The 144,179-nt window shown below is 38.7% G+C and overlaps 1 long non-coding RNA gene across 1 annotated transcript; it reads left to right on the forward strand.

Annotated features, from left to right (window-relative positions):
- The first annotated feature begins 10,556 nt into the window (after positions 1-10,556).
- LOC113263387 (uncharacterized) lies at positions 10,557-85,284 on the forward strand. Its single transcript, XR_006410744.3, has 9 exons — positions 10,557-11,136; positions 19,086-25,328; positions 51,641-52,406; positions 54,417-54,546; positions 54,843-55,011; positions 70,223-70,327; positions 76,894-77,030; positions 82,999-83,101; positions 84,232-85,284. It is a non-coding gene; the product is annotated as an uncharacterized LOC113263387 (long non-coding RNA).
- The last annotated feature ends 58,895 nt before the right edge of the window (positions 85,285-144,179 follow it).

Here is a 144,179-nt window from a genome sequence, read left to right on the forward strand (position 1 = left end):
AGTTAATTCACATGTCAGTCCAAGAACCTTTAGCACAACATTCCAGAACATTTACAGTCTTGTTTTAATGAGTAGCAAGAGCTACTCATACTCTTTGTATGTGTTTGGGGGTGGCACTAGAGTTGCCAGATATAGCAAATAAAAATAAAGAATTCCTAGTTAAATTTGAATTTTTGATCAATAGTGAATATTTTTTCATATAAGGATGTCCCATGCAATGTTCTCATTGTATCAGGGAACCCTAGGTGGCACTCCGATTGGAAAGAAATTGCAACCATGCCTTGAAAGGAGAACCTAATTATTTATAAATTATAAATTGTCACTTATAAATCATTTTACCTTTCACTGTCAGATTAGTTAAGCCAATGAGCTTGCCCCCTTCAAATAGAAACCAAAAGGCTTTTTAACTCATTATGCTGAGTTTAATTTCCCCCATCATGTTCCCTGCACAAGCTGTTTGACTCGTCATTTCAAGTATATAGTAATTTCTGCCTGACAAATACAATGGAGACTTCGAAGAAGGTGGAGGAGGAGTCTGGCTCACCCACATTGATCAGGCTCTGAGTGGAGTGTTTCCTGGTTATGGGGATGGAGAGCTGAATGATGCAGTGAGAATATATTATCTTTGTGAAGCCACATCTTTCCTTTTGTGGCAGTACGTATGACTGCATAGGTAACCAAGTTGGAAACCCCTGGAATTCTGATGCTGGTAGGAGCTTCTGGGAAAGGAAAGATTCTGTGTCCTTACACTTTTATTTTATCGCATTGAACTTTGTTCACCATAATCTAGCTGCCATGAAAGAAGCTAAGCTAGAACGTTGAGAAAACCATATATTTGCAACCAGCATTCTTTGAAACCAGCATTCCATTCTGTCTATAGTCAGTTTGAGCTGCTATCACAAAATATCATAGACTGTGTGGACAAACAACAATTTATTTTTCACAGTTCTGGAAGCTGGAAGCCTGAGATCAGAGAGCCAACGTGGGCAGGGTGTAGCGAGAGCCCTCTTCCATGTTTGCAAATGGTCATCTTCTTGCGTCCTCATACGGTGGAGAGCAGGGAACTCTGACCTCTTCAGTCCCTGACAAGGTCACTAATCCTGTTTGGGAGGACTCTACACTCCTGGCCTGATTGTCATCTCCCAAAGGCCCCACCCTCTAATACCATCACATTAAAGGTTAGGGTTTCAGCATATGGATTTGTCAGGGGACACAAACATTCAGTCTGTAACAACTTTTCCCTGTCTTGGTGCTTTTCATGGTCTGTCAGAAAGACTACTTGTGCAGAAAAGTTTAGAGTCATGTGTCTCATCCTCTAAGCCCCCTTCTGATTTCAGTTGTAGCTTCAGTGGATGGTTCTTCACAAGCCCAGTCCTCCAGAACATTGTTTGAGTCTTCCTAATTTCTGCCTCAGAGCCTTTTCCAGAACTGCAGAAGCCTGCTCAGTGCTTCCTCAAGGTTGGCATGGAGATGTGGGAAACAGTTAACCCCCTCAAGGGCAGGCCTCAATTGATCGGAGACAGGAGCTTGTGGACAAACTTTTCAGCCACCTACCTTTTAGTCAGGCAGTTCCGAGAAGCACTCAGCACGCTTATGTAGGTATCTAACCTAGGCAGGGATCTCATGTAGATTATTTGGATTTTCCACCAAGCCTACTTCATTCTGTACGTTTTCTTGAACCTATTTCTAGGGATCACCAACATGCATCCAATTCCTCATCTCAGGCTCTGTTTCAGGGCAACCCCAGCTAAGACACCCATGATGCTGTCTTCTTTCCAGCACCATGGCCCTCTACTTTCTCTGGGTCTAGATGCTTTGCTTCCTTGGGTTCCATCAAAGTTTACTTTTCTTATTATCAGAGGAAGACAGTTCTGCCACTGTACCTACTATTAAAACTGAGTCACATTGCTTAACAAGCACATCACCCAAACTCCATTACAATGAAAGCCACTTTTTATTGGACACACACTCCATGTGAGGGCGTATGCTAAGAGATCCATGAATAGTGTTTCATTTAGTCCTCAGCATGTCACCAAGAAAGAATCAGTATTTCTATTTCACAGATGAAGAAATTGAGGCTCAGAAAGATTAAGGGATTTCTTTCAAGACCACAAAGCTAGTGAGTGGTAAAAAAAGCATTGAGTTCTGACCTATCTGACTCCAAAGCCCCCTCCCTTTTTTTTACTACTATTCCATAGAGCCCACCGTATAAAGCTCTTAGAAATTAAAATTTCTTTATCAAACACTAATATGAGCAGCTAAAGAGATGACTGGGTAGGGAGTAGGGATAAGAATTGGTTTATATCAAATAAGGCAAATATTTAAAAAAAAGATGTCCTTGCTCTTGGGGCATCTGGTGGCACAGGTAAGCCTCTGACTCTTGTTTTTGGCTCAGGTCGTGATCTCAGGGTTGTAAGATGGAGCCCCACCTTGGGCTATGCACTCAGCATGGAGAAAAAATAGGAAAGTTCTGGTTACTGATTTGGTCACAAAGGTCATGCTGGTGGTGACATTCCTGTAGTCTGCTTTATGGTTGTTTAAGTACCCAATCTCTCTGCCTTATGGCTTTATATGAAGGCAAGAAAGAAAGACCAAGATTATAGGTTTTTTTTTTTAATTTTTAATTTTTTAAAAAAGATTTAATTTATTTATTTGAGAGAGAGAGAGGAGAGGGACAAGTAGACTCAGTGCTGAGTGGGGAGCCTGATGTGGGGCTTGATCCCATAACCCTGAGATCATGACCTGAGCTGAAATCAGGAGTTGAAGGCTTAACTGACTGAGCCACCCAGGTGCCCCCCGAGATCACAAGTTTTGTTCATGGAATACAGTAGTAATAAATTTTCATATGCCAAAAAAAAAAAAAAAAAAAAAAAAAAAAAAAGAAGGCACAAAAGGTTTCTTATATCAACTTATGATTGAATAAAAATGTGAAGTTTTGGTTTCATTATGAGACCTGGAGCTCTATGTATCTATGTCTGTTTTGGCTCACAGTACTTACACATGGTAGGACTTGATAAATATACACTGAGCAAAGTAATTGGAGTATTGTGGAATATAGTTTAAATTGACTTCGATAAGTTCAAATTTTTAGTGATCTGCTTTTACTAAACGATTGACTTTAGCATCTTTTAAGATTTGTTACTTGAAAAAAGTTAAAATTTTAACAGAGTCATATAATTTAAGACAGTGTCTGGAACAATGTTAATAACATGATTCTCAATGAAATAGGGTGACTTCAGTTAATTTAAATCTACTGGAGGCAAAGAGAAGTGGAAAGATGTCATCCGATGTTACAACAGAGAGGTGTGGGCATGCTAGAGTGCAAAGGTCAAATAGAGTAAACATGACTTTGTGGAGACAGGGAGAGGCTACCCAGAACAGCCATGAGAAGATCTGTTCTCCACTTAGAAAAGGATGAAAGAGTTAGTAGTCCTTCTTTACAACTTAGGTTGGGGGGGGGGTGGTTCCCTGGCAGCTTTCCTCTGTCTGACTCTCCCAGTCTTCTCAAAGTTAATGTATTTCATAAAAATTAGAATTTTGACCTCCTTACAAACTGACTACATTTTGGGATCCATTCTATAAACCTATCATCTTTATCCTATCGCATCCCTTGATGTAGAGGTAGGGGTTTACCCACGCAAATCTTCCTGACGTTTTATTGGTAGAATTTCAAATTCTCTTCAAATTTCCATGCAGTTAGGAATCCAACTGTATGGCAGTTTCTAAAAACTTCATGAGATTGTTAGTTTAGAACAATAAAAGGGATGTGCATATGCAATTTCTAATGTGCTTGTTGGTTACTGTTAGTTTCTTGTGGCAACTGTAGTAACTGGTGGGCCCTCAAGAGTGAAAGCAGAAATGACTCAGGGCCATCATCACTGGCAGCATTAGCTACACCAATGAAAAATAACATCAGATACACTTGCTCTTTCCCTGATTACTAATGGAAGCTATCTAACAAGCAAAAGTAGGTTTTGTCTTTTGGACTGCAGACTATAAAAGAGGTCTAGTGTTCTGCCATTCAACATGTGGGATGGGAATACTTTCAGACGGATTCCATAGAAACTAAAGGAACCTCAACATGCGTATAAATGTCTAAAATTCTACTCAAAGTGTGTGTGTGTGTGTGTGTGTGTGTGTGTGTATTTTATTTTTTCTTTAAGTAAGCCCTAGGCCCAAGGTGGGGATTGAACTCATGACTTCAAGATCAAGAGTCACATGCTCTACTGACTGAGCCAGCCAGGTGATCCCAAAGGATACTTTTTAAGTTCTTTGTAAAGCAGAACCAAACTTCCCCTTGCCTACAGGTTAAGTTATTCTGATTGGCTGAACTTTAATGGATCATTTAAAATGTAAGTAACAGAAAAGAATATGATTGTTTTATGTTTAGTTACATACAATTACTATGTCTAAATGCTAATTAAGATTAGGATATATGAGGGGCGTCTGGGTGGCTCAGTCAGTTAAGCGTCTGCCTTCAGCTCAGGTCATGATCCTGGGGTCCTGGGATCAAGGCCCACCTTGGGCTCCCTGCTCACTGGGGAGTCTGCTTCTCCCTTTGCCCCTCTCCCTGCTTATGTGCTATCTCTTTCAAATAAATAAATAAATAAAATCTTTAAGATTAGGATATGTGAATCAGTGCAGCTAATACGTAAATAGACATAAATTACACAATTGACCCAGGTAGAAAAATTAGACTCATATACACCTTTATGTAACTGATGCTCACAGTAGCAACAGACTCCATCCAGAATATTTCTTTTTTTTTAATTAAAAAAAAATTTTTTTTTGAAAGATTTTATTTATTCATTCGACAGAGAGAGAGACAGCCAGTGAGAGAGGGAACACAAGGAGGAGGAGTGGGAGAGGAAGAAGCAGGCTCCCAGCGGAAGAGCCTGACGTGGGGCTCGATCCCAGAATGCCGGGATCACGCCCTGAGCTGAAGGCAGACGCCCAATGACTGAGCCACCCAGGCGCCCCCATCCAGAATATTTCTTAGACCAAATTTAGGAGAGTCCGGGGCATCTTCTCTCAAAATGCCTGAAGCCGTATCTGATATTCAGTCTCTCTGTATTTAAATTGTTCTTGGGTTAATAGTACCCAACCAACTTAAAGTGCTAGATAAATATCATAGATTATAAAGCTATATATGTAACTAAAAACTAGTTAGTATCACCATTAGGCAGACATTTGCGAATTTTACTGGGAAGCTTTCCCTTCTCTGTAGTAATGCCAAGCATTATTTCATTCAGAACTCTTTTTAATCCTTGGGGTTTAAATGTCTGATGCACCCATACCCTTTCACAGCCAAAGAAACATATTTTCTTCTTACACATATATTACCTGTAATTGTTGGCAGAGTTGGGACTACTACCCGAAGTTAGGGATAGAAGTGACAAGTGATGGAGATCCGTCAGCTACTATGCAGATACCAATAAGCATCTTGGGAAGTAGGCCGATATGCTTGTGGGATAGCCATGCTTTCTCACCTTTAAACTTAGGACTCAGGAAAATTGCTTCAACTTCGTTAAGTAAAGATAACTTTACTTGGGAATATTGGCTGTTCTTTCTATTTAGAAGATACCAAGAAGATAATAGTGGACCGTAATGAACTTCAAGCTTTAGAAAGCTCTGACCTTCTGACTACCTTGCAAGTCAGTATTGACTTTGATGTAGAAAAGCTCTCCAGTTCTTCCTTAAATGAATGATAAGCAGCATGGGTAGGATTACAAAGTGAGTGTTTTGTCCCTGGATCTCTCTGGTCTAGAGGCCAGATCAACATACAGAGTCCCTATATTTAAGCTATTCTTCAGTTAACAGCATCCTTACATAACTTCTGCCTGTCACCAGGGATCTGATTATATTATCACATAATTAACTTATTGACTAATAGCTTAGTTATCTTCAAGAGGTGCTGACTTTACATCTAGACAACAATTTAGAAACTGGCAGAATCGAGTTTATTAATTTTTATATCATTATACAATGATTCTCTAAATGTGATTGTCTATGAACCTGTATTATTATGTAATATGATATTTCATATAGTACTTAGAGAATGGGTGACCAGTAACATTAGTCCACTATCACTAAATACTACAAGATTTGCAAACAGAAAGGTCTGGTAACAGACCCAGGAAATATGAGTTCCCGGCCATCTAGTTAGGTGAACTTGCATAGTCCTATTACGTCTCGCATCTGCTTTCCCTAACATTTTAAAGAAAGAAATAGAAACAAATGATCTCTTATTTTTTTCCCCAGCTCTATGTTCTACGCATTTGTTGAATGATGATGAAGAACGTAACAACATCATAAATACTATAATTGGAAAGATATATTTTCATTTTTCTTGACTGTTTCAAAGTTTGATAAGTTTAATATAGGCTGAGTACTAACATTTTCTGTGGAACTCTAGGAGTGCTTTTAAGCTTATGACTAAAATTTTTGGTTTTTGATGGATAGACAAAAAATAATTAAGAATTTATAAATGTTTTGGCTTTCTTCACATGTCACAAACCCAGCAATAAAAATGAATACTTGGTTCCTTTAGAGATGGGTACCCAGGGTTTTGTTAGTTTCAGGATGATAACAAGGTGTAGAATCATAGGATGCAGATATGCGGATTTATGTTTGGTACGCTGCCAGAAACTACAGGGTCCAAAGAACATGTCGATTTATGTATATTCTCAAGATTTTGTTATCCAGTCTTAGGCTTTTTGGCCATTTGCTGTGATTCATATTCTATTTCTAATTCTTAACCTCAGACCAGTACTTAGAATGAAAATGTGATTGACTCCGGGTTAGCTGTGGAATTGAGTAGCGTGTAAATACACATGGCAAGAAAGGTAAATCATCAAGAAAAGTCAATCTGACCAAAACTAAGAAGAACATTAACTTTAATGTCATGTATTATTTGAAATACTTGAAAAAATACTCATTGTGAAAATGTGTTCAGAATTTGTGATTTTAAATTATTGAACTATTAACTTTTATATTTCAGATCCACAGCTTCTTTATTGCTTTACAGTCGCTGTATCTTCAGACTGGGTCACTTTTGTCAATATTTCACACCTGGAATGGCAAGTTTAATATTACTGATGGTGTCAATAAGTTAAGATTTGATTATTCTGATATCTTCTATTGAGCAGAGTTTACGATGTTATTAATAATGTTTTTCAGCACTTTAATGCTTTAGATTATCTTCTTATAAGCCCATATTCTACACATATTGTGCCTTTCCATGTTATTATTATTGATATTTATAACTAGGAACTACTCATCATGATAAATGTATCAACAATAAGGCAACACATAGTATTAATACCACGCTCAGCATTTGTAATTTCCAGAAGTTCAAACACCTAAGGGATCTACGGTGGGGCCAAAAGGAGGAATAAAGGAGCCATTCTAGACTCTAGATAGAAAACGTTCAAAAATTGATTTGATATCAGATTTAAGGAGAAAATATGCCAATTAAAAATGCAGCTTTTAGGATTCAGTTCAGCATGTTACTTAATAGCATTTGTCATTTTCCAATTTTTCATACGCAGCAAATTAATTTCAAATCATTTTGCTCTTCCAAATGCCTTTGTGTATTGTGTTTCTTTTTTCATATTCTTTTGGATAACATTTGAAAGAAAATAAGACTACAACAGTCATTGATTACAGTCAGGATGGAAGACAGTTGTAAGACCGAGGAACAGGTGGGGCATGTATGATGGGAATATTCACTTTTTGTGCCACCATTTTGTAGCTGCTCAAAAAAAAAATTTTTTTTTCAGCAAATGGTGGATATTGTGTCTTTACAAAAAATGGTTCTGTACTGGATCCATCTGCGAAGTATAAACATGTCATCAGCACTCATTTTCCATCTCCAAAAAACATTCCCCATGTCCATATTTGATTTTCAAGTGCATCTGTGCACTGGTGGAAACCCTCCCAACATGCTGCCACACAATTGCAAAACCCACACATTTCTGTCTTTGAATCAAGCTTTCACAAGAGCCTGGCCTCCTCTGGGTTTGAGCTTGTTTCGAAGTTGCAAATGTCCGCCGGGTGACCCCAATAAAAGCAGCTTCAATGTCCGTGCTAAGGTGAAATTATTCCTTTTAGGGGGATGATTTTGTCTAAGCAGTTTCTTCTACTTGGTTCCAAAACTTTTTTTTTTTTTTCATCTTAGAATTTCTCTTTCCATGCCCACACTATGCTTCGGTAATTATTAGCATTATGCTATTGAGTTTCTCAATGACTAAACTCACATTTAAGACAGAAAGTTCGTTAGGTTATTCTGAAAGTTTAAGTAGAAAAAGCAGGGAGTTCATCTCAGAAAGCCGAAAGGCAAGCATCCTGAATCCTATGAGTCCCTAACGTTATTGATAATCACATAACCTGAAAGAGTTTAAAACATCACTGACAAAATTTAATCTCTTCATAAACACACATTCAGAAGTGAACTCCTTGGTAAAGAAGGAAATTTTATTTTACCTCGTTCTTTTCCCTCCGCAGAGCTGGAGTTACCTTCGCTATAGAGCGTGGAGTAAGCCTTGCCTGTCATTTTTAATCAGGTTGTTTTAGGTAATTTTGGTTATGCCCCTCATTACTGAATTGTTTATCAATAGGTGCAGCAAGTGTCACTAGCTTTTCTCATCAAACCAGGTCTGACAAAGCAGCACAGCGCATGGGAAAGAGGCAGCTAGGTGAAACTAATGCCATAGATGTTTGATTCATTAGGAGCTTATTGTTAACGGGGATGTCTGATTGTAAAGGCTCAGTCAAGCAAAAGAGTGCAGAGTAATCAGTCGGATTTATAGTTTGCAGGGCTCAGAAAAAAATCAACATAAACCTTTGGATATAGCAGAAACAGAAAAATCCCCTTTGGGCAGCCCTAACCTGGAACCAGCCAAATAAGGTCATGCTACATGAAGGTTTCCTGTTAGGTGATGGGAGATAGAGGCGGATTAGAGCCATATGGCATGGCCTATCATACCTTCTGACTTAAGATAACAAAGCCAAGCTTTGTGCTTAGCTGTTTTTGACTGACATCATCAATTTTATTTTATGTTGGTCACCTCCGGTAACAGGAAAAAATGGCCTAGGGTTGATAACACATGCTTTTTTTTTCTTTTAGTATTAAGATGCCTAGAAGCTAGTTTTGTGCTGTTAAAAATTTCAAAGAATTAGTAGCTTACTCTTCTATCACCCATCCTCCAGCAACTGTCAGCCCCCCTCCCCCTTGTTTTCAGTTTGTACCTTGCAAATGAGAGGCAGCCTTATTCAGAACCAGATGTAAGGCTCCTAGAGAATGAGCATAAGCTGGTGTACTTTAAGCCTAATGGGAAGTTTTATATGCAAGGGCCTTGAACTGATTAGTATAATTCCCTCTTTAATACAGCTGTCCCTCCAGATTAAGGTAAACCAAATGTTGCAATCAGAGATTAGTGTACCTTGCCAGTTATTAACATCCCCGGTGCTCAGCAAGCTCGTCAGACGCTAATGCTGTGTATTTATTTGCCATTTCCCCACTGTAACTTGAACTTCTGCACCTGTCAAAGCATTCCAGTGAAGAGAGGGGCATTATTGGAAAGCAAAAGTTTTATACCTGTACACCTGTTTTGTTTTGTCACAGCTTAGATTTTCTTTTGGCCTGCCAAGACTGCCAGGTGCTTTAATCTGCTACTCCACTGGTTTTGTAAAGAAAGACTTTGTGTGCTAAATTGCATTTGTTACTTTCATATGCTTGCTTTTATGCAACTGGAGAGCTGCTCACCTAAACTGATGGTGCGCACGCACGCGCCTGCACGTGCGCACGTGCGTTTTCTTTTGCAGAGAGGTAAAGGGTGAGGTTTCTTAGAACACACACCTCTGTCCTCTGTGCTCCTCAGATTCTGCAGCGTCTTAAATCACAAGGTGGGTCTCACAGCTGTAATATATTTGGCAGGATATCCTGCCTTCTTGCAGCCCAGATGTCAAGAAAGACAAAGTCCTGGCTATCTCAGAGAGATCTGGCTCTGTTTCTTTCCCTCCCCAGCCCCCATCCAGGGCATGCTTGGACTTGAGGGCTGAACATATATAACAAACACGCTGGAGAAGTTTGGGGCGGGAGCTCCTGTGTGTTTTCGGTAACTGGTCCAGTTTGGGTGTTCCCTGATCTTTTCACCAGCATGGCAGATGGGGCAGCAAGGAAGGGAAAATAATGGCAAGTTTGATGAAGAGGCCTTACACTTGTTGAGTAAAGTGCCTTTGTGATTTTTATCAGTGTTGTTTATTACTCAGAGATTGAGAATCAAGAGGTGCTTTTTCTGAAAAAAAAGCATAGCTTGCTACGTAACCACTAGGGTCATCTCAGGGTCTGGTTTTTGGTTTTTTTTTCCCCATGTGGGATTGAAGTACGTAGTTCTGCTCTTACAGAGCAATCACCTGATGCCAGCAGCACCGGGGCAGGACCAGCTCCCCCTCAATTCGGCCACAGGCGGGAAGGAGCCAGTTTTCCAGCCAGCCCGTGACACTGGAAGCAGCCACCAGTGCAGGTTGGTGTCCACGCTGGGGCACGTTTCTTTCCCTTGCCCCCCCTTCTTCGAGATTCCATCTTGGTGTTTGTACGTTGATCGCCTGGTGCAGAGTTTCTACATATTATAGCTTAATTGCAGATTTTTAAAAAAGACAAAAATATGTTCATATCTTAGGAATTATGTCTTGCAGCCTACTAAATATGCTAATGCAACACTAAGCAGGGATAAAGTTCTTGCCATACCCCCCAACAGTTGCGTGGAACCCGCTGCCAAGTGATTGTTAATTGTGAAGCACAAGCAGGCTTTGCAATCCATCTTAATTGTCATACTTACTTCAGGTTCCGTGATAAGGCTCGATGTTCTGTTTAAAGTGACAATGTTGACAAGGGGAAAGGGTGTGGGCCCGAGCCTGTGGTTCTGAAGGGGTTGCGTGCTCTGACCTGCCGAAGGTTGATATGGACGGTCTGCGAGGGGATTTTAGTTGTCATGGGGTCCCCAGGCGGTTGAATGGAGAGACTGTCTGTCCTGCTTTTTCCTGTTAGGATCCTGACACGTGGAGCATTGATGAACTCAGCACAACGTTGAATGGGAGCTTTTTGGCAGCTGAGACACTGGGGCTAAGCTGCAGGTCAGAGATAACACCCGTGCGGATCTCCTCCTGCACACACTTGCTAGCCGCTTTCTTCCCTCCTGAGTGCAGGAAATGGCTCATGTGAAATGCGTCCACTTTTCAGTTTTCCTTTCTTCTAAAATGGAGCTTGACAGATTGGACTTTTCAGCTCCCCCTTTTTTCACCACCTCTGCTTTCTACCTCAGAAATACTCTTCAGGAAGCAGGAGTTAATCTTGGTGAGGAAACGATAAGGTGATGCTTGATTTTTCAGGGGAAAGCAGAAGGATATGGCTGCCTCGTTGCTGCACAGAAACTTGTCACGCCCCACCTTTGGGGCTTTTGCCTTCACCTCTCCTCGGTACAGACCAGAAGGGGCGCAGCGTGGACAGCCTCCTAGCTAGACAGCTGGAGGGGGCGCTTCCTAGCATCACGGAACATTAGATACCAAGGAGGACACATCTGGGAGGTGATGCTGCCTCTGTAAGAGGGGCCTGGCCAGCACCTGTGTGGCCCTGCACCCGAAGGGCACGAAGGGCACGGTGCTGCTGCCACCAGCACAGTTCTGCATTGTGTGACATGGAGCTGAGTTGTTGCAGATTTCCAAGATGTGGAAAACAAAGAGAAACCAGCTGCAAGAGTTACTTTAGTAATCGTTTGCCGGCTGTATTCAGAGAAGCAACACAGAAAAAAATTCTGGCCAGTTTTAGTACCTGCCCTAAACTGGGGCCGACCAAGCTCCACTTAAAGAAAAGTTATTTGAAATTGATCTCTGTGTGGTATTGAGTAGTGACTGCGAAACTCATAAATTGAAACTGCCCCCAAACCAAGTCAGGTTCTGACTCGGGGTCTAAGTACATGATTTCAATGAGGTCTGAGTGCTTCCTTTTCTCTCTGTTGAATATTTGGCACACTTTGAAGCAACAGGGATTCATGTGAGAATGTGTGTGTGTGTGTGTGTGTGTGTGTGTGAGTGCACATGCGGGTAGAGGGGATGAGATAGGAAAAGGAAGACGGGGGGGGGGGAGAGAAGGGCATGGGACTGGGGAAAGGTTTCTGGTCAAGGTTCAGTACATGTCAGAAAACAAAAGGGTTGTGGGTAGAAGTGAGAGTAGCAGTTCAGCCCTAGGGCTAACACCTTGGGACAAGCAGGGCGATGCTGCCCTTTGATCTGTCACCTCTTACCAATTCCGTGCACCCATTCTGTCTCAGGAGGGCTGAGCGTAAAGCTGAGAGAAATGGAGAGAGCGAGAATGAGTGAGTGATCTGTATGAGAGCCAAATAGGATGAGTCAATAACCCTGAGGAGAATGATTCAGGTTTGGAACTCCATCAGAATCTGCCCTGATGCAAAGTAGTGGAGCCAGGCCTTCCATAACAGAACACTTGTCCAGTCTTCCCTCTCCATTTGTTCTCTGTAGCCTTCATCTGTCTTGAAGTGACTGGGGTTGGTTACTCCTGGACTTACTCTAGATCTACAGAGAGGTAGGGGGGCTTCCTAGGAATTTTGAGTGTCCCCAAATTTAACTTTAGAGAGAGTAGTCAGGACTGAAGAGCCTACCAAAGGACCCCAAAGAAATAGAGGGTGCGAAGCGTTCAGTGTAGTCGCTGACACACAGTAGGTGCTGGGGTAAATCCTCACTCTTCCTCTGTGAAGAGTGAAGCCGGTCGAATTTGTTGTTAAACACTCCTTGGCTGTGTTTTCAGTTGTAGTACTGCCTGAGGAAATTGGAGAGCTTAGAAGGGGCTCCTGTCCTAAATGAAAGGTTTAGATTTGGTTGTGTTTTCTATCTGCTTGGTCCAGATCCAGTGTGAAAGTTTGAATTGACCTGAAACATTCTAATCCTAGACATGTGTGGTCAATTGTCCTGAGGTCAAAGGGAGACGACTACCTATCCAATGTGATTTCAAGAGCCTGGGAAACCCCATATGTCCTCCAAGTATCTCCCCAATTAACCATGGCACCTGTTAACATCCTGCTATTTCTGCTGGTAGGGCAACTCCTCTGAGGAAACACATGTTTTCTTGATAAACCTCTTTACGTTGCAATTATGATCCTTGAGAGAGGCCACTTTTTATTATGTGGATAATGTTGATTTCTTATTTACTATCCCTGTGACAACTGGAAAGAGAGAAACTGGATACAAATAGCAGTTTTGTTAAGAATAATACAATTCCTCTGCCACAGGATGCGTCAAGGAGGTTACACTAGGTTGGGGTTTGTATTCCTCCAGATAATTTTGGATCGAGTTATGTAGACAGGAGGAGTGCTTCTAGTCAGCTTTGTGGAAGAAAAAGAGCTTAATTTGGGGTCCTTTCTTTCTTTTTGACCTTTCATTTCTTATCACCCTAAGAGAAAAATTGCTTAATCCCATACTGTCTTGGGCTATCCAGAATCCTTTGCCTGAAAGATGGTAGGTTAGCAATTCTCAAACATTTTTCTGTTCCTGAGTGTATGTTCACACGTTGGACACTTCCATGGGTATACCTTGATTGTGATACGAGAGGCATTGTATTTCAGCCTTTATTTGAAATCGGTCTCCTTGTCCTGACAGTCTTCTGTGTCCTCTTGGGAAGGCCCACTCCTTTTCCTCTGTTCCTGTTCTGCCATCTTCGCGTCTCATCAGTATATGAGAGTTGCTGCCTTAAATGAGGTCCTAGTTATGGGAGCTTTTTCTTTTTCACACAGCGTGTGTGCCTTCATCCTTGCTCTAGGAGCCGCACTCCCTGTAAGTACGGATAATAGACGTGCACGTGTATACGTTATGCATGTAGGTTTAGGCACACACACATGTGTGTATAATTATTATTTTAGCAAGAAATAAGCCTGTCCAGTGTATTTTGCAATAGATTTAGGTTAGTGGTTGTTTTAAACAAATAAGACTGTTAAGTCATCAGTATGTGTTCTCTTCTATGCCTATATATAATTCTTTAAGTTTTCTTCATCTATCACATGATTTTTACCCTGGGCTTTTTTTCCTTGGTTTTAAAATATATGTATTATTATTATTATTTTTTTTTTTCTGACTGCACTAGTCCTACATACTTTAGAATGTTTGGAAATTATGGGTGAGAATAAACTCACCCAAAATTTCACAATCTAGAGTTATCTTTTATTACAATTTGGTTGTATCTTTCTACCTCTTGGCTTTATTGGTTTAGGTATGGAGAGTGCCTGGGTCACACTATAATTTTTAAATTGTTTTCTCTTTCCTTTTCAGACTTTCAACTCTCTAAGCTCTCCTCGTTCCTTTTATGTTGATGGGTCCCAAGTGGGACCGATATAGTACTTTAGTATCTAAAGCTAGATCTGACTTGTATTCTGGGAAGGTTAGCTCACAGCCTCTACATACTATATTTTGAACTTCTTAATATGCATTTTCCTGCTCTGAATCAGTGATTTATTTTTTGATCTTTGTTAATACTTCTTTTCAAGCTTGAAACAAAAGAAATTAATCTAAAAATAACCAAAGACTGTTATCCAAGACTTTAAAGTAGTGTGAGCCAATAGGTTGACACCTTTGATCCTTAGGTAAAAAGTTACAGTTCTTTTGTTGGCTTTCTGCAAAAGGAGGAAGTGGGGGCAAATTACACAGTTGATGCTATTTTATGCATGAAGGAACCTACTTTTGACAGCTAGTAAACAAGTTTCAACATTTTTCTGGGTAAAGAAGCTCACTTATTTAACATTTATTTATTGAAGTAACCTCTATTATGTGGCAGGCACTGTTCTAGGCATGGGGATTCAGCAGTAAATAAAACAGACAAAAATCCACCTTTGTGGGAGCTTACTACTTAGAAATAAAGGACTTGAACTTTTTTACTTTCTACTTAAATTTCCACTTAAAGTAATTGTACTTCATTTTCTAAATTCTGAGTTAGTTTTGAAGCAGGTGGGGGAAGAGCTCTATTATTACAATGTTTCTGTATCGAATAATGTCTTTCCTTCCAGAAATCTCTTTTACTCATTACTCTCCACACGGTTTTTCAGTAGACAAAAGGCAAGCAAATGCGGTGTCAAAGATCAATTTTGATGAATTAAAATAAATGGCCTTCATTTTAATATGTTGTTTTATTGAGAAGGGAGATTTTAAAAAACAATCAAACAGGAGGGGTAAGAGTGGATACATTCTTACAACTATTTGGAGGAGTAAATATGGGATGCAAAATTAGGAGAGGTCCTTCACTTTCAGATAGAGCTGAATAGTTATGTGTTTGAGATTATAGTTTTGCCAGGTAGTTAACTTGAACAGTAATGGAAAAATAACTAGTAGTAGCTAAGCAGAGAAATAACGCATGAGGCAGAAAGACACAGGCCAACATTTTATTTCATTGGAATGTGTAATCCATGGAAGCTCTATTAGAGGAGTCATGAAGGTATAAAGAAGTATGAAGAGGGGCGCCTGGATGGCTCAGTCGTTAAGTGTCTGCCTCGGCTCAGGGCATGATCCCAGGATCCTGGGATCGAGCCCTGCATCGGGCTCCCTGCTCTGCTGGGAGCCTGCTTCTTCCTCTCCCACTCCCCCTGCTTGTCTTCCCTCTCTCGCTGGCTGTCTCTCTTTGTCAAATAAATAAATAAAAATCTTAAAAAAAAAAGAAAGAAAGTATGCAGAAACTCAGAAACAGAGCAGACAGTAGTTATCTCGGTGTTTTTCTTACCCACTTGTTTCAGCTTGAGTGTGTTTCAGGTAGTTTGTCAGACATCGAGAGACAGGAATTATACCGATAGACAAGGACAAGGTTGTTTGCTTGTTTGTTTGTTTGTTTGTTTTTAAGTCAGAATTCAGGATCTGCCATAAGCAGTTAGATTGTGACATGGAAATATCAAGAGTTTAAATGGATGCTCCATGAGAAATTATCCTGGAGTCTTGAATTTGTGTGTAAGAATAGAGTCTTCGTTACTTTTGTTAGAGGTTGATGAAACAAGTATGTGTTATAACTCAACCGAGGAACAAAGAGTGTGTATTGGAGACAAGAAGTTGCACAGTTAAATAACTCAGTCTGTGGAATAGAATATAGCTGCTGACTAGTGACTGCAGACACAGACGGTCAGCTGGAAGGATTGACCAAATTATTCACAAATGCTGGAAAATTCAGAAGAAAAAAAGAGAAGGGAAGGAAGAAATGAAGGACAGAAGCGTGAACAAAGAGCAAAAAGCAGATGAACAGACGAAAACTGCAGTGGGGGTATATTGAGGCATAATTATTCCGGGGCTTTGATCCTAGCTCATCACTAGGGAAAAATTATATTCTTCAGGTGGGGTTGTATGACTTACATCTATAATTATTCGGATGTGGGATAATCTAGGGACAAAGTACCATCACATTGTTGACTAGAAACCATAAGAAATCCTTGCTAGATTAAGGGATGCTTTGTGAAGCAAAAGGTAGACTCCGAGTTTACCTTGTAATTGTTTTTACCCCACTTTTGGCATGCTGTATTTAGTTTTTTAAAAAAGTAAGCCGCGACTAATCCTTAGTTTAGTTTCAAATCCACACTCTTTACCTCTGTTTCTCCACTAGACTTTCTTTGTCGTGTTGCAAAGCCCACCAAGGTCTACCCACTCACTGAAGGTTTTTCTTCTCCTGTGAGAGGAGATACAATTACTCTTCATAAACCTATAGAGATATATGTGTTTTTTATTATTAACTACGGCCATGAGTGATGTCTTTCTTGACATGTAAGACAGCAGACATAGTGTCTTCACATTTAGAAAATGTGTACAAAACACACAGCATCTATGCTTTGTCCAATAAACATTAACTGATGTAGATGAGAGAGCACGTGTCACTAACAAGAACCCCTGCCTGACGCTGGGTCTTCAGAGGTCTGAAGATTTTTGTGAGCTGGAATGATGCCCCGTTGTAATTCCTTCTGTTTAGGTTAAATGAAGAGATAGTTTTCTGTTTTAGAGGCAGCGTTCCTGGTGAATTTAGCATGATATATGCATTACTTGTATTGAACACAAACGTTTATTAATTCAGAAAATTCAAAAATTATTTAAAATATAGCTCTATACTATATATACATGGCATAGGTAGTGTGTGTATATGCCTAGTATATGCGCATGATGAGTGATATGGAATTTTAAAATAAATGAAAAGATGTCCTCTCTGCTTTAAGAAGAATCAGTGTATTTGGGAAAAAGAAATGAAAATCCTTAAAATTGTTTATGTTCCACCTTCATTTATCAATAAATATTCATAAAATATCTATTTAATAGATATTTCTATTCTATTTAATAGAAAAATATCTATTTAATAGGTATTTCTTTCTATTTAATAGAAAGATCAAGAAAGCACTATTATGTTCTCGGTGAGCTTTCAATCTGATGGGTTCAATGCAACCACAATACAAAATGGACTTATTTTTACAAGAAAGCCAAAGAATGCTGAAATGAAAATAACAAAAATATTGAGCACTAGAGAGTCCTTACCATGTGTCAGGGGCTGTATGATATATTGTAGGTGTGTTGTCTCAATCCTTACAACTCTGAGTTACAGGTACTCTTACTTCACCCCTTTCCCCACATACACTTTCCAGGTGAATTCCCAGAGATCTGTACATATTAATGAGTTACCCAGGGGCATGCAGCCAGGACCAGGCAGAGGTGGGCCTGTGAACTGAGAGTCTGACCCCAGAGTCGGAGACGTCAACCATTATACTCCAGTGCCTCCTAGGGGATGGGAGGGAGAGATCACTTTTGATTGGGGAGGGGTCAACAACGGGTTCTTGAAAAGAGGTCCCTTGATCTAGGTCTTAAAAGATTGGCAGGATCGTGTGGCAGCTGGAGCTATGAAGAGGGAGAGTCTGTTTGAGAACAGTTACGGGTTGGGGGAGGGCGAGCAGAGCTCAGGCTTGGGTAGAATAGGGCCCGGTGGGCTGATGGGAATATGTTGCATTGGGAGGTAGGCATGAGGGGGCTGAAAAAGAGAGGAAGGCCAAGGAATCTGGTCTCAATTCTATAGAGCTAAGTATAAAATAGAGTAAAAGATTTATAATAAAAATGGAAAGAATGGATATGAATAAGGCATTATCATTAGGAGAGTTTGAATCAGCAAATTCTTAGAGGAACTGGATATTAAACTAGGGTTTGAAACTGATATAAATGGAGTAGAAAAGCATGCCAGCAATCTAGAATATTGTGATTCAAATAGGACACCAGAACATCAGGAAAGCTGATAAAAGTCCATTTTTCATGTGTTCAAGGGCCACTGAGGGACAAAGTTGAATAAGTGAGTCTCTACCTTTCACACCTAGAAGAAAGGGAATAGACGTTATTTCCCCCATTCATCTCAGTCTGTTATGGTTTACCATCTACTCAAACTGTTCAAGTAAAAAAACAAAACAAAACAAAACAGAAAAACCCACTTATTTTATTTTTTTAATCTCTTTTCTTGTTCTTACTCTAAAATATATCCTGAATCTGCCCTGCTTGGATCCTTCCTTAGACTTTGCAGAGTGGGGACGCTCTGCTGCTTGGAAGTCTCAATCAGATCAAGTCACTTCCTTGTCTGATATCCTATCCTCCAAAGGCTGCATGTTGCATTTAGAGCGAATTCCAACCTCCAAGTCCTTCAAATTTCTGGGCTTACCTTACTTTGCATTTCAAGAAGCTTCAGGCTTCTTGCTTCCTTCCTGTTCCTTGGACTCACCAAGCTCATTCTCACTCAAGGGCATTTTACACTTTTTTGTGTTTTTCTTTTTGTTTTTGTTTTTTGACTGGCTCTTCTAGCAGAAAACCACTCAAATATCAGCCTTTGAGAGCCCTTCTCTGGACAACAGACCTGAAATGTTATAACCATGACTCTTTTCTTCCCTCATTTGTTAAGAAGGACACTATTTTCATATTTAGAAAATTTATTCAGAGTAGTCTGTACCTCTCAACCAAATTATATTTTCTTTGTAGTTCTTATAATTTCCCGAAGTTATTTAAGACAATCTCTGTCTTTTTCTGTCTCTCTCCAGGAGAAGTTTGGCTTCAGAGGACAGGACTGGCTTCGTCTTCTCCAGGACTACAAGCTCCGTGCCTAGCTAAGTTCTTTGAATGTAGTAGGTGCTCAGTAAATATTTGTTAAATGGATGAAGAATGAATGAAAAGAATGGGAGTGAGGATGGCTTGAGTAATGGGTAGAATCTTATGTTTTATCCAGTAAATGAGGTAGATTGTGGAATAAATTATGTGGCTATATTTTCTAATTATGTTCCATTTCCACCATTAATCAAGTTGCTTTCTTCTTTGCATACCAGCTAATTGAAGGTGTTTAGGTAGATGAAAAGCCTTTTGTGTTGTGGGGTGGGAGGGGGGCAAGCCTGAGATTTAAAAGGAGAAGAAAATGGTCTTAGTTAATCCAGAGGGTGGGTGAGAGCTCAACCAGAATGCTCTTTGGAATCCAGACAATTCAGTGACAGTAACACTCTCATACAAGTGTTAGGGAGGTCAGAGGAGATGAGTCTGTGACATGTGCAATCACTCTTGATGCATTTGATTTTTCAACAGTATTTCATGGTGACATTTAGATTTGAATGGGAAATGACCTCCTTGTTCCCAGTTCCTTTTCTAGCCAGAATAGGATTGCTCCTTCAACAAATATTGGTATGTTTTGTCCAGTAGAGTTCTCCGGTATCTTAACAGATGGAGTTTACGAGTTTATTTGCTAGCAGAAATAGTGACTTCAAGGCAAGAAGGAGGTTGCAGGAACTATTTATTTTTACTTTTTTAAAAGGAATACCTTCCTGGCACATAAGCGAGTACCTAAGCAAGCAGACTCAACAGCTTTCTTGGAAGGAGTCAGCCGCTGCAGGTATGGGAGAATTCCTTTGGCCAGCCTTTGCCTCCCTGCGCATTTCTCACACTTGTGTTGGCACAGTTGGTAGAGTTTATTATTAGCGGTGTGCCCTACAAGCCGTTCATTCATGAAATATGGCCCTGGAGAGGGATCTTCGTGTGAAAGAAAAGTGTCATCAGTTTTTTCATTGGCTTAGGGGGTATCTCATGATGGCAGAACATCCTTAAATAGAAAGATCTCGATTCAGAAAAAAGAAAGAAAAAGAAAGAAAGAAAGAAAGAAAGAAAGAAAGAAAGAAAGAAAGAAAGAAAGAAAGAAAAGGTGAGGAGCGAGAGATGTTCTCTGCGGAACGCGCTTGGGACTGGAGACTTAAGATTTTGTTTTGTGCAATGTTAGTTGCCTTGCCAGTCTCAAGCTGGCACTGTGGGCTTGCTGTAGCTGCTGCGGCTCAGAGGAGGAGAGGAGACAGTTTGCTTCGGGTTTATTGCTCAGCCTCGCCATGCGTCTCAATAGGTTTTTGATTTTGTATTTTAAAAATAAGGTGAATGATCTCAAAAGGAAATCATTGCAGGCGATTTTATTCTTTGCTTTTCTAATGGACAATTAAAAAGCAATCCTGGTCCAATTCCAGGGATTTTCTCATTTCTTAGTACAACTGTAATTTAGGCACATATAATAGTGCCGTGGTATTATTAGATATTATCATGTTTATTTTATTCATGAAAATGTGTGACACACCTTATTTGTATTCTTTTTGAGGAAATGTCCTGGAATGGGTTTTTGTCCCAGCTCCTTTTTGTGCCTGCAAGAAGGTGTGTGTTGGAATTTCTGTTCCTAGGAATAAGAATAGTATTTCTTTTTTTGGGGGGGGGGAGCATAATGATTTTGAGCTTTGAGGAGTTTCAATGGGTTATTGTTGCTTGTTTTTTTGTTTTTAAAAACAAGGCTCCAGCCCACCAAGTCCTACTGTGACACACACTTCCTATTTGCAATGGCAGATATTTATATTTCAAATTAAATAAAATTATAATTAATTTTCTTCTGAAAATTTTTTGGAATTTTGGGTTTTTTTAAGATCTATGAGGTAATTGGAGATACCCCAGGCTATCACAAAACCAGGGCTGGGAATCACTGCGTTAGTGATTAGCACTTTGTAAGCCTTCAAAAAATATTAAAACCAGGGTAGATTGTCTAATTTCTTGTGGGTGGATTCACTTTAGTACAATGTAATGTGTTAACAAATGCTCAGAGAGGAGGTTGTGGATCCAGAAAGATGGCTTTTGCAGAAGGCTTTTATCCAAATTAATTCAAAGAATAACAGGAACAGTTGTGTATTGGGGCAGAAGGAATAAGGTGACTCAATTAAATGATAGAGAAATCTCCAGGAAAAAAGTTGTCTCATGTCAACCCAATACTAACAATAAAATTCTCATTACTGAAATCGATAATCCTGTAATAAATGCATAATAACTTCAAAAAGGATTCTTTTATTAAGTATTTTTTGTATGATTGGCTATGCACCAAATATTGAAATCAAATACTGCTTTGCTTTACTTTAAGAATGACGAAATTCTCTACTATGTCTCTAAAGAGAATCTTAAATGAGAAGCTTCAAAAGAGTAATTTGCAAATAAATTCACCTGCTGAATTTGTGCCCGAACCTCCTATATTTACCTAATTCATTTTTGGCTTTTGCTCAGCTCTAACCATGGTGACACTGTGAGAAATGAATGTCAAGTTCTCCTGGGTTGCTGGAATGTTTGCACCAGGCAGCGGTGAAGAAGTAAGGGTAGGGCAAGGCCCAGGGTTTGGGTCCCACTCCATCGGGGGTCCTGGGGGTTGGTCTTTCGCAAAGCCTGAAGAACCAACGTGGGGTCTGGCTAATTGGTACTGTTAGCCTGTTGCCACGTCGTGGATCCAGGAAGAGAGTTCAGTTCCTCTCCGCATTCGGAGCTGGGCACAGAGCACGTGGTAGTCCTGGACTGGGAGGGTTCAGGATCCGTGCATTTGATACCAAAACTGAACTCAGCTTTGTGGCTTTCTCAGAGAGATTAAGAACATTTTTGTAGTGTTCACAGATACACAGCTCACTGACCTACAACTGTATCTGCAGTTTGAGAAGCAATTTGAGTAACTTAGTAAACAGGTGGACCAGGAGAGGCTATGCTGCCCTGAGAACACTTCTGTTTTCCTGGCGGGGGTGTCTGTTTTGAGCTTCCTGAGGCCTTTCATTTGGTGTTCTGCAGAGAATTTTGCATTCCAAAAGATAGGCGAGGGTGCCTTCCTGTGCTGAAACCTCTAGAAGGTGCTCTGATAGAATAGAGGCTGCCCCAGCCTGCTTTCGGGAGAAAATCTCCCCTCACCTGGCAGTGGGGTTGCACCTGGCTAACATTTCAGGTGTTCTGCATGTATTTTCCCTAGAACCTTTCCTGAGCAATCAGGGTCGCTACTTCTTTTAAAAGAGGATATCCCTTACATCTCAATGAAGCTAAAAAGAGTGAGAGCGTGGGAGAGGGGCTAGCCGATATTATTTGGAAAAGGATCGCTCTCATGTTTAGCTTTTCCTTGTCTCTACCGGCTAGACCTTGAGCACTAATACAGGGGAGGAGGTGCTTCGCACCCGTAAAGATGCTGTGGTCCTGAAGGTCCCAGGCTTGGTACACTTTTCCCTTGTTCATTTTTTTCTTACTGTGGTGAAATCTTCATTCATGTAGTTTACCTCTCAACTCTCTTATTTTTGCATTTATATTGCAAATGTTAGGGTTTGTTGGAATGCAAAATATATTTCAAACTTGAGAGAGAGCAAAATTAGGTAAGTTCATGAAATGTAATGCCTCTTCCCTCTTCCAGAATTATGTAGAAGGGAGCAACGGAACTTTTGGGATTGGTCCTATTCTGCTTTGGGCTCCTGAGGCTTTCAGCGGGTGGTTCAGTTCATTGGCACCAGATGCCGAAGGGACTACGGACAAGGGTTTGATCCTCACTGGGGCGGGCGGCTGTGCATTTTTCCAACAGGTTGTGTGGAGATTCAGTACCGTCGCTGTAGAAATGCTGGTCCGAGAGGGGATTGGTGAACACGTGAGCGACTGGGTGAGAATCCAGCCCCATTCCCAGAAAAGCAAAGCCCGAGCCCCACTGTCATTTCTGCATCTGGACAGAATGTGCCACTTAAAATGTGAGCTTGTTACTCAACCTCGCTGCGTCTCTGTGTCCTCATCTGGAGAACGGAGATAAGATTTGCTCCCTTTCTACCTCACCAGGATCTGAGAAGATTAGATAATGGCTGTAAAGTCCTTCTACAAAGGTATGAGCATTATCATAAACAAGGAGATTAGTCAACAAATAAAAAAAAAAATTTCTTAAAGGACCTCCCAAAGCGTATTGCCTGATCATTTTTGATTCGGTATCGGTAGTTTGCAGTCTCACCCCTTTCGAGTTTGGTTTAGCTGCAAAAAGTTAGGTGTGAATGTTTGACCTTTCTCTTTATTTATAAGGTGAAAAAATTGTTTGATAGTGAACATTTATATTAATCAAAACAAAGTGGGCTTTGAATCCGAAGCAGGTTTTATTTGAAAAAGAAGGTGACGGCGAAGGTCTCTAGGAACATATGCGCCACTGAGGAATATTTGCATGCATTTGATCTGCACGCGCGCTTGGGTGATTTTCACAGCCTACCTTGGAGTTGAAGTTGCAGCAAGGAGCTGTTGCCCTCGCTCAGCGGCCCCAACCCCTCTCTCCAGCTTTATTATGGCACACAGCGACAACTTCATTTTTAGCATTAAAAAAAATCCTCTTCACTTAATTCAGACAGTGACCTGCAGGCCTCATTCTGACTGAAGGAGCCATTCAGAATACTTGCAGACAAAAGCAGGGCTTTTTCCTAGCAACCAGATCAAAGCCAAATCTCCCAGAATAGCTCCCTCCCAGGTTTTCTTTGGCGCATAGGTTCACAAGGCTCGTGGTATCCAGTTCAAACTCCTCTTTCAAACTGAAATGGAAAGGAAAACTCCTGAGGAATTTTCGCAGACTCTGAAAACTGGCGAGCACTGCGAGAGCGCTTAATCTCGGGAGAGCGCGGTGGTCGTTCGGCGCATCCCTAACTTTGTTACCGCCCGCATCTGCATGGACGTTCTGTCGGACGTCCACAGAATGAGGTCTCTGTTTCCTTTCTGCCAGTACCTAATATCAGCTATGCCCAGGAGCCGGCTGATGAAGACTTCCTGTTTGTTTTGAGTCACTGTTAGAGTGATAAATATACTTTAGCTTTCTGCTTCCAGAGGAAAGAAACCAGCTGCCCTGAACTACAGAGAAAAATGCAGAAATTCCACTGAATGGCCCTGTTATCATGGAGTTTCAAGGGCAGCATCAAAATGAAAACTATAAGCCAGGGCAAAGTAAATAATTTCCATATTAAAGCATCTTGCTGCATGCACCGACCTAAGTTGTTTGTCTTTAATCATTTAGGCGAGCGTTGCATTTTTCACTCTTCTAAGACCAACTCAGCAATGTTTAGAGATGTTTAAAAATGTAAACTTACGCTACAGAATAATGGTGAGCTATATAAATAAACAATTACAGTTGTGGTTTTTTGCTCTGACCACAAGCTTTTAATGCCATTTTTGCATGAGCATATAATGCTTCTGGATAAACAATAATGTTTACATTGTCAGTGGCGTCCACCGTTGCACTGGGTCATTTACATATGTGATTATTTGGATATAGAGTAACCCAAGAACAAAAGAATACTGTAAAATTATTTAAAACAAGAGCAACAGGAAATCCTTTATAGCTTAAATAGCACTTCTTAAATAAAGCTGTGGAGTTTTGTGTTTTGATTTCATCTTTTGTCCTTTTATTTTGAACAGGTTTTGAATTTAATGGCTAGAGTGTCGTTGGAGTGTAATTTCTTAACTCTGATATGAAGGGCGGTGAATCTAGGAGCCTTATTGATCTGAATGTCTTAACCACTGCTTTCTGGCTTTTGTCTTTGTTGTCCGTCTGTCTGTTTTTTAAGCTCAGCATAGACTTGACTTCCCGAAGCCATGAGTTGGAAAAGATGGCAACAACTTGCATGTGCTTGAAGTGGGAGTGAATTGCTTATTTCCTCCCAATATCTATGGTCTCTCCAAACAATTTCTAGTAGTGAAAGAAGAATATGCCGTCATGTACAAGAAGTCTTTTTGTCCAGGATAAAGGAAATGGGTAATAAGCAAATTCAAGATAAAGTTAGCATCAATCCTTTACCCCGTCAAATTCGTCATGCAGATACAGAGGCAGGATGGTGTGCTTTGGCCTTAGGACAAAGTGTCTGGTCATATTTGTGAACTGAGACTTGAAAATGGACATGAACTGTTGTATATGAAGAAGGTGCTCCGACACATTGGAAGTCAGTGATTGGAACATCAACGCAGTAGCTTCCTGGGTGAGAGAATTACAGTGCTAAGAGTTTATCTCGTAAAAAGCATGTTAAAAAAATTCATGTGTCATTGGCAAATCATAAAGGCCAACATGCATTTAGAAATGTTCAGCACATTAGTTAAAACAAAGTCAAATATTCTAAATATTGTTTTTATTTTACAAATATATGTGGTGCATGACGTATGTCTTTTTTATATTCTCATCTTACTGCCACAACAAGAGGAGAACGTTTTTAAATATGACTGAGGAGAGGATGGAAGGATTAAAGTACTTAATATTTTCTGCTCTAATGGAGACCTGTATGTGCGTAAACTTAGAACAGAACCAGAGAATGGATGGTATTAGGAGGAGAGGGAGAAGAGGTGGAGCCAGCATTTTCTGTGGGTAAGAAAGAAGGGTATAAAACAAATTTATGAGATAAAATGTATTTGCAAAGGTAAGTATGCCAGGGGATAATTTTAGTGGGTATGTCGGCCTCTGTACTTTAAAGAAGAGGTTAAAATTAGATAGAAATATAGGACGGTAGGGGTTTAGGTGAGGTTTTTGGTAAAATCTATTATTTAAAATAAATTGGAACTCTAGCTGGGTGGGACCTATCACTTACCAAATATAAAAAGGCGTGAAAAAACCGCCCTTTACCTTTTTTCAGTGCTATTAAATACCAAGTATTTGGGGCTGAAGTGAAACTCTTATGGTCAGATTGATGCTGTACATGGCAAGCCACCATTCTTCTCAGCAATGGCAACTGCTTAGATCGTCTCAAACTCTCTTCGGTTGTGATCGCACGTTTATGATCCAGCCTTAAGGAATTCCGCCCACTGACAGCCAACATCCATTTCTTCGTGACTGAATAAGAACACAAAAGTCACATCTTCTATTTGTACATTATACTGCCATTTACCAAATGCTTTCGCTTGCAACATCTCCCATGATCCTTGCTTGTATCTGGCTCTGGTTGTAAATGGGAGCAGTAACAGTTCGTCATCTGTCCTGTGCCAGTGGTGGTGGCTTCAGCAACCTGGTTTCTTTTAGGGGGGCAGAAATATTCCTCATGCTTCTTCATAACATTTCAGGAGTATCTTCTTATGAAACAGATGCTGCAAATCAGTATTTTTAAGTATAGTAACTTGAGGCAAAGTGGAATGAAAGTGCGTTCCAGCGCAATTAACCCTGTATCTCCCCGAATTTACCATGACGCCACATTTGGGATCCCAGGAGTTTAAGACAATTCTGTCGGAGAAGGTGAGGCATAGGCCCGGGGAATAAGGACTGTGGGATATATAGAATCATTTTGTCCTAGCAAAGGGTTGTAAAAAATAATGCGTTTATTAGAAGAAATGGTGGTGGGAAGGGGGGATGTTTTTCACACCTGTTTTCACACTTCTGAAGTGATAAGTCCAGCCCTCACAAAATAAAATGGCAGGTTTCACACTAAACCCACCCAGGCATATTCCTATAGTCTCCTAAGCCATTTATTCTTTAAGAAGAAAGAGGCGGGGCACGTGGCTGCCTCAGTCAGAAGAGCATGTGGGCGCTTGATCTCGGGGTCATGAGTTTGAGCCCCACGTTGGGTGGTTGGGTGTAGGGATGACTTAAATAAATAGAAACTTAAAGAAGAGAAGAAAGAGGCAACAAGGTCTCTTGTACAATTCAGTGGCCGAGAAAGTTCTCTGCCATCTTTGCTTTGTCCTCCTGTCTTCCAGATGTATGAGCCACCTTCTATATATCATGTATGGATCTCCAAGGCAATGTACTAGGTCTCCAATGACTTTGGCTTTAGATTAACAGTCTTCTTCTTTGCCTTTTTTTGATCTAAATTCCCAGTGAATTAGGCACCTGAATTCATGATTTTGCCAATGGGATTCGCACACATCTTTTACATGTCTTAGATTCTCCAGGCCACCATTTCTATCGTACCCCAGTCACTCACTGACAGGGATATAACTTATTTCTCACCATCTTTCATCTCTCAAAATGGTCTAGATAGATCATAACCTAGAGTCACTGACTGTTATAAGTGAAATTAACCTCAGAGATTATGTAGGGCAGTATTTAACAACCAACTCACAGAACTCTTGATTTACCTACCCCTCAAACTTGATCTTCACCATTTGTCTCCAGCATTTTCTCAGTAAATGCCAACCCCAGCTGCAGGTGTTGAAAAGAAAAACAAGGACTCATCCTTGATTGCTGTTGCCTTTACCGCCCTAGATCTAATCCATCAGTAAATCTTATCTTTTTGCTCTCCTGAATATGTCCAGTACTCTTCCAAGAACCACTGTCATCTCTTGCTTTGATAGAATAAGAGCCTAGAATTCATCTCCTTGCTGCTTATTCACTCACATTTCCCTGTGTTATTTTCTATATATTACTTTTTGAGACTTTGTTTATTGATTTTCTTCCTTTGCAATTTTTTGGCTCTGCTCCACTCACTAGGATGTAAGTTCCAGGAAACTGGAAACATTGGGTATAGAGTGCTATTGAACACATGTGATTGTGCCTGGGACATTGTTGGTTCTCACTGAATATTTGTTGAATAAATTAATCTCCTTCACAGACTGGAAATATGGGTCACAAAGAAGTTACATGAATTTCTTAGGCTCACCAGATTAGTCGTAAGTTTACAGCTAAAGCATGGGTCTCTTGACCTAAGAAAAAGTGAGAAGTAAGCAGTCCTCTCAGCACTGCCAGGAAACCTTGTCATCGATTGGGTCGATCTGTCTATGGAAAGAGACCTCGTCCAAGTACCAGGAGGAACTCTGGTTAGCTGATTCAGGGGAACAATAAATAATAATAGCAACACCAGGTTTTCTTTCTTTCTTTCTTTCTTTCTTTCTTTCTTTCTTTCTTTCTTTCTTTCTTTCTTTCTTCTTTCTCCTTCTTTCCTTCCTTCCTTCCTTCCTCCCTCCCTCCCTCCCTCCCTCCCTCCCTCCCTCCCTTCCTTCCTTCCTTCCTTCCTTCCTTCCTTCCAGAACAAAGTAACCAGAATTCTTGCAAGTGTAGTGTTCAAGTACCCGTTGTGGCTCTCAAAGCCAAAGGTATAAAAAGCTTCTAGAAATTCGCTTGGATTCTCAGTACCATGAATATCTCTAGAAAAAGGGAGGTTACTCAGAAATGGAACTCAAGCAGATCCTAGGCTGTGCTCCAACTGACTGCCCTACCACCAAATTCTTACTACCCTACTGCTCAAGCACAAACCACCAGCTCCATGTTTACTCAACTCATCCTTAGTAAATAACATACCTATTATAATAGGCTTTTTCCTAACAACTACAAATATTTTTGAAAAAAGAATTTCAATGTTTTATGTTAGAATGCTACCAAGGGCTAGTTATTGAAAATTAAATTGGATCAATCTTAATCAGTCTAGGTTATATGAAGGTCTTATATGAAATGCCATTGACATTCTGAGGCCTCTGAGGTAACTTGGTATGTGGTCCCTCAGGGTTCCACTTGCACCTAGGATGAGTTTGCCTGAATAGAGAATCTATCTCCTTTTATTGTTTTGTATTATATTTATCATCTTCTTATCTCCAGTATGTGCCAAACAGTTTTCCATGGCATGATTTATTCTAATAATTAAAAGAAGGCAATATTCTTTTGGTGGATGACTGTTTTGTCTGAGTTATAAAATATAATTTGCTTTTTTCTTTGTACCATTGTTCCAGAAGAGATTCATCTTTAATTAGTTTGAGGTGTACTGTGGCTTACCTTTGTCTCCAAGTAAAAGATTTTTCTTTTTTAAAATCAGATGAATTCTGAGTTGACAAGGTAAAAAATCTGCGGTAAGATTAAAAATGCTAGGATTTTCCATTAAGAAGTTGCTTCTAGAAGTTGCTATAATTTAGAACTTCAGGTACTGAACACCTATTAAAGAAATGCTTGTTTGCATTATGTTAGATGTAAATTAGGTGACTCACTTTCTCCATCTCTTTCTCTATATTTATTTTTAATCCTGTTGTAAAGCAGGAAGTAGGACCAAATGAAATTAAAGCATTCTTTTGGTTTGATTGGTCTAATATTCTTCAACTAGCTGAGTATGACTCACAGCCTCTCCCCCTTTTATTAGTAATTAAACTGAGACACTGAAACATTATGTAAACTCATAATAGCAGATTAACTATCCAGGCTGTAGCCCACTGAACAGCACTGCTATGTTTAAACTGATACCTTCAATATTGTCCTCAGATAATTTTAATATTTCACATTATAGGATTGCCACAGAAAAATAGAGTGATTAAAAACAATCTGTATTTTATTTTCATTTTTGTTGGAAAGGGTTTTCACTTTGAATGGAAAAGAACAAAAGATAAATAATGTGCCTGTAACATTTTTGGTTTGTTTGTTTCTGCTGCACTTCTGTAGTGTGGTGGTGGCCATTTCTTCTTTATTAGAAAAACATCTTTTTCTCTTAACCAAAGTAATTCATATCCATTACAGGAAATTTAGAAAGTATAGGTATAGAAGAGTAAGAAAGTTAGGAACAACCCACAATCCCACAATGAAAAAATAACCATTGTAAGTATTTTGGTTCACATGCTTCTGAACATTTCAGCTATGCATGTTACATTATATGCACATTGAAGAAAAATGTAACTCCTGTAATTTTTTAAAAAATCCCTTTTCATGTAAGAAAATATATTGAATATATTTCAGTGTCATTCACTAGTCTTTCACAATGCCCTTTATCTTGCTGCACCATTTTTTATTTAATCAACCCCCTATTGTTGAGTATTAGGTTATTTCCAGTCTTTTTCAAGATTAGAAATATGATTGGCATAAATTTTCCATGTAGCCAAGTATTTGTCCATATTCTTGACTGCTATCTTAGAACATATTTCTAGAAGTGGATTGTTGAGTCAGTATGTATGGGTCTTAGGCTTTTAGTTCATGTTAGTGCCCGTTTCCTCAGAAATGTTATACTAATTCACTTGCTAATTTGGTTGTGGCTTATTAGTTTGGTATTTTAAGGCAGCTATTCCCTTTATGGCAACCAAACATACTGACTGTGTGGGGATCTAAACTGCAATATAAGAGGGTTGAAAAATAATTGACAGAATTCTACAATGCCCTGATTATTTCAGTTACATTAATTTGGCATAATTCTTTTTCTGGTCTGCTTTTGGCTAGTTGAATCTGGCTCCGTCATATGTTTTACTACTCTTCTGTAAGAGGCCTCCAATAAATTGAAAAAGGGAGCCTGTCAGTTGCAATCTAATATGGTATATTAACACTCAATCCAAATTCAGGCAAATGTCATCTGTTAATCATAGGCCAACATAAGAAGCAAGAATTGTGAGGATATTAACCAGGAGAAGGTTCCAGGCTAACTCTGAGGCAGAACATGTAACCTCTTCACCCAGGAAGCTATCATACAAAGGAATGTGCTCACCATTAAAACTGGCGAAGCTTCCAAAGCTCAGCTGGGTTAGCTGCTCAGATGACATCGGTCGGAAGAAGGCCCAGACATAATTTCATCTTTTAATTTTGTCTCTTGTCTCTTCTAAGCTTTTTTTTTTTTTTTTTTTTTTTTTTAAATCTTAGATGGACTATGGTAGAGATTAGGCATCATTTGCATTTTTTAGATTCCAAGTTGTGGAAAAAAAACCCAAACATGGATACTGGTATTTTCATGAGTATCTCTTAACCTCTCTAGAAGGCAGAAAGTCTATTCATGAGTCATGCACCAGCAGATAAAAACAATTAAAATATCAAATCTTCCCCTGCTTCCACCCCTAAAAACATTTCTAGGCTCAAAAAGGAACTAGGTTCTCGGCAATTTTAACCTAAAATGCTTCTTCAGCTTTTCTTAGACTCTGGCCTTCTCAAAATGCAACCGAAGACAAAATTGTCCCATAAGATTAATTTTTGGTGATTGAACTTGCATCTTAAAAACTAAGCTGTTTCACTTCCTTATGAAAAAACAAATCTCTTGAAGATCGGTTTCCATTCCATGTTTGTGATCCTTGAAGCAGCTAGTCTTTGGTACGTAGTTGTGTGGAATGAATGAGAATGTCCTATGTCCCCACAAAAGCAAGATAGGACGATTACTGGCAACACACATAGTAGAGAGAACACCTAGATATGTGGGGGTCAGAATACTCAGCTTCTCCTTCCTGTTGTGCCGACTCGCCAGGTCACCTTGGACAAGTTAATCAATCTCTCTGAACTTAAGTTTTCATAGTTATAAAATGATGACACAAATTTTCTTCTTTGAGAACAGATTGTTTTGAACATCAAGGGAAATGAAATAGAATATTGTGTAACCTGATTAGTACATTTCAAATGAAAATTATTATTATTTTGAAGACATGTGTTAGTGTTTTCCTTATTGGAATTCTTAATTCTTATTTTCCAGTGTTGGGGATGGAATGATAACTTAAGTCAACAGTCTCCGTATGTAGTCTTTTATTTTTTCTTACATTTTGTAAGTAGAGCTTCTTACTACAAATTATATATATATATATATATATATATATATATATATATATATATATATAAATATAGCTGTTTAATTGGTTTTCTCTTTCTTTCCTTCTTTTTTTAATTGAAGGATAACACACTTGCTGAAAAGAACCTAAATCATAGATGAAGAAACCCATGTAAACTGCATTGTAATCTAGGGACAGCAACCCAGAAGGTCCCCTCACACATTTTCCAACCTTCTACCTCCAGGGGCCAGGATCCTGGAGAGCAGGATCCAACTCTATTAACTTATTTTCCCATGATGTTAAAATGGAGTGGAATCAGAGTACCCACTAAGCCGCATGACAGTAAATTGCTTATGGTTCCTTGGCACCAATTCTCATCTTTAAAAGTAAGGAGGATGAACTTGTAAGGTTTTTCCCCCATCTAAACATTTAAAGATTCTTCTAAAGGGCACCATTTTCTAAGTTCAACACCTTCCATGGTTTGTTAGCTTAGGTGGAGCTTCTCGGAAGCCATGTTCTAAATGAGAAGTGGTCAATTAACTTAATCCTCTCCCGCAAATACAAACAAACCATGAACCCTATGGACTGTGTGATAAACATCGTCCTGGGAGGAGTGGGTGAGGGAGGACTGATGTGTGGAGGAACTGTCTCCTACAGCACTGGGAGGATTGCCTCAAAGCATTTTCCTCTGCGTGGTGAACTGGTCAGCATCACATGTGAGGAACGGTGGAAAATCCCTTTTAATTTGATTGTTTTAGATCCACCATTCAGGTTTAGGATGGATAAGGACTCCTGCCATCTAGCAGCTAAAATATTGTTGGACAAGCAAAATGGAATACTTAAGTAATAGGGTTAAGATCTCCTTTTGCCTCAGTGTTACACTCTGAAGAAGGAACCTATAGTTCTATGACTTCTGGCCTCAGAAGCTGAATGAGAGGAGGAAGAACAAATTAGGATAACTTCCTCCAGAAGTCAAAACAGTAAGCATTGCCACCTTCCTCCACAGTCTTGTGACACGTGCTCTGCCATGAGTTGAGTTTCCTATAGTTCTAAGAGCCTCCTAGCATGAGGGATTTATTTAGATGCTTTTATTTTATAGTCTCTCTTGAATGATTTCTTCAAAGAGAAAGATTTGTATTTAATACTAACCAAATAGATGAGTGAATGAGAGCTTACTTTTCAATAGGCCCAGAAACCCAACACTATGCCCCTGAGGGAAAGCGTACAAAGCTCCAGGATTGAAGGGACATATTACCCACATACTTCCTGTTGTAGGCTTGAATGAGGACACACGTCTTTCTCTATGACCCAATGTGAAGTTTTCCCCAAGAAGCTGTTGTAGTGAGGTGAGAAGTCAAGTCTCTTTTCCTTGAAAAACGCTGGATAGAACCACACGGCCCCCAAAGAGAATGAGAACTTGATTGTTTCCAATCATGGTGGCTCCAAGTACATTTTTCAGATCGTGGTTATGGCTGCTCAGTACAGGGGCACAGTGAGCCCCAAGTTCACAGTATAGTATTGCCACATCTTGATCCAACTTTAGGAGAGGTAGGAGACACATTTTCTCTTCTGGACTCTTGAGGAATGTGACTTTCAGCTCCTCCTGTAGGGAAAACCCATATTCAACTGGGTACGGGCATCGTCTCCTCGGCAGCCTTGTTGCATGAGGAGAACCCTTTCTGCTTACCTTTGAGAAAATTGCTTAAATACAATTACACTCCCAACCAGCATTTCCCCCAGTTCCTCCGATGTCAAACAAGAAACCCAACCCCCAAATCTAAACACCAGACAAGTAGCTTGAAAAATGAAAATAAATTTTCAAATCCAAAAGCCGTGTGCTTCTGTGATTGAAAATCTTTTTCTTAGTGAGTGGGAGTTGCTTTCATCATTGCTGGTCATATGTTTTTGTTTTTCATTTCTGGTGGAGAAGTTTTCTAGGGTATTTTTCAAACTTTCCAGCTTAGCAAAGCGTTGGCTAAAATTGAAAAGAGAACTAGGCGTTGGGTCGGAGGCAGCATTAGGTTTGTTCTGATGGGGGGGTGGGGGGGGCAGGTTGCTGACACAGCGAAAATAAGACAAAACATTTGAAACTTCTGGCTTTGTACTTCTCAAATGCCTCTTTTAGAAATCGCTTAAGTCGTTATTAACATCCACCACCCACCTTCCCTTTTTGGTCCTGACATTGGGTAATAATAGATAATGTTGACATATGTTCCCTGCTGGTCAGAAATACTATACTTCTGTGAAAGGTAACATTTTCAAGCTATGACAAAATGTATTTTACTTGGACAGAACATTAGTTATTGGACTAATCTCAGAATGTGGGCTGTGGGGTAAAAGTTTTAACATTTTAGTTGTGGGAGAAAGTTTGTTGGAAGAGTAAAAGCATCAGTATGGGGTGTGTTTAGTTTTCACCATTTCTAGAGGTATTGGCTCGATGTCAAACTCTTATGTCCTTAGGAATGTAAAGGAAACATTCCCAGTATGTATGAAGAACAGCTGTCCATGGACACAGCAACTTTTAAAAATGATTATACCCAACTTTACTGCAGTATGGATTATGGAATCAAAAAATATTTTTCACTGTGTACCAAAGAATTCTGTTTTACGGGCCAGTTTTAAAGCTTTTAACTGCATGAGACATATGCTGCAGTTCTGTTGTTTGTTCTCCATGTGATGTACTCTGAAATATGTAAAAGAGAGAGAAAGAGAGAGAGGAGAAAAGCATGCAAATTCTTCTGATCAAATGTGGTCCTCAAAACTACTTTTGAAACTAATTTAGGGATGAGTAAGGAAATGCCCCAGCTGGCTTCCATGCTACTGAAGTCTGAACAGCCCTTTGCAAAACTGGAAAAATTGATTTTGTTTTGAAGGCTCACACAGACTTTTGTGTTGTGGAAATTGGACAGAGTTTTTATTGAATCTGGTCCTTTGTGTTTTATGACAGTCTGAATGGGTGTTAAGATTCCACGAATAAATCTCTTGCCGTTTCTGAAATTTCTGATATAAACATGGGCTCCGTCAATTTGTTCCCTGCACAAATGTCTTTTTGAATGTTAACAAACATGGCGCATTGACGGGTGGGCTGGCCAATGGGAGAGCAGTCTGCCATACTTGGTAGGACATATTGGTATGATTTTTCTTTTGTTTCTCAAAGCTGCGGCCATTGAGAAGTAGGCTGCTAGGGGTATGGTGGTGGTACTAGAGAATGAAGACTTCGTGACAAAAAAGAGTTTAGGCTGTTGGGAAAGGGGTGTTAATGGCCTTCAATTGAAAGTCTGGCCAAGACACCACAACAGGGGGTTTGTGGGTTAGCCCTCAGGAAATGAATTAGCTATCTTCTTCAGGGCCTCAGGTGAGTCACTGAGAGGAACATAGGTAGTGAAGGCAAGAATATGTTTTAAAAATATAGTCTTCCTATATTCTGCATCAGTTTTGATTTTTGAGTAGCCTTTAAACTCAAATGTCAAATGGATAATACCCTAAAATTAGTTTCGAAGTAAATACTGTAATTTAAAGCAGGCAAGCAAGCAAGCAAAAAAAAAAAAAAAAAAATTAAAAAAAGTCTCCATTTTTATAATAAAAATTAGGTCATGCTCTATATAAACACTTTTGAAGGAGAATCACGATTGAGTTTCAGGACATGTTATGTTCCACAATTAATGGTAGTGAAAAATTACATATTGTATAATTTGAAGTTTTCTAATATATAACTATCATTATAGCTATCATTCTGAACCTAGTATTGGGTTTTCATTTTGAAACACAAGTCCAAGTCTCAGTGACCTAAATCTTATTCTTCGGATATTTAAAGCCCAGACTAGAGATGTGATGGCTCCTTTTTCTTGCATCAATAAGAATTTATTATGTGGTTAAACTGCCAAACAGCATCCAACTCTTTACTTAGTTTGTACGTAATTGCCCTCCTAGGGTAGTTATCGGGTATATGGAGCCATTGCCTCACCATATTCTGCCCTACACGCTGCCCTTCACGGAGACTTGGTAAAGGATCTAAGTCGTCATTTTGGTGGAATTTACATTCATGATAAAATCAACGAGCTAATGGGGATGCTTCATGGGAGATTTTAATACACTCTGTTATTGGCATTATAAATTGGGCCAGTTACTTGATGTGCTTCTCTTTGTGGGCCAGATTCTGCCCTCTGTTTCTTACTTGAGATTCCCACTGAAGTAATAATTACAAAGTGGAAGAATACTAAAAATGTTCAGCCAAATTCTGTTCTAAGTTGCTATCATGTAACTCCCAATGAAGTTAATTATGACTTAGTAAGAGCTAGTGCTACAGCGTCTTAAGGGCTTTGGAATTCTGTGATCTGCCATCCAAGACGCCAGGCCAACAGTCTGCCTTTAAATATCTCATTTTAAGAGGCAGATTGACTCTGTTGAAGGTAGACATGGCTATGCTGTAACTACACATGAAATGGGGTTTAAATAGTAGAATTTAACATCTTTGAACTCAAGAAGTTTGATCTTGTTGCAGTTTCCCTCTTTGGGGGAGAGTTTGTTTTATAGAAACTTTAATTCTCTCTTGCGTCAGAATCCATTGGTATGAGTTACCTCCTGTCGCATTTTCCCAACATCCCTTAACTGTAATAATATGTAATTTTTATTTCCATTAATTGTAAAACATTTGCTTAAGTCATCACTGCTTAGCTATTATTTCCTGGAGCTAAACCATTATCTTCCTTAAATACAGATGTTTATATTATGCATAATATAATTCCTGTCATAAGAATTCATTATAACTTTTCAAAATAGTTTGGTTCTCATCTAGCATATGTCTCAGTTTAGCCTTTTATTATTTTTTTAATGGGAATAAAAGGGTCCCGTGACCTATTGAATTTGTAGCCTTTTGTCATTTTGCACATAGGGTAGAAGGGGGAGGCCATTGCCCATAGATTTGGTGTGAGCAGAACATACTGCAGTTGGAACCATTTATTGGATTATCTCAGTTTAAGATTCTTCTGAAAGTTGATAGGTAGAGCTGCCCAGGCTTCGGGATCTGCTGGTTTATACCTGAGACTGGTGGTCCAGGGAGTTTCTTGAGGTGTATGTATTAGGAATCAGGGAGGTCAGGGAAGGTGGTAGATAGCAACTAGTTATATATCCTGTGGGAACTCCAAGTTGAGACTGGATTCACGTTAAAAGCCTTTCTAGGTTAGGCTGGAGAACAATCAGCTCATCCATCCAGAGAAGACTGGGCTTGACTAGAACTGATTTTATCTGACTTCAGGGTTGCCCGAGATCCAAGCTGCCTTTCTATATGTTGCTAACAAAGCTATCAGAGCAAAAGGGGCATTGAGAATTCAATGTCAAAGCTACAAGTGCAACATATTAAGCTAGAAGAAACGTCCTTCTTTCCTCCCTCTTTGTTCTTTCTCTCCCTTCTTTTTCCTTCTGCATATAAGCATTTATTGAGCCCCTAGTATTTGGCAGGCATCACGATAACCATTGTGTGTAAACAAGAAAAGCCACAGTTCCTGTCCAGGAGGAATTCACATTTCAGTTGGGGTGATATTCAAGAAAAGCAACAATTATAGAGTGTGTCTTACATAGGGGGACACTAAGGAGGGATACCCAGGGTATGCCGCTGAAAAGAATATGTTGTAATCCTTTGTAATTAAACAAAAATAAGGTTCAACTATAGATCCAAGGCAGTGAAGACCAGCAAAGTTTTGGTTTTGCTTGGGATAAACATTTATAGCCTTCAAAAAAGCATTCAAAGAATTTCAGATTTGTTTTTTTTCTTAGTCCCCCCCAGTTGGTGCTGTTAGCACATGATGTCCTGATTCAGGTTGGACTTGCAAAGACTTCTAAGAGTAGATGAGACTTGGGTTGAATCTTGAAGAAGTTGGAGTTATGTAAGTTATAATGAATTTGGTGAGGTGCCCTTGTTGGGAGTAGGAGAGAAAACAGGATTTTGGGGGTAGTGTGTGTTATGGGTAGGCAAATTCTCCGTGAAAATGCAGTGAGAAAAAAATGGTGCCTGTGGTTCACTGTGGGTAGAGCACAGAGCGGAGATTTGTGGGAATTAGGACCCATTATGACATATTGAGGAGTTTGGATGCCATCTAAAAGAAATGAGGAAACACTGAAAATTTTGAGTAATTGAATAATAGATTCATATTTTAGAATGAATAGCTCATTTGACAGTGTTGAAAAGAGATTTGGAGATGGGGTTAAGGCAATTGGGAGGCTATTGTAATACTCCTGGCAAATAGCAGGAAACCTATAAAGATATTTTGATAGTTGAATCACTAGGACATATGCAAATTTAAAAAATAGAGATGACGGAGGGGAAGGCTCTCAGAATGACACTTATTTTTCTGGCTTTTTGACTGGGTAGATAGTGATTTTAAAATTAGAATTAGAAACATACCCAGAAGGGGAAATGATGTATTTTCTTTTATGTGCCTTGTACTTGCTGTCCTTCTGAGACCTCAAGAGGAGAGCTCTGTTGGTTTAGCCTAAGAGAAAGACCCCATACCTCAGAGCCCCCCATACCCTAGGAAGTTGGGGTTGAAAAGAATTGTGAGGGCTGTTTCTGTTCCATATTAAGGGATTTGGACTTCTTTTGTCCTCTATTTCATTTATTCACGTTGACTCAATTTACTCAGAGTTTGCAAATCTCTACTAACACATGTGGTTTGCGTGTTAGCTAGCATGAATCTCTATTGATTATAGACTACTCTTTATCAGCCACCAACACTGAGCCTCACGTTGAGCTGAACCAGTCTTTATTTCCGTGGCAATGATCTAAATCTTCTGCTCTCAGGTAAACACAGAGAAACATTGCTGTTGCCCGTCAACTATGACCTGGTAAGTGGCAGGATAAGAGGGAGTGGGGCTAATTGTGGAAGTTGGGTTGGCAGCAAATAATTACTATCCATTGCAGTTCAGGTCCAGCTCTGTGAAATCTACATATGCTGGCCTAGGGAAGTATTTTATTGACAGAAGAATAGGAGCTTGGAAACAGGCAAATAGACCCATTGTTAGATGAGGGCTGCTTAGCTGGGGTCCGTGATCCGCCAGCACCGGACTTGCTTATAGGGAACGGTTAGGAACATGCCCCTTGGGGTCTGTCCAGGTTTGGAGTCCCAGTTCGACCACTCAGCAGGTGTTAAAAAACATTCTTCAATTAAATTCCCTTATAAGGAAACAGGGTTGGTAATATTTACCTCATTAGGTTGTTGCCAGGACAAAATGTGATACGGTGTGACACGGTGCTTAACAAAGTGTCTCGTACTTAGTATAAGTACATAAAATTAGCAAGTATTAGTTTTATGGATGAATTTTGGGAATTTGTGAACACCTGAAAGTGCGTGCACTGTGTTGTGAGAATGTGTGGAAGTGCTCTTTTTTCTGCTGGGAAGAGATATATGGCCGTCATCGTAGTCTCAAAGGAGCGCATACCTTAAAAACAACAATAATGAAGATTAAAAGCAAACAAATGAAAAACAAAGTAAAATTAAGAAAGACTGTCCTAGGAAAGTTGTTAAACAGTCGCTTTTAAAAAATGGAATTTATTTTTTAGGACAATTTCAGATTTATAACGAAATTGAGTGGCAAGTAGAGAGAGGTCCGACGTACTCCTTTCCCCCACATGATCGTGGCTTTGTCCACTTCAACATCCTTATCCCCGAGGGGACATTTGTTACAACCAATTAACCTATAGCGACACATCATTATCACCCCAAATTCATAGTTTACACTAGGGTTCACTCTTGGTGTGGTACATTCCATGGGTTTGGAGAGATGTACAATGACATGTATCCACCAGGATAGTATACAGAGTAGTTTCACTACCCTTAAAGTCCTCTGTGCTCTGCCAGTTACTCCTTCCCTCTCCTCTGACCCGGGGCAACCGCTGATCTTTTTACCGATTCCATAGTGTTTCCTTTTCCAAAATGTCAGATACTTGGAATCATATAGTATGTAGCCTTTCAGATTGGCTTCTTTCACTTGGTAATATGCATTTTAGTTTTCTCCATGTCTTTCATGGCTTAGTAGCTCATTTCTTTTTGGCATCAAATAACAGTCTATTATTTGGATGTATCACAGTTTATCTCTTTACCTACTGAAGAACATCTTGGTTGCTTCCAAGTTTGGCATTTAAGATTAAGGATGCTGTAAACATCCTTGTGCAGTTTTTTTGTGTGGACATAAGTTTTCAGCTCATTTGGGTAAGTAGCGAGGAGTGCAATTGCTAGAACATTTTTTCCGTCTTGTGTTTTATAACCCTTTCCAATCATCCCTTCCCCTGAAAACATTCCTGATACTGCCTATCCTATCAGAGAAGTTCTTTCATTTTCTTCTTCCTCATCCAGGTACCAGGGCCATACTCACTGCTCATAGCAGCCCAAGGTCTCCACTAGTATCCCGTCTCCCTTAGGAGGATTCTATACTGAATGCTTCCCATCTTTTATTCTCCACCCAACTCATTTTCTGTCCTGACTCCCATCTTCTATAGTTCCGGATCTTAGTTGGGAAACTGAGAAATAAATTCTTCCTAATGACTTGATGGTTGGTATTGTTATTCCTACAAAATATGATATTTACACTTTAATAGGTCAGAATTTTCAAAACAACACTTTCCATGGGGTGGGAAGGTTGGAATGGGGATTTAGGCCACCTGGTCTACCAGTAATGGAGATATTTTTGGGTTTGGAGGCCTTTATGGACTACTGAAATCTCACTTTATGATTTATTGTTTCCTCTGTCTTGAATAAGAACCACACCTGTGAATTTTCATCCTGCTGCTGCTACTTTGTTAAACCTCAGGAAAGCAACAAATTTTCTTTGCCTCAGTTATTCTTTCAGCAAAATGGGAATGGCTTTAGACTTGCTGTCTAAGAATTGTATGTAGATTGCTTCCTTTATTTTCCATTTGTTTAAGGCAACTGGAAGATGGAACATGTTAAGTGTTCTGAATTTAAGTATGAGTTTTAAAGTACAAAATATCACTGCATAATGATAGATCAGATTTTTCAAGAAATCCCTTTGGGGAAGTTAAACTTCCATTTATGCAATGAAAGTAATATTTGTCTTGCCTCTTAATGTTATTCTGTAAAATCTACCTTAAAATAACACAAATCAGCAAAGCCTTCTTCCTTAAGAAGACCTTTTTAAAAGGAGTGAAAACATAGTTGTAACATCGCTTTTTGTGAGGCATGTGAAAAGAAAATCCTGGAAACACATGTTTATTTTTTTCAGTTCCTGACCACTGTGTTTGGAAAAACTGCCAAGTGTGACTTAAAACTTGCAAATACAGTAACTTGCTTTGAAATTTGGACCCATAATGTCTTGGGCTGTTTTTTGTAGAAAAGGAATTGTTATGTTAACTTTGACTTCTGATCACTCTGCTTCCCTGAAATCAGTTGCATGCAGATTAACAGCACAGATTCCAATGAATGAATACCTTAAATGTAACTGACAGTCCTTAATATACAAATACTGAACGTGGGACATTATCAATTCTCCAAAGAAGTACTCTTTATGCTTTTATACAAGTGCTTAAGAACAGATTTAAAAAAGGACGTTGAAAACTTGCCAGACCTTCTTTGTATTTTGAAAGCCCACATCAAGAACTGGTAGTAAATAGTTGTTTGAATATAAGATAAAGGAAACTATTAGCATTGTTTTTTTTTCTTTTTAAGATAAAAAGACAGTCCCAAGGAAAACTTCATAATCTTTGAAATATGAATATGTTGTTTAATCAGTTTGAAACAAATGACAAGTTAAAATGTATGCATCTGTATAAATAGACAAAATAGTTCGTTACCTGCTAATTAAATAAAGGTAACTAGCTGTTTTATTAGGGGATATTTCAAGACAACCATTTCTACTTTACATCATTTGATAAGTTGCAGGTAGAGTGATATGGATACTGGTTTTGAATTTTCAAAGCTAAGAAAACGTATATGTATATGCATTTTCTTAGCTTGGAAAAAAATATAGTCTAAATACATTGTGTTTGTTTTTCAAAATAAATTAATCAATCTTCAAACCTTTCCTTCTCAGCTCCTTATTTTTATCTCATAGAAACTGGCTGGTTAAGTATTAGCATATTAAAATTTTTCTTCATTTGATTAGCCGGCAAACATCACTGTGGCACATTTTTTACCAGCATGGAAATAGAAAAATATTTGTAAAATTGTCTGTGATCCAACAATGGCATGATATGTTGAATTTCTAAAACCTGAGGGGCTGCTGATTTGTCAGTTTCCTCCTGTAACAAGAACAAACTTTAAAAAATAACATTTTATATTTACTAAAGACTTTGGTATGTATTATTCAAGTTTAACAATGGCCCATACAGCAGGTGTTATTATTCCTTTCCTACAGATGAGGAAAGAAGATAGAGAAATTAAGAGTGGAGGTAGAGATTCATTCTCTTTCTCCCCAAGTTCCCGCTGCCTTTAATAAGCAACAAAGAAACTCATATTTTAAAATCGTCACTTCTGTCCTCTCTTGGAAGAGGAAGTATGGGGAAGCTGTCCTGTTTCTCCATATTATTGGCAGCTAATTGGAAGGAAGAGGGATTTATTTGTCTGACTGCTAAATGACAAGTCTGATAACCATTGGCCCAGGTATCTGGTGGGGTTAATATTCTAAGGTTTATTTCATAAGTATTAGTGAATTTTTTAAATGGGTATGGATCACCTGGGCATCTTGTGAGAACACTGATTTCAATTCAGTAGGTCGAGAGTGGGGGCCTAACTTTGCATTTCTAAGAAGCTTCCAGGGGTTGATGCTGCTGGTCCAAGCATCACGCTTGGAGTAGTGAGGTCCTAAAGTGTCTTGCCTCCATTTCCTGGAGCTGTCTCTGCAGGCATACCATGTTCTCACCTTTTTCCTCCACGTGGGAAAGGTCTGCAGTTTTCTAGGTCTTCTGCCTGTCATCAGTGGGTGAGTTTCATTTAGGGGTTGGTGAGGGAAGGTGTAGAGCTCCCATTTTGCCTTGGATGGAAGGAGCATTCTCCATCTTTCAGCTGGTTCAGAGCTAGGAGGGAAGAGGGTCATGATCAGACCAGCAGTCTATTTTTCAAGAATTTGTTTTCATGCCCTTGGGAGTTTACATTCTAGAGAGAAACAAATAGAAAACAAATATATTGTCTATCATTCAGGGGTTTCAATTTTTTGATAGGTGGTCAGGCAAACTCTCACTGAACAAGGAACAGTGGAAGATTAAGATGATGGGTCAAAAGGGACTCATTTAGTGCCTGATGAAGGGCAGGTGCTGACAAATACTCCTTTCCCTTTCCTCTGCACACCTGAGGGGGTGGCCTGTATTTGTCTCTTGTGTTCGGGGCTGGGAAGAGTGTTTCCCTGTTGGTGGGAGTCCATGCATGTTGTGTCTCCTAAGTGATATTTTGGAAGTCCAATGGCATTTGGGAAATCATCACTGGGACTTTAGCAGGTCCCATGGCCGTTTAGCTCCTATATAACATGGGCGCTTTCTATAGGAGTCTGTCACCAGTGACTGATGAATATCCTTCTGGGGAAATTCGCTCTTTTCGCTAAATAATTAAAGGGAAAATGCACAAAGGTCTATCCTTCAACAAGTTAGGCAAAGGCTTCCAGTTCCTGTATTGATCAACATTCTCCTGGGCTCCCTAGGTTCTCCAAGTTGAGAGAATGAGTTTTGGAGATTCATGGATGAGTAATTTGATGAAGTGAATAGCACAGTGCCTGGTACATGGGATAATTATTTTTTGAATAAATAAAAGTGGATGATGGACTATTAACTAGGCCTTATCTAAAGAGTGAGGCATGTAAGCTTCTTCTCTTATTCTGGGCCAGTCTGGCTGAAGACACAGTTTTGGGAAATGTGGCAGTGGTGATGCTGGGATGTATGTTTCTAGTTTGAGTGACATGAAATTGTTGTTTTGATCATTACTTATCAGCTTTGGTTTATTGGTATGTATAACTTGGTCTTAAGTGAAGACTCTATTCCAGTTTTCTGTAATTGCACAGTAAATTAGACTTGCCACACTTACACGTGAGTTTCACAGAAGTCATCAACTAGTCACGAAAGAACTTATTCGGAAAACCACTGTAATAGCTATTTGTTTTAGGATTGACTCTTAGCTGTTTGGATATGTCTTTCACTTTGTTTTCATTATAAATGTATTACACATATTTCTAGGTCAACATTAAAATAATCTACAACTAACTGAGCTAATTTGGCACTCTGACACACTGTGCTCTAAAAAGGATGTGCTCTGAATTTCTTGTTCCAGATTTGAGATGGTCAACTGAAATTCTGTTGACTCCCTCTTTGGTTTCTTCATCTGTAAGCAGGATGTAGTGTTTTATTTCTACAGAGGAGACTGTGACCATCAATTAGGTATTTGTTGTAAAGGGCTCTGATAGCTTGCAAGAATGACCTTTTATAAAAACAGGATACACTGTATTTATCCTTACAGTATTTTCTTGATTTTAATTATAACTCATCTTTTTTCCAACCATAGAAAAAGAACGGAAAAGGGAAAATTTGAGTACAGAGGGTAGCACTGATTCCCATCACAAAAAGAGATTCTACAATACTCGGGAGGAAAGTCACACCACAGTATAGGCTGATCCTGGGTGGGTCCGCTGTTAAATTTAAATGCCGCCTTCCAGGACTGAAAAACAAAATTCACAGTTGGTGTGTATTATTATATATTTGTAAACTTAAAAATTCACAGGTTGTCATGATTAGAAGAGGCTTTTTCGATCTTCTACTTTAACTTCACCCTTTTACAGATAGGAGGAAATGGAGAGTCAAAAAGTTTTTATAACTTGCCCCACGCTACACAGAGAATTGCTCTCCTGATCTCAGACCTGTGGTCTTCTGTTGGCATATGACTGGGTCTTGGGATACTATGCACATCATTTTCAAAAGATGTCATAATATAGAGATGAATCCTAGTACCCCAAGCTGAGACTTTGGGATCTGTCCTGCTGTGTGGCATGTGAGCATGACTTGTTTGACCTAAGCTTCTTCAAGTTAATTTCTTTAAGGATTCTGTAAGTAAGGATGTTATTGGAAAGATACAATGCAACCCACAGAAAAAAGAAGAGGCCAGGCAGGGCTCAGAATGTTTTAGACCAGCAGAGTGGCAGAGCTTCAAATAACAGAAGCTAAAGGAGAGTCTGCTTACAGCCCCATAGAGGACAAGGTGGCCCCACTCATTGCTCCTACATCGTGTCATCCCAGGAAAGCTGCATATTTCAGCATCGGAGGATCTGACCTGTCTGTGTTGGGCAATGTGCCCACACCTTGGCTGGGCATGTGGTGAGTGGGTAGGGAGTACGCGGAACATTTTGATGGACGAATTGCTAAGTCTGGGTGTATAAGGAAGGAGTAGTTCCCAAAGAGGGGGAAAATTGAGCAGTCGTTACCAAAAGAGGGAGGCATGGATTCAAGGCAACCGAAACATATGTACGTCCCGGAATCCATTTCATTACCTTAGATAGGAAAGAATGTCATGTGTACAAATTTTTACTTTGTAAAATAAATTAAAAAAAATTTCAGATGTTGGCAGTCTTCGTTGATACTTTTCACTTTGTTCATTTCTCTAATTCCAATTACTTTTAGATTTTCGTATTCCATTCAAGCCAACTAGAGCAAATATCATAACAATAACAAGGATTTTGTTCAGTTTGGTTATAAATATTCATTCACTTGGTCAGTTCATTTATTCAACATATATTTGTAGTAGAATTTGAAAACACAGGATTCAATTTCTGACACTAAATTGGCAAGAGGGAGCAGAGATTTTTTTTTATTAAAATATCTTACACAACAGACTCAATGAGTGGCGTTTGAAGCAGTACTGGGAGGTGGCTCTAAGTTCCCAGGGGCCTCTGTAGATGGTGGGGAGACAGCCAACTGGTTGGGCTTCAGTTCCTCTCTGCCTCTACCTCTCCTTACCTGCCTTCCCTTTTCCCACCCAGTCCTCTCCGTTTACTTCAACCAGAAGAGTTTCAGTGTTGTTTGTTTGGTATCTGAGCAAGATTTCCTTTTATGGAAAAGAAAGTTTTAAAATTACTAAGCAATATGTTATCGTAAGTGTTACCATATTAACTGTTTGCAACCTTATTAGATTTATCAAATAAGTATCTTTCTAGCCCTAACCTCAGATAATAGGTAACATGTCTATGTAGGTGTGGAAAGCTCATCTTCTTAATTAAAACAACACCACCACCACATTTTGAACCTACCTGGAGTTAAATAAATAGAGAATGTTCACTGTGGATGAGGCCCTAAACTATTCCCATTGGGGGACTATTAAGACAGATAAAAGACAGCTCTTTAGCTTAACTTAGTTGGAAAGACAAAGCGAACATATTAAATAAGAAACGCTCAACAGAAGAGCTGATTGTAGCCGGCAGTACCCGATACTCATAAACTGGATCACCTCGTCTCCATCTGGAGGGAGTTACGGGAGAGAGAGCTTGGGTCTCACCAGCCCAGGCAGAGGGGCCCTTCTTGATGATGGCATCTTCTGTTTGTGTTTAAAGTTCTAGGAGTCTAAAGATGTTTAAAAATATGTCAGAAGGTCTTTTTCTGTTATGGATTATTTCTGCATCTCCAAATTATGCAAATTCTTAAGTGCCTTTTGGATTTGGGGGCAACTATGAAAACAATATTTAAAATAATTTCATATTTTCTCTCTGCCTTTAATCTGACATTTCCAGGTCTGAAATAAAAAGCAAATTACATAATTATATTCCTGTATAGGGAAGGTGAAATGTTTTTATTTGGGTTGTCAAGAAGAAACGATGTTAAATTCATAAAAATCAAAATTACACAGAAAATTGGAGTTTTTGTAGCTATAGATTTTACTTTGAGTTTGATCTCTGTCATTGTCTGCGGGGTGAAGTCTGACTCTATGATTTTCCATTATGTCTGTGTTTGAAAGCTTGGTTCTGTCCTCCCTTCCATTTAAAACATTCCTAAAGCCATTTTCCAATGAAATCCCACCCAGTGAATTGACTCACATCAGAAGAATTCCAGAAATAAGAACAATTGTGCCCTTTTTGTCATTGATGTAATGGTGTTTTTCAGCATACTTTACTAGTCATGAGCGATATTTTGGCAGGCAGCTGAAATAACCCTAGATATCTGATTGCGTTACTGACTGCTACCTTCCAAAGGGTACCTCAGGGGAAGAGACATTATTTTAGGAACATTCTTTATTTTTTTGTTTGAGGATATTATCTGTTAACAAAATAGTAGATTAACAAACATGAGAGGTGGTTTTTTTTTTTTTTTTTTTAAGTGTATCTGAGGGACACAACAACATCTATTCAGAACATCAAGTTCTAAACATACAGATTCCTTAAAACAGACTGGTAAAAAACCTTTTGATAACTCCTGGACTTGTCCTTTTAAGATAGTTTAAAATTGTGGCATTATTAAAATGTTTACCAACTAAACGCAGCATTATCTTCAAGATTTAAGTTTATAGTTCTAACCTTATCTTTATGTGAATTTTTTCTAGAAATTATGCCTTCCTAAAAATTGAGCTAAACCTCTTAATTTTACTTAATTTTGTTTTGTTTTGTATTAACTATAATTTGTAAAACTCTTTATTTTGCATATTTTGGAGTTCTCTCTAGGAATGCTTATTGATCTAGAATTTTCTTCTAGGCTAGGTAATTTGAAACCCAAGGCTTGGTATGTTCTGTATAGTTTGTTTGGTTTCTCTTCTCAGGTAAAAACTGTCTTTCTCTCGATTTGGCAGTTTGATAAGCTTCACACTTGATTGAATCTGAGGTGGATTTGTCAAAAGCAGATTGCTTTAGTTAAAGTAATCAGTGTACCCTGTTCTATCTGGTATCTGGGAGAATTGCCAGGAGAGTCCCCAACATTTCATTCAGAGGTAGTCTAGCAAACTGTTAGGTTTTTTTGTTTTTGTTTTTGTTTTTTTTTTTAAGGCAAATTTGACTTTGTCATGGTTCTAACATTTTCTTCATTTATCATGAAATCAATTCTAGGGCTGCCTGACTTGCTCAGTTGGTAGAGCATGTGACTTTGGACCCCAGGGTTGTGAGTTCAAGCCCCATCTTGGGCATAGAGTTTACTTTAAAAAAAAAGAAATCAACTCTAGTCTTCTGGCTTCATGTTTTATGCTAGTTTTAGTTTAAAAAGTGTCTTTTCTGATAGAATTTTTTCTTTTCCTGTAATTTTAATTATGGTTTAATTACAATTGATTAAGACTGTAAAGATCACTATTTTTTGTTGGTGTCTAAGACAAGGTATCCCACATATTTTATCGGCAATAAGAAACTGAAATATTTACCCTAGAGAGAGGCAGTGAAGATCTGACCAAGAGTTAAAAGATAATAATCATCTGAATGGTAATTACCATCAGGAATGCTAAACTACCTGAAAATAATCCTTGGTCTCCATCAAAAGTAAATTACAAGCTCACTCATGGTGGGTCATTATCAGCTGTTTTTAATGAAGCATAGTGTTTAAAACCAGACGCTATGGAGGTAGAAAATTCTGGATCAATTCTCACACGACCCCAACTGGTCATGTAATATTGAAATAGTTATTAGGCTCTTAAAAACATCAGTTTCCTCATTAATAACATATTACAATGATACTTTGAAGCGGATTGAAATGTTGAGCCTAACACCTAATTCAAATCAAAGCCTATGAAATGCCAGCTTTTATTCTGACTACTGACAGTTTACGTTGCATCACCACCTAAATGTATTTCACTGTCAGAAAATCTTTTGTCACAGACCTGTATCTATCAGCATCAGTTAGGAACATGGTGCCCAAGGCCAATGCCAACTGAATATTTTGATATATTAGGATATGTATTACCCATAAAATGACTTCGACTTCCACAATCAGAAGTTGCTATAGTCTGAATGTTTGTGCCCCCCAAAATTTATGTGTTGAAATCCTAACTCCCAATGTGAGGGTGTTAGAGGTAGGGTTTGGGGGAAATGATCAGGTCATGATAGCAGAGCCCTCATGAATGGGATTAGTGCCCTCACTAAAGGGGACCCACAGAGCTCCCTCCCTTTTCTGCCCTGTGAGGAAGTCTGCAGCCCAGAAGAGGGCCCTCATTGGCCCATGCTGGCACCCTGATCTCAGACTTCCAGCCTCTAGAGCTGTGAGAAATAAATGTCTGTGGTGTATACACCACCCAGTCTCCGGTGTTTTGTTACAGCAGCCTAAATGGATGAAGCAGAAATAATCATCGTTAACATATTTGCAGATTTCATTCTCATTTTTTCTATGGATATGTTTTTATCATTTGAAAAGTGTCCCTTATAATGCATATCTAGCTTTTAGAATTCAGTGTTACCTTGTGAGTACAGTTTCTTTAGATGATCTCCCAAAATCACAATTTTAAGTGACTAAATAATATTCTATTATACAGAATAATAACGTAACTTATTTAAATATCCCCCTATTACTGAATATTTAGGTTGCTTGCACTCTTTATTCATTATAAATAACATTTCGATGAACATTCTTCTACATACATATTAAAAAGTATAATGAATACATTCAAATATATAAGTATTTTAGAAGAATTTGAGGTATTCCAGATGTTTTTCTGAAAATTTGTAGCAACTTACCTGCCCATCAGTATTGCCTCATAGATTTGTGAAACCCAAATCAAGAGTTTCTTTTTCATTTTGATCTGTTACTCCTACATAATAAAGGGGTAAATTCTCAGTAATTTCCCCCATGGTTAACACAGAGACAAAATCTGTCCTAGCTTATTATGACATTTAACTGCCTATCTTGAATTACATTAAAGTTTCAATAGTTATAATTCATTTCTGAAGGAATTTTAAGTGACAACAGAAAAAGAAAGGGATTAAAAGAGTTATATTATGGGCTATAAGAACTGTATGGACTTAAAAATGGCTAATCACTACAAAGAACAGAAGACGCAGGCTTAAGGTTTTTATATTTTCTGTCCTCATTTCAAACGGCAAAGACAACCAGAAGAAGAGACTGGATCATCATTTTTTATTCAACTACTTGGTCCTTCCTGTGGGGCATAACTTCTTTGCATCACTATTCACAACTAGCTTTTCAGCCAAAGTCTGTTTATTGAATGTCAGGTTGAGTGGAAATGTCGCCAATGGAATTCATATGAGAGGAGCATGTCACACGTGTGGCCTGCATCTAGGATTCAGTTATTCATTCATTCTTTATTGAGAACCAGTTGGGTGCTGGGCCCCATTCCAAGCATATCAGTGAGCTAAAGACATGAAAAACTCTTGCCCTCTTGGAACTTACATTTCTATAGGAGAACACAAAACATAAGAAATCCATTTTATAATACATTTGTAAGTAATTAATGAAATAAGGGAGGGAAGGGGATAGCTTGGGGTGGGAGTAGATGTTAACATTTTTATTTTTTTTATTAATGATTTTTTATTATGTTAGTCACCATACAGTACATCCCCGGTAGATGTTAACATTTTTAAATGGGTAGTTAGGAAAGGTCTCCCTGACCAGATGTCTCTTGAGCCAAACTTGAAGAAGGTGAAAAAATGAGCCATGCAGATGCCTGGGGCAAGCAGCCACGGGGGTCCAGGCATATCTGGTCCATTGGAAAATTGGCTTCACAAAAGCATTTGTGAAGAGGGTCCAAGATAGGTGAGATAGACCAAATCCTGAGAGAGAACAGAAAGCTGTATGTATGATGAGCTTGATCCAAGAACCACTGATGATGAGAAGAAGACAGATCCTACATGGTGGCTTACATTTAAATCCGGTTCTAGGTCTAGAAAGAACTCTGCTTCCTAAGTGACACTGAGTTAGCACTGAGCATATCCCAGTAGGGGAAGACCCATCTCCCTTCCTCCACAGACCTCACAGAAGAAAGGATTATGCCATTTAGGGTGCAGGGTGAGAAGCAGCAGTGGTCACTGTGGTATGAGATCCCCCCAGGGAACCTGGCCCCTAGCAATTGGCTCTTGAATTGTGGATACTGATGGGGCTTGTTGTGTCTTGTGGGATAAAGGGCAACCCCAGTGAAAACTACCGTTCCACATTGGGAGAGAGCTGGAGGAGCTAAATGGTCAGTGTGGCAAGAATCATAAGTTAGAGACAGGATAAGGCAGAGCCTGGTAGACATCAAAGTAATGGGGTACAAAAGAAAGAGTTCCCTTGGGAACTTCTAGAAATATGTGTTTTTGTGTGTGTGTGCACACGCGCTTTATAGAAGGTCAAGATCTGTCAGAGTAACTTATGTATGAAATTAATTTTTTTCCAAGTTTTTATTTAAATTACAGCTAGTTAACATACAGTGTAATATGAGTTTCAGGTGTAGAATTTAGTGATTCATCACTTACATACAATACCCCACGCTTACCAGGACAAGTGCCCTCCTCAATCCCCATCACCTAGTTAACCATCCCTCACCCACCTCCCATCCAGCAGCCCTCAGTTTGTTCTCTATAGTTAAGAGTCTGTTTTATGGTTTGCATTTCTCTGTTTTTCTCCAGTGTACATCTGTTTTGTTTCTTAAATTCCACATATGAGTGAGATCATACGGTATTTGTCTTTCTCAGACTGAATTATTTCACCTAGCATTATATTCACTAGCTCCATCCATATTGTTGCAAATGGCATGGTTTCATTCTTTTTTATGGCTGAGTGATGTTCCATTGTATATATACCCCATCTTCTTTATCCATTCATCAGTTGATGGATATTTGGGCCCTTTCCATAATTTCGCTATTGTTGATTGAAATTTACTTTCACCTAATTTGTCCGCACAGGCAAACATGTAGATTATTTTTTACCATTTTTTTTTTTTAGTATTGAACAAAAGTTTTGCTGTAAATACTCTCTCATTAATCTCTCATTATTTTTTCCCTTTTTTAGGCCAACAATACCAAAGACCAACAGTAAAGGACAGTACTAATCTCTGTAGCAGGGAAGTGTGACTAACACCACAAATTTGTAATTTAGCAGACTCACCTGAGAAAAACTGAGTATAAATGACCACAACTCTTATAACGATTAATTTTACCTGGGCATTTCAAGGCCAAGTCAGCAAGAGAGATTTAGATCAGAGACACGGATTTTGTTACTCATAACTCAGCAAGCAGCATAAACATCAGCATATTTGGAGTCCTAAACCTCCCTTCTTACTGAGCGACACTAAGGGAGCCAGGTACCCCCACAGGTTCAGTTAAGTTGTATTACAGGAGAGAAACCCTGCACTTGGAGAATCTGAAAGTTTCATACTGGGAAACCAGCTTGCTGACCCGTTACTTGGGATGGGGATAATACCTCTGTCTTCCGTGAGTGTTCACTACACAAATATAGTCTGGGACAAAAGTCAGCGCTTCTGCTTGCAAGATATACAGAAAATGAGAGACCTACAGAAAACTGTCTCTCAACAACATTAGCAGCTGGTTTCATGGAAAAAAGCCAAAGAGTAAAACACAAACCTACCACCTTCCTGCTTTTTGAGACTACATCTCTCCTGGAAGAAACACGGCCACAACTAATCAATTCTCGAATTGCCATGACTTTCAGATTGCTAACCATATTTTCTGGGGCAGTGTGGGCTTTTCTTTTGTGCTGCTGGGGGACGGACCCTCTGGGCATGTACGCCCGTGCTCTTCAGGGATGGTTACTGGAGGTGAGTACCTTGTAGAGACTGGTCTCTCATCCATTATTTCTTTGATATGCTCTGTTTCATGTTCTGTACAACCAATGGCATTTGCTCCTAGATGGGTAGACCTAGCTGTTACCTAGTGTCTTGGGATAGAGTCTGAGATGGAGAAGAGATTGTTGGAAGGGAAGCATGACACAATGGCCAAATCATAAACCATAACTCCATTAAGTTCTATTTTCATATTGAATAGGCAATGAAATTGTATTACCTGTCTCTTACAATGGGAAGAGAAATCAATAGGTGCCATTTCTTCGTGTGATGAATGTCTTTCTCTGTGCTCCCTGCTGTTGCTACCCGCCACATTTTACATTAGCATGGTAAGACACATTGCAGAGTGTGGGGTGGGCCTGGGTCTTCAGAAGGTGATTTCTTATATCAGTCAGTGAATATAGTGTTTAAAACAGCATTTGTCATTATGGCTAAAAAAAAAAAGCTCATGATCAGGATAGAGTAAAGCAACATTAAATTATTGAACAAAGATTTCTTCTACCACCCTATAGGATATCTGGGAATAGCAGTCAAGTGTGTATTACATAAAAGAAAAAGTGCTAGATCTGGAATTCTCTTCAACTCCACGTGGCTTAGTTATGTGGTCTTGATTAAATTTAACATCTCTGACTCACATGTTGATATTTTGTACGGGGAGAATAATCTTTGTTCTGTTCTCCTCATAGGTTCATAATAATTATTAAAATGAACAATGTACTGTAAGCGTACGAAGGCCTCAGTAATCATGTCTGATATAATTGGGAAATGGTATTGCAATTAAGGCAATATTTAAATCAAAATAGAATCTTTTCATAATATTGACATTGAAGAACACGATCAATATTTCTGTGAGTTTCATTTTTTTGTAACATAGGGAGCCTAGTTTGGTAAGAAGACAAAATTCATGTAAGAATGAATGACATTCTAGAATATGTTAGGGTAATCTAAGTAACACTTTTCCAACACTGTTTTCATTTTTCACTAAAGTTTTTTTTCTTTTTTCTTTTTTTTTTTAAAGATTTATTTATTTACCTTAGAGAGTGAGAGGGGTTAGGCTGGGAGTGGACAGAGAGAAAGAAGGCAGGGGGGAAGACAAGGGGAATGCGGGAGAGAGAATCTCAAGCATATTCCCTGTTGAACATAGAATCCCATGCAGGGCTGGATTCCATGACCCTGAGATCATGACCTGAGCTGAAATCAAGAGTCGCACACTTAACTGACTGAGCCACCCAGACGCCCCTCACTAATGTTTTTCTTAGGTGCACAATCCCCATATATAACCAAGTGGCGATCAAGTTGTTTATTCAAATTTCCTGGAGTGTCCTCTATGTTCTTCATCTCAGGTTTCTGTGATAACATCACCCTTAATTTATGACTTTAGTCATAATGCTACTTTTCTTTTTGACAACTGGGAAATTTAATAGGAATCAACAAATATACTGGGGGTGGGTAGTAGAAAAAAGGGCTTTGTCTCTACATGTGACTAGAGCAATTCATGCAAACCATGACCTACAAAGCAATCTACAATATCTGCTTTTGTTTTAATAAAACATGGATCCCCAGTGATTCCATGGATTTTAGCCACCAACACTGGGAATCAATGCACACAAGGACTAGCTCTCTCTCTTTTTTTTTTTTTTAAACTAATTCACTCACCACTAACTTATGTAAGTTCTCATCTTGAAACTGGTGATGGCCGACACAGAAATATTTCTAGGATCAAAACTGAAAGCAGGTAGATGCTGTGGTTGTGAGGCTGAGAATATCAAATCTGCCTGAACTGAATACATGTTGAGGTTGCTGAGATTTGGTTCATTGAGCAACTGGGTGACAGACATATAGTTCAGATATGACTGCACACTTGGAATTTCTTTTAGCAACTGAATAGGTGCTCTGTGTGTGTGTGTGTGTGTGTGTGTGTGTGTGTTTACAGGCCAGTTACCCAGCAGAGTTAGTTTAAGACTCAGGTGCTATTTCTTTTCTCAGTTACCGAGAACCAGTGGTTTCACTGGAGTGCTATCAGCTACACCGGAAGGAACAACAGAGAATGAAAAAGAAGGTAAAAGGAAGCTGAGTGAAGGAGTTTGGTTGAGTCCTGTTTCTTGGATAAGCAAAGGTCAGTCAAACATTCCAGAATATCTGCTTGCTAAGACAACTTGTGCAGGTCTGAGTCACTCTTTTGGATATTATTTAATGCCTAGACTAAGTATTCTTTTTTTATGAATTTTAAAAATTTTAACACAGTTGAAATCAGTGTGCCAGGTTCATTTCAGCTCCTTCCTTGCCAAACCGAGGGGCAGGGGCTGCTTCAGTTTCTCTGCCTTCTCTTTTTCTGTGATGACAAGATGTGAAGGTATCCGCTGCATTGAACTTTAGACTTCACCTTATCCTTATTTTTCTTGATCTCAACAGATTTGGCATCCTTTTGCCTGGCTGTGAGCAGAAAGTCCTTGATTTTATCCATTTTTTGAGGCATGGCTCTGAGAGGCGCAGGAGAACGTGCGGCTGGCACTGCGAGCTGTAAGAAGCAAGGAGTAAACTAAGTCTTTGAGTATTTCCTGAGCAATGAAAAGTCATGGTGGTATGTGTGAATGGTTTAAATCTGTAGCTCTCACATTGTAGCAGGCATCAGAGTAATCTGGAGAACCTTTAAAACACAGATTGCTTGGGCCCGTCCCCAGAGTTTCTGTTCAGAAGGTCAGGGGCAGAGCCTGAGAATTTGCATTTTTAACAAGCTCCTAGGTGATGTAGATACCACTGGTTGGGGGACTACACTTTGTGATCCATTAGTATCTCCTTGTTTCCATGCTTATATTTTATAATAATCCTATCAAATAGCTATGAGTCAGCTCCATTCCAACCCTCAATTCCCCAACCCTTCAAATAATAGATGGAGTTAAGTAAAGCTTTTGAAAGTGACCAGGGGAGAGTCATGGAAATGAAGTCCATGCTCAGAGGGACTGCTCTTTTTGAGAACCTGGCTAGCTTCTTTTGAAATAAGCTGAATTCTAGTGCTTGTGGCAGAGACTATGAAACACAAGGTCCTCTGGTGACAAAAATAATGACAACTTACCCCCAGATGATCATCTTCACTTGTAAGTGTACCATGTGGGATCAGACGGTCTCAGAGAGGAAACTCAGAAGGATCCTGCAGGACAAAGTAGAAGGTCCGGATGCCAGGGAGCTGCATGTCCCCTCTCACTCTGCAGTAGACTCCGGAACTTTTCCTTCAATCATTTACTCATGCAATCATACAGCAAGTGGTGGTTGAGTGCCTACTACATTCCAGGAATCGACCTAGGTGCAGGGATCACAACAGGTAATAAGACAGACATTGTTTTTGCTTTCAGGGGGTGAAAGGAGGTGGAGGGAGGAAGAGAGAACAGGAGAGTGAGTGATGATTGACATTGAGGTAGGGAGAGAGGAAGAGAGACAGAACATGAGCAAATAAATATTCCAGAAAAATATCACATAGCATAAGTAAAGTACAGAGAAATAAAACAGTGATTTGATACCAAGAGACAGGTGACAGAGTGGCTATTTTGGGTTGGGTGTTCAGAAAGGTCACTTTGGGTGACATTTATGCTGTGATTTGAATGACAAGAAGGAGCCAGCCATGTAAAAGATCAAGGGCAAAGATCAAGGGCGAATGCCTCAAGGTGGGAGTGAGCTTAGCAAATTTAAGGAATGAGAGATCGGTGTGGCTGGCTCATGCTGGACAGAGTATGAGTGATACCAGATGAGGTTGCAGGACAGGCAGGGGCCATTCTAAAGTCATTGATGGGATTTAATTGTAGGTGTGATAGAAAAACTGTTGGCTAGTAGTGATCTGATGTAATTGGTATTTTACTGCTGCAGTGGACAGAACACCCTACAGGGCAGGGGACAAAGTAGAAACAGGTGACTCGTTGAGAATCTATGTCAGTAGAACAGGGGAAAGGTGATGGCGGTACTGACTAGGTGTTATGAGTTGGAAAATAGATTCTGGAAAAACGTGATCAATTACGCATTACCGATTGTTTGAATATGTGTGGGGAATGTGCATGAGGGAAACAGAGGCACCAAGAATTACCTCCAAGGTCCTTGCTATTCAGTAATGTGGTTTGAGGACCAGCAGCATCACATCATTTGAAACTTGTTATAAATGCAGAATCGTATGCTATAACTCAGACCTGCTGAATTAGAAGACCGCCAGGTGATACATACATGCATGGAAGTTTGAGAAGCCCTGTGCTAGAGTATTGTTTCAGTCTCTAGGGAGACTAGTGCTACTTATGGAGATGGAGATTCTTGGGGCAGGAGTCAGCTGGGATTGGGAAGAGGGAACCATACTTTCTTTTTTATGTGTGTGAATTTTGAAAGATTCATTTGGCATACAAATGAAGACCTCAAGTAACAGTTGGTTATGGAAGTTTGGATTTCTGGGGAATGGTCAGGGCTAGAGATAAAGATGTTAGAATTTGTTAGTATTTGAGTGGTGCTCGCTATCTGACGAATGAATGGATGAGCTCTCTAGTGAGAGTGTGTAGAGGAGAGGGCCAGGAAGGAGCTGAGCACTACAAATTTTAGACGCCTACACTTTTTTAAGAGGAAGACACAGCAAAGGAGACTGAACAGAGGAATGCCATGAGAGTATGGTGTCCTGGAAGCCAAGAGCAGAAAGTGTTTTAAGAAAAAGCAGTCGATTGCACCAGATAGTGCTGAGAGTTTGAGAGAGTGAACACAGAACACAGCACTGGATTTGGCAACATGGAGGTCAGTGGGCGCTTTAGCCAAAGCAGTGTCAGCATGGTGGGAATTAATACCTTTGAGAATTTGAGGTGAGTGGAGACAATGCTTACAGATGAGGTTTTTTTTTTTTTGTTTTTTTTTTTTAAGATTTTATTTATTTATTTGAGAGAGAAAGAGAGAAGGTGCACGTGAGCAAGAGACAGCGCACAAGCAGGGGGAGGGGCAGACGGAGAGGGAGAAGCTGACCTTGTGCTGAATAGGGAGCCCGATGTGGGGCTTGATCCCAGGACCCTGGGATCATGACCTCAGCCAAAGGCAGATGCTTAACTGACTGAGCCACCTAGGCACCCCTTTGGATGAGTTTTTTTTCAAGCTTCTGGGAGATAATATAGTTGTGTTTATTTCATTTGTACTCAGAAACCAATAATCACTTTTTCTTTTTTTAAAGATTTTATTTATTTATTTGACAGAGAGACAGCCAGCGAGAGAGGGAACACAAGCAGGGGAAGTGGGAGAGGAAGAAGCAGGCTCCCAGCAGAGCAGGAAGCCCGATGCGGGGCTCGATCCCAGGACCCTGGGATCATGCCCTGAGCTGAAGGCAGATGCTTAACGACTGAGCCACCCAGGCGCCCCCCAATAATCACTCTTGGTTTCTCTTTCTATCATAACCAAACTCCTAACTCTGTTCTAGATGCGTGGAGGACAAAGTACAAAACATCCTACCTATTACCTTTAAGAAACTCATAACCTAGTGTGAGAGAGAGGCACACAAATAATACAAGGTTCTGATAATTCTATATTAGAATTATTGGGGTTTATGATCTTGGAAGAGAGTTCAAATTTTTGCTTGCATTATGCTAGGGACATTGCATGTGTTATTTGATTTAATTCTTACTACATTCCTTTGAGGTTATCCCAATTTTACCAATGGGGAATGGAAGTTCAAAGAGGTTCAGGACTTGCTTTTGCATCAGAACTAGTAAATGGTGAAGTTCAGATTTGAACTCAGGTCTGCTGACCTCAGTGCTGTATTCTTTGTAGCACCATGTTACTTTTCATGGTGGAAGAGGGAACAAATAAAAATTATGTTTAGTAAACTGTAAGTAATCCTTCACAAGCTGCAGTACAAGGATTCCTTAATACAGTAGTGTGCACTTTATGCAGTGTTTAGGGATAATTTCCAAATGGTGAAAAAATTTTTAAAAACTCCATTATATCACTCATATGTCCCTGGGGAATGTTTGCACTATGAGAGACTTAGGTGTTGGGATCAAATGAAGAAATGTCAAAATTACATCTCACTTCCCACTCAGAGAAACACAATTATTGAGGGGACTCACCTATAATAATAATATTATCATTGGGTCTGTACATATGGTTTTATTAAGTTAAATATGTCAATTATACCTCAATACAAAATTAAAAATTCACATAGCATGCAAATCTAATAAGAGTTATTTTTTTATTTTTATTTTTTTGAGAGAGATAGCATGAGCAGCGGGATGGGTAGAGGGAGAGGGAGAATCTTTTTTTTTTTTTTAAGATGTATTTATTCATTTTATATATAAAGACAGTACAAGCACAAGGGGCAAAGGGAGGAGAGAGAATCCCGAGCAGACTCTGTGCTAAGTGTGGACCCCAACGCAGGGCTCAATCTCACAAGCCTGAGATCACGACCTGAGCTGAAACCAAGAGTTGGACATGCTTAACCAACTGCACCACCCAGGTGCCCCAAATAATAAGAGTTAATATTAACTGAAAACTTACTATCTATGGTCAGTGTACTAGGAATATTATGTGCAAGTCTTATTCAAATTTTAATCCACATACTACCCCTGTGAGGTAGGTATTTTTATGCTACCTGCATGGAAGACTGAGTTTCCTAAGGTCACAGAGTTAAGTTGCTTTCCTAGACCCAAATAATTCCCATGAGAGTATGCTTTCCACTTTGCACATGGCCTTCCTGGCTTGTGATCTTCTGTGCCAGCCAAAGAGATCCTTAGTTAACTCACAGGGCTTCCTAATCAGGTGGCTCGCCCATTTCTTGCCAGCAGTAGCTTTTCCCTTTATCTGCATCTCATACATTTACTCCTTTCTTTACTAAGGCTCTGTAAGACTCACTTTTCCTTCTTAAGTCCCAGCTGGAGCTCTTTATTATCTATGGATCAGTTAGGGAGTTTGCATGACTGAGTCTGTAAGTAGGGAACAAACTCTGAAGTCAGAAACTATTTAGGACCATGTGACCTGATTTAATGTAAACACCATAAACACATTCCTATCAAAGTAAAAATCAGTTATTTACCTTTCAAAATGTTCAGAGCCACTGTTTTAGAAGTTTAGATGTTTGCAAGTACCATCTAAAAGGTTCAATATAATTTGATATTTTTAGCTCAATTCAGATATAATTTGATATTTTTATTAACCAAGCCCCTTTTTAAAGATTATGTATAACTTTTGTTCTTCCAGTCCTCTGCAATGGATAGTGCCTTATTTCTGTAGTTAGCTAATGGGCAATTGCACTAACGCCTACTTGGATAATGCAAACCTGAATTTTAGGGTTTTACCTAAGGGTTTTTTTCCCCAGCTCTCTTTGGCTCTAGTCTGGTTTTGGATACCAATTCTCTGTTTCTGGAAAATGCCCTGAGCATTGTGAGTGACGGTTGTCTCCCACCTTTCTTTCTTGGTGGAAAAGAGCAGCTGGTGATGTGACTTAATCCACTTCTTTCAAGATGAAAGTATAAAAGATGAGGGCATCAACAATGAGGAGGGAAACTGGAGCTTGGTGGACTGTCCAGAGTGACTCTGGAACTTTTATTTGTTCACTCTCTTGTATTTGAAGCTAGAAGAAGGTAGAGATGACGGTTACCTATGGGAGTCCATCTAGTGAGGTTTGGCTTGGAAATTAATTCGGACACATTGTTTTAGACCAGAATTCCTAGGTAATATTGTAGCAACAAACAACACTACAGTCTCAATGGTTAACCAAAATTCTAGTATTATTTTCAGTCATGCAAACCTTCTGCTGGCCCAGGCATCTTTCCAGGGGTCCTCCATGTAGAAACCGAGCCTTCCAGGCTGTGTCTACCTCATGACACTTTTCTCTTGACATGGGGCTTTAGGGTTTGTCTAAGCAGAGAAAGAAAACATTAGAGATTATGCATTGGCTCTTAAGTACTTCCTCCCCAAAGTGACCTCCATGTCCCAATCCAATGGCCAGAATCAGTCACAGTCCCACTCAACTGCATGAGGGGATAAGAAACTCAGTTTTCTGTGTATCTAGGAATGGTTGGAAAACCAAAGTGGGCACTAGCAATGTCTGTTACAGACACCTTTGGGAAATGTCCCTCCAAGGCTCATATTCTTTGACATTCAGATGCTTAGGGCATATGGGGCATGGCCTGAGGTGGTAGGTGTGTAGGCAGAGGGCTGAGAAATTTGTCCTGTTTTGAAGACACCCACTGATGTCTTTAGCCCTAAGCCTGCATGACAAACTTCCAAAAATTTTTCTTGTATGCCATCTTGGTGCAGAGACCATTAAAGAAAAACAGACTAATCTCCTTATAGCCATGAGTAAATAAATACACTTTTACGAGATATTTTATAAGGTAGTCAAGGACTTTGAATTAAGGGCCTAGATCTAGATCCTTCTAGGTACAAAATAGCAAGCGAGGATTTATGTATTTTTAATTCTATTTCTTCCAAGGTTTGTCATAGGATTAAAAATTAAAATCGAGTCCACACAGCAATGATGAATCAGAAAGGGAATGTAGAAAGCTCAGGCGCATACACAAAGGCTAAACTATAAAGCTGTGAGCCTTCTCTGAAGGGCAGGAATGGGATCTTTCATTTAACACATCTTAGTTTGTTATCCTGGGAGCAAGTTTGATACCAGCTTCTCATTATAGGACTAGCGATCAGGCCCCACTGCCTTACAAACATCATATATATGTGTACACAATCTCACCTCTAAAATTTCAAGGTAGTAGAAAGTAATCTAATTATGTGGATAATTAAAAACAACCAAGTGCAAGTTTAAAACTTGTACTTTTATGACTGCGAAGGAGGCTATCAAAATGACAGGGTGTCTGGATGTGATCGTTGCACGCACTCAGATTAAATGAGTGCATTAGTTGATTGTTTCTGGTATGAAGATAAGCAGAGAAAAGTATAATAATGTTGGCATTTAAGTGGACCTAATTAGGCTTCAAGTTTAACACTCCATTAAGATGAATGGGAAGGGGTCACCCCTGTTCAAGCTGTGGCATTGTCTTAGTGTGTCTGGATTTTGCCTCTGAAGACAACAGTCTGTCAGCATACGTTCTCACAGTTACCACTGAAAAGCAGACTGGAAATTTAATTCTTTTAAAATTAAATCTCAGATTCTGGAGGCCACAGCAAAATCCACGGGGAGACCTTAAATCTTCAAGTTCTGCAGCTGTATTGGTCAAAAACAACAACAGTAATGATAATACTTTCCCTTGTCTATAGGAGCTTTCCTGTGCAGACGTTAGTGTTCCTGAATATGATCTGGTGAAACTAACAGCCTCCAGTTTACCACTGAAGGACCCTGTCCATAGAAGGAGTGAGGGACTTGGGTAAAGTTACGGAGCATGTCACTGGTAAAGCCAGAAACAACATGGAGGGACTGCTCAGTTTTTGTTTGAATATTTTGTCATCCATCGGGGAAAGGGAATAAGGAATAATGATCTCATCTACTAAACTGAGTGCACATGCCTTTGAAAGAAAAGCCAGGGATCAAAAGGCAGCACAGCACGGTAGACCTTTTTATAGGGAGATGACCAGGTGAATCCTACCATCCTGCCATATGGAAATCTGGTTCTGGGATAGGTGAGTAGCAGAAACCTTTTGTTATGACAAAGGCCAAGGTGCATGGATGTGGTCTGAAAGTTAGGAGACTCCGGAGCACATTCACAATCATCACACAAAGAGTCACAGGGTTACCCTGTGCTTTTCACTGACTGGATTTGGAAACTGGATGTTTGGATATTGCGTAAGAAGAAGCCACGTATGGTTTGAGTTGAGTGGTTGGGTAATGGTTGTCATGATTTTCTGATTCTTTGGAAGGTGGTGTGGCTACATCCCCACTGCAGTCTCAGGGCTGGCCGTTTGTAATTCTGGTGATGCTATCTAGATTTCGTTCATGTCACTGGACCATTTTGTCTTGCTATGATTTAGTTGCTTCTTTTTACAATTAGTAAGATGATATATAGCCTGCTTATCGAAATTCTTTATTTCGTGGCTGTGTTCTTCAGTAAAACTGTAGAAAGGAAGTTTTGGTATACAACTGGTGCCTAGATAGACTTATGACTATGTCTAGCTCTTTTCTAAATGTGAAATTATTATGAATTTTGGAATTCTTTAAATGGGTCCAATTGTAATAAAATAATGGCAGTATGTTTTTATTAATCATTGATCTTAGGCTTTTGGATATGGATGGAAGGAAATGTGGTTCTTAGAGCCAAATTCTTACGTTATTTCAGCTCCTGACTGACGATATGCCTTAGCTTGAACATTTCTAATAAGGGAGAGTGGAGAATGGGACGCTCATTCCCACTGTTGATCATCTTGAATTATTAGTTCATCTCACTCTGTCTTGTAATATTCTATACTTATTGATACTAATATTGATTCTGAGAATACAATGTCTCTTCCATCTGCTATTTGATAGCTTTCAGATACCTGAAGCAAGTGTTCATGTTAATCCCTTGGTTTTCACTTTTTCATTCATTATAGGGCACAGAAGTTTTCAGAAACTTTGCTTCAAAGGTTTCCCTCAAGCTTTAGTATTACGTGAGGATTCAGCCTAGCCTATAAATGTCCTGTGGTGTATCATTAATACTTGGTTATTCTTACTCATTGAGAACAGAGAAGTTAGTGTTTGGAATGGATTCATTTTCACAGCGTATATTGGCTTTTAAATTGTTTTTGTTTTAGGGAAAATGAAATTCATTTGGGTCTATCCTAATTAAAAAATTTCTTTGTAGTAAATTATTTGTAATAAATTTGCTTCAAAATGAATCATTTAGATATCATTTCCAATAATTCATTGACAAGATAAAAACATGTAAATGGCAACAAGAAAAAGTAGAAAAATAAGATAAAACTGGGTAAAGTTCACCATATAAAATACAATTATGAAGTTACTACATACTTACTTGTGGTGGGTCCAAATTTGATTCTGAACTTGCTAGCAGCCAATTCAAAGAGGGAAATAAGATCAGTTATGAGACTAATACATCTAAAATGATTCAGAGACAATTGGAAGGACCTTGATTCCTCATGCTGAGTCCTGAGTCCTTTTTCCTGAGTTCACAAAGAGATGACTCCCTATGATGAAGTAAGAATATCTTCAACAACATTTTGGTGATGAATTCCACCACAGATTTCATAGGACTCTTTTACAATCAAGTGATAAAAATTCCCAAGTGCAATTGTCTGGTACTTAGTAAGTGCTTGTAATGGGTTAAATTGTCCCCCCCCCCAATCCCCCTGCCCCCAAAGAAGTTGAAGTCCTAACACCCTGTACCTGGAAAGGTTATTGTATTTGGGAATAGGGTCTTTGCAGATGTAATCAGGATAAAATGAGATCATACTGAACTAGGGTGGGCCCTCATCCAATGTGGCTGGTGTCTACAGAAAGAGAAGAGACACAGACAGAGACATAGAAGGAATATGGCCATGTGAAGATAGAAGCAGAGATCAAAGTCGCGGTGCTACATGCCAGGGAACACCTGGGGCTCTCGAGCTGGAGGAGACAAAGAAACATCCTCCCTTCGAGCTTTCAGAGGGAGTGTGGCCCTGCCAACACATTGATTTTGGATTTCTAGCCTCCAGAACTGTGAGAGAAGACATTCCTTTTGTTTTAAGCCACTTGATTTGTGATACTTTGTTATCCAAGCAGCCCTAGGAAACTGATATCGTGCTCAATACATATTTATTAATGTTTGGATGAATTTTATGGACCGCTTGACTGATAGGAAAGGGCTGCTCAGAAATTTAGAGACTGCTATGAGCGACTAAGAAAAAAATTGATATATTCTTACTGGATATATTTATATCCATTTCTATTTTTACTGAAGTCAGCATTTCTGCATAGAAGATTTATTTATTGTGGGGTTATAATTGATAAACCGTGATCAGGAGATTTAATGTGTAGACTTGGCCACTACCAGGTACCATTATATTTCCTGTGACATAACAGCTCTTCTTAGAGCTTTGTGCAGCATCCAGCATATAATAGGGAGTCAATAAATGTGTACTGGAATTACATGGTAAATTCTATTATTACGTGATTAATAATGAGGGTAGAGGAAGGTCTTGTCCCCAACTGCTATTATTATAAAGGAGACATATTACACCTATATATTTTAATTAGCAGTGTCACAGGAATCCTGTTATCTACCCTTGTGAATGTTACTTGTATGGGTGTTCCTGTTTCTTTTTCATTAGTCCTTTTCTCAAAACACATACCCATGACTTCAATCCTTATCATCTCCTACTATCTTCAAGAAATCAAATAAATCAATGACTCCCTAAACATTGAGAAGAAGAAAACATGAAAAATGAGCCAACAGGAAAAGCAACGTCTTGATTCTGGTTCGAACACAGTCTACCAAAGTTGTTGCGAGGCCAGTTTCAGTCTCTCGAGTACTGGCTTCCCTCCTACTCTATCCTCAAGGCAGTCAAATGTTATGATAAGATAAAGGCAGCTACGAATGGGTCATATGCCCACTACAAATTATGAAAGCTCACCAAACACAGATGAAGATCATGCATGATGAGCTCATTTGGAGAAGAAAGATTTCACATTCTTTTCAATAACCTAATATTTTATTTGGAATGATAAAGCTTTTGAGAATCACTGAACTCCTATGCATAGTACACTTTCAACTTAAAAAGCAGAGATGAAGTCTCTCAAGTTTCCAATGCCAGAGTCATCATTCTGGACCTGAAAGGAAGACATGAAAAAACCAAAAGAAACAAATAAAACAAAAAACAAAACCAAAAATGTGGTGGGCAATCTCTAGGGGAACCCATGGAAATACGGAGTGCTTGAATGCTCCTGTGTTTGCGAAAAGTTCTGCTCTATTCATCGGTCCTAGGTTCATCCCACCGGCGGTTCCACCCCTGTCAGAAATATAATGGAGCACAATCTCGAAACTGCCCTGCCCTTGCAACATTCACAGGTTCTCTCTCCCCCCAAATTTGAGCGGAGGCACTTTTCCTTTCTAAAGAGCAGCATCTGGCCTCTTCGTGCGCTCATTTGCATGCCAATACTGGATTGCTCTCCCAGCGCACAGCTATTTAATAGTGGTGCTGGTGTCCGAGCTCTGGGAACAAACCAAATGGTTTGGGTGTGCTTTTGTGTGCAGTGCGGGTCGTTGCTACAGTGTGCTTATTAAGAATAGTACACATTCATTATAACAAGATTGCTCTTTTGCTCAGGGGCCATCACGGCGCATTCTGTAAATGAATTAACAGTAGCATGCATTTGTGTATTATGGGCCCAGAAGATGCATTTGTTTATTAAATAAATCTGCAACACAGAAAGTATAGTTGAAAAAAAAAAAAACTAGAAAATAGAGTGCGCATGTACGGTAGCTATTTGTTTTGTTTTGTTTTGTTTTTTTTTTTGAAACCTCAACGTCTTGGCGAGTTTTCCTCCTTTGTTTCTTTTAAATTACCAGACATCACAGGCCACACTATAGACTACCAGCCTGCAAAAATTACTGTTAAAAAAAGAAAAGAAACCAAATTTAAGTTGCAGAAGCACAAAAGTGGTGCTGTAAATAATCACATACCTTTAAAATGATTTAATATTATGATTCCTTTGTTTCTCTTTAAATTCTCTTGTTTTTCTTAAAATCACTTGTTATTATTTTTTAACTTAGTTTTTATTTTTGGCTAAAATTTAGCTTGCATCGCATATATAATTTCCCCCATTAAACTCTGCTCTCTGTTGAAATATAAACTCTGCTTTTGGGGCATTCATCTAATATTGATCCATTTATTTCCAACCTTTTGGCCCAGGTATGGTTAGTACAAGTATATTAATAAACATGAGTCAGTCTGTTGGATTTTATTCCTGTTCACTAATGATTTTTTAAAGCCCAGTGGTAGTTCGCAATTGCACTGAGAACTCAGAGTACGGTCTTAGCTATGGCTATTTGGTGTTCCTTTCGTGTTTTGTATCTTGCTCTCTTTAATATGTAATCTGGTATGTTGCGCACTTAAAGTGTAACAGAAAGAAAATGGAAAGATTTTAAAATATGAAATGCTAAGAGTCTGAAGCCACAACCGGGATAGTAGGAAATCTATTAAAATGAACTGAGGAAAAAGAAACAGTCATAGTCCCAAAATTTGAAATTCTTATGTTGCTTAAAGGATGAATGTATTTTACAAAGATAAACTAATTTCATATTTGATTTCTTGAAAATTTTCTATAAAACCCAGGGACAGTAAGTAAAATTTGCCAAAATGTTTTAAAAGGGAAAGCCCGGTAACAGGAGTGGATGAGGATTTCATAGATTTTTAGCTTAGCAAAAGATCTAGGACACTATTAAAAAAATACCCAGCTAATTAGTACATCTGCAATATAAAAAAGAAATGTGTTTTGTAAGAAAAATGGCAGGACTTATAAAAGGTATTCCACATGTAGCAAAAATACATAGCGGATTGAGGCAGGATTACACTTTTCTTTCACATGGAATCTTCAATACTTTGCATTTTGTCCTTAAAGAATAATATTCAGCTCTGCTATTTATTGGGGGAAAAAAACCCAACAAATCAACAACCTACCGTTGTAGCAATTGATTTGAGAATTATGTAAGGGAAAAGAAAAATATTTGAAACTCGGGTTCCTTTTCTTTCATCCCTTTTCTTGGGGAAGGGAGGGCAAAAAGCTCTATTTTCCAGAGCATTTTATTTATCCCGCTGCAGCTTTTAGAGAGGCCAGCCAATCAGAAAGTCTGAAAGGGCCTGGGCCCAGACTCAGTGCTGAGCTCCAAATGTGATTCCAGTCCTGACAGGGGGATTATAGGAAACAGATGACTTACGCTTCTAATTTGTGGCCTTAAATTGCAAACAGAATTTCAGGAGTCGAGCAGAGTAATAAATGGCAATAGAAAAAGCCACACACAGCCAAATCAGTATGTGGTGGTTGTAGGTTAAACTAAATGGGAAGAGACAGGTTATGATGGTTCAGTGTATTACAGAGAAGAAAGTCTTAAATTACCAGTGCTGAGAGGTACTGCTCCGCGGCAGACAGCGTTGCGTTGTACAGTCTACAGATATCCCAAGCAGAACAATAAAAAAGCAGGTTTAACATAGAACTTGTTGCTGGAGGAATCATTTTTTCCCCTCTTTTAGAAATGGAAGCGGTGTTTTATGTTTGTTTTGACCTCTGCTGTATACTTGGCCCCTTAACATCTGTTTTCGACCGTTGCCGTTTTTCACACCAAATTAAATGTCGAGGAGTCAGATAAAATAAGTTCAAAATATGTCCAAATTATTTTTGTTGACTTCCAACAAATGTCTTAGTAACTCTTTTCGCATGGAACGATACCATTTAAATGCCAACGTAGAAAATTATTTTCCTTTCAACATTTTAGGAGCTAAAGAAAGGAATTTTGAGGTGTACTTAAACTTGGGAAATATTGCATTGGCCTTTTTGGTAACTTGCATGACTGTTTCAGGCTTGCTTTAGGGCCATTCCGCCATATAAAGTTATGTGCATTTGTTGGCTAGAAATTCCAGGAAAATTGTTTAACAACGGCATATAAAAAAGCCATTATTCGGACCTGCTTCAAACTATAAATACCAGTTAGAATCAAAAGAGATCTACTGTTTATCATAGGGAAGCCAGTATCCATCCGCTTTGCTTCGTAATCTCTAAATGTGTCTGTTAATGTATTCATGTGTGTAGGAGAAACAGTTAAGACCAAAATGACACGGCTTTTCGTTGTCGTAAGAAGTCTGGCTGTCGTAAGTCTGTGGTATGAAAATTAAAAAAGTGGCATCACATTTTTAACTTCTAATCTAATAAATATTGTGATAAAGGTAAACTGTCTTTCTTCGAAAAGAATACCGTCTTCTTTTAAGATCTAACACGTCTGTATATCGGAGACTGACAACTAATTCATGATAAAGATTGATTCAAAAATAATTACCCCATCCTATATTATTTATTGCCAATATATCAAAATAACATGTTCTTAGTGAATGATAGAAACGGGGCTCACGTTCGTCCACGATGCAGGGCTTGACGTGGAGCCAAGTCGAGTCTACAGTTTTTCTCCCACTTGCTTTATGAACAACCAATCCGTCTATCACACGAAATTGCACATCTTTCAACTGCTGTATTAACTTTGAACTTGAGCCTTTTGTTTAATATGCTGAAGAAAAGGTGTTATCTGATGGGTAACCTGGGGAAAATGAACTATTTTCATTGTGCTCTTAAGCAAGTCTGTTGATAATCATTGAAGATGACTGGCTAAATAGAGTTTGATTAATCGCTTGCAAAAATTATGCTTGTTAGAATCACTTTATATTCTGTGTCATGGTGATATCCATGTAGGTTCTAGCTATTTCTTTGTAGATGGTGTTGCGTTTTGTTCGTTCGTTTTGTTTTTGTTTTTAGATCACCTGGCAAAAAGAGAAAACAAACCTTAGTTGAAAGCTTTTGTTTCTAACAGAAAACTCTTTTCATGCCTGCCTTTTCTTTTTTTTTTTTTTTTAAAGGAGTGCTCAATTATTATTTGTGTCATAGTGGGAAGACTGGGTCTCTATAGGGCCTGAACCTTTTCAAACAGGAGATAGCTTTTGTTTTTGTACCCCATCAACACCGATCACCTAATTAAATCTGATATCTCTGGCTGAAGAAAAATGATTTGTAATAGTTCTTTGGAGTTTACTTAATTAGTTTCGATGTCTTTTGTGTGGTAAATGTGGTGATATTTTATAAAATGGAACGGAGAAAAGAGGAGGCAAAACTCACTCTTATGAGGGATGGGGGAGAAGGGGGTGAGAGGGAGGGCAGACCCGTAGGACCAAACCATGAAAGCAAGGTGTAGCCCCAACGCCAGGCCTTGCAGACCCGAGTCATTCATTAGTTGAGATCATCAAAGCAGATCTGACCTGGAAAAAGGCTTCCTGTCAAACGTAGGCCTGGGCATCTGTCAGGGCCTGGATTCGACACCTTGATCAGCCCAAGACTCTGACACCATTTTCTTTAACAAACACCAACAGCCTTTTTTCTCCTTCATTTTAACATCTCTCAGGGGTTGGTTTCCCTTTCTTCTTCCGCTCTGTAGAGAGTAAAGGGAGCTTGTTAACTTGCTTAGATATTTTGACTGCGGATGCTCTTTGGCCACTTGCCTGTGGTAACGGTGTCAGAGCATAACTTGGTATAATTGCTATATTTGCAGTCAGAAGAGTGTTCTGTCTTTATGTTCAAGCTTCTGAATAAAAAGGAAGTGTCATTTTGGAAAATCCCGTAAATTATCCTCAAAGTTCAGGCAAAATACAATGAGTGACATACCTGGTACGTCTTGTGTTCATTGCCAGGCTACAGATGAGTAAAATAATGGGGTTTTAACTAGATGAATTGAAATGCGATAAATTGCTGTGTTTGTTAGGCTGAGATCGGTGAACAAGAACCTAAAATCAAACTTAAATTGAAAGCAGTAGAACTGGCTCTTAACAATTTAAAAAGCAACTGAAAAGTATTAAAATTTTTAATTGTCCATTGTGTCACAGTTTATATACGGTGTGGGTTAGAAATGACCATTTTTGATGGACCTTCATTTAATAGAGACGTCCATAGTTTGCAGACGTTAGCAATACCCATTCTGCGAGTGCAAATTAGGGTTGTGGTGGAACTTTATCTTATTGATGGGTAATAATAGATGGCAATCTAGAACCATATTCATTCTAAGATGTACTTTTAAAGTGAGAGAGCTGCATTCACTCTGTATTTTGTACGTTTTCAGAGTCGTCTTAGTAGGAACAATGCAAAATGGATTTGTGTTTTTTCCCCTTAGTACTTAACGATGTGAAATTCGAAACAAACGATGACTGTGGCTATCCCTCTGGCCTTGTCCATGCGAGATGCACGTGTGCACCTCTTCAAGGATAATCCGTACAGAGTGAGTGACAGCCGATCATTACGTAACACTGGTAGGCACGGGGCTGCCAACGCTGGCATTCTGTAGTCTGAGAAAAATGATCCTTTCAGTTAAGTAGACCCTTCCTGTGTCTCACAAACTGTATGAAACCGCATGCTGCTGGCAGGTAATGGCTAGTAATTAGCGTGGCAGGCAGGTAATGACTTGAAATCACCTGCCAATTGTTTCTGAGTGTTTGCTCTCTTTCAAAACTCTGGATGAGTGGGACAGTCATGGGGGGTTACATGGAGAAAAGGGGAGGCACACAACCAGGGAATCTCTTTCCGAATAGAGTATCTCCCTATTTGTTGCTTATTTTAGCCCCACGTCCTCTTGAGGGGCCCCACAGAGGCACTGAGAATTGGCAGGTTACTTTACCTGCCTGCTGCTCCTACTGGGAGAGATGGTGCCTGTTGAGAAATTCTTTGCTGTTCTGGAATCAAACCAACCTTCTTAGTTTCAGCCTCTGCACTAGAAAATTGGGATTCAGAGAGTAATGGCAGCTCAGCTTGTCTGTAAAGAAGCATGAATTACTCAAAGCCAAATTTTGCTTCCTGGTTATAGCCTACTTCTTTCTCTTTCATGAACTTTCCCCAACATCACGGAGAGCCTGTGGTGTTGAAGCAAGAAGGCTGGGTAAAGGACCTGTGCAAAACTGAGACTGGATCACTTCTCTAAGGGTCCTATAAATGCTTCAGACCAGCGCTCACACACAAAAATCTATATTGGGTACAAATGAGTAACATAATTGAACACACAGAGAGAGGGGGATGTAATGGTGAGGAGGGAGGAAGTAATGGTGAGCTGGATAGTTTGTGCTTTCTCTAAACTTGAATGAAGTCCATTCTGCTCCAGCCAATGGCTAGAATATGGATACAGGGAAGACAGAATTTCTAAGTACTTTAAAAAAAATTTATTCAAGTATAGTTATATACAATATTACATTAATTTCAGGTGTACACATAGTGATTCAACTTTTTTATAAGTTATGCTGTGCTTACTGATGTGGAAAACAAAGGCAAAAGAAAGAAAAAATACATATATCCTTACTACTTATAGCCCATTGACAACTCCTTGAAACAGGCAGAATGACATCCCTCTAGGAACTCAGCTGCCTCGATGTTAATACTTTGGTAAGGGCAAAAGGCAATCTTAGCCTGACCCCCAGGATCCTGTAAGTCTACTTGAACATATAAAAATTCCTTTGGAAACTTCCTTTATCTCTGCCTCCCAAGATACATGTTGGCAGTCATCCTCCAGGCATATGGCCCACCGATATATATCCGGAGGGTCTTATGCCTACAGTTTTACTAGACAGTAATAAATGACCCTTTCCTAACAATAGCTAGCCCCCTCAAGGTCCTGGAAACCTTGCTGCCAAAATTCCTTAGAGACTTACACTATCCCCAGCCCCCTCTCAACTTGAAAATATATAATTGACCACCCCTCATGACCCCAGTGCAGCTCTTTCTGCCCATGGGTCTTGTCTTCACGCTTTACTAAAACCACTTTTTGCACCAAAGACATCTCAAGAATTCTTTCTTGGCTGTTGGCTCTGAACCCCAACATTTCCTACATCACTCACCACAAGTGTAGTTACCATCTGTCACCATACATCACTCTTACAATATTATTGACAATATTCCCTGTGCTGTGCCTTTTACTCCCATGGCTTATTCATTACGTAACTGGAGGCCTGTATCTCCCATTCCTCTTCCTCCATTTTGCCCCTCCCCCTACCCTCTGGCAACCATCAGTTTGTTCTGCTTTTTGGTTTGTTTGCCTATTCATTTGTTTTGATTTTTAGATTCCACATATGGGTGAAATCATATGGTATTTGTATTCTCAGTCTGACTTATTTTACTTAGAGTAATACCTCTAGGTTCATCCATGTTGTTGCAAATGGTAGAACTCATCCTTTTTAAGGACTGCATAATATTCCACTACAAGCACCGTGTGTGTGTGTGTGTGTGTGTGTGTGTGTATACCACATCTTCTTTATCCATTCATCTGTTGATGGACTCTTGGGTTGCTCCCATATCTTGGCTATTATAAATAATACTGTAATGAACAAAGGGCTGCATATGTCTTTTTGACTTAGTGTTTTCATTTTCTTCAGGTAAATACCCAGTGGTGAAATTATTGGGTCAATATAGTATTTCTATTTTTAATTTTTTGAGGAACCTCCACAATGTTTTCCACAGTAGTTGTACCAGCTTGTATTCCCACCAACAGTGTACAAGAGTTCCTTTTTTCCTACATCCTCACCAACACTTGGTATTTCTTGTCTTCTTGATTTTCGCCATTCTGACAGGTGTAAACTGACATCTCATGGTGGTTTTGATTTGCGTTTCCCTGATGATGAGTGATGTTGAGCATCTTTTCACGTGTCTGTTGGCCATTTGTGTGTCTTCTTTGGGAAAATGTCTATTCATGTCCTCTACTCATTTTTTAATTGGGTTGTTTGTTTTTTGGTGCTGAGTTGTATAAGTTCTTTATATGTTTTGGATATTAACCCCTGTTGGATAGATCCTTTGCAAATATCTTCTCCCAATCAGTAGGCTGCCTTTTCGTTTTGTTGATTGCTTCCTTCACTGTGCAAAAGTTTTTTATTTTGGTGTAGTCCCAATAGTTTGTTTTTGCTTTTGTTTCCCTAGCCTCAGGAGACATATCTAGAAATATGATGCTATGGCCAATGTCAGAAAAATTACTGCCTCTCTTCTCTTCTAGGATTTTTATGGTTTTAGGTCTCACATTTAGGTCTTTAATTCATTTTGAGTTTATTTTTTGTGTACGGTGTAACAAAGTGGTCCAACTTCATTCTTTTGCATGTAGCTGTCCAGTTTCCCCAGCTACCATTTATTGAAGTGACTGTCTTTTCCCCATTGTGTATTCTTGCCTCCAGATTTCCTAAATTCTTAAGAGGAGCCAGAAATCTGGAATTTTATGGGAAAATATCCTGTTTTAAAGCATTGAAACTAATTAGAAAAAATAAAATCTTCGTGTAGGGGAAACAAAACCAGTGGCCTGATTTTAGGTCACAGGCTGCTAGTTGAGGATCTCTGTTTTAAATTATTATTATTATTTTTTTTTATTTGGTGCCTTTTCTTTTTGTAATCTTGTTAGATTAGTAAAGAGGAAAAAAAAAGCAAAGGCGGGCTTACCCATGCAACAAGTGTTATTTGGCTCTGAAAATTTTCTTGTGATTCTTGTGTCCAAACAGTTAAAGAATGACGTCTTCGGAAATTGCTCCACACAATGCCTGCCTGGTTTTGAGCTTTCCCTAAATGCTGAGGGCCTCCTTGGGCCAACCCTCTGGGGCTGTTTCAAACTTACTTTTAGTGGAGAACGTCTCTGAACGCTGACTCACTGGTTCTAATAAGTCATTGTTAAGGAGAATTGACTGACTTTCTCTCATGCCAGCAGTCCAGTAGGCTCCAAAGAACATAGTTTAGGAGCTGGAAAGGCCTGGATTTCATTCAATTTGGGCTCTGCCTACTTACTACTACTGCAGACTCGGGCAAGCTCCATCCAACTCAACCTTCATTTCCTCACTGGCAAATTAAGAGTAATGTACTGAGCTTGCAGAGCCATGTTCAGGATTAGAGAAAAATGCTTAAATTATCACTTTTATTAATCTCTCATATAGCACAGATGAATAGATTGTGGTCATGAGACTTAATAGCCAGATACACACTTTACACTGGTAAAAATCCAAATCATAAATACACTTTATATTTGCTTGAATTCAAAACCTTCCATGCTTTTCCAGAACGCTTAAAGAAAATTAGCATGATTTTCTGGTAAAGTTTGCTTTCAGTTTAAATAGTATCAAATAAAATTGTGTTCTGACATCTAGAACGCTAATACAATTATATGATGAGTTTTAAGAAAGTTTAAAAGCTAATCAGAGTAAAATAAATTTAGCTGTTCAATGTAAAATCTTAAAGGAGAACTTGCTTTGGTTTGGGAGTTTGACCTACTAGAGAAAATGATGAGAATGATTTCTTTTTTTTAACCAGGTTGTCATGGTTTTTTTTACATAAAAGTAAGAAATCATGTAGCAGATCAAGGCTAATAGAGATTCGTTATAAATAGAAATTACTAGGCTGGTAGTGGAGTGGTAGCAAAAAGTGGGGCTGGTCACTGAATGAGCCGAGGACTGGAAGAGAGAGAACTTGCATAGGTGTTTTATAGTAAGAGAACCAGATTTTTGGAGGTGGCCTCAACACAGGCTAAAACGTCATCATATCAGTACCTTGGATTTTCTTTCTATACAGTTAGTGTAATTTTAGAAGAATAGTTTCTATCAAACTGAAAAATTACTTGCTTATTTGTTAGGTGGGTTTTTTTTTTTTTCAGGGGCAGGGGATAATATAAATACTAAAAACTGTATTCTCAAACGGAAAGAGAAAATTGAATTTATATGGAGGCAAAGGTGTAATTGGCTTAATTTGCCCTTTTTCCAAATGCTTTTTATATATAGTTGACTAAGCAGCTTGTGGACACTTTAATCCTCTTTCTACTTGCCATCAATTTCGTCATAGTTTCTCTAAAAATAAAGATATTAAAGTCAGTCTCACATCCAGTCACTAGCTTCTAGTTTTTAGATTTTGATTGTTCAATTTCATAGTAATTAAGAAAAATGTCTAGCCCTAACATTCTTTGAAGTTTTTTTTCCCTCAGGTTAAAAAAAAAATTGGTACCTAAATTGTTTGAAGATCTAGTCTAATTTAGAAAGGGCAAAACCAAAACGTAAGTGTAGAGAACTGTAAATCTTACCTGAATGTAAAGATGAGCTGCACGAGCTATTTAAGAAAAGAAAAGATGTATCTTTTAATATGTTATTGTTACTTTCTCTGAAATATCTGACTATAACAAAAGAGACTTAGTAATACATTATGATTTTTGTATAGCCCGATGGCGACAGATCCTGAGAGATTTCTCATTTTCCTCATCTATTTGCTTTCATATGTGTTCATCTTAATATTAAATAGAATATTAAGTGATAGCTTTCATTTGCAATAAAGTAGGACTCTAACAGAACACAATAGAATTTAAGCAGAGAAATCCAAACACACATTACGAACAGTTACATATAAAAATTGCAATACTCAGGTAGTTTATCAATATGAAAATGAAAAGATAGCTCGTTATAACTATGTACAGCCATCATTTCTATGTTACGTTAGGAAAAAGTCCTCTTAAGGTCATATTAATTATGTTGCTAAAAATCATCAGTTTCCCTTGTAATTTGTGAAACTTTAAAAATGAGAAGAATTGATATCCTGCTCTCAAAAAAAACTTAAATCATTGAAAGCCAGACTTTTATGAGTCATTATCAGAGTTTGTGCATTTTCTCTAATTAAATTATTTTCTTTTAAAAAGCCAGCTTTGGTGGGGGTGGTGTGGAAGTAAGCGGGCGGAGGGAGGGAAGGGAGCTCCAGAGGCACGCACATAAATTGTCCTAATTTCTGAGTAACGTGGGTCTGACAATCACTTAAGACAATATAGTTGATATGGCTGTCAGGATGGACTCTTTTCAAAAGAATGTTTTTATAGAATATCATTGTGACACTTTGCTCGGATGGATGTCTTTAACAGTGTTTGATTAATGTAACGTAATAAAAGAGATGCACACCAAAGTGTCTGTACATGTCTTGTTAAGTATGTTTGATTCATTATATGTGGTTCTCAGTTCTTTCCTCTTTCCGCAGTTCATTTTTTATCATTTCAATAATATATCTATAAATATGAAAAAGTTGGCACTTTCAAAGTCTTTGACATATATGGCTATTAATTCATAACTCTAAAAAATTGTATCTTTCAACTTGTCATTTTAAAGCTCGTAGAGTTTATTACAGTAAGTAACCTGTGTTAGAAATTAGATTTTGAACTTTAGCGAGAAGATAAATAAGCTCATGAACCTCAAAGTTAAAGATACCTAGACGTAGATCTAAGATAGAATTACATGAAAGGATCAATTATTAAAGATTATAATTTTAAACTCCCTGAAGATATCACTGAGGCTTATATTAGTTAAGCAGTTTCCAACTTATTTTGTTTTCCAACTCCAGATATCAAATATGGAGCAAGCTTATAATTAACAAAGCTTTCCAATTTCAATTATCTTTGCTGCAATGGGTTAATGGGTTAAATGTCATGGTTTATGTACTAACGACATAGTTGGTTTTAAAACAAGGTATTCTGAAGGCAAAACAATAGTATATATATTTATATTTTCTACATGTTATTGTTTGAGCAAGAGTAAGCCCTATAAGGTAGATGCTATTTTATTTCTATTTGCCTGAGAGGCAAGCTGCGGCAGGGGTAACGTGCCCACAATCACACATATGCCTAAGGGGCAGTGCAGAGCTGGGCTTGGAAATCAGATGTCTGGCTCCAGAGCCTTTGATCACCTTTAGGTGAAGCTAAATGTGGAATGTTTTCTTCTCGGTGCCTTTGGTCCTGCTTCATATCCTTTGCGGCATAAGTAACAGCTTGTCCCTCTCTCTCTCCATGTTCCTCTCCTTGGTTCTGTTAAGAAGGTAGTAACTAGAGCCTACCTCCCAGTGATCAAGATCCTAAGCGGACCTCCCACGGACACACCGACACCATGACCACATGTAGCACAGTCTCCGAGAACGACCTGAAGCCTGGCAGAACAGGTGTTCTGCAACTAAAGGTAAAAAGAAAAAGCCACATTGAGACAGGTGGGAGAGGCCGAGACGTGGTCTAGTCAGTGAGCATACCCCCTGCATGGTGACCCACAGCAGGAGGGATATCACGAGTGTGGAAGTCCTCCCTGAGAAGGGAGGGGTTCAGATGCCTCATTGGGTACCCTAGCCATGGGGCTCCCCCTAGGAAGATGAGTCCTTGTAATACCCAGCCTTGAAAACCAGTGGGGCAAAGTCCAGGAGAGCTGGAGGACTGTGGGAAACCAAGACTTCACTCTTAAAGGGTTCATACACAAACTCCCTCACTCTGAGACCCACGCCAGAGGTGGTGATTTGAAAAGCACTTGGGTCATATGTGAAAAAGATTCATTGACTAATTTTAGGGCATGTGCTGGAGGGGCAGAGATCTGTAGGAACTTTCCTTGGGAACAGTATACTGTCAGGCACCACCATTTTTACTCTCCTTCTACCTTGCTGGCCTGGTGCTGGCAGGTGCCATTTTTGACTCTCTCCATCTACCTTGCCGTCACTGCTCACCCTACCCCCATGTTCCACTGTGGACCCACTGGGGCAGACAGTCTACCCCCCCAACCAAAGTGGCTTCCACCCCTACCATTTATAAGTGGAATCTAAAAAGCAAAGAAACAAAATGAAGAAAACAAAACAGAAACAGACTCATAGATACAAAGAACAAACTGGTGGTTGTCAGAGGGGAGAAGATGGTTGTCAGAGGGGAGAAGATGGTTGCCAGAGAGGTAATGGGTGAATGAGATTGAGATGTACAAACCTCCAGTTCTGAAATAAATAAGTCGTGGGAATGTAAGTACAGCTTAGGGAACATAGTCAATAATATTGTAATAATTTTGTATGGTGACAGATGGTAAGTGGACTTATCATGGGCGATCATGTCATGATGTATATAAAAGTTGAATCACTATGTTGTACACCTGAAACTAATATAGTATGTCAACTATACTTTTAAAAAAAGAAGAAAAAAGAGCAGCTTGGAGCTTGAAATAGGGAGTCTATTTAAATGATGTAGCTAAAACAAAAGAAAAATCTCTAGCACATACCCAATGGCTTATTCTGCTCAATTTTTATCTAGAAATATTGCATGATTATTGATTAAAGTGAATCCTTAATTCAATAGAATGTCCAAGAGATAGGTTTGCTCTTGTTAATGAGATGTTCTGAAGAACTGAAAATGACCAAGAAACCCATGTTGTTGTTGATTTCCTCATTTTCTGTTAAAAATACATGTGAAAATATGCATGCATCCATTTCCCTCAAAAGTGAGGGTCTAGTGAAATGAATGAAATATTTGATCAGTGAATTCCTTCGTAGCCCAAAAAGAAAGAAAGAGACAAGAGAGAGAGAAAAGAAAAAAGAAAAGAAGGAAGAAAGGAAGAAAATAATGGGCAAGCATTAGGATAGCAAGTCTGAAGTGTTCCACGTAATGAGCTCTGACTCACAGATGATTTGGGGCTTTGGAGTGCCAGGCTAGCACATCATGTGTGAATAAGCTTGTGGCAGGGGCTGTGGGTGAGGCCTGAGGACATGGTTTATGTTGGAGCCTCACCGTGTTCTGGGTGACTCATGTGCGCTAAACAGCAGAGTCATGAACCATTTACACACACCCAGTATCAGGTTCACTCTGAGGCTGTTCTCCTGCAGCCATTTTACGGCTCTCTCTCAAAAGCACAGAACCTGGGTTGGCCTTTTTCAGGAGGATCATGAAGAGGAATTAAAGAACAGAGGGCCTTAAGGTCCCAATGGTCCCTTCCTGGGGAGAGTGTTTGTCCTCTGAGTTCTGAAAGACGCCCACACGGTACTTTTCTCCCTCTGGTGCTGTGTGGAAGGAGTGGGTTTGGGGTCAGTTAGAGGCCTAGCTCTCGGCAATGTCCTCACCACCTCTGAGACCTCGGGCGATTCAGTTGTTATTCTTGGGTATGACTTTCTTGGAAAACTATAAAACTTACAGAATGGGATGGCAGAATTTTATGCATTTATAGGAAATTAACAGAGAAGAAATTGTCACACTATTTTCAGGGGTCACTCATCCAATTGCTTCAGCTCAGGAATGACTGATGCCAGAGCACTAATCAAGGATGTGAATTTGGTTTGGTTTTGTATCTGTTTAGTGTCAAGTGACAGAAAAAGAGTGTTTAATATGTGCACTAGTAATTTTTGATATGTATACAAGGCTTTTTGAAACTATAAATAAAGGAACCTCTGCAAGGACTAAGAGAAGGTCAAAATAAAAGAAGCATTCAACATTGCGGGCTGAAAACACATCCGGGCATCTTGTGGGTGAGAAAGGCTGGGCTACGGTGCACTGTTCATGGAGCGACCCGTTAGTGGTTCAGCAGCACCTCAGAGCCTCTGAGTGTCCCTGCCTGAGCCAGGACCTGCGTCCGCTCGTGATCAGTGCTACCGCGCTAGCCTAGGAAAGGGAGGGCCCTCAAGGGAGTCAACTGTATTGTTTAGGGTTGTACATTTTGGGGACACATTGGGTAAAATGAATCCTAAATGCATAGTCTTGAACGATCCTCTGTTCTTGGAGACAGAGAATTGGAGAGGAACACCGTGTTTGTCATTTTAAACTGTCCAGGTCTGGCATTACTGTTCAGTGTGTACTCTGGGCAAGTCCTCTCACCTGTTGGGAACTAACTTACTACCTCTGGGAATGGAGGGAGCTGGACCCAAAGGTCTCTAAGGGTTTGAGTTTGCATGCCACTGACTCTGGACTTTTCTATGTAAACACTAAGTAAACTTACAGTAACTATGGAGAAGGCCTGTGTCCTTGCTGATAATTGTAAATGTCCATGATGTCAAAATGCACGATGGTAAAAAGTGAAGTTGAAAATGAGGAAGAGGTGTGACAGGGTATAATCTAAATAGTTCTGAAGGGTGTGCACTTTTTCAGCTGCTTAGGGTCGGGGCTGAAAAGTCTTGTGTCTGGTAGCGTATTTCAGAGTCAGCCAAACTACATTTTGGTGAAGAACCACCTTGTCCAGCAAGAGAGAGGATGGTAATTAAAGCAAGAATAGCCCCATGGCTCACATGATCCCTTTTTCTGATGGAGGGAGGAGGCAGAGAGGAGCACAGGAAAGAGAAAAGACTTAGGTTGAAAAATTACATCAAATCCATGATTGAAATTTATATGTTCCAAACATATACACAAATGTAGTGAAGAATATAACGAATCCCCATGTTCCCATTAAGATTCAACAATCAATTCATGGACAATCTTGTTTCATATATATCTCCACTTAATCTTATTTTACTAAGATGATTTGGGGCAAGTCTGTCACATTTTTTTATCTGTACATATTTTCAAACATACCTCTAAAAGTTAAGAATTCTTTTTATTTAAAAGGCAATTGCAATATTATTAACACACTTGAAAATTTAACAAAAATTCCTTAATATTATTCAGTAATAAGTCAAAGTTCAGATTTCTCCAATTTTCTCATATATATATTTCTATATATAAATATAAATTTCTATAAATAAATTTCATATATATATATATATATATATATATATATATATATATATATATATAACAATTTGTTTGAATCTGGATCCTAATAAGTCCATAGATAGCTTGGGGATTATGTCTCTCTTCAGTCTCTTAATCTATAGGTATCCGTCTATCTTTCCCTATTTTTTTTCTTAACATCGATTTGGTGAAGAAACTGAGTCATTTGTCCCGTGAATTTTCTGATTTTAATGGTTACATTTCAGTGTTATCTCTTGAGATGTCCCCTCTGTTTCCTATAAATTGATACTTTAAAGGCATAATTAGATTCTGCTTTTTTTTTTTGACAACTCTTCATAGATGTGTAGTGTATTTCTCATTGCCTCCTTTTTTTGTGATATTAGTAGCTGTTATTATTATCTAGATTTCTTAATTCATTATGGGCTGCAGTATATTAATTCTATTAATATAATTTCTTTTTATCTTACTAGCTAAAATATTTTTATTAAAAGAAACTTCCCCTACTTGATTAGTTGAAGAATTACATGTTCATTATAATTTGTATATGAAACTCAGGATAAATACTGGATTTAACCCTTTATTTACCAGTTTCAACTTATTTTCTAGCATTCTTCAAAGTGACCAATGAGAACTGTGTGAGTTTAAACTGTTTCTTTTGATCTCATGGATTTAAAAAATACTTGGACCTTGAACTTGTAAGTCAGACGGATGTAGGTTTTCATCCTGAGTCCTCTGTGTTACACCAGAGAGAATCTTTCCTTCTCACTTCCCATGATTAAATCCTGGGTACTTTTACGTTCCTTCCACAATAAGATTTTCTCTTGACTCTGGTGACCAAGTTAAAACCTCCCAAATGCATCATTTCACATTCAATTGTTTAGTGCCTGATTTCTTTACTAGGCTGTAAGTTTCATATGGGCATGGACCATGTTTTCTTTTAACTAAGCATCAGATCTCCATTATGAGTATGTCTGCAAATATTTGTTCATCGAATGTTGAAAAACTGGAGTAAATTAATCTCTCTGAGCTTCCGTTTTCTCATCTGAAAAATCGGGTAATTATACCAATGTCACAATACTGATGTGATGTGAAGATTAAAGGAGACAACAGGTGCAAGACACCTGGTCTGTTGCAGGCATTCTCAAGTGGTAGCCAGTTGTACTACCATTTCATATCTAATGACCTTGGACGCTACCTGCCTGAGAAACAATTACGAAAAAATAATTATCTGCTTCTGCTTATGAAATGCTATGTCGGATGGCAGACGCACAGCCTTTACAGAGGTCTAAGACGTCCTGAAGGGGAGGGAGAAAGAAGTAGCATTCAGGTCTCCTGCCTCCAAAGTGTTGTGGGGGAGATGAGGTAATAATTGAAAATGATCTCAAAATAATTATAAAGAATTATAGGAACCAATTAAATCTGAGGGGATGGATGAAGTAGTTTAAGTTAGTGAAAGGAGGGGAAGCACGTACTCTGGAGGAGGATTTGTGAGTGGAAGAGAAAATCTGAAGTTAGGGCTGGTCTCAGTGTCAAAAAAGGAAGTTGCTGTTTTGGGAAGGCTGACTACATGTCTTCCCCTACTCACTTAACTATCTCTTCCATTGGCTGGCGATCATTCAAATCAGAGTCTACCCTTATGCAAATGCTGAAATTTAGATATTTTCTTACTCACACCACACTTCGTCCCACCTCCATAATTTTGTTCAGGCTGGTCCTTCCTCTGGAATGCCCCTCTCGCTTTTCTCTACTTGGTAATATGTCAGGAGTCACTTCTTTTGGGTGTCGTTCTCAGACTCTTACCCCAATCCACCAGATGTGTTACGGATTTTCATTTTGGCAAACTCAATATGCTAACGGCGTGGAGGCCAGAGACCAATTAGAAGAACCTAGGGACTAGGGATGTCATAGTCCAGGTAGATGATGAGGCCTGGGACTGAAGCAGTGTGTTTGGACGAAAGGGGACACATGAGGAAACAAATTCAGGAGGGAGAGCTCACAGTGCTTGAGTGCAGTGTTTCATCTGAGGTGGCTGCGAAGCGTTCGGCACACAAGGAAGTAAAAATGTTGGCCCCTTAGCACAGTCCAGACCTTATGATTCTCGTATTATTTGGTGTCTGGACTTCCTCCTGCTCCTACTCCTTTCCAGAAAGCTGTGTGACCTTGACTTTCCCCCTGTTTTCCCAGGACATCCTGTACATATCCCTATGGCCGCATTTACCGTGCTGTTTCTATCTGCTGACTTCCCCGAACTGTGAGCCCGGGAGCCTGAGAACTCTCTTATTCATCTTTGTAACCTCAGCAGGGTGCTCAACACATACTTAGTGTTTAAGAAATAACAAATGGGTGACTGAGGTCTTATCTAACCATTGTACACTTACACTCAGATAAGAGATTTAGTTACCTGGAAGGATAGATCAGTAACGTGTTAACACGTGAACCTAAGTTAGTTTATCTGATTGACCCCTTTTCAGCAGCAAGAACAGAGTGGGGGCGAGTTGGCGGGGCCCAGCAAGCTGAAGGTCGGCTGCACCTGCTAACTCTCGGCCCTGGCTGAGATCCAGGAAGAAAGCAAAGGTGGTTTGTATGTTTGGTTGTTGTTTTCTGAGCATAATCCCTGTGTAGGAAAGTAGGAGAAAGCAAGAAGTATTTAGGGAAGAGCAATCGGTTTTTCAGTCTTGGCGAGACTGTAGAAACGGAGCCGGGACACACCGTGCAGAGGTTAGCGGGGGTGCGCAGCTGTTGGAGAGCCTTACAACACGGACGCGACAGGGTCGTATGCAGAAATAGCCACCATAGAGATGCATACTAGCCTTTCCAGAAAAAAAGCCATCTTATATTTGCAGTGTTTTATATATGCACAGAGAACTTGCTCATTTATCTAGGTTCTTGAAACGGTTATCTGCCTAAGAGATGCTTTTTGACATAAACAGCTATCTACCTGGTGTCAGAATTTCTCAATAGATAAGACACACTTGTGCTCAGGAAGGAACTGCTGCAGTAAGAGAGCACACCGAACTTTTATTGTTCGTGTGGGAAGAAAGGCATGTGTCAGAACAACAGGAAAACCCACTCCGGTGTATGTGAACCTGATGTGGAGAAGGGGTCGTCAATCGTATCAGGCACACCGAGAGTGGCCATTCTTGCGACATGGACTGTCTTAGAAATCGTTGCTTTCTGAATTTTTTAGTGCTGGCAGAGATGAAATGAAATCCAGGATTTTTTTCAGACAGTGTTAGCAATGAACAATAAGACGTTTATCATTAATAATCAGACTGATCTTATAGTGTCTCATAGGATTTAGCCCTTGTCTGTGTTTGTCCAATTAGATGTTTCCATCCATAACATGTGTTTCTTTCCTAGGTGGAGGGATGGGCAAGAGTGGATCTTTTTCTACAAAAATTTCTGTTTTCTCTCATGTTTAAATATACCAAATTTCATAGCTATTTTCCAATAGCTATGCATTTGCTTAAAAATCTTGTTTAAATATAAAGATTTGCAGGTGACATTTTGACGTCTGATTTATATGGAATCTTAAGAAATTATGCTAAATACACCTTTAAATTATACTGATTAGGAAGTCTATGAGAAGGACACTTTACAGAAATGCCAACAGGGTTGAGACTAGAACAGAGATGTTCAAATATAATGGTTCTGGCCTCCTTTGCATTATTATGAATTTTTATTTGTTTCCTTATTACTGTCAGGTCGACTTCCCCTGAGAAATCTGGATGGACAATTTAAAGGAGGTATGTTTCCAGGAAGACTTCGTGGCGAGATTGGAAAGAAGTCTTAGTGAAATACGGCAGAAGTCATTATAACGTGACCTTGAGTCTCATAACTCTGGAGGAAGTAGGTACGAGGTAGTGGCAGAAAGGGAAAGATACTGAGGTGTTTCTAACAGAAGCACAGGAATATGTGGCAATGATAGAACATTACTAAAGTTTTCCTCTAGAATGAGTCATTGCCAAATATAATTTGAAGCTTTATGCAGCCTCAAGAAAATATCAATTTCTATGATTTTTTATGAACTTGCACTTTAGAAACGGTGGCAAATTGATAGACAATGAATAAATGCATTCAGGATTCACAGTTGAAGCTTATATTGTGGCTTGAGTGTAGCTACGTGATACCAAAGTTCGTGACACATGGATGTCTTTCCGACAGTCTGATTTGTTAAAAACAATACTGACCTAATTTGCCTGATAGCTAAGTATTCTGGCTTGATTGGGAAGCAACTTTTGCATTATACTTCAAGACTAGACAGTAGTTTCTCAGATCAAGTATCTAACCACCCTAAAGAAATGAATTTCATTGCAAAGCCGAAATGATGGCATACTATAGTCCCTAACTTAATTAGAGACAGATGTACCTCCAGGCTATTAAGCTCCGTATTGTTAAATGGTGATGGGAGCATCTCCCTTCATCAGCGTTATCCCAAATGTGATCTTAATATTGTTGTACTGAATCTGTGTTGATATCTTGTTATTTTTTCCTTCTTGTTTTTGTTTGGGTGGTAGTCAGGGTGTGTGGTGGGGTGAATGTTCAGAGGGTTGGGTGCCCATTTGTATGTATTTCCAAAGGATAACACTGAAAAAAAGTCAGCGGAAGTATAACTGGAGTTCTATGTCCTCAACTTTTTGCATCCAGGAAAATTTCTTATGTTAAACAAAAATCCGAACAAAGAGACTGATCTCTGTTCCCATGTGAACTATTTTCCTATCAGCATAAAGTATAATAAAATGTGATAAAAAGCAAAATTTGGCATAGTTTTGTAGGCGCTTGATATTGTAGGTGCATATATGTCAGATGTTAAACTAATTTATTATAAACGAAATTTAGTATAAATTTACTCTAGCACTGTAAAATGAGAGGCAGATAGGATATCTTCTCTAGAGAGCACATAGTTAAAATAATACTTGGAAATGACAAATGGTCAAATACGAGCCTTTTTTTTTTTTTTTAAGATTTTGTTTGCTTATTTGTCAGAGAGAGAGAGAGCACGAGCACAAGCAAGGGGAGGGGCGGAGGGAGAAACAGGCTCCCCGCTGAGCATGGAGCTCAATACAGGACTCAATCCCAGGACACTGGGGTCATGACCTGGGCTGAAGGCAGATGCTTAACTGACTGAACCACCCAGGTGCCCCTGGGCATATCTTTTCATTTTAGAGACACATCACTGTAATCACTGTATAGACAAATTTAGTAATAGTGTGCATTTTACTTCTAGGAATTTGGTGACCAAAGTATTTTGCCTTCCTGCTAGTGTTCTGATAATAAGATTTCATATTCTGTGAGCATTTCATATTTCTTCATCCTCTGAGCCCATGAAGAGTCATCAGCTCTTACATCTCTACTCCCCCAAGATAATGCTAAACAGGAGTCAGTTCCTTCCATAGGCACTGTCAGTACCACATGGCAGACTGCCTCTTCCAGGAACTCTGATTGGTTCAGTTTGCAGGAGCCCATGAGGATTGTACCATTTTCAGTGGCAATTTTGTCAAACTGAAACACCACTTGTCTACCGCCCAGTTCAACATTCCCTTGATTCTTAGGAAGGCCTGGCCTCCATTTTGAAAACAGAAAACAAAACCACAGATCTATGAAGGTCAAAGGGGGAAGTTAAGAAAGCTGTAGCAATTGTTAAGACGTGGAAACTTCTTGTTTAAATTTCATCAGCTTCACTTATATTGACTCTCAGGTAGACATTCTAATGACCTGTAATTCTGTTGGGTACTTCATGAAGCAGAGGGAAATAGTAGACACATGGATAGAGTCAAAGCTGTAATATTGGTAATTAGCTCAATAGAATAAACAATGGGAGTTAGACTATTTGCTAGAAGTTTGAGTGCAAATTTGACAAGGCAAGGAAAATAGATTGTACTCCAGAGAGAACTAGTTGACACTTGAATTCAGAAAGCTCCAGATTCCCTCCTTGTTGAGTCCTGCAAATAGAGAAGAGGGTAAGAAAGAGAAGTAATTCAAAAGGCGGGGGGGAGGTTAGGAGAGTAAACTGAATTTTTCCATGGAAATAAGATGTTTTTTTTTTTAATAATTTTTTTCACCCCTTTTAAGCTATTGCTTTCAGTTTACTTCAATGCAGTCACTGAAGTAGCTTAGAAAGAAATCTTTGATATGCCAGATGAACCAAAAGTTTTAAAATATCCTTTTGTGCCTCCATTTATAATGCAAATAGTAAGTTGGCACTTTGGGTTCATTTCACCATCGTCTCTGAAGTGGGTTAACATACACAGAGTGAGGAAGTGAAGGGAGTCCCACAAGAGAGCACATCTTTGATAGTTCAATAATCATAAAAAATGTATTTAGGTCTTTTCTAAATACCTTTCACCTCCTAAGAATATAAAAAATGAGAGGAAGAGATCTAAGAAGAATAAACTGTGGTTGTCTACTACGTTAGCTGAATGACTAAAGAGATTGTTTTATGAACTACCCAATACTTAAATATTCCTAAGTCTAGCCTTTATGAGCTCATAAAAGACTTTGCTTATGTGTCTGGGAAACCCAGTATCTTTATATACTGTCAGAACAGAACTAACATACTGTTTCAATATAAGTTTGAAAACCAGCAGATATTTTGTTCTGTAAAGCAACTGGGCGATCACCTTAAACCCACGTTTACATTTTAGTTTTATCGTACATAAACAGTCCCTGGCTGAAGTAGTTTTAAAAACTGGTAACCTATGTTTGAGAATGATGGAAAGCGACTGAATCCTGGTTGAAATATTATTGCCACTGTAGTGTTTTATTCATGGGAAGCTCCAATTTTTTTTCAGATATACTAAAAAAGCCAAAATTCATTAATGTCAGAAACACAAATGAGGGTTGGCACTGATCATGCATCCGTGCTAGGAGGAGGGAAGGCTGGGAGCCCCATACCGTGTATAAACCCCAGATTCCACTTTCTCATTTGAGTTCCTCTGTAAAGCCTCTCATGCATTCGGAAGCTCGAGAATTTCTTCTAGGCAACTGTTGTCAAAATATATTTTCCGACAAATACCCCCAAAAATGCAACCAAGAGCAATAACGTTTCAGGAAGCTTTAGCTCAAGTGTGAGTAATAACCACTGGATAAACAGAAGTTTTACGGTCTTCTGTTTCATGATTGAGCTTTTCAAATGTAAACAATTTATAAGGAAAAAAGTGGGCCATGTCAGATTGGAGAAACAGAGAAAAGCTTGATAGGAGAGGTGGTTAGGACACGCCTGTGATTCCAAACTGGTTGAGATATCTTCTCTTTGAAGTCATCATTCCTTACCCCCTGCCCTCCACCTCCCTCATGGGCACTGGCATGGATTTTTTTTTTTTTTTTTTTTTTTGCCTGTGCTTCTCTCAGGGACCTCAGTTCAAACTCCTTCACAATCTCCCCTTCCCTCATTCATCTCCCTGACTCTTCTCCCACTTGGGCTTGTTGAGAAACTCTTATTTCCCAGGTGCTCTCCTTGCCTCAGCCTTGCTTAAGTATCTCATATATATATATATATATATATATATATATATATATATTCTTTTTAAGATTTTATTTATTTATTTGAGAGAGAGAGTGAGAGCGCACAAGCAGGGGGAGGGGCAGAGGAGAGGGAGAAGCCGACTCCCTGCTGAGCAGGGAGCCTGACATGAGGCTTGACATGGGGCTCAATCCCAGGACCCTGAGATCATGACCTCGGCAGAAGGCAGATGCTTAACCAACTGAGCCACCCAGGTACCCCTCTTATGTATATTTCTTAATGGTCTATAGTTTAGGAGAAAAAAGATCTCCCAGATATTCCCTTTCTTTTTTATCTGAGCTGAACTAAGTTTTACAACTCTGATTAGAGACAAATTTTTATTTTTCCACACTGCCACTCTTTCTGCTGTGTCAATTGAACACAGCTGGTATAAAAGTGATCGATGCTGAAATGTTTAGCATAACAAGACTTACTTGCAGAAATGATGATAAAATACCATGAGAAATCATGCTGTATGTACTCTGGAGGGGATGCTGTTGGAACCCTGCCTAGATCCCCTTCAGTGGCTGGTACGTGCTCCCCTGGCTGCTTTGAGTGTGGCTGGTAAACTCAGCGCTGCCACCTTCCCCGGAAAATTGCCTGGGAAGGAGGAAGCTCGCAAAGGCCAGCCTCTAGGCCTCAAGGTGGACAAGTGCTGAGGTGCTCCAGAGCTTCTCCATGGTGTCAGCTGAACTTGTCTCCAGAGGAGCCCACTTTCCTGTCTAGTGTTCTTTCCTTCTTTCTTCCCTTTCCTTCTTCAAACACCCCTCCAAAAAAAAAAAAAGTCATTTGAACAAGAATTCCTATCTCGTTCTGTTTCTAGAGCGAGTCGCGTAAGACATTCACCTTGAAAATAAAGAAAATTTTTAGACTTATTTGACCAAGTATTCAATATATAAGAAATGACCAAGTTTAAGATGGACATGGATAGAATAGCCTTAGGTTTGGAAAAACTGAATAAAACTTTAAGATATTTTTAGTTGTGTCAAAACTTAAGAACTACAGAGATATTATCTTTTGCCTCATAAAAAAGAGGAAATACTTTTTAAGGAGTTGCAAATATTTAAGATGTTATTAGCCCAGAAAAATCCCATGAGTGGGACTGCCGTAGTCTCCTAAGTACTCACATTATGACTAACTTTATAATTTCCAAAGTAGTTTCAATTATGTGACCTCAAGTCAATCTCATGACAGGCACGACAAGCAGGGATAATTATTAGCCCCATTTTCCACATGTGAAGGCTGTGCCTCAGAGAGGTTAAATGACTTGGCCATTATCTTAGAGTTAGTAAGTACCTGACCCACAGTCGGTCCTCAAACTCAGGTATCTGTGTGAAACATGAGCGAGATTTGCCAATTAATTTAAACCATGTTAAGTTTATCAGAGGCTGGGTCTTCATAATTCTGTTATTAAGTCTATTTGGGCTGCCTTAGCAGTCCAGCTGCTAATCTGGAGTTAATCTTGGGCAAAGTGGTCAAATTCATATTAAATGTGTATATTGATTATACACAAATGTGTATATTGAAGTGTAATAAATTATCCTAAAGACCAGCACATTAAAACAACAAATATTTATTATGTCACAGTTTCCATGGGTTAGGAATCTGAGGGTTGCTTAAGTGCCTCTGCCTCAAAGACTTCTCAAAGCCATCATCGAGGTGTTAGCCAGGGTTGCAGTCTCATCTAAAGGCTCAGTTGAGGAAGGATTTGCTTCTAAACTCTGGTAGTTGTTAGCAGGATTTAGTTCCTGGGGAGCTATTGGATTGAGGGCCCCATTTTCTTACTAGCTGTTGGTCAGAAGCCATCCTCATCCCATATCACATGGCCCTTTCCATAGGACAGCTCACAAGATGGAAGCTGACATCCCTCAGAGTGGACAAGTGACAGAGTAAGAGAGCACAAGCAAGGTGGAAGCCAGGACATTTTTTTTCTAACTTAATCTTGGAAGAGACACCCTGTCACTATTTCTGTGTTCTGTTGGTTAGAAGTGAGTCACTAGGTCCAGCCCACTACCAGTGGGAGGGGATTACACAGGATATGAATATCAGGAGGCAGGGGCCATTTCAGTGGCTGCCTACCAAGAAGTCGGTTGGCTTTCTCATGTATGAGGCCCTGCCACTTGATCCAACCCCTTGTTCTCTCTATACAGAGGCACTGGATTATTCTCATGATGTTAATTTCATGGGGTTAGGTGTATGTGCCCTGGTTGAACGCTCTTCTCATTTGTTCTTCCTCCCACCCACTCTTCAATTTCTCTTCTTTTGTTCCTCCTTTCTTGCTTCCTCTGCCCTACTGCTTCTATCTCTACTCACTTCTCGCTCAGACTCCTTGCTTCTCTCTCTCTCCTCATTCTCTCAGCAGTCACTTTCCTTTTGGAATCCAAGTCCTCTACATCTTTCTTGCTACCATGTCATTTACTGCTCCTCTATCTACTCACAGGGACAACAGGCAACCAGCAATTTTAGATGCTGGCTTTTAAGTTTCTAAATAAAGTGATTTAATTCATCTATGGGGTTCAGTCTTTCTCCCAAGTTCTGCTAGGAAGATGACACCATGATGAAGTGAGACAATATGCTTTTTATAGAATATTGAAAATCCCATTTTGGGGGAGGGTAGATTTTTTTTTCCCCATTTCTCTATGTATAATGCCAGGTCTCATTTGTGTCCAGTGTCCACTCTTCTTTTATGTTACATTCTTAAAGAATTTAAACTCAAGATGATCATAATGGTGATCATAGTAATGATGAGATGATAATATAATTACGATGTTGCAGGCTAAAGTATACTATTAGATCATTTGTCCAAAACAACATTTTTAACTCTTGATGTCAGGGACTGACTGTAAACTTTATCTCTATTTCCAGGATTTAGCACCATTTGAATGAATAAATGAATGCAGCACTTTAGCAGAACAATAGTATATTGGACAGGTTGGCTATTTCAGCTATTAAAGATAGTGTGGAAAAATGGTTTTCCCAAATCTTATGTGAAATTCTGGAAAATTACTAATGGTATCTCTACTTCTGTTTCTCAGCAAGAGAAGATGCTCTCAAGACAAAAAAAGAGACTTATCCGACCCAGCAGAGAGCATTTCTCCCACGGGGTGAGGAGGGGGGTGATGTGCATTAATTATCTTGTTTTGGTCTAGGATGACTGATAGCAATTCCATGGACTGTTTTGTGATATTAGACAAAGGTTCTTGGGGCAAAATGTGATTAGAATATGTTCAACTCGATGACATGTATGTTAAGCCTATTGGCACATAGCAACCAATTTCATTGCATGACCTACTGGCTAGAAACATCAAAAGTAGGAGTCAAATCATTTGGAGAAGAGTTGTTTAGTGAGTTAGAATGAATGGAGTCTTTAGTGAGCACCGGCATCAAATTCTGTCCTAGTTTGTTGCTTGTCATGCCCTGCTCTCCATCTGGGATGCCCAAGGCACTCTTTTTCAGGACACTTGACCTACAAGTCATATTTCAGGAACTACTGATTTGGAGCTTGCTGATGGAGTTTAGACTCTGAGGAGTCCGGCTGCTGGATTACATACAGACTAATGACCCATCAGATGCTAAAGGCAAAAGCTTAAAGTGCACTTGTGAATTAAACCACAGTATTGTCGGAAAGGAAGAATTTATTATGTCATTAAATTTAATGCAATAAGTTTTGCTTCTTTAGATGCACTGCACTGAGGGAAAAGTAAGAAATTAATTTTAAACAAGCGTTATTTTTCTTCCACGTACCCAGGTAAAGGATATTCATGTGAAAGGGAATATTTTATTGGGATTAAAAGAAACCATTAGCAGGAATGATAAATTGTGAAAAGTGCGCATGGCTGCCTAGCCAGACATGAACTTTACAGATCAGAGACTGTGCTTCAGTGAGGAAGAGGAAAACCAACCTTGCCTAATTTAATGACACCCTGAGTGAAGTTTTCAGGGCTTTGCATAAAATCTCAGAGGCTCCATGATATGAAGATGTTAGCAATAATCATAGTTGATGTTTAGAGTTTAATCTGAAAGTCAGAAAGGGTACAAAATGAAAATCAAGATGGTTTTTTTTTTTTTGCTTCAAATCTAGTATATGAAGAAAATTCTCTTAATTTAAATATTACAATAAAGCATAGAAGCATAAAATATGTGCTGTTGAGTTTTCTACATAATACCTCACGGTTGCTTTATAGCAACAGATAAAATGTGAGGAAATTGCTGAGTGTTTGCACCTTTTGTCATTTATCAATCAAAACAATCTGATGATTCTCACAGGGGGTTCTAAATGAATTTCAGTGTTATAGAGGTAAAAACAAAAGTTAGACATTATCATATTGATAACACCCATTCTAATAATCGAGAGAATTTTAGTATTTGTATTCCAGGTAATAAATTTTCTATTAGTGATTATTATGTAGTGGACTAAAAGAAAGAGTGCAAATCCTCAAAGAACAGATTCTGGTCATTTTTTTGACTGAATAAATTCCACAGCAAATAGCTTATGTCAAATAAGAGAAAAAAATTACAGTTGACCATTGAACAACCCAGGGTGGCGGGGGGGGGGGTTGTGGGGGAGTGGGGTTTCGAGACACCCATGCCCTGTGCAGTGGAAAATCTGTGTAAAACTTTTGACTTCCCTGAAACTGCATTACTAATAGCCTACTGTTGATCGGAAGTCTTACCGATAACATCAACAATTAACACATGTCTTGTATGTTGTATATATTATACACTGTATTCTTAAAATCAAGCAAGCTAGAGAAAGAAAATGTTATTAGGAAAATCACCAGAAAAGATAACCTACTGAAAGGGAGAAGAGATTTGCAAATAACATATCCAATAAACAGTATCCAAAATATATAAAGAACTGATACAACTCGATACCCCAAAAAAACAAATAATCCAATTAAAAAATGGGCAGAAGACATTTCTCCAAAGAAGACTTACAGATGGCCAATGGACATATGAAAAGATGCTCAACATCGCTTGTTATTAGGGAAATACAAATCAAAACTAAGTGAGATATTACCTCACACCTGTCAGAATGGCTAAAATTATAAACACAAGAAACAGCATGTGTTGGCAAGGATGTTGTAGGAAAAGGAACCCTTGCACTGTTGGTGAGAATGCAAACTGGTACAGCCACTCTGAAAAACAGTATGGATTCTCCCCAAAAAGTTAAAAATAGAACTACCCTATGATCTAGGAATCGTACTACTGGGTATTTACCCCCAAAATACAAAAACACTAATTCAAAGGGATGCATTCACCCCAATGTTTATAGCCACAGTATTTACAATAGCCAAATTATGGAAGCAGCCCGAGTGTCCATCAATAGATGAATGGATAAAGAAGATGTGGTGTATATATATATATACAATGAAATATTAATCAGCCCCAAAAAAGAATGAAATCTTGCCATTTGCAACAACATGAATGGACCTTGAGGGTAAACTGCTAAGCAAAATAAGTTAGTCAGAAAAAGACAAATACCGTATGATTTCACTCGTGTGGAATTTAAGAAACAAAACAAATGAGCAAAAGAAAAAAAAAAAGGAAAGAGAGACAAACTAAGAAACAGACTCTTAACTATAGAGAACAAACTGATGGTTCCTAGAGGGGAGGTAGGTGAGGGGAGGGGAGAAATAGGGCATCGGTGATAAAAGAATACACTTAAAATAAAATAAATAAAATAAAATAAAAGTGATAAAATCACCAGGAAGAGAAAATACATTTATAGTACTGTACTGTAAAAAATCCGTATATAAGCGGACCCACACAGTTCAAATCCATGCTATTCAAGGGTCAACTACACTGTGAAATAGGCTTATGCCCAAGAAATTAAATATTGTAATTTCATTAGCTTTCTTTCCTATCATGGGATATGCAAATTCTGTGCTTAAGGTGAACATAGAAATAATAACCAATGGAGCACTTTTTTTCCTTTATTCATGCATTGCTAAAGGTGATGGCTTTAATTTTTTAAAATACAGTCTGGTTTGGTATTTTCCTTTTCCTTTCTCTCTCTCTCTCTCTGTCATGTTGAAATCACAAGGTTTGTTTTGGTTTTATTTCTGAAATTTTAATCTTTATTTTTTAAAGATTTATTTATTTATTTTAGAGAGAGAGAGGGTGTGAGTGAGTGGGGGGAGGGGCAGAAGAAAAGAGTCCTGAAGCAGACTCCTCAATGAGCGCAGAGCCGGACGCGGGGCTCAATCCCAGCACCCTGAGACCATGACCTGAGCCAAAACCAAGGGTCACTGCTTAACCGACTATACCACCAAGGCACCCCTGAAATTATTTTAATCTTGGATCACTACCAGGAATAATAGACAAGAAATCCCACCTTCTAGTTATTCAATATGCTTAGTAATGCAAAGAATGTTTTAAAAAAGAATGGTTTGGTGGTTTCAAATTTCAAGGTAAGATCAGCAAGGGAAAACTGAGATGGGAAATTCATCTGCCCTTTGTGGAGCTTGTAGCTTCCCCAAAAGTGTCCTACTCCACAATTCTGGGATGAGTATCCGGACTGCTTCCTTTGTCAATTGTTTTTTTCCCCTAAAAATAGAAGATGTTGGGTTTTTTCTTCTTTTTTTTTTTTAAGATTTTATTTATTTATTTGAGAGAGAGTGCCAGAGAGAGCGCACAAGCAGGGGAAGCAGAAGGAGAGGGAGAAGCAGGCTCCCCACTGAGCAGGGAGCCTGAACTGGGGCTTGATCCCACGACCCTGGGATCATGACCTGAGCCAAAGGCAGTCGCTTCACCGACTGAGCCCCCAGGCATCCCAAGAATGTAAGGTTTTAAGTGAGGAATGACACAGACCAAGGTCACCATGGCCATCCACAGAGATTTCCTAAAGAACCTTCGTGTGCCCATTAGTGGAGTATCAGAAAGGAAATGAAATTCCACTCGTAAATACCATTTTGAGTAGCTCTCATACATTGGTGAAGCTAGGTTTTTATCTGTATCTATAAAACGGTGGTCTTTATACCTACCTCACGAATTTCTTGTGTGGGTTAGTTAAGTACTTACGCTCCTATAACACTGCATAGAGTATAGAAAGACATGATGTACTTCATATGTACTTGTTAGCTCAGTGTTTCTCAAATTTTAGTCTTCGAAGAATCATCTGGGATCTTGATAAAATGCAGATAGTAACTCAGTAGGTGTGGGTTGGGGTCTGAGATTCTGCATTTCTAGTAAGTTCCCAGGTGATGTCAGTACAGCGGATCCACAGACTGTGAGTAGCAAGGATTAGGTATTGACTTATCCTATTGCTTAGTTACAGCTGTGACTCTAGAACATTGAGGTTTTCTCAGTCCTGCCTGGAGAGCTGTCTTTTACTGATGATCTAGAAGCCTCTGAGAGAGAAGGTGCACAGCATTATTTCATATGTATTTCTTGCCCATACCCTCTCTTAAAAATCTGAAGGATTATATAATGCATCATAGAAAGAACTGCCACATGTAATTCCTAATTTAAATTCTAACCCATAATCCCGCCCTCCTCTAACCCATAATCCCACCCTCCTTTCAGGTGATTCCCATTTATACTTTGGAAGCCAGTAAAGCCTTTGGGAGAAATGAGTGCTCTAGGGGAGTAGAACTGTGTTTTGTAAATTCAAAAACCATTTTTGGATTACACTACCAATAGTCTTCATGCTGAAGCCTACCTGCTGTGTCCCTGGGAAGTCTCTTCGGGATTTCATTTCAGGGATGGTATTTAGCAAGATCCAGGTGCTCGGCGCCCCGCAGACTTGCACCGTCATCCGTCCTGTTTACAAGCTTTACCCACCAATACCGACGTTGCCTGCGCTGTTACTTCAGGTATGGGGTTGTGAACCTCATTGATCGTATTCCCTACGCTGTACTTCTCATCCCTGTGACTTATTTGTTCTATACGTGGAAGTTTGTGCCTCTTAATCTCCACCACTTATTTCTCCCACCCCCCACCTGAATTTTGTTTTCAATCTAAAAAAGAAAATGGATTCTGAGGGAGAAATAGGGGGTTAGAAATGTGAGTTTCATGTGCGTTTTATCTTTTTATTTATATTCAAACATTGAAGTACAACTTATCCTTGTCCTGGACCGCAGTAAAATGGAATGAGGGAGTAATTCTGACTTAAAGTCTGAATTTACAAACTCTAAATGCTACCTAAACTGACAGAATGTGTGAGTTAATATTTATCCTGCACCTTGATACCTTCGGATGAAAAGTGCTACCTAAATATCAAGCACTGTGAACCCTGTGAATTTCCAGTCCTTATAATTTGCTAACAGCGAGCTCCTCAGTGGTTTATTATGGAAGGTGTTCCTTTTGCAAGACCACAGCAGTGCTGGCTTGTGCCGGTGTCTGAACTCATTAGTAAAATCACACTTCTCACCTGTTTTCTTTTTCAGACTCTCCGAACTTTAACATGACCAATGACATAGACTACCATTTTAGTCTAAAATATTTTGGCAGAAATTTTATGTCTGAATAGCCAGAATGAAAAAATGTATTTGAAGTCGTGTCAGAAGAATTCTATATAGACAGTATATACCAGCTGATGTTGGTTACATAAAAGTTGGGGCTTTTCCTCTATGTTGGTGTCCAAGGTTAGGCACCTCTCAGAGGTGGGTCTCAGGTGTGCAATAAACATTTTTTTTTTTAAGCTGTCAAGCCCAGACAAGGAAAGGCAGCTCAAAGGGATCTTTTATAAGCTGATGTTATTGGGAATGAGATGTTGATTTACCATATTTTTTAGTTTAACTAGAAGATAGTCCATAATGTACCACACTGTTCTGAAGGCAAAAATATTACAAAAGAAAATCTTTCCTCCTTCAGGAACTTACTTCTGGAACCGTTGCATTACAAAGTTATGTTCAATGATATATTTTTAGAAATCCAGCATTTTAATGACCACAGATCTACAGTGTAGGAAGTAGTCCATCACACTGAGCTAGTGGATTTTGATAGCACTCTCATAAAAATATGTAGAATTATCTGGTAACTTCAGTAAGTGGGAAAAACAACATACTCATACCCACGCTCACACACACAATCACAAACGCACTGTTTGTTGCCTCAAACAGAAAGTTTAAAATTCTCATGAGAAACAACAAGGTTTTAAGAAAAATTAGACTATAAATATAAAGAGCTGATAAATAATTGGCAAGTTGAAAGCGGTTGTATAAACAGGTTTAAAGACTAGACCAAAATGTAAATCCCAGATTCCCACTGTTTCTCTGTTTCATTCTGGACCCTTTCTCCAACCCACCGAGGAAGCTGAATTATTTTCTTCCCTCAGACCAAAATAAGTTCTTTACACATGGTCAAAATACAAGAAATGGATATTGGAAAGTACCAGGAAATTGGGAGAAATAATTGTTAAATTATTAATTTTGACAGTTAAGCTAATGTGTATGGCAAATACTGCCCTCGCACTGTCCCTCACCCCATCTGGTATCACGCATACAAATTCAGAAGATTTCTGACATCTTTACTTTACAGTAGTTGCCCAATCATGATCCTTTCTGATGACAGCTTTAGACATTTTCAGTTTTTTCTTTCTTTCTGGTCATTTTTTACCAACAATACTTGAATGTGGAGCTCTTGGTCTAGCAGGGTGTACTATACATTTTTGTCTCCAAGTCTTTTGAACGTTGTGATGCTGGTTGTTGAAGCTTGGAGCTACCCAGGTGGTAGTTATTAACTGACGTGTCATGGTTCATGGTGAACAAGCTAGGTCAACAAACTTGTTTTTCATCATGGCTGGTTTTAATTTGAAAGGGAGCTTGTTACCTATTTGATAATGCTTCACTGCAGTTCACCTATTTCAGGTAGATTAATAGCTTGTTCAGGGATGAGGAGCCTGGGGGCCTTGTTGTAACAGTGTGCTGTAGGTTCAAGGTTCAAACTGCAGAAAGTAGAAAAGTTCTTGTTTTTCTTCCACCTATTTGCCAGGGCATGCCTTAGTGAATCTTTATACTTGGTAACACTTGAACGGTCACAGGTTGGAGGCCTTATAGTAATATGAGGGGCTGTGTTATATAATTAAGAAAGAGATGGGCTCGGCTAGTACCTTTCAAATTACAAGATTTTTCAATTTTGAGGATCATGGGGTTGGTGGAGATTGAAAAATATGTGTATATAGTTTCCTGACCCTTTGCTGGGAAGAAGACTCAAAATCTCTCTAAAATAGAATATTAAATTTTGTGCAAATCCAGATACCATAGAGAGGTATTAGATAGAAGTAAAAACTGAGAAAAGGCTGCTCGTGTTGAACCAATGATGGTAACATATCAGTAGTTCCTTAAATGAATGTCTACATAAGTACATTTATAATATGTTTAAAAGGGGCACCTGGGTGGCTCAGTTGGTTTAGAGTCCAACTCTTGATTTCGGCTCGGGTCATCATCTCAGTGTTACGGAATTGAGCCCCTGGTCAGGCTCCAGGCTCCAAGCTCGGCACGGAGTCTCTTCCCATCCCCCTGCTCTCTTGCGTGTGCACTCTCTCTCTCTCTCTCAAATAAATAAATAAATAAGTCTTTTAAAAAATAATACGTTAAAAATTTTTTGGTAATTTATTCACTGAAAAATTCTCTTCTTTTTGAAAAGGGGATTTTCACCATATTTGTTTTCTTTTAGCTATTCATGTATAGATCCTTGGGCACAAAAGATGTATCAGCTAGCTCTGTCCATCTGGAGAAGTAAAAAATTCAACCTGCACTTTCTTCATAACATGATTCTTATGAATCTCGATGTCGCTGAAGTTCCCACTCAGATTTTGCTCCTGAAGCATTTAAATTCAACACTACTATCTGAAGATTAAACCACAGTGGAAATATTAATGATGTCTCTGTACTGAAAACAGCTTGGCAATCTCTTAAATTGATAGGTTTCTAAAGAAACTCTCCATTTCAAATAAAGATCTGATATCTGGATCTCCTACCCAGTCTGAAATGTAGCTTACCTACATGGATTGGCTATCTAGGAGCTTGTAAACAAATTCATAAATTTGTCATGCTGATTATAGTGTTGGCAAACACAATGGCTGATCATGTTATAAATGTTTATCAACACCCGCACTCACCCACCTGCTAAGAGGTGCTACGCTTTAATGAAATTGTTTGAATATCAAGGCTGGTTGCTAAGATACAATGTTCTTGTTACTAGGGATGTGATGCTTGCAGATTTCTGTTATCAAATAATGATTAGAGATGTGCTAACCTCAAGGTGCTCAGTGCAGTGAAAGGTTTACCGAGCTACAAATTAGTAAACTGTCTGCTTGAGCAGGCACTGGCAGAAGAAACATGTGCCTTATCCATACACGACTGGCATTTAAAAGAAGAGAGGACAGGGAGCGCGGCCATGAATGACGGGTCCTTGAGAGTTTGCCATGGAAGGTTTACCTACTCTACTGCCCAGCATGATATATCTTTAGCCAGCTGGGGAATTTGTTGAACTCCATTGCTAATAACTCCTTCCTTTCTTATGAAAAATTCATTCTTTACATTTCCTTTTAATTGGCTGTTATGGAATTATTAACATTAAACACATCACATCTAAGAAATAAAAGTAAATAAAAGTGTAATCCTACAAAATGGAGATGTATTTTAATATGCACATGTTTTTAGGATCATGCCAGGTCTTAAAAGACTTATTGGTATAAATGTCATATTTAGCATGATGAATTCCGCAAACAATGATGCAGACTCATTTCTACTGAGAATGAAATCCTCCGCAATATTTACTCTAATATAAAATACCATGTAAGTGTTGGAATGTTTCTCTTTATTTTCATGTTATCGTGAACAATATGAAATGACCAAAGCCGTGTTGTATACAGCAGTCTAGCTGTTCATCTTGTTAAGGCAGGACCTGTGTTGCAGTATCACACCTATACTGGGGGTGTTCTGAGCACAAAATTTTCACACTGAAAAAATTTCTGTGATTTTTATGACAGTCCCTGGAATTCCTAAGGGCTCTACTCATGACTAGTAATATTTCAGAAATGTGTGGGCAACTGTACTTCCAGTGTCATGTATAATTTTTACTCTTGTTACTTTATAAGAAATTTCAATTATTAGGATCACAGATCTGATGGGTATTAAATTGACTCTTGAAAGTTCCCTTAATAAAAATTGAAATTGTAGATATATTTTAATAATGAAAGTGTTAAAATAAAATGATATTCAGATGTGACATCTGGCCCTCCATTAGATCATGACTACTGTGAGAGCAGAGGCTGAATCTGTTTTGGCTCACCATTGCATAACCATCCTCCAAGAGATGGCCTGCACAAAACAGGCACCTTGTGAATCGATGAGTGATGCCTAAATCCAGATAATTTTGCTGATGTCCATAGCAGATACATATGAGTTTGTAAGTTAAATTTTCCTTCCTTCTGTGTAGAGTATAAAAAGACCAAAAGAAAAATGTGTCAACGTTTTATTTTACCTTTGTGAAATAGGTTTTGCATATCCTAATTTTACAGATGAGGAAAGTAAAGTTCAGAGGAATGAGATAATGAATTACCCAATGTCACACAACCAATGTGAGGCAAAGCTGGATCTTTTGTAAGTCTAGTCCTGTTTCCAAAACCCCAACTGTCTCTCTGATATTGTCAGACTTGAGTGGGGAAAACAGGGCTAACGCTTAAGTAGACATGGATGAGAACACATTTAAGGGCTGCAAACATTATGCGCCTATTCTGTACCAAATGTACAGGCAGGTATGTGAAGGATAAAAACAATAATTTATAAAGTCCTTGGCCATAAGAAGTTTCAGTTTTGAAACTGTGAAAATATGATACGTTCACTTGAAAGAACTTGAAGACTAAATATGAGTTTCAAGGAAAATACATTCAGCCGGAGGAGAGAGAGTTCTCATTGTGGGTGAGGTTAGGAGGAGGCCTTGAAAGGGTGGGTGTTTGACTGGGAGACATGGTTTGTTACCAACAAGATCTGGGTTGGAATTCTTGTTCTGCCATACCCTGGGTAAATCTGGGCAAATTTCTGAACCTATATGTGCTTTTCTTGTTGCTATTGTAATTTTCCCACGTGGGTTAACTTGGTTTCAGTAAGGTAATGTGCTTAGCACATACTAAGCAGTCAATAAATGTTCATTATTTTTAAGACCTCCTCATTGACTGTGCCCTACAGAATTGAGCTACATTACACTTGTTTTAGCCCCCAAATTGCTTCTGAAGCTTAAATTTCACCTCTTTAACAAGATACTTACCTTGTTTTTATACTGTCCAAAGGTTGGTTTAATGAAACTGATTCACATTTATTGATGAACACAAAAGAGACGTTGCAAACATGTCTTCACGTTCTTTTGCGACTTTTGTGCTTCAGATAGATTTATAAGCGGCACATGGTTAATTATAGCTGGACAGAGACACGTGGAAGTGTTGCTTGGGCGAGAGTGTGCTGTCATGCTGGGAGTGACTAGGGCTGGGTGGGCTTATCTGGAAGAGATTTATTCTCTTCCTGCTCAAAGGGTTCTTATGAGGCTTAAGTGAGAAGCTAAATCGGCATGTCAAAAGTGGCATCCAAAGTCAAGGTAAATCAAATTATAATATTACCCTCTATTCCAAGGAGGAGGGTGTAGACAAAAAGCCAATCTCTCAGTGTTCTCAGGACTATAATACCTACCAGTGATACCACGGGTGCTGACTTTTGTTGGAAAGTAACTGTCGTGGCATTCAGCAACACCATCTCTCCACTCTCTGTTTTATCATAATTCAATGTTCTTTTCTTTTTTTCTGAGCCTTCTTAATATCTGCACTCGCCGAGTATTTTATCTTTAGTCTAAATTAGAATGCTGAATAGTTGGCCTACTGGCTCAGAAGGCGGCTTGTCTAAGCCCAAACGGTCTCTACCCTCTAATTTTTCAGACTAGATTTTAAAACGCTTCTTATTCACCAGTGAGAAACTCACAAAATGGATTATTAAAAAAGAAATGAGGTCGGTGCCACTTAGAGAATGTATTCTATGCACCCAAACACTCCTTGGTCGTATTTAGAGATGCCCCTAAATATAGTTGTGCTGAACTACCTACATATAATTCAGACCATGTCGAAGCACAAAGCCCTCTCAGTGTGGGGTAGTGTGGGCATTTTGTTATCTACAGCAGCTGTTGCTTCTTTTCGAGGAGAAAAACCTACTTCTGTTTAAATTTATGTTGCATCGAGCAAATTGTATTGCTTGAGATTGTCTGTGGCTCAGCCGTGTCACGTGGCCTGACCTGCTATAACCTGAGTTAATGCAGTCCACATGTGGTGCTGAATGACACACATTAGAACATTCCACTTCTCCACGGAACTTGTGAGCAGGTGATTTCTCTAAATGGCAGACACTCCCATGCTTGTATTTTAAACCTCCACCACTTTAGCTAAAAATATCTTCAAAAGCCCACCCAAAACACTTCCCTTGGTTATTTTTGCAAATTGTTGGGTGATTTACAAAGAGCAGGGAGGGAGGCACAAGGGGAAGTTTTGAATTATTTACATAATTTGATGAGACGGTGCCTCCTTTACAGAATCCACTTGGTGTAAGTCACAATTTTATTTACTTCACATACTCAAGAGTCCTAGAGAGGCGACCGAATCATGTAATTATTAACTCGCTGCTTCTTAGATTCCAGCAAGTTGATAGTTATATTTCTCATCAAACTAAACTTAAAACTTATTTGAAAATTACTCTGTCCCAGCAAACAGCCCTCATAGGAATGCACACTATTTTTACCAATATATTTATTTCTCTTCTGTGAGAACAATGAGCACCGTTGATCCTGAATTCAACTTGAAGTGTTTGGTCATCAGTGATAAAATTGGGACCGTTCAGACATTTTTACCTGATTCCCTGAATGATCAGTGAAACACATGGCTAGCACAGCTGGAACAGAACTCTTCTTTTTTGTTAAGCAAACTCACCAAATGGGGATCTAACATATAGTCCTGGTTTCTCCAGCGCTGTGCTCTAACCAAGTGAGGTGATTAGCCAGATGTCTGGTGAAAAGAAGAGATCCTCGGAACACAGGTCTGGGAATCCCAGTTCCATACTCTTCAAATCCCAAATCCACATACTACCCAGTGCAAGTCACTTAACCTCTCTTGAGTTTTTCTGTCTTCTAGAAAACTGGATGATGATATTATGTACACTGTAGGGTGCTTTTATGAAGGAAATTAGCTTAATCGTGTGAAGTGTCCTGTAAAGTGTTTGATATATAGGAGACATTCAAAGCAAGTGAACTGCCATTAGCTTTGTTAAGTTTAATTAGAGGAAGATAAAATCAACAACACTCCGCAAGTAAACTGAGTAAAATAAATTCACACATTTATAAGATACTCCAAGATCTCCTTTCCTTCTTTTCTTCTAGAAATGTTTGGAGCCCCAATGTACCATGCAAGTCAGTTCTTCTGGGCATTAATTTTCTGAGACATCATGTTATGGGCTTTAGAGCTTTTTCTTTTTTTTTCTTTTTTTTTTTTCTCTTTAATTAAGGAGACTGTTGATCTAAAGTATTTGAAAATATGAAAGGCCAGAAGACTAAATGCCACAGAAAAGGCAAGAAATAAAACTCTTGCTTATCTAAGACATTAGTTTCCACAACGTAATATATACATTTTTAACCTAGTGTCTCAAGACCTCGAACACTGACTCACTGAAGACAAAATGTCAGGTTAATTGAGCCTATCAAGAAAGGTAATGATTTCTCAGTAGAGTATCTATTAATGATTGAATAATTTAGCAGTTGTAAAGTGCATTTGTCCCAAGATATGTCCAGAGTGGATAGAGCATAGGAAATAATACAGCAAAAATATAATTCTGATGAGTTACATTTGGTCGCTATTTGACATAAAGTAAATATTGAAAGGGGAAATGGCACTAGTGTTTTGGAAAATTTATGTTTGCCCGTAAAGAATAAGATATAACCAAATTAACAACTATGGTTATTTCTTTCAAACAGAATATATGTTTATATGGGTTGTTTTTCCGTCATTTCTGAGCACATGACTTTACTCAGTTTACCAACCACGGTTTTCTCTGTCTGTGCAGATGAAGTTAATATCATTCCTACTCTGGGTAGTTTCCTTCTTTTCTTCTGACTTTTGGGAAACTTTTTCCTTAAGTTAGATAACAGGATTTTCATGCTTTTCCTCTATAGTTAAACTTTCTTTGAGATGCTTATTCGTTTACACATATATAACATGTCCTGGCAATAAAATAACGCCTTGCACGTCATGTAACATGACAAAATTGAAACTGAGCTTCTGGATCAGCTGTCGATCGACAGTGGATGCTCCGTAACTTTGTGTCTGATGGATGAATGGGTGGGTACATGAAACGATGAATGAAGGAAAGCAAGCATGAAGGAAACAATTGGTTTGTAATAATGCTGTATACCTCTGTAATGGTATTATACTTCTTCCGGTTATGATTTGTGCTGTTTTGATTTTAAGGTTCTCCTGGGATACGTGATCATACGTTAAATATAGGTATTTCCTAGATTATTAGTAAACTTGATGAAGTCTCCATTTAAAAAATTCGAATTCATCTCCCACCCGTAATATATGTGGATCACTTGAGTAAAAGCTACAGTGTAAGGAAAGTCAGGATGGTTGGCGAGATGGGACTGACTTTGACTCAAGTCTTATGTGAACGAATGATTTTACTCCCGGAGCACTGTGCGTAGGTGGAAGTCTGAATATAAAAATAGAGACCATTGTGATTTTTGGTAACAAATCATATTTACTGAAACACATGTGTTAAATGTATCTGTGTGCATCGATGGAAGCTTGCTTTGGGAAACTGGCTATAATTTGGAAAGAGCTTCTGGAAATGTCTCTATTTACCATGTTGCATCTGCTGGCCCTTACCAGTGAAGGGGAAGATGCTGAAGGGAGAACTCTCTCTGGGTGGAGAAAAATCTGGGTGAGCCTGGCTGCAAAAGCACATGGCCACAGTTAAAATTTTTTTTCTAGAAACACAATTTAAAATATACAAGAATAAGCACTCTGTTTAGGTAACATCTCGTCTAAATCCTTTCTTTTACAGATGAAGAAACTCAGATGTACTGAAGTTGTATTGCTTGTCCCAAATGGCACAACTAGTTTATTGCATAGAATATTAACTGAGGTCTCTTAACTCCCAGTTCAGTACAATTTTTGTACATGACATCACCTCTTCATTTATTATAAGAAGAGTCAAATGATATCTTTCATGAAGACGGAGACATATTTAGCATGGCATAGATTTAGCATATTCAATAGCAGAGAAGCATTTGTACTAATGACGTTTTAGCGCCGAGGAGAACAATAGGAGAATGCCAAAAAAAAAAAAAAAAAAAGCCCCCAGAAAACCCTAAAATAAAAGAACTTATAATGTAACTGGGATTGAAATAATCGTCTACTTAGAAAACAGTTCAAGAAAGGACATACCCAAAACTAAATTTTGCTCACAGAAGCCAAATTGTGCAATTCACATTTGAGAGAGGAGTGGGCCTGTGGGGAAGTGAGACTTCAAGTAGAAAATGGCTTTTGAAGGGAGAGCAATGTTTGCATAGTTAGGGAGGAAGAAGTACATCCAGTTAGGGGGAACAAACCTGATGTGAAAGTGTGTGCAGTACAAATGTGCCTGTCGCAATGCGCCACTGCTGGCAGCCAGTAGCCAAGGGTCTGGTAAAGGGGCAATAGGTTTTGTTGTGTAGGGATAGGTGAGATTGAACTACCTCGTATGTTAGGCAGTACAGAGACTTTGGAGTCAGGTAGACCTGAGTTTAAGGTAGCATCTTTCATAACTTGGCACCTCTGCTCAGGTTACTAAACTCTCTGAGCCTCAGTTTCCTCATCTGCATAATAAGCATCATGTCCATGGGGTTGGACACATACGTATCATGTGTTCAAAGATCCTTCCGCTCATAGGTGTGTAGTAAACATGTCCCTTTATCTTCTTTATTCTATTGGTTCCTCTCTAACACGTAACATGCAATTCTAAAAACACGGATTCATTTAAAGATCTGTATTAATTGTATATGGTGAGTGCATTACTACGCTGGCTCTGGGAACATTACAGAAATGACGTAGAGAACTATCCTAGATCATGAGTGTGTTCTGTGGCAGCACTACAAAAAGTGAATGAATATAACCAGGTCATATTGCTGGAGGATACACAAACTTCGTCAAATTAATATTCTGTCCAACTGAACTAAGCTATGTGTTGATATTAATTTGTGGAGAGAAATATTCGATTGATTTTTTATTTTAGCCAAGAATTATCTACAGAGCCTGACACAAGTATTTAGCCAAGAGCTATCTGCAGCACATGACATAAGTATTACATTATGCATCCAGAAGGTGGTATTTAACAATTCCAAGAACACGGATTGCTTTTATGGACTAGTCAGCTTTATGGGCACTTAAAGTCTATGAGGTATATCTTTGAGTACTTTTTGGTTGGTACAACTCCCCTAAGTCTTGCTTCTTTCTAATTGAAAAAGTGTGCAAAAGGAATTATGACTTGTGTGAAGGGTCCTATCTTCTTTGGAACTTTTATCTGAGGAACTTGTATAGAAAAATGTCAGTTCAAATGGATTGTGGTCATGGGAACATATTTGGTTGAATTTTAAGGATCCTATAATTCTACGAATTAGCCCAGTCTCTCCCTTTTGGCCAGTTACTATCAGTCTGTATTTGATTGTTGATGCTGCCTGTTCTATGGGGACATTCACTGCAAGCTTTCATCGGCTACATCATCATTGATGACCATTTAAGGATTTGGATGACACCTGTAGCTTGTTGATATACATGGAACAGTTTTCCCATAGGTTTGGAAATACCAGCTTTTAGGTACTTTCAATTATTCCCATCCATGGCTGTGGTCCTAGGTTGTCATACAATGGGGCCTATTATACAATCTTCCTCTTTCTATTTAGAGTAATGTAAGTGTTTGAACCCGATATCATAAAATAGGTATTAATATAATCCTGCCAGAACGTGACTTCTTATTGCCAAAGGGTAAACTTTAACACAGGTATAAATGCAACTTATATTAAAAAGGTAAGAATTAATAAGTGCAGAAAAGGTAAATTACAACACATTTTAAGAATAATTTTAGTGTAGGAAGCTTTAATACAGAAAGTTTCTTTTGCCCCTATTATTCAGTTTCCCCTAGTTTCATGACATAGATTGTTTTCCTGTAACAACCGAGACAGTCGAGGTGGGGTGTACCTATGTGGAGGTGTTTTGGCTCCGTTCTATGTAAACATTCTGGATTTTCCAGAAGTTACAATGTGAGTCTGTGTTTGATAATCTGGTGCAATAGGCATTGTTGTGGTAAGAATCTTGCCCTTGATGGAAAGTAATGAGACCACATTTGTTCCTTTTTCACTTTTCATTTGGAAGATGTAAATGCAGGTGGTGTCTTGGTTCTTGGGGGCTTTCCTCTCTGACTCTGTGTGTTGAAGAAGTCATATCTGATTTTTTCAATTTTATTCAAAGATTTTGACACTCAGGAACACAGACACTTATATCTTGTCTTCCCAGAGTTTATTTTTACTTGGGGAAGGGCTCAGATGATGAGAATAATAAAAAGACATAAATGCATTAAATATTCAACTTTATTGTTTTTTCTTTTAATCTTCAGATTGTGCGTGGTGATAACTTCTGGGCTTAAGCAGAAAGAAGGATCTCTCCATTTTTTTATTGCATTAATTCTTCCTTATTAGCATTTTAAGATCTTTTTCTTGCAGTGTTTTTTTCCTTTCCTTTAAAATTCTCTGTATGTATTTTTCTTCACTTTTTTTTTTTTTTTTTTTTTTAGAGAGAGAGCACAAGTGTGCACACAGATGTGTGTGTGTGGGGGGAGGGCAGACAGAAAGGAAGAGAGAGAATCTTAAGCAGACTCCATGCCCATGAACTCGGTCTCACAACCCTGAGATTATGACCTGAGCTGAAATCAAGAGTCAGGTGCTTAATTGATTGAACCACCCAGGCACCCCAGCTTTCTAATATCTTCTCTACCAGACATCATATGGTTAATTTCTAGACTGTTTTATACTCACTTTTATTTAATTTACCTTTACTGCCACATAATTATAATCAAGAGGAAAAGATTTAGGAATTGCCTGTGTCCAGCTGAAAAAGGGATGAGCTCGGTTGTGCTGTGTAACAAAAATCTTCAAAGTTCCAGTGGCTTAAATAACAAAAGTTTATTCTCACTCATGCTCCTTGTCCATCATGGATCAGCGAGGGGTTCTGCTCGCTGTGATTGCTCAGGTCTCCATGCTGTTGGAACCACCACCATCTTGCACATTTCTGGACTTAATACAAGAAGAAAGAGATGGTTCTGAGAGGTAGTGAATTAGAAATTAAATATTCCATCCTGTGACACATTTACTTATATTCACAACATATTGGGCAGAACTTATCACATGTTCCTATATAACCAAAAGGGAGGAAGAAGTATAATCCTCTTATGCCTGGAAGGGATTGGACTGGAACTGCATTAAGTACCATAGCATGAAGCTTGCCAGGCTGCCTTTGATCTTAGTTGAAGGTTATGGATCACAGATGGAGAGACAGAGAGGTTTGGCTTTATTCAGCAGCTGACTGGCATTTGACAATGTCTACCATGTAGCCAGTTAAATTCCACCAAACCTTGGACAGTCTAATTTGGACTCCAAGTACGTGGCACCATGCTAGCTCAGTTCCAAGAGTGGAGGCAGTATGACCTAAACCTGTGGCCTATGATAAACACAGGCTTTGGGGCCAGGGTCCCAGATTTGAATCCTCAAATCTATCATTTACAATCAAGGTCTTCTTTAGAGATTTATTTAAATCTCTGAACATTAGTTACTTCATCTTCAAAGTAAGGATGATTATGACAAAATAAACAGGCTCATTGTTTACCCCTTTCCCATCTGACTGAAATGTAAGCTCTCTGAGAACAGAGATTTTTGTCTATTTTTGTCACTGAATAATTTCTGAGTTCTTAAAACATTGCCTGATACATAGAAGGTACTTAATAAATCCACGTTGAATTAATACATGTATATATAGGATTTTTATTTTTATTAGCATCAAGTGAGTTCATGGATCTGAAATCTATTATATAGTGGTTGGTACATATTTAGGGATCAATAAATGGGAGATGTTTTTACAATTCTGGAGGGAAATTAGGAGATCAATTGAGGTCTTCAAATAATGGGGGAAATCTTTCCTAGGTGTGTTCAGAGCAGAATGTATTTCAAGGAAGACCCAATGACAGAGTAAACTGTGTGCGTGTGGGGGGTAGAGGTCTAATTTGATTTTAAACTAGAGAAATTTATTTCTATCCTAGAAAACATACCACACATATGGGACATTCTTATAACTGGCATTGTCTTATAACTGTCATAATTTTGTAACTTTTCTTGGGGTCAAGACAACCTGTCACAGAATTGCAGTCTGTGGGGTTGACATCTGTAGTGGTCAGGCTTCGTAATTCTTCCTGCAATCACCCATCCATTCATCCATCCATCCAATTCAATCAATATTTATTGAGTACCTACTTTATGTCAGGGAATGAAACTTTGCTCTAGAGTTTTCTCTTATTTTATTTTCTGTTAGGTTAACAGAGATTTTAACGTCAGTATTGCAAGTAATGATAATTAAAGATCTATAGTTCAGATCATGGCTGGACCTTTCTGGTAACCAAAGTGTCATGTCATATGAGTGTACAGTCTTGTCCACAGAATGGTGAGGTATTTGGAACAGTTTTCTAGGTAAACTAACATGAACCAGAGAGCCAGTAAACATTCTAGCAAAGATGAGATGATTATGGTGCCAGCCCTCTAGTTCCATCACCTCTAGAAGAAGAGCCTGACCTGATTAGCTCCACCACTGAACTTTCAGTGCTAAGTGTAGCTAAATGTCATTTCAAGAGTTTAAACTTGAGGAATTTTAGGAATGTATTTTTCCTTTTATTTTGATTATTTGTAGATGGTTTGGCACAAATACAAAAAAAAATTCTCTGCTGTATTTATTTATGATACGTCTCTGTTGGGAAACAATAATCTTTCTGCTTCTTAATCTAAATTGAACTGCAGTATACCAATAAAACAAGTCACAACATACAAAGTAAATTTTCTCTGTATAAATAATTAACTCTTCAAGATTTATTGGCCTTTCTCTATTTCCCCCTTTCTCTGAGTGGTGTAATCCAAATAAAATGTTGCATTTATTCTGATCTGATAAAATATTCATAAAAGAAACCACTACCTTTGAATTTGGATTAAGAAACTACGAAGAAAATATGATTATAAATGTTGACCTTTATCTAAGTACTACCTAAAGCTTATTAGCTGAAAACAGCCATCTGCAGGGAATCTCCTTTTACTTCACCTTTATTTTGCTCCTTGGTTCTTGTTAAAACTTTCACTGACTAAAACTACTACGTAATGATTTTGAGACAAACAAAAGTGAGTGATTAGTTTGTATTTCCATCATGCAGACACTAGGGTAAGTGAGCCAGGACTTGGCTGGAAAATATTCTTGAATGATCTGGTGGCTTTGAAAATAACAAGGACAATCAGGAAAAATCTGTCCCAGATGAGCAGATTTTGCTGATGTAGAAGTGAGATTTCGAATTGTGATTTTGATCTTTTATGGTTATTTGTTGCTCTTTGCCACATGGAGATAAAAGGTATCGTGTTAATTTGTAGGGTAAACTTGCCTCATGCCCCTTCGTTTTTCATGTGTCCCAGGACAGTACGTATACCTTGGTTTGGGCTCTTGTCTAAGTTAGAGGATTCTAGCAAGACTGAAGGGACTCTGGCACCCAATTACAATGAGATGGGTTCTATTGTGAACATTCTAAAAACCCAAAATTCATAATGATGATGTAATGTTCTTAAAAGAGGTAGATCTCTGATGCTCCTTTTACCCTCCAGAAAAGTTTTGAAATGGATTACCAAAAAAAGCAATCCCTTGATTGTTCTCTGGAGTATGTCAGTCCTGGGTGAACAAATAAATCTTTGTACTTTGGCTCGTTTTATGATAAGTTCCTCAGTTCCACAATGAAACCACCTTAGCCTCTGGGAGAAAGCCTCTCAGAGAAATCATGTCAGCTGGTTCAGGACTTCCCAAATATCAGTCTAAGGATCACCTCCATTTGGCGATAATATTTTAACTGGACGGTGTCACACATATGTTACAATGTAATTAAAATGATTTTTCTCAGAAGCTCGATATCTTATTTTGGGATCATGCCCTTCTAATGTTTTCAGGTAAAAATGTGCTTTCTTTTATAATTATGGAAAGAATAAAAGGTAGCAAAATAAAGGTTTTAACTATGTAGCTACTTAATTTTTGCTTCAAATAGGCCAATAAAATGTAAAAGTCTGGGAACCAGTGAACTGAACAACTTCAGATCTAGAAGGGGCCCATCAGTTCTAAGTGCAGTCGGACTCCAGTCTTCGAATTTCAGGGGTTGACTGTCTTGGTAAGGCTCCGTGTCCTCACCTGTCCTAGTCCAGCCCAGCCAAATGGGATTGGAGATGTTAGAACTCATTTTTAGTGTTTGTATGAAAGCGAGGTAAATTTGACTAGAACAGCAAGCCTGAAGAGGATCTGAGCCAACAGGAACTGACATGGCCCTTTCGAGCTGACCTGTCAGCACTTGACTGCCTTGTTGTGAGATAGACACATTTTAGTGTTAGCGTCAGGATTTTGAGTCATACTTATTTTCTGACCTGGATGAGGCCTTAAGTTTTGCAAAATAATTGTCCTTTCAATAGTAAATAGTGACTGAGTATCATTGGATGTTGTTTCATTCCACTTATGAAGTGATTGCACTTGGTGGCTATGCTCACTAAGCCCTGGAGGAAGAGGGGGAGCTCTGTGTATGTGTATATATTTCATATTTTTAATTATGTGTTTATTGAGGAAATGTTAGGTAATTTGGAAGCAAGTGAATAAGAAAATGCAGAGTTTACATTCTTATTCACCAGACATGGTAGCTGTTAACATCTTGTTACACACCCTTTTGGTCTTCTCTGTGCATGTATTTATTAACTTGGGATCATACTGTATATAACATTTTGTAATCTGATCTATTTTTGATATTTTATAATATACAATGAGTATTTCTTTGATCATTTATCAATCTTCAGCAACATGATTTTTCATGGCTGCATAATATTCTATTTTGTAATCCCATCTTGTTGCATATTTAGTTTTGATAAGCTTCCGGTATCTATTTTGATATATATGATATATATGTTTGATAAATAAATAAATAAATATATAGATATATATTTAGGATGGCTTTCAAATATATAAATATACATTTAGGATGGCTTTCAAAAAGTAAAATTACTGGGTTAAAGAATATAAATATTTTTAAAATCTGAAGAAAGATTTGAACATTTTCTGAGATGGGACAATAAACTTCAAGTATCATTTTTGAGAACTATAAATCACAACCCAAATTAAATGTCTGGCAAGCAACATTCATATTTTCTGCTGAAAATCCTGAGAATTTGAGAAAGGGACAATGTAGAGAAATAAAGAGCTGAGCTGTAACATCAGTGTGACCGGATAGGAATGTGGGAGAGCAGAGAATTATTAACTTGTTAGTCCCTGCAATGAGGTTGGAAAATGTGCATTTGGATGATCAGATTTGGCGGTAACATCTATATTTACAGGATTAAGAGCTGCCCCAGAATAAACAGTCCAACAAAGTGGACACAAGATGGTTTAGGTCTTGATTGTATAAACAAAGCTTATATATACTTAAGAAATTTCACTTTCTACCAGTTGAGTTTTTGTGTTTCGCACAAAATATAAACTACAGATTTGGTGGGGGGCGGTTGTTAATTCTGAGTTCAGTCGACTAAAGTTTTATTCAAGAGGTACCTGGAGATAAAATGCATGTCCGATATCAGGTTTCATGTAACTTATATCTTATTTTGTTTGTGACTTTAACCTGCAGTCTTCCACCTACACCTCAACTGGTGAAACATGATAAGAGTGCCATGCTGAGTAAGCATCTCTCTGCCATCCGCTGCTCGATCTGCAATCTGATCGCACCTCTGGCTTTGTGAGCTGTAGGCATGGCTTTCCATTAAATTACCACCCTGCTATACATCTGAGTTTGGACTGAATTTCATGTGTTTAAACTATTAAACCACTATTTATCAATCTCTAATGAGAAGTCATCAAGTAATTCAAACAGCAGTGCAAATACTTCTATGAAACTCTAGGTAGAGCCAAATTAAATAGAAGTACCTCTTTATGAACAAAAATTTGTGCAAGCATAGTTCAAAAATATTCCCTCCTTTTTTTTTCAGTGAATAAAGGCAGGTTAGCATGAGTTTATTTTAAATACCTTTAGTGGGGACACGTCTGAACTTCACCACTAAGTGTATAGCCTATTTGACCCTAGGAATACATAGCCATGTGCTTCTCTATCTCGCCATAACACCCCATGCATAGCACAATCCGTGCTCACCTTCTCGTTAGTTGTTTCCAGGTGTTCCTTTCCAATTAGGCTGTGGACCTGGTGAGATCTGGCTCTGAGTCTTAGTTATCTGTTTTCCAAGCTCCTGGTACAAATAGATATTTGAAACCTGCTTATTGAATGCATGCTGCATATGGAGATTGTTGCAAGCAATCTAAATGCACCTGAATTCCAGAAGCTTTCTGTGATTACTTATTTTCCTTTCATTTCTTATCTGTTTTTGAAAAGAGTAGGCCCAATACATGCTTTTAAGTTTCAATGACATATACTACAACTTGCAGGGCCGTGTCTTGGGATGAGGGAAGGATATACATATAATGAATAGTACCATTCATAAACACTTGAGACCCTTACACCCCTCTAGCCTCTTAAGATATAAAAGGTGGGAGGACTTCCCTTAACCCATGGAGAGTTGAAAATTGAAAAAAAGAAAAAAATTTATATATAGCATTTCTCAAATTGTGGTAAGAGATTCTGCTGTTTTTTTTTTTTTTTTTAAGATTTTTTAATTTATTTATGTGACAGAGAGACAGCCAGCGAGAGAGGGAACACAGCAGGGGAGTGGGAGAGGAAGAAGCAGGCTCCCAGCGGAGGAGCCCTATGTGGGACTCGATCCTGGAATGCCGGGATCACGCCCTGAGCCGAAGGCAGACGCTTAACGACTGCGCTACCCAGGCTCCCCAAGAGATTCTGCTGTTTTATCTAATAGCCACAACAGCTCCATCATGTCTTCCAAGATTGCCTAGACACAAAGAGAAAGACCTGGTGATGTCCAACTCTTAACTACCTTGTTTCAGAAGTGATACATGTCACAGTCACTCATAGTTCAGTGGCCGGAAGTAGTCACATGGCTCAGTCAGACCACAAGGGAGAATAAAAAGTCTTTCCTTGTGCCAAAGAAGGATAAGTCCTGGAATTGGTGAACATTAATGACTTTAAGACTAAAACTGAAAAAAAAATTAATAAATTTAAAATTTTAATAATAAAAGTGCTAAGTATGTATGTAAAAATTCAAGCGGTATAAAAGAGTATAAAATGATTAACAAATCCTTCCCCCAAACCAGATAACCCGAATGTAGCCACTTTTAAGTTTTTGTGCATCATTTTAGAAATTTTCTATTTCATTTACATATATAATTTATAAATCACACTGTAGATGATACCAAAATAGAATCAGCGATGTTTTTGTGGAATATTCCTTATTTAAATGGTTTATTATGGGCATCTTTCCTTATGATTATATGTGGATCTATTTTATTATTTTTTATGACCTCTAACTACAGGGCTTTCCAATTGTGAAGATAAAATTGTATAGACAGAGTGCTGGTCTAATGGTGATAATAATGATGATGAGGAGGAGTTGGAGGAGGAGAAGGAAGATGGTGAAATTTGATACTAGCCAAGTGTTCTTACAATGAGCCAAGCTCAGGGCTAAGCACTATACAGGCAGTATCGCTTTTAATCCTCACAACTTTAGGAAGTATGAGGTAGGTACTATTCTTATTACCATTTCACAGATGGAGAAACTGAGGCAGAGTGAGGTTCAGAAACTTGCATGAAAATCACATAGCAAGGAAGTGACAGAATCACTTGACTCAATTCTTTCTGGATCTGGGGCTTGTGCTCGTAACCACTGGGATATATTGCCTCTCCAGGGTATAAGACTTGAAATTTTGATGTATATTTTAAAATTAGTTCCTAAAATTTTAACACCATATTCAAGTCCTAGCAATAATAAAGAGTGTCCATTTCCCCACACTTTCATCAACCCTGAGCTGGTTTTAGCTTTGCCATCCTGACATGTGAAAAATTCTCATGTTAAATACTGTGTTGGTTTGTAAGGACTTCCAGAGCAATGCATTGGAACATGAAAAGAAGCAGGAAAGATGCTAGACACTTCTGGGAAATGATACTTGTTTTGCAAGAATCTCTTGCGTTCATACTGTCTGAGAGGAAGGATTTGACAAGATGATTAATTTGTCTTTTCTCTTACCTAATTGTACATTTGCTACTCATCTGAAGCAGAGTTCCTTTCTAAAGTCAGCATGAACCCAAACCTCAAACATTCGCACTTACATTTTTGTTTGGGGGATTTAGAGCAAGAAATGAGAAGAAACATTTCCCTGGTTTCTAAAGTGTGTAAATGACGAGAATGGATATTCAAGGTTATGGATTGCCGTGTGCTATGTCCTGAAAGTCACATAACAGAGGTGTCTGCATGTTCTTTAGTTCTGTGTGTGTGTGTGTGTGTGTGTGTGTGTATAATGGAGGGAGGCTCTAGAGAATAGGACTGTGACAAGGGCCCATCTTAGCCAGATCTAAGGGCAGCACTGTATACAATTATTTAGCTAGCATCTACTATGTGCCAGATCCTATGCTAAGCACTAGAAATACAGTGAAAACCAAAGAGGTACGGTTTCTATCCTCATAGAGTGTATAGTTTCTAAGAGAGACCAAAAATATCATCTGGGTTAGGGGACAAACTAAAGTATATGATAGGATAAGAACGTATGACTAGTCATGAATGTCTTCCACGAAGAACAGATGTTTGAGTTAAGATCTTTCAGAAAGAATTGCATTCGCTACCTTTAGGAGATCTGGCTGAAGACAGGTCAGATAGTGTGAGGAACCTTATTGTCCAGCAAGAGACAGTGATGTCTGCGGTTCAGGTGTTGGTGGTAGAGATGGAGAGGAGACACAAACAAGAAATGTTTAGTAGAGAAAATCAGTAGGACTTGTTGATGGCGTGGATTTAGATGGTAAGGGAGAGATCAGTATCAAAGATGATGCCATGTTCCTGGCTTGCATACTTGGTGGTGTCTTTCTTAGGTATGGGAGTCACTGAGATAAGACTGAATTTGGGGCAGTGCTTTATGAGTTTGGTTTTGGAAAGATTGAACTCTTAGTGCTTTTGAAGTATTATTAAGACAGAAATCTTATCTTTCTCATTCACTGATGTAGCCCCAATACCTAAAGTTGTATCTTGCATTTTGATAGGTACTAAATTTTTTGGGGGGGAGGTAATTTCATCAAGACCTATCTTTTTGATTATTTAAGTTACTCTACCTTTCTTAATAGTGTTCTAACATTTTATTCATGTAGGTTTTACATAATTCTTAATTTTTTAGTAATGTTTCATTTGTTTTGTTGCTGTAAGAGCAAACCCTACGCCCCTACCATGATATTCTCTAATGGGTTATTTTTTTCTATAAAGGAATGTTATTTACTTTTTAAATTAATGCAACCAGCCACTTTACTTAATTCTCAGATTTTTCTAATAGGTTTTCAATCAATTCTCTAGGTACTTTTAGTAATAGATTTCATTATTAGAAAGTAGAGACAATTTTGCTTCCTTATTACTTCTTATTAAAAATACTTTAAACCTATATATTCTCATTTAATTCTTCTCATGACCTAAGTTTAGAAATTCTGATGAACTCCTTTTCCTAGTTAAGCCAGTATATAACTTCATAGTAGAACGAAGTTATTTTTCAGTTTGTTAATGGATTTGTCTTAAAAAACAAAAAAACAAAAAAACAAAAACCAAGTTTCAAAACATTGTTTCCTTCAAAATTTACAATGTTGACACCTCATTAGGAAAAATCAAACATAAATGATGAGACTGTGGATCCTGTAAATGAAGTCAATGCCTAGAGACTCATTCATTCATTCACAAGTTATTTACTAATACCTGGTATATACGAGGGAAAATTCTATGTTCTGGGGATAAAGCAGTTAAATATAAAGGTGTAAAGCCCTGCCATGATAGAACTTATATTCGAGTGGAGATAACAGGCAAAAACTGCAGCAAATAAAGAAAATATATGTTTTGTTAGGTAGTGAAAATTGCTAAGGATAAAAATAGAGTAGTAGAGGAAATTATAAGGTGTTAGGGAGGGATGGGGAAGTTTGAGATAGGATGTCTAGGGCAGGCCTCACTGAAAACATTCAGTTTAGACAAGAAGAAAATGAGGGGCAATTAATCTGGCCATCTGAGATGTCCTTCCAGGCAAAGGGGCACATTTAGTGCGATGGTGGGACAGTGTCTGATCTGTTCTAGGAGGAGTGCTGTGGCTAGTGTGCCTGGAGCGGAGAGGTGAGGGGGAAATCAGGGAGTTCAGAGAGGTAACGGGTATGGGTGGTGGGGTAGAGGAAGATCATAGGGCCTTATAGGCCATACCAAGGACTTTGACTTTAGCTTTTGATATTACTCAAAGAATAGGTGAGTGCAGGTTGAAGGAATGACAAGATGCAGCTTATGCCTGAAGAGGGTCACTCAATCTGCTGTTCAGACTGGACTCTGGGTGGAGGGAGACGTGTTAAGACTCATTTCAGCAATCCGATCGAGATAATGGTAGCTTGGGTCAAGTTTATTGTAGTGGAGGTGATGAGAAGTGGCTGGATTATGGGACATATTTTGAAGGTAGAATCAATAGAATTTCCTAATTAATTAAATATGGGCTATGAGGGACGGGGTGAAGTTAATGATGCAAAGATTTTGGTTTGAACAATTTAGGATGGAATTGTCCTTAATCGAAGTGGATAGATAGTGAGAGAAGTAGTATTTTTATTTGAGGCTTGGATTTTAGGGAACTCTGGAGTACTATTGAGAAGTAGAATTTTAAGGACAGTTAAAGGGGTCTTACAGGGCTGTACCACTTCATTCTTTCCTTAGTTCTGACCCATAAGGTCCAACCTTGGCACTCCACTGATAAATATATGGTATTCAGACAGTGTCAGAAAGTGAGGAGAGAGAAATGGGAACATTTCAAAATGGGCGGGGGAAAGGAAAGGGAGCCTGGCTACCTGCTTCTATGTTAAGACAATTAACTATAGGGGCGCCTGGGTGGCTCGGTCGTTAAGCATCTGCCTTCGGTTCAGGGCATGATCCCAGGGTCCTGGGATCGAGCCCCACGTCAGGCTCCTCCGCTGGGAGCCCGCTTCTTCCTTTCCCACTCCTCCTGCTTGTGTTCCCTCTCTCGCTGGCTGTCTCTCTCTCTGTCAAATAAATAAGTAAAATCTTAAAAAAAAAAAAAAAGTTTATTAAAAAAAAAAAAAGAATGAACTACCTTTGCTTACCATGCAGGGTTTGTTACTGAATTACACAATGCATTATTATAGGGGTGCCTGAGTGGCTCGGTCAGTTGAGTGTCTGACTCTTCGTCATGATCTTGTGGTTGGGGGATTGAGCCCTGCATTGGGCTCCACACTGAGCACAGAGCCTGCTTGACAATTCTCTCTCCCTCTGCCCCTTCCCTTGTGTACCCTCTCTCCTTCTCTCTAAAATAAATAAATAAAGTCTTTTTAAAAAAGAATGCATTATTATATATTGATATCTTCTTTATGAAGACCAAGACTTATCTGCCATTTTATTTATTTAACGAATACTTACCAAGCCTCTTGTCTGTGCCAATTTCTGTGCCGGGAGTTGCGGATACAGTGCAGTATAAGATTTGGTCATTTCCCTGAAGCAGCTTACAACCTGGAGGGCAGATATACAAAAATAATGAGAAATATTAGTACAGAAAGATGGTGCCAAGCTATGAGACTAGAGAATAGACAATGCTGAATTGCCAGGTAAGCAAGGCAGTGTATTTCTTTTTTGCTACTTAATTCTGGGATTCCATTTTATGAGTATTCTTATTTTCCTGTATGAATCAGGGGTTTAAGCACCAAGAGATTGCAGGGTACTGTATCATAAGACTCTTTGTTGCCTGAGCTGAATTTCCTTCAGGACTTGCAAAATCTTGGGTCATGGGATTCCAACTTAAGATTTAAAAAAAAAAAAAAAGTCCAAAGTTTCTGTTCCTTGTTTGCAATTCTCCTAAACACGATTATCTAACTTCTTCTCCAAGTGCCGTGACAAAGCAAAGTTTTTTCAATAGAGGTACCTATGTGCAAATGGAATGTGTTGTTCGTGGTCTCTGCAACCAGGTGCTTGAGAAGAAGCAAGACCAAAGTTCAGAAGTGAACAGTCGAAGGAGAATTCTTATTGACAATGGAGAGTTGAAGATACCTATGTACATTATACTTTTATTGTTCATCCCTTTGAAATGAGTGTAGGAGCACCATTCATTCCATGGAGTGTGTACTTCTTTCTCATAGAAATTTGCTTTGCTGTTTTTGGTGTGGACCAGTGAGTCAGTGACGTTAGGTAGACTTCACTGTTGGTTGTTGTAGGATAGTTATAACCCTCACATTTCCTGTAGCAAGATACTACTTAAAAGATACAATCGAGCTTTCTACCTTTAAATTTGTGCAGGTGTAGTAATTGCTTTGAATTCACAAAGGACAGTGTATAAACTGTCTACTGAGTCTAATGTGGTCTCGTCTTCAAGTTATTTTTTTTCAGAGTCTTATTTTCATAGTGAGAGGATAGGGAAAATAAGGAAAAAATAGGGAAAAATAAAATGATGGCTATATGCTATTTGCTCACTTATGTGTATAACAATTACTTCTTACGTGCCCAGGACCTGTGGGAGTTATTTTGCATGGTTGATCTGGGAGGGCCAAGCACTAGGTTTGTGCCTGGGGCAGGTTAAGAGGAGACTTCACCCCACTGTGTTGGTGTTTAGGGAAGTGTGACTTTGCTTTAGTGTTCCACCGCCCTTATGGAGCCCACACCCCTGCAGCTACCAAGAATTATAGAAGTAGTGGCTTACTGTTCTTCCTATCCAAAGTTCTCCTCCCACCATCTCCCCATCTGGCAGCTCATCAGTGACTTCCGCTATACTTTCCACTCAGTCTACCTAGCTTGGTCACCTGATTAAAGCTTATGTGTGATTACTTCTAATGAAATCCTTTTACAGTAATAAATAAGCTTCTTAAAACCCTGAATAGGGCAGGAAAGGACTAGATCAAGAAAGAAGATACTTTAAAATATGTAGGGGCACCTGGGTGGCTCCGTTGGTTAAGCGTCTGCCTTTGACTCAGGTCATGATCCTGGAGTCCCGGGATCAAGCCCTGCATCGGGCTCCCTGCTCTGCGGGGAGTTTGCTTCTCCCTCTCCCTCTGCCGCTCCCCCTGCTTGTACTTTCTCCTGTTCTCTCTCTGTCAAATAAACAAAATCTTTATGTAATAATATTCTTTATTCTGATTACTAATGAACCTGGGATATATTATAAACTGAACCAGATCATGTTGCCTCTGGACTATTTTCAAAACACTGGATTTAAAATCTTCTATTTTTATTTCTAATTTTTAAAGATTTTATTTATTTATTTGACAGACAGAGTGAGAGAGTACAAGCAGGGGGAGCGGCAGGCAGAGGGAGAGGGAGAAGCAGGGCCCCCCAGTCCCCCCGCCCTGCTGAGCAGGGAGCCCCATGCAGGACTCGATCCCAGGACCCTGGGATCATGACCTGAGCCAAAGGCAGACGCTTAACCCGGTGAGCCACCCAAGTGCTCTTCATTTCCAATTTTTAATTTTAGGTGTATTCAAAAGGATGTATTCGGCTTAGTTTAATAAACAGTTTTTAAGTCCCATTATGTGTTGGACGCTATGCTGGATGCTGAGTAGCACGCATGACTGAGATACGGTTCTCGCTCTTCAGGAGCTCATGCTGCAGTGGAGAACGCTGGTGTGTGATAATGTCAACGATCACAGGTCACCATGTTGCGGGCATCCACTGGGTGCCAGGCACTCTGCCTGAGATTTTTCATACATTCAATCCTCACAATACTTCCGCAAAGCATATGTTTATTTTCCACATTTAACAGATGAGAAAACTGAGGTTCATTGAAGTCTGGGCACTTGCTCCAGGTGACAGACGATGAGGGGTAAATTCTAGTTTAACATGCAGATTATCATATTCCATGACTTGCACTCTTGCCATTATGAAACAGTGCTTTCTAGTACAAGAAAATCCACACCTTTCAAGGACTGTGGAAAGGGTAGGTGTGCTCTTGTGTCTATGTAGATGTCCTTAATTACAAATAAAATTTCTAGAGTATCACTCTTGTATTTTTGTGGTTGTTTAATAGGGGGAAAAGAAATTAATTTGAGTTGCTCCATTTTCTAGAAAAGTCAAGATGTGCGGGCAAAAGACTGTGGTATCATTGTAGCAAGCATATGAAATTTACAAAGGATGTGGTCTTCTCCAGGGAAGTCAGGTTGGCTAGACTATATTTAATCCAGTGGAATCTGCCACTGTTCGAAATGTTTTCACCTCCTTTTTGGAAGTTTTCCTTAGATGCATTTTTTATTCTTCACAAAGAGCTCATTTTATTAGTAATCAAACATTTTCATTTAAAAGAAAAGATCAATTCATCAGCAGACTTGGCTCTGGTTAAAGTGTGGATGTTTGAAAAAATTAAACCTACCTGTTTAGAGTGGATGATTTGGGGCACCTGGGTGGCTCAGCCTGTTAAGCATCTACCTTCGGCTTGGGTTGTGGTCTTGGGGTCCTGGGATCCAGCCCCACATCGGGCTCCCTGCTCAGTGGGGAGCCTGCTTCTCGCTCTCTTCCTCTGCTTCTCCCCCAGCTTGTGTGTGCATGCTCTCTCTCTCTCAAATGAATAAAATAAAATCTTAAAAAAAAATTAAAGTGGATGATTTGCCACATTTGACATTCATAACCATATGAGGGAAGGTCGGTGGCAATTCCACAAACATTTCTTAAGCAATCAATAGAATCAATGTAATGTTCCAAGGTCGCTACTTGCAAGTGGGTAATACTCACTATGGCTTTGAGTTCTTATATTTTTAATGGGTGATTCCTTTATAGTTACAGATCATCCAGGTAGCTTTACTACAACGAAGTAACAACTCGAAGAGCCCTGCCTAATGTGTAAGTGTGTTTCCTTTAACTTCCCCTCTCCTGGCCCTCGTCCTTGGAGGAGAGAACAGCCAGTTCAGGCAGCACCTTGCAAAAGGATCAGAATCCAACTTAAAAAAAGGAAACAAGGAGACAGCAAGAACGAGAGCAAGGGAGGGAGAGAGAGAGAAATCATCAAAATGAGGAAGTGATTCCTTTTTTATCAGAAACAGGAGCAGAGTAACAATGGCTGAAAATTCACCTCCCCATGGGGGAATGAATCATCAAAATAACCGGTGGAAAACAAGGTTGTGCAACCTTGACCGGCGTGTGTCACCGGCTGGTGGAATTTTTAGAAAGGCAGCAGTTTGGGTTCATCACTGCGGTTCGTGATTGCACACACCTGTTTGGGGCATGGATTTTGCAACCCCCCAAAAAGGGGAAACTGAACTCACTGCTCCTCCCGAGCTGTGCAAAAAAGCAGAAAACCACAGCTGCTTGAGCAGTTAACAGATATCAGTAAAATACCCATGTTACATAATTAAGGATAACGTTCTTGAAGCATATGGGCCGGAGGTATTATACTCTCATTAAAACTTTAGGTAGGAAACAATTTAGCATATTCTCACACATTTCTAGGGTTGAATTCTATAATAAATGCTTGTAATTAGGCATGCTCTAAACAGTTTATTAAATAATACATGAAGAAAATGGTTGATGAAATATAGACTTCTCTGCATTTTGTGTACAATGACACAGAGGCATCAAGATAAGAAATAAAAGATTTCTTCTCGTTGACTTGATAACTAGTCACTCTGAGCAGCTTAAGTAAGACTGGAGGAGGTTTCATTCATCAGAGCAGCCTGTCTGTAATCTTAAAGAAATAGGAATTGATGGCTCTGGGGTGTTTTTTTTTTTTCTCCTTTTTCTTTTAACATACCTTCTAGGTAGCGATCTTTGAAGCATCCTCCGAAATAGGGAGAGGTGCTTTTTGACCAGAGTCATGCAAAAATCTCACACACTTTATCCTGGTAAGAATGGATCAGCTCGATGGGGAATATTAAGGATGGAGAGAGCCAAAAAAGACCTAAAATAACATTTAAAAATTATACCTTGGCCACTAGGTGCTGTTATTTTTAAACTGGAGAGGAATAAGGGAGAGAAGTCTCTTGAGAATTGCCAAGGCAGGTGTGTTTGGTCCCTGGGGAAGTGGTAGGAAACATGCCCCTGAGATGATATTTGAAGCAGGAAGAAATTCTTTCAGCTCTGCAGCCCTGTTTGATATTCAAGCCAGGTGATTAATGGTCAACAATCCTTATCTGAATGGAAGAGCGGTGTGATCTGTGGAAAATGAGCTTGGATGATCCCAGGAAGTTCTCAAAGGAAGAACCACTTTTTGAAGTCACTGAGGTCAACCGGATATTTTGTTTTCTAATGCATGCAAATAAGAAATCTAGTAACAGGCTACACATGAAATTTGGAATGCCTTCTAGAACATACTTGGGGAAACTGGGCAAGGTTGACATAGCTTTTACTGATTTGTCTGCTTAGTAGGTAAATGGGGCTGCCAGTCTGGCAGTTTACACTGGCAATAAATCACCACTAGACATTTTATTTAAAAATTGGCACTGGCTTGGGGGAGGTAAGGGTTGTCAATTTGCTTTTATGTTGAGGCCAGGCACAATCATAACACACACAAGCCACCTGGAAACTTCAGGCCACATGGAGAAGCATGGCTCAGGTCTCTAAAGGCTGTATTTTTGCCTGCTTGGAGGGCTAAATCACAGTCTCAGGATCCTGACCAGAAAGATCCTGGCAAACTGCACAGCCTGGAGACATCCCTTCTGGAAATCAGTTTGGTTCTAGAATTATGATGTCGGAAGGATAGCACAGCTTTGATGGAGTACAGAGCATTTGATGATTTACTCTTTTATTGGTGATGGTGATGGGGGAGGGACTCCGCAGAGCCCACACAGAGCCTAACGCTAGCACATTTCAAAAATCACTCTGTTAGTAAAGAATTGGGTAGATTTCTTTCTTTTTTCTTCCTCCTGCCTTATCTTGGTTGGGAGTTCACTTTTTAAATGGGTGATAAATTTTGAGAGGGAAAAAAAAAGATACTGAAGTGATCATGCAGCCCCCTTCCTCATGTGAGCGATGATAGACATTCTTTGAAAATACGGGTGTTTACAACATAAAGTGGGTGGGCGCCTGGGGGGCTCAGTTGGTTAAACGTCTGCCTTTGGCTCAGGTCTTGATTCCACACTCTGGGATTGAGCCCCGCACAGGGCTCCCCATTCAGCGGGGAGTCGGCTTCTCCCTCTACCCTACTCCCCTGCTCGTGATCGTGCATGCACTCTCTCTCTCTCTCTCAAATAAATAAAATCTTAAAAAAAAATAAAAGACAAAGTGGAGAGGACGAAAAAGCAACATTGGACCATTATAGTGACTGTGATAGAAATGGTGGGATGACCTCCCTTTCTTTCCTCTGGTTCCTCATGCCCTGGATGGTCTTCAAAGCCTCACACATCCCTGCACAGTTTTTTTGGATGTCAGTATATCAATTTTGAAAATATGAAAGTTAGTGTGTCAGGGCAATTCTATTACAAATAAATGGATTTACCAAATTACCAGTCCTTCATCTCTGTTTACATATTATATTTGTAAATATTAAGTATACTGCGTATTTTGTACCATGCAAACTATTAGAAAGGATCTGGTTAAGACAGAGATGTATTGACTTAACTTTGGCCTCATGAATAATTCAATTTGCTCACTTTCTGGAAATATCCAGTTTGCCGTTGATGCTACAAATATTTGAATTGGATTCAACTTGTCCATCAAAGATTTTTTCCCCCCCTCTCTCCTGTATTTCATATATGTGATTTTTATAACACTACCAAAAAGTAAGAAAAATATACACTTAGGTCTCTACTTGGTAAAGTCATTCAAAGTGATGCGAAATGTCAAGAGCAAACAGAGTCCACTCCAATGATGTGCCGAGGCAATTGGCAGTTTTCCTAGTATTTGGGACATGGGAGTAATTAAAGATTTGTGGCATTAATTACATATAAGCATTACACAGAACGTTAAATATCTAACTGGATAGGATTTTTCTTTGTTTTAAAATACAGAATACTAGATCCTTTACTAAACATTTATAAAAGTTCTGCTATAAATGCAATGGGATCTGTATTCCTTCGACCACAATGTCTTACAAGCTGCCTGCTAGTAAATGACAACATTCATAAAATGAAGAAGGAAAAGAAAAAAGAAGAAAAATGAGAAATCCCCAAAGCAGTCACTTAAAAAAAAAAAAGAATCCCACAATTCTGCCAGTATTCAATGGCTGCATTAAATGTCATGTCAGCAAATCTTCACTCAAGAAGATCAAGATGCAGCATATACAATATTAGGAAGAAATAAAGTATCAACATTCTTGGGATAGCCTCTAAGATGATATAGGTGTTTATATTTTTTATTTTGATTTGTGCACAAGTATTCATGTAGTGGTATGTTTTAGAGACAGACATGTAAAAGTCTTCATCTTGCATGGGTCTCTAACATTTATTTGGATTTAGTATACACATTAATTTCGACTGAAGTTTCTTCATCTGGATTTGTCATACGTGAGGGTGTCTAAAAGTAAAATGTGACTATTTACAGCTTCTTCGGTTTTCCAACTAACCTGTTAATTTCAGGGCAGTTAAGCTTCTAGTATTTACCTTTATTTTTTTCTCCTCCTTCTCGAGACTTACTATGGGCCATACATTGTGTGTGTGTGTGTGTGTGTGTGTGTGTGTGTGTGTGTGTGTGTGTGTGTGTGTGTGAAGAGTCACTCACTTTGCGGAGATCATAGTTCTGACCTTATTTTCATGTTTTGTAAAAGGAACCATGTCCCTTCCTTCATCCTAAGTGCGGAAGTGGATAACAGAGTTTGTTTAAATAAAGGTATTAAGATATGAGATATACTGGGGGTAACAATAATTCAAGGAGAAATAATACATATTCTAAAAGGTATCTTATTCTCCATGAAAATCAAATGCCATTAGCGTTCACGGAGTCCTTTAAACATGAGAGGGCACATGCACGCGCATGCGTTCCTGCAGTCGCTGGCTCGCGAACTTAAGCAAAAATAGTCTCCGAGGGAAAGATCTGCAAGGCTGCTGCCAACTTCCCCGACATACCCAAGAATTTCTTTATTTAGAACCTCCCATGTGCTATTTTTTATAATCTCTGGAATCTCAGGGATTTTCCCATCCCTCTGCATGCTTGAGACGTTTTAGAGCATGGTAACCCCCTCTTGGAGTCCTCTAACTCTTCTGTTTTATTTTTAAAATGTGGGCAGCATTAGTATACAGGGAAGGGACTGTTCCTGTGACAAAGGAGGCTGAGGATCCCGGTGCGCATAGCAACACCTCTGAAGATCCCTGGTGGCTGGAGAACCCGACACCAAGGTCCACCAAGGCGTCTTTTAAAGGGCCCTTGAAAATCACGGGATTTTAAATCAAGAGCTTTCTGAGGTGTATTGAAGAGCTAAGCATGGCAACATGAATTGAATACTTTGTGAATTCTTGGAGGCCCATTAGGTAACAGTTGATCTTTTCCAAAAGCCCAGGATATGATACATGTATCTTTTCCAAGTTGTAATAGGTACAGTGGACCTGAATTTTGGTAATACATTTGCTTTCAACACAAGTATGGCAACTGGGTTCTTTTTGGACCAGACTGTGATAATCTCTGAAGCAATTATTGTAGTATTGTCCCCTCTGCATTGTGTGGGTGAAACTATTAATATATGTTTAAAAATCATATTTGCATATTGTTTTTGATAGAAACACACTACTGCCTTTACAATAAGGCACAATGTGCAATTGCAGAAAACTCCTTTTCACTTATGAACGTCTGAGTCTGAGATTCACACAAACCACACTTTTGTTTGACTCCAAAATGTGGGTGCCAAATGAATCTACGGCACTAGGCTTATGAACACTACTGCAACTGTGCAGCCACTATTTCTCTACTGGGAGAATTGTTTCGGCAGATAAACCATCTGGCTTGAAACACAGCCCTCTTTGAAAATATTCCCCATTATGTTAGCTCTGAAACAATGTGTACAACTATGCTCCAGTGGAGGACATGTTAACAGAAATTCAATGTCAAACAATATCTGCTCTGTAATCTTTTGCTAAATGTAAAAAAGAGGTAATCAAATGCAAGATTTTAATTCTTTAAGGAGTCATTGTGAATGTGGCAGAAGATGAAGAAAACTCAGGAAAATATTTGATAAGGAACTATAATAGAAGAATGTTTAACATAGTGACTTTTTCTTTAAGGATCACCCATGGAAAATGTGGCTTCTTTTGTTATAAATATCATGAAGACGGTGCATTAATGCTTTATGTTCATTCATTTCCTTTTTTTCCCTAAGTGTTTTCAAATATGGATTGATTATATACGGTGGAAGAATTGTTGGAAGCTAGAATTCGTAGTTTGAGATCCTGAAGTGAACTTGGGTGACTGATGGCGGCTTAAAAGTTGGGAACGCTATAGAGAAACTGCAGTGGGAACGGGTACTGCCTATAACCAGCTAGAGGAAATGTGACAGAAATTTTAAGAATCTAAGCCACCAATGTTATTGTGATGGAAGAAAGAGGGAAACATATTTTATATGTTATATGTATATGTTTATTTTTATGTGTAATATATAATCAGATTCAAATCCATTTAGGGTGATGTTAAAGGAGAAGACTTGAGTGAAGTTATAAGAAAGTTGTAGGAAGTTGAGCATATCTGAGTCTCTGAGATTAGAAAAATCTATGGTGGGTGTATCTGGCCCATGGATTGGGGTCATGGTAATTCAGCATATTCCTGAAATGAGAAATTGTGCGAAGTCCTAGGAATTACTGCAATGTATGCAAAGAGTCTTAGGGAAGAAAGCTAATTGATCATTTGATGAGAAAAAAATGATACCAATATGATGCTAATTCCCATGAGGCTTAAAGAAAATGGTACATAGGTAGGAAATGTTGATTGTTTTTTCCTCTATCACAAAATTGCCTTGCACATCAAAGGTACTCGGTGTTTTTTGTTTGTTTGTTTGGTTTGTTTGTTTTTCTAAGTGGATTTAGTCCTGGTTACTTAGTCCTTCCTTTTAGGTTCTTTCTTTACCACTCTGACTTTAGTTATGCAAACAAGTCTCAATGAAGAAAATTCTCAACTTTAGGCTTACAAAGAACCATGCCATTTATTTTTTCTAGTACTTTTACAGACAAGAGAACTAAAATCCATAGAGTTTAAATTACTTTCATTTTACAATTTTGTTGTACTGGATAAGCAAGGGCTTGTATTAATCAAAGACTTCACGCGCTCTACATCCAAGGTGATCTCTGAGTAACGGTTTCCAATAAAGAAGTCTAATGAATCACATGAGTTGACCCAGGAGTAGCCTCATGAAGGATTCATCAATGAGTTCCTGTGAGTATGAGAACAGAGGTCTGTCCCTAAATGAGAGGAAGGCTCTTTTGAGGGTTTGGATGGTGAGCATGAGATTTCTTTCTCACATTCATCTCAGAAAAAACTACACTGGCCACTGCATGAGAGCCAACACCAGTGACCTCCAGAAGGATCTGATGGAAACTGTTGGTCAGATCTGATTCTATCAGTTTCCTTGTTGAAGAGCAGGGACCCATAGATTCCCTCTGTGCACTGGGGAATATACTCTACAGTCCTAAAAGCACTAGGATTTTCTTCGTCTATTCAGAGTCATTAACTGAATTAGGCACTCTATTAAGTTATACTGTGTCTATGTTTATGACTAGGAAGTGAACTCTGGATTATGTCTCTAGCAGGAAAAGAACAATCAGCAAATTAATGTATTAGACTTCGATGAAGTCGTCTTTGGTAAAGGTTAATTATCACACTAATTCTATAAGGTCTGCTGCCATGAGGAGAGTACTTAACACATGAGCTTCTGTTCACATCTCCCAATTTTTTTCTCACCAGCAATGGAGACATACTGTCACGTGGTAAGGACAAATCTTTGTTAGAGAGAAATTGGGGCGTTGTTAAACATTAACAGGTCCTTTGATTATTGTCTTTTTTTTTTTTTTTTGGCTCTCTAATCTTTCTCCTGCAATTTTATGGATTATCTGTGGTGTGTGTGTGTGTGCATGTATGCACATATTAAATTACCAAGGCTCTGACAAGTTTTAAAGGTTCACCAGAGGGAGACCTGGGTGGCTCAGCTGGTTAGGCCTCTGCCTTCAGCTCAGGTCATGATCCCAGAGACCCGGGATTGAGTCCCGAGTTGGGGTCCCTGCTCGGCAGGGGAGGCTGCTTCTCCCTCTTCCTCTGCCCCTCCTCCTGCCGATGCTCTCACTCTCTCTCTCTCTTTCTCAAATAAATAGATAAAATCTTAAAAAAAAAAATAAAGTTTCACCAGAAGCACTTAGATATAGATATATGATAGATCTTTAATTTTTAAAAGGTAAAATTCAAGTAATTGTCATTCAAAAACAGAATGTGACTTGTCTGAAGAATTATCAGAATTTGCGAAGATAATCATTTGATGACGTAGGCATAAACTGAATCTCTCTGTGCTTTTGGTTAGCATTTTAAGTGAAGAATTTTAGAACTGAAAAAGCAGCTATTTCCAATGATCACAGTCCCAAAAATGGGATTCTGAGAAAATCTGAGAAATTCTTGTCCCAGTAGGTAAGGAGGAGAGTGGTGAATGATTCACTTCTTTGCTGTCCCATGCAGTTCCTCAGGTAGACTGTGTCTCCTGACCTTCATAAACTTGACAAAGAAAATTAGTGCAACAGGTCCAGGTAGGTTCTCTCCCAGTCTTCGATGAAAGCAACATAAGCCAGCAATCAAAGCTGCCTTTATGATTTGATGGTCACCACCGTTTACCCAAGTAAATGAAGCAATAGTTGAGGTTTAAAAAAACAAGAAACGAAAACCAGCCCACCCACTGCACTGAGGTAGGCCAGCAGCCCGGGCTCCAGGCAGGTAGGGTAGATTAATACCAGGCCACTCCTAGGAAGGGTTCGGCTCTTACTGTCAGAGGCTAATAATTAATGATCAAGTGTTAATGGAGATACTGGGCTGTTGATGTCATTAATTCAGCTCAGTGGAGCCAGTTCTGCCCAGGACCTGCCACAGCTGTCACTGCGTTTGCTTAATTATTCTAGTCCCTTCAGGCTCTTTTCCTTTCATTTTTTTTCCTTACCCTTTTCTCCCCCTACGACTATAGGACATTATGTTTTCACTGACGCAGAATTATGAAGAGTACCCTGCTCTCTGGGCACTGCCAGGCCCAAAGTACGTGAAAACCCAACGGCAACAAAGGAGACCATAACTTTTTACTTAGATGAAAAGATGGGCAGTGCTGAGGAAGGACCATCTTTCAACAGCCTGACCGGGCTGATATCATTTTGGGGTTCTTTAAGGATTTGGATGTCGCAAGTGAACTCTGCTCTGAGCTGTGTAAAATGCCAAAGTGCTCACCCTCTCCCACAATCAAACAAAGCGAATGTAGAAAAATCGGCACAGGAGTGTTGATAAAACATAATGCCGTTCAGTCATCCATCCGGGAGGGAACCGGAAAGTTAGCTCTGCTGGGCAAATCGGGGCAAGGAAAACCTTGGTGCGGGACATGCCACTAGGATTATAATTCCGCTGTAGGAGTGTATGAATTTGCCTGCTGTGCTCTCAGAACCTTCTTGCATTTCTTTAGCTGCGTGTCTCTTCCAGCCATCATACAGCCTTAAGTTTAAGGAAAACCGTTCTCCATTAATACCATTTGGATCTTTCTGCCCTGGCTTGATCTAATAATCACCACGCTGTTTCCTGATTGGTATGGGGTGCTTATTTGGGTTTTAAAAGACCCTCACTTTTCAAAATGTGTAATTGAAAAAAACTAGTTCCCTGGCTTTTTGGTACACATTTTCTAGTTGTGATGAGTGTTATGATGTCAAAATCGGCCAGTGTGTCTTGTGCCTCAATGCTGGAATGCTGCTTGACTCCCTTCCAAACTGAAGCACTTAAAAAAATGTGAGGCACTACAACAATTTCAAATCTCTCTCTATGCTGCACATGGTGATTTAAAATAATTGAAGCTCTTCAAATTTTTATATCCCCTCGAATTTGGAAGTGATGGGTTCTGAGCATGTGCAGTACACAATGATTTAAAATTATTAGAGTCCCTCAAATTTATCGTGAGTGTTTCAGCTTGGGAATGATAGGGGAACCCGGACTTTGGCAGTTAAATGTGCTTTAAAATGATCATTACATTCAGATGTTAGGTGATCAGAATTCTGGACACTTGTGTACATTTTTAAACTTATTGTGGAAATGACTCATGTTTTAGATTCAAAAGATATTGTTAGCCTACCAGAAGAAGCATTTAAATAAACCACTTAAAATGCACCATAACACAATTTTACTTTCACTGTCAGAGTCCCCATTGATGACCTGAATATGATCATGATTGTAAAGCCAAATGCTCAAATTTGGCAAGAAAAAGAACTGTTCTGTTCTTTTCTAACCCATGCAGGACAAAGAAATGTATTCAAGTAAAAACACCTGATGCGCTGTGGAGTCTGCAGTCTATCCTTAAAAGTTAAACAGCTTTTGCTTTAAATAAGAGGTTTTTTCAACTAATGCGTAAATTATTGTTTCTCATACATGGTCAAAATTTCTTTTTATTTAAATACTTTAAATAAACTGCTTTTATGAAAGATCACTTAAATATTCATATTATGACATCTCTGAGATGAAATATATGCATTCATTTTTAAGCCCTTTGTTTGGTTTGGATATTTGGATATTGAACCAAACGCAATGGTACATCATTATGAAATGTACAAGACGGAATACCCGGATGATTTACGTGGTCACTTGATGGTCATTAAACATTCCTCAGATCTTTGACCAGAGGATATTTTCTAAGCAGGAACATTTGAACTTTTGCGGAGTGCCCTGATGTTGAGATTCTAGGATGTGAGGTAGATTTATGGTTCAAAAGTTAATAATATTTAAGAAGAAATGCAGTCATTAAGAAGTCAGCTAAAATTCTGAACATGTTTTATTTGTACCTTTGAAAGCCACATGGACGCTCTCTTATTTGATTTAAATGAAAGTGACAAAGGTGGAATTCCAGCATATTTCTCAGTCACTTCCCTTCCTCAGTAAATGTTTTCATTTTGATAAAAATTAGGATAAGTTGATTATGGATTTGATTTTTTTTTAACTAAAACCTGGAGTTGGAATTTGAAATAGTCTGGCACATGAAAACTTTCTGATCTTATAAACTAGCTTTATGAAGCTTCGTATTTTTATTACAGCAGAAATTGAACAGGATTAAAAATAGAAAAATCTAATAATAGAAAATATGTTGTATTTGGGATTTCTGTAACCCTAGGGATTTAGGGCCCTGAACTATGTAAAGTCCTGCATTTGGTATAGTAGTCAACTTTTGCCCTCAAATTTATTATTAGTTTTTAAAGTTTGAAAAATTCTCTGTGTTTATGTATTTTTTATTCCCCACTATTATGTTACTCTTTTGTGCTTAATTTTGACAGAAAAAAAGCTAAAAAAGTTTGTTCTTAGTTTGCTAAGAAAAAAGCTATGAAGGCCATTATTTGTATCTGTGCTAAATTAAGAATGTGTCAGTGGACTAGTGTTATGCTATTAAAGAATTGAATTAAGCCTTATTTAGGTCACAAGTAGAATGAACACAATTATATCAAGACAGTCTTTGTTGAGCATATAAGAATGCCTAGAAATTGCCTACTTCCAAAGCATGGTTATACCAAAATAAAGTTCTTGCTTTTAGCTATATCAGTTTGGGGGCCTTGGGAACTGGAAAGATTGTTTGGAAAGGCTAAAGTACTCTTTGTGCTTAAACTTTAAATCTTGCAGTAGCGTTAGCTCAGTAAGCTAATTTAAATAAACATCTGATATATATTGATACATCTTCTAAAATAAAGAATGCCAATCTTTCATATTTTAGTATTGCCTACAGGGACAGCTGGTTTTGTTTCAAAAACAAAAAATATATTAGTTACTATTTGAAAAATAGCACAAAATATACCACTCTTGGCCTTGACAGATTCGTAAGGAGGTTTCTCAGGTTAAAACTCACTGCTCTTTTCAACTGTTGTGAATTTTCCGAGAAAGAGCAGTTTAAGTAAATCCTTTTCTGCCACATTCAAATAAATCCTAGGAGAAAAAGGGGATAATTAAAAAAATCAAACCATAAAGATTTGAAGAATGATATAAATTATGTTTTCGCTCTGTAGGTATAAAAGGACTTTTAAGAAAAGTCTAAGAGAAATAATCAATAAATTTGACTTAATAAAAATGAAAACAGAAAAAGATACTTCTATTCATAAAAAATATCAAAATTGAAATACAAACAAGGAAAATTTCTATAGATATCACAGATGAGATATCTGTGACATGAAACATTTTATACAAATTTGTGAAAAAAATTTAAACTTTAGCAGATGTAAAGGAAAGGGTTAAAAAAACAGATAGTGAATATAAATTATAAATGGTTAGCAATTTATGAAAATAAAGCTCAACAAAATTGATTACATTTAGTATACAAAATATAATAAATAGGTTGAAATTGATAAAATTACAAGATAAAATTTCCTAATTATGAACCTCAAACATTAAAAAAAAAAGTCATTCATTCAATACATGGTTTTGAGTGTCTCTCAGTGCTATAGCCAGTCTTAGGGATAAAGTTATGGACAAGGGGTCAACAGTCCATAGCCTGGAAAGGCTTGCAATCTTGAGTGAATTCCAGAAGGCTAACAGGCAAACATGCGATGGTGTGATAGTCATGGTGCTGTCTGAAGAGCAGAGCCCTGGGGTATCACCTCATCTAGATTTGGGGAATCCAGGAAAGCCTTTCTAGGGAGCAAGACTCAGGCCTGAAAATTTAGCGTCATTCTTGTCTCTCTGCTTTTCCTCACAATCCTCATCCAAATCCTTCAGCAAATCTCGTTTCTCCTTCAGTATATACAAAGGATCCAACCACTTCTTGCCCTCCCTTTCTATCACTCTGGACCAGATGGCCCTCACCCCTTCCTAGAGTTTTGTAATTGCTCCCCAGTTGCTCACCCTGCTTCCACACTTCCACTGAATGTTCGTCATAACCTCAATGAACTTGCAGAATTTTACATCCCCTTCAGAAGACCCAAAGCCTTTCGTGACTTTCCAGCCCTACAGCATCTGTCCCGGAGCCTGTTTGACCGTAACTCCTCCATGTTATCCTTCGCTGCCTGAACCTCTGCCCTTCCATCCTTCTCCTCCCTCAACACCCTAAGTGTTCCATCACCTCATAAGCTTTGCACTTGCTAGCACCCTGGACTAGAAATGGTTTTCCCTCAAATATATGTAGGGCACTGCTTTCTTATTTCACTCAGGTTTCTGCCCAGAAATCCTATTATCAGAATTGTTCCTTGACATACTATATAAGATGGCAGTCTTTCTCTTGTTTATGTCTCTACCTTCTCTTCATATTATTTATCAACTCTTGATTTATTTATGGGTTTATTGTCTGTTTCCTTCCACCAGAATGTAAGGTTATTGAAGTCAGGAACAACATTAGTCAAGGCTCAACAAAAGAAGAGAACAAGCAGGAGATTATCTGTCTCTGTCTGTCTATCACAAGGAATGAATCAGGTGATCATGGTAGCTGGCTAAGAAAGTTCAAAATTCATAGTGCAGGTCTTCAGGAAGGGAAAATTGTGGTCAGTATGAAACACTGGCACAGGTCTAAATTGCTGCCATAGGCATAATTTCTCCCCCCCCGCCTATGTTGACAAATATATAATTGACACATAAAAATTGTGACATTTAATATGCACAGCATGATGATTTGCTACACCTATATTATGAAATGAAGACCATGATCAAATTAATTAACACATCCATCACCTTAGGTAGTTCCTTCCTTCCTTCGTTCCTTCTTTCCTTCCTTCCTCCCTCCCTCCCTCCCTCCCTCCCTCCCTCCCTCTTGTGGTGTGAACACTGAATATTTATTTTCTTAGCAAATTTCAAGTATACAATGCAGTATTATTAATTATAATCACCACTCTGTATGTTAGGTCCCTAGAAGTTATTCATGTTATAACTGAAAGTTTATATCCTTTGACCAACATCTCCTTATTTTCCCTACCTCCAAGCCCTGGCAATCACTATTCTAATCTCTACTTCTAACACCTTGACTTTTTTAGATTGCACATATAAGTGAGATCATACGGCATTTAACTTTGTGTGTCTGGCTTATTTCACTTAGCATAATGTCCTCCTGGTTGATCCATGTGGTTATAAATGGCAGGGCAAAGGACCTGAGTAGATATTTTTTAAAGATGATACAAATGGCCAAAAAGTATGTGAAAAGCTGCTCAAGAGCACTAATCATCAGAGAAATGGTAATGAAAACCACAATGGAATATCGCTTTACACCTAATAGGAGGACTACTATCAAACAGACAGCAGATAATGAGTATTGTGGGATGTAGGAAAGGGAACCCTGGTATGCTGTTGGTGGGAATGTAAGTTGGTACAGTCACTCTTATAGAAAACAGTATTTATCAAAAAAATAAAAATAGAACTACCATATGATTCAGCAATACAGCTTCTGGGTATAAAACACAACCGATGGGAGGGAGGGATTGGAACAACTTTGCTATGAGAATTTTAAAATAAATTTTAAAATATTTTATTTATTTGAGAGAGAGAGAGAGATCAAGCACAAGTGGAGGCGAGGGGCAGAGGGAGAAAGAGAAGCAGACACCCTGCTGAGCGGGGAGCCCAATGCAAAGTTCAATCCCAGGACCCCACGATCGTGACCTGAGCTGAAGGTAGACACTTAACTGACTGAGCCACCCAGGTGCCCATGTTGCTGTAAGATTTTTATTCTAAGTGTGAATGGTATAGTTTACTTAAAGATAGATTGTGTCCTACGACCCAGCTATTATACTACTAGATGTTTACCCAAAGGGTACAAAAATATTGATTCAAGGGGGCACATGCACCCTGAGGTTTATAGCAGCATATCAATAGCCAAATTATGGAAAGAGCCCAAATATCCATCAACTGATGAGTGGATGAAGATGTGGCATATATACACAATGGAATATTACTCAGCTATCAAAAAGAATGAGATCTTGCCATTTGCAATGACATGGATAGAGCTAGAGCGTATTTTAAGTGAAATAAGTCAGTCAGAGAAAGACAAATGCCATACGATTTCACTTGCATGTGGAATTTAAGAAACAAAACCGATGAACATAGAAGAAGGGAAAAAAAGAGAGGGAAGCAAACCATAAGAGACTCTTAACTGTAGAGAACAAACGGAGGGTTGCTGGAGGGAAGGTTGGCAATGGGTGGGCTAAGTGGGTGATGGATATTAAGGAGAGCACTTGTGTTGAGCGCTGAGTATTATATATAAGTGATGAATCACTAAATTCTACTCCTGAAACTAATATTACACTACATGTTAACTAACTAGAATTTAAACAAAATTTGAAAAAATCAAAAATGAAATAAAAAAAGATAGATTGTGACCAGTTAAAAATGTAGATTGTAAATCTTATCGCCACCCCTAAAAAAAAGGCACAACTAATAATCCAATAGTGAAAATGAAATGAAATTATAAAAAATAATAGGCTAATCCAAGGAAAGCAAGGAAAGAAAGTACAATTTAAATAAACAATACATCTAACAAGATAGATTTTAAACTGATCAGACCAATAATTGTATTAAACAAATCATCTAGATTCTACATTTAAAAGATGTATTGATAAAACAGCAAGACTCAATGATCTGTTATTTATATAAGAAACTCATTTTAAATAAAAGACAAATAGTTTAAAAGTTAAAGGATTGAAAAAGATATACAATGTAAATCCTAATCAAGTGAAAGTTATATTAAAGTCAAATAAAATATGTTTCAAAGCAAGGGATAAAAACAGACACTACATAATGATAAAAGTTTCAATTCATTAAAAAGACACCAAAATTCTAAATAATTTACCTTATAATACAGCTTCCAAATACATGAAGCAAAAAATGATAGGCTTAGAAAGAGCAATAGACCAATCCTCAATTCATGGAATATGCCAACACTCTTCCCTCAGTAATTGATAGAAAAAGCAAATGGGAAATCACTAAGGAGTTAGAAGACATAAACACTATCATACATTTTTGAACACAGCACCCAAGAACAGCAGATCATGTAGTTTTTACAAGTGCATATGTAGACCATATTCTGAGACATAAAACAAACCTAAATTCATTTAAAAGAATTGAAATTACACGAAGTAGCTTCTCTGAACATAGTGGAATTAACTTGAAATCAGTAACAGAATTATATATAGAAAAATCTCCCAATACTTGCAAATAAATACTATCCTCCTGAATAACTCAGGTGTCAAAGAGGAAGCCATGAAGGAAATTAGAAAATACTTTAAATTGAATGAAAACAGAAAATATCAAGATTTATGGGACAGAGCCAAAGCAGTGATTAGAGGGGAATTTATAGCATTAAATGCTTGAATTAGAAACCAAGAACAATTTCAAAACCATAATGTAATCTTCACCTAAGGAAAGGAGTAAGAGAAGAGCGAATCAGACCCAAACTAAAAAGAAGAAAGAAAATAATGAAAATAAGAATAGGAAAACAAAAGAGAAAGCCAAAAGCCTAAAAGCTGATTTTCTGAAAAGGTCAAATAATGTTATAAACCTCTAGACAAACTGATCAGGAAATAAAGAGAAAAGACACAATTTACCAATGTTAGGAATGAAAGGACATCACTACAGAAAATTCAGATTTTAAGGGAACAGTAAGGAAATATAATGAATAACTTTATGTCAAAAATTTGGTAAATGAAATGGACAAATGTCTTCAAAAACATAAGCTGTCATTGTTTACTCAAAAAGAGATAGATGAACCTAGTGTGTACCTATTAAAAAAATTAAATGTTAAAAACTGTCCAAAAACAAAAGTTCTAATTCTTAATGGTTTCTTGGTGAATGCCACCACACATATTAGGAGGGAATAATTCTACCCCAAATTTTCCAGAAAATAGGAAGAAAACTTCCCAACTTATTTTATGAAGCCAGCATTATCCTGACACTAATAACTGAAAAAGACATAAGGAGAAAACACAACTACAGAATATATCCTTTATGAACATAGGCACAGAAGTTCTTCACAAAACTTGGAAATTAAATTCACCTGTATATTGAAAAGATAATACATTGTGACCTGATGGGAAGCAAATTTATTTCAACATTTGAAAATCAATGTAATTTATTATATTGAAAGACTGAAAAACAGAAACTGTAGCTCTTCTCAATAGATACAGAAAAAGTATTTGATTAAATTTGACGTTCACTCCTGATAAAACTCTTAGAGATTTAGGAATATGAGAAAACATCTCCAATCTCTTACAGGGCCCCTATAAAAATTTGCAGTTAATATAATACTTAATGGTGAAAGACTGTATTTTCTACCCTACCTTCTGGAACAAGTTAGGATATCCTTTCTCATCACTCCTGTACAAAATGATACTGGAGTTCCTAGCCAGTGCAATAATATGGTAAGAAATATAAGGCATATAGATTAAGCAAGAAGAAATAAAAGTATTTCTATTTAAAGACATATTGTCCACATAGAAAGCCCCAAATAATCTACAAGAAATGTACAAGAACTAATATGTGAGTTTAGCAAGGTCTCAGGATAAAAGACTCTGCTTCATTTCTATATGGAAGCAAGGAAAAGTTAAAAATCGAAATCGACTGCTAGGTACTTACTCAAAAGATACAAAAACATAGATTTGAAGGGGTACATGTACCCCGATGTTTATAGCAGCATTATCAACAATAGCTAAACTATGGAGAGAGCTCGAATGTCCATCTACTGGTGAATGGATAAAGAAGATGTGGAATATATATATAATGGAATAGTACTTAGCCCTCAGAAAGGATGAATACTTAACATTTATATCGATGTGGATGGACTGGCAGGTATTACGCTAAGTGAAATGAGTCAGAGAAAGACAAATACCGTAAGATTTCACTCATATGTGGAACTTAAGAAAGAAAACAGATGAACATGGGAAGGGTGAAAGAAAAAAGGAGAAAGGGAAACAAGCCATAAGTGACTCTTAATGACAGAGAACAAACTGAGTGTTGATGGAGGGAAGTGAGTGGGGGATGGGCTAGATGGCTGATGGGTTTTAAAAGAGGGTGCTTGTTGTGATGAGCACTGGGTATTGTATAAGTGATTTATCACTGGATTCTACACCAGAAACCAACATTGCACCATATGTTAACGAACAAAACTAAAATTAAAAAAATTAAATTGAAAAAAAAGCAGTACTATTTACAATAACACTGACAAACATGAAATATTCATGGATAAAACTGAAAGATGTTTGCATTATTTGCACACTGGAAATTGGGTCCTGGGATTGAGCCGTACATCAGGCTCCCTGCTCAGTGGGGAGTCTGCTTCTCCCTCTGCCCCTCCCCCTAGTCATGTTCTCTCTCTTTCTCTCTCTCTCTCATGTGTGCGTGCTTCCTCTCTCTCAAATAAATAAAATCTTTAAAAAACACTTCTTTTGTTCAAAAATGATGTTAAAACATGAAAAGACCAAGTAGTCACCAGAGACAAACAGGTATTTGCAGAACACATATTTGGTAACGCACTGGTATTCAGAACGATTGTTTAAGGAACTTTCACAACTCAACGATAAGAAAATCAACCAAATAAGAAACAAGCAGACGATTTGAACAATTCACCAAAGAGGTACAAATGGCAAGTAAACATATGAATAAATGTTCAACATCATTAGTCAACAGGGAAATGCAAGATAAAGCCACAGTGAGCTATCAATACATACCTATTAAAAAAGGTAAAAGTTAAAGAGATAATAAGGTGGAGCAACTGGACCCATCACACATTGCTGGTGGAATTGCAAAATGGTACAGTTACTTTGGAAAACAGTTGTTAATTTTCCCTCTAAAATTAAACATATACTTGTTATTTGACTTAAAAATCCCACTCAAGGTATTTCTGCAGGAGAAAAGGAAACATGTCCACATGTCTCCACAAAGCTTTATGTGAATATAGTAGCTTTATTCCTACTCTCCCAAACTGTAAAGAACCTAGATGTCCACCAATTGCTGCAAGCAAAAACTGTGATACATGCAGACACTGAAATAATACAAAGCAAAAAAGGAGCAAACTACCGATTAATGCAACACCACGGATGAATCTCAAAAGCATTATGTCAAGTGAAGAAAGCCAGATACAAAAGCAAGTTACTGTATTATCCCATTTCCATCATATTCAGAAGAGGGAATACTACTGGGTCAGATAATAGAGCAGAGGATGCCGAAGGTTGGGAAGGTGGAGAGACTGACTATATGGGGGGCAGAAGGGAGTTTATGGGGTGATGGAAACATTCTGTATTTTGATTCTATTGATGGTTTGATAACTGTAACTCATTAAAGTAGAAACCTGATGTTAAAAATACAATTAAAAATTACTTGAAACTGGGGCATCTGGATGGCTCAGTTGATTAAGTGTCTGACTCTTGGTTTCAGCTCAGGTCATGATCTTAGGGTCATGAGATTGTGCCCCGAGCTGGGTGTGCTCAGAGCGGTGCCTGCTTGAGATTCTCTCTCTCTCTCCCTCTCCCTCTGCCCCTCCCCACCCTGTGCTCTCTCTCTCTCAAATACATAAATAAATAAAACTTGTAAAAAAAATGACATGAAACTAAGTAGTTGAAGGCATTGTCCCAATACAGTATCATCTCTTCTCTTTCCTCTGTTCTCTGAAATCCAGGTTGTAATGAACCACCGGTTTTATAAGAGGCAACTTTATTATCTCTTTGGGATAGAGGTGTTGAATAAAGCTCAGTCAAGATACTCTCTTTCTGAGAGAATGGTTTTGAAGTTGGTGTCTAGAATTCAAATTATTTAAGATGAGAAATTTACTTGTGCTGGGAAGGGTGAATAAGGCAAAGTTTTATAGCAAATGAACCAATTTAATAATTCTGAACTCCAGACCTGGGTGCTGTAGTACATAGGGAAATCACGTTTTTCATTTAAATTTTTGAAGGACAATGGCATTGATTTCTGGAATACTAACAGACCAAGAGGGGTATGTATGCGCATTTCGGGTAAAAGTTAATGTCTGTACTCTGAGCTGTTGAAAGATTGTCACACCCACGAAGTTCGAAACAAGGTCTCTCCAACAGCAAAAAGGAATTCGAACCTGGCTTTTCTAGTATGTTAGGATCTTTATAAGATGAAAATAAAGAGTTCAGCTACAGCAAAAAGTATTGGTATTTATTATTTTTATCTTTATAAAAAATGCTTAAAACACTCAGCAAGAATACCTGGAGTTCTTGAAGTAAAAACTAATCAATATTAGAAATTTCATTTTTTTCATTTGTCAGTGTCCACATGTACCTGAAATTGCATCTGTTTGGTTCATCCTGCCAAGTTCTCACTTACTTAGCAGCCATTGCTTTGAAAAAGAATCATAGCAAGAAGCAGAATAGAAAATAACTTCTATTTTTTACAAGTGATGATTTAAATTATTCATCAAATGGGACCCCATGATCCAGTTCTTTCCACTGAAAGATATGCATTAGGGTCAGTGAGAGGATCATTAAAGACATTCTTGGTCATGGTGGAAGTGACAAACATTCGACATTTTTAAATTCTGTGGTTTCTTAATAACAACAGCTACTATTTATTTCCAGGTGTTTTATATTCATTTCCTCACTTTTTATAACTTTGCATGGTAGCATTTCTATGCCTATTTTACAGATCAGGAAACTAAGGTTTTGAAGGGATCATGTGACCTAATTATGGTCATAGAGTTAATAAATAATGAAGTGAAGATTTAAACTCAGTCCATGCTTTTCCCATTTTACTAGGTGAAGATCTCTCTTTATTAGTTGACTCTAGGTGATGTTTCTTGCTCTGTTGGCTTTGGCGACTGCCAGCAGACCCTCCTACTTCCTAATCACCTTATGCTTATAATTCTGCAATAATATCCTAGCTCATTTTCCTTCCTCAAGTGTCTCTTCAATCCATTCGACATACTTGTACCTTGACACTAATAATTCTGAGACATCCATTCCATCATGGCATTACTGAACACAAAACCTGTGATCATTCTCCTACTGCATGATGTCTTAGCTTTTTTGCTTAGCTTTAAAGACCTTCTGACTTTTTATTCACCCTTCTATTTCAGTTTCCTCGAAAGCATTCCTCATCCTGGTGAAGTTAATCTCTCTGTCATCAGAATACTGTTTCTTGTGCTTTGATTCTTGTTTTTCACTCTCTGCCCTGTATCTTACCTTCTTTTTTGTCTTTCTGCCTCCCCCAACCCTATCTATCTCTCAGTGCCTATTTTAAGTCTCATTTCTTCCAGGACCTTTGCCTTCTCCCACTTAAAGCTCTCTTCTGCATAAACTCTGAATGCATTTGGCATTTGTTTTGGGAATGGACACTTAGTTGTTTCAACAGATTTTGATTCTGTTAAATTAGGTAAAATGCCACATTTCTGAGGGTTGTCACAAAACAGTCACTATTGCAGATGTATTTTCTGACCTACAAAGTCTTTCATTGGGGGATAGAAAATTTGATATCCAAGTGTACCTTAAGCGATGGATTCTTGGTCATAGGTCCCAGGAAGCTGTATTTGCTTAGGTTACTTTTTTTAAAACTAGTTTTTGTTTAGTAAACCCCTTGGACCCTATACTTAAGAAAACAGTGCCTAGAGTAACTAGCATTTTTTTTAAAAAGATTTTTAAAATTTATTTATGTGACAGAGAGACAGCCAGCGAGAGAGGGAACACAGCAGGGGGAGTGGGAGAGGAAGAAGCAGGAGCCCAGTGGAGGAGCCCGATGTGGGACTCGATGCCGGAACGCCAGTATCACGCCCTGAGCCAAAGGCAGATGCTTAACCGCTGTGCCACCCAGGTGCCCCACAGAGTAACTAGCATTTTGTAGAATATGACTGACACAGAAGTAGGCAAGAGTGTGACCTTTTGTTTTTGTATCACTGCCTTTAAATTGCTCAAACCCAATGATTATAGGTTATCCTAGCAGGATAGGTACACTTAAAATCATTTAGACCTTTAGAGAAAGAATGTTATTTTGATTAAAAATCCCACGTTCAAGTTCTTTCTCTCATGCTGCTTATTTGTAAGAGCAAGTCAACTCAGGAGAAAAATTGTATCATTCTATGACCTTGTTTTTGCTATGATCCTCTCCGGCCATCTCTTGTTTTCCCAGGATTTCCCGTACTTAAGGACACTAGGGATGTGGTCCATGGTTGGCTCCAGGGTTCTTTCTTGAAGGAGGGTAATGCTGACACTAGATCTGAAGAATGTGTACCCACCAGGCTCTAGTAATAAAAAGTTTATTAATCCAAAAGGAAGATGTGCCAACACGCCTACATTTTAAGCTCATTAAACATCTCCAGTTATTTTACAAACGGCTTGTTTTCAATAAAATCCCAAATGCTTTCTATCCCAAGTATTTCCCGCCCTTAATTATTTTTAAATGATGTCAAGGAAATTTCATCCATATGTACTTGCTTTCAGTATATTTATTGCATTAACTGTTATTTGTAAAGATTGATATAATATTGTCCCCTTTCAAAAGCAGGGTCCCAGATATGCTTTTAAAATGTGTTTCTCCAGTTATTTGGGGAGTTAATTTTTTTCAAGCAATCTTGCTTGTAACTTACGGTTTGGGTTATAGTCAAAACTAGCACTTCTGAATCAGCTTTGAATTTCTTCTTCATTCGTTTATGTCACTTCCCTGTGGAGAGGCATGCAGTATGCAACCAGAAACATT

The sequence above is a fragment of the Ursus arctos genome, unplaced genomic scaffold, assembly GCF_023065955.2.
Source record: "Ursus arctos isolate Adak ecotype North America unplaced genomic scaffold, UrsArc2.0 scaffold_1, whole genome shotgun sequence".
NCBI lineage: Eukaryota > Metazoa > Chordata > Mammalia > Carnivora > Ursidae > Ursus > Ursus arctos.